Genomic DNA, 144179 nt, shown 5'->3' with positions numbered 1-144179 from the left:
CTGAGAACACACTATTGGACTCGATTCAGCAGATATTTTGCACAAGTTGTCCCTTTGAAGTCATATTTTTTAAATTAGATTAGTGATTACATTTTCCTAGGTTGGGATTAGCATGCCCAGTGCCTTAAGAGATCAAGCCCCAAATGAGAATTACTTCCTTACCCATACTGACCATACCTACTCAAATGCTTAAAGTTAAGCACATTTTAAAGCCATTTATTGGATCAGGAGGAGAATGCTCAGTGACTTCCAGGAGTGAGCCCTTGCTTCCCCCTCTTTTTAAAAGATAAATAGAAAGCTTAAAGATATTTATTCTTTTGGGGTTTTTTTAAAGAGTGGAATGAATGCTATTAATGTAATGCTTTGGTATCCTTGAAAGAAACCTTGAAATCTATGATCCAAACCTTAGCAACTGCAAAATGTACCAGAGATCTATCTGTAGAGAGAGATCAATCTATACAGTTGTGCATTGATTCATCCCTTCGTGGTTTGGGGTATTGACTATTTTGATTCAATCTTAATTGGTTTACCTCTACATTATGCCAATTTTAGTTTATGCAGAAAATACCTCTTTTCATCTGAAGAAGTGGCCATGAACTAGTTTTGTTATGTTTGCTTTGACTTTGACTAATGCTTGAGCAGTATTATTTCAATTTAACCTTTTAAGAGCTAATAGCCTTTCCTTCTAGATAAGTAGATATGAATGGACTGCAAGGCTGCAAACAAGAGTGGCAATATTAATTTTACTGGTTATTTTAGTAACCCTCATCCCTGTAATACCCCTGCTCAAGGTCACACATGGGACCATTATTTCTCTAAATACAGACTTTCCCCTCCCCTGCCCTCAAAACAAGTTCCTCAGCCTCCAAGATTCTCGTCACAGGAGTGGAATTGACCGGAATATATATGAAATGTCAGGTCCTATGGCCTGACCTGTAATTTGTTTCACTTGGGCACCACTTAGGTACAAAGGTTCACATTTCTTTCGCTTCAAAGGGACAGTGACAGGTATAGAGGCCTGCCTGTATGGATCTGACTGCAGGTGTCAAATAATGACCTTCCATAAATGATCTGAAGGGGCTCAAAAAAGTGGGTGGGAAGAAACAGATTTGCAGTTCCAAAAAGGGCCAGGTTTTTTTCAGTACAATTGCTTACATCTGTATGGGAGTGAGCTTATTTGAATCTGACTGAGGATTCCAATGACAAAGGAAATGCCCCTTTTCCTCTGTTCAGGCAGATGCAAATTTGCGAAATGTAATAGCTTCTCGGCTCTATGAGCTAAGATCAAGTGTCAGTAGACTCTTGGCCTATCCAAGGCCGTGATCAAGTGTCTTGATGTTTTTGGTCTTTTGGCCTTAAGATGAAAACCTTGTCTGTCTCTCTTGGACCTTGAAGTGAAAAAATTATTTAAGTTGTAAATGTATAGACAATGGATACACAAAGTCAATAGTGGGAAGGCGATAAACGGTCTTCTGGATGACACCCCGAGGAACCTGTTTTGTCAACTGTTTATCCTGGATAATTGAATTCAGATGCATAATTAATTTTAGGGGTTTTTTTTGTTTTTGATTTTGTTTTTCTTAAGCAAGGTCTTGTTTTCATCTGGATTGACTGAAGTAAGAACAAGTCAAGTTAGTGAAGAGTTAACAGCCCCCAGATGTGGATCCTGGTTTTCCATGGCTCCCAGCTTCTTTCTTTTCTATCACCAGTAAATTGTACTGTCTCTGTGCAAGAAAAGCAAATGGCTTAGAACAAGAGTCTGTTCAGTAACAGTCATATCACTGTGTGAACTTGTGTGTATTCAGTCTTGTGTTTGTCATTGAAGAAAATTCTGGCAATCCTACAGTCCATCAGTCATTTCCCTGGAAGGTAGGACCAGTTGCAGATGGTTTACCCATACATGGCTGGAGCATCCAAGTGCTGGCTTCTGTCACTTTTACTGCTCATTCCTCAAATCTTCCACTTTCTTCCATCTTCTGCCCTACCTTTTACCTACAGCAGAGAGTAGGAGATAGGACACAGAGGTAGGGTAGTGTAGTGGGGTGAGCACCCACTCCAGCTGGAAGGGGTTGGAAAAGCCCAGCTGGGGCTCGGGAAGGAAGCAAAACCCAGGCTGATTGGGGAAAGTAGGCTCAGCTGGGGCCATGCCCCAATCAGTTGACCCCTATAAGAGGCTGGGAGCCAGTAAGTCTCCCTCTGCTTGTAGAGGGAGAAGGGCCTGGCTGCAGGGACCTAAGCAAGACACCTAGATTGGGAGCAGGGCTGGGGAAGGGCCAGGGGAGCTGGGATCTCCGTCCTGGAAAGCCCCAGGCTGCAGGCCTGACTATAGACCGAATAGGTGCAGGGTTGCAATGGTGCAGCCCATGGGTAGACAGAGGCAGCAGGTCTGAAGCCCTTTGCCTGTGATGAGTGGCTTATACGGCAGTCTGCCTCAGTGAATGAAGGCTAGATGGAGACAGGGCAGTAGCCAAAACTGAGGCAAAGTCGGGATAGTGGGTGGGGGTTCCCCTGGGAGGGGGAAACCCAGAACTGTCGGGGTACTGCCAGGAGGGACCCGGGGGCCAGCAGTGGCAGCGAGACACCAGCCTGAAGAGGGCATTCTGAAGGTTGGATGCTAATTCCTGAGGACAACCAGCAGGCGGCGGTGCCGGGTGAGTTGGCACACGCTTACAGGTAGCCACATATTTAAAAAAATCATAGAATTAGGTATCCTTCATTGATCCATCCCAGGTCCCTTTTCCAGACCACAAAGGAGCAGGGAGTGTCTTTGTAAAATAATCTTGTGACCATCTTGGCAGTGGGGTCCAAGTTTTTAAAAGAGGCCGTAAGTTTCAGCTTCTCAGTTCTTGGGAGCCAAATGTAAGCTAACATGGGCCCACAGTTTTAGAAGTGAACAGCCTCCACTCCAGTCAAATCAATGAATCTGCAGAGGCTCTGTATCTCTGAAAAATTAGGCTCAAGGAGGTGTCTCACTTTAGGCACCATTATCCCTATCATGTGCGGATTTAAAACTTTGATTTATATCACAACCAATGCGTAAAGTGCTGTTGTGCAAACAGTTTGATGGAATATTCACTTAAGTTGATGGAAACCATTTAGAGAGATTGTGGCAGAGAGAGCTTTCATTATTTCCTGTACGGTACATCAGGATAGTAGACACCACTACCAGATGTGAAGTTAATCAGTGAAAGCTCTCCCATCTAATGATCAATTACTTTGTAAGTGATGCTTGGGAATGCATTTTATTGTCATTTGAGAAACAGACAGAGATTGAGCTGATGCTAAGGGCTAGAATGTAAGTTATGCACCTGCAACACTGCTTTGACATGGTGTTATGCTTTTGACTGAGGATAGTATTATGAACTCATTTAGACCTTAGTCATCTTTGGTGCCCCTGTTCCTCTTCTGGCAGGCTTCCATCAGCCACATCACCGTAATGCAACCCAATATATATAAAAGACCATCTGGACAAAAAAAAATACTGCTGAACCAAGTGCAAAACTCAAAGCAGCTTCCTACTTTACAGTGGGGGTGAGGGGCAAAGCAAATCCCTTAGTTCAGAGTCTTCAATTCACAGTTGTTTTTGTTTTAAAATGGAGTGAGTCTTTTGTTCCCCCCATTGCCTTAAATAGATGAAGTGAAAGTGGAATTTTATGTGGCTCCACTGCATGATCAGTATGGACATCCATCTTTACAGAGTGTTTTAAGGTAGGTTGGACGTGGAAGCTGTTACAGAAACATTCCAACTTATTTCCAGGTTTTAGCAAGTGCAATATACTGTAAAATATAAATGTGTGAGATACTGGCCTTTCATCAGCCCCTCAAATTTGGCCAGGTTAAGCCTTCATCTTGAATGCTGTTCTGCAGCAGCTCTCAACCTTCCCAGACTTCTATACCCCTTTCAGGAGTCTGAATTTTCTTGCGTACCCCCAAGTTTCACCTCATATAAACTGCTTGCTTACAAAATCAGACATAAAAATATAGAAGTTTCACAGCACACTAGTGCTGAAAAATGGCTTCCTTTCTCATTTTTACCATATAATTAGAAATAAATCAATTGGAATATTTACTCACATTTCAGTGTATAGTATATAGAGCAGTATACATGGGTCATTGTCTGTATGAAATTTTAGTTTGTACAGACTTCACTAGTTCTTTTTGTGTAGCCTATTGTAAAACCAGGCAAGTATATAGATGAGTTGATGTACCACTTAGAAGACCTTTGCGTACCCCCAGGGGTACTTATACCTCCGGTTGAGAACCATTGCACTAGAGAACTCCTGCATCCATAAAGAGCTGTTGCCCCTTTTACATACATATGCACAGAGCCAGATGCACTACAATTATTGTACATTTTGTCTATTAGTAAAACTAGCTGAAATTTTCATAGCTCATCTTTGAAGCAGTATTCCAATGCATTACAATATACTATACAAATATTTAATGTTTGCATAGGTATCCAATGCTGGATAATTCTGTTCTGTAGGGGAAGACCTTTCAGTGCATTTACAATATTATTTTTTTAAAAAATCCTAAAGACAGCTAGCTGAACTAACCCTAATAATTTACTAATGGTACAGGATGCCTGTTGGTATGTTAGCATTATTCCCAATTATATATGTAAAGTTACTGCTTTCTAAGAATCCAGATTGTTAAATAAGTATCTGGTTAAAGAAGCCAAAAATCCTACTGTGATAACACATTGCAATTTTATTTATGTATTTATTTTTCGTAGCAAAGAAAAACTGTGCAATGCCAAATGCACCTTTCCCCCCAGTGCATTCGATTCATTTTCTGGCTGTTTGTCAGTGTCATTAGTTTCCATCAGAAATGTCATGCTTATAAAATCCACATTGAAAATTCAGAGTGTCACACTTTGTTTGCTAATTTAAACAGGATCATTGTTTCCTTTTGACAGGAGCAACATCTTGGGGAGAAGTTGTCAGCTTCCCAGCCACGAACTAAAAAAGCAAACATGCCCTAATGCAGATAGTTGAAACCTGAGCCTCAGCTGTACCAACTCATAGACTCATAGACTTTAAGGTCAGAAGGGACCATTATGATCATCTAGTCTGACCTCCTGCACAACGCAGGCCACACAATCTCACCCATCCACTCCTGTAGCAAACCCTTAGCCTATGTCTGAGTTATTGAAGTCCTCACTACTGTGCTGAAGTTTTGTCAGGTAGCTTTCAGTTCTATTCTTTATATCAGCTGAAATCCAGTTACAGAGATGACTGTGTTGTTCTGTTGCTAAGGTTCTGTGATATCACTGATACTACTGCTCAGAGGCACTTGACCCTGCTGCTCCAAAGTGCTTTGATTCTAATGCTGCATCAAGGACTTGGCCATCCAGGATACATTGTATGTTATCGTCTGTCTGCAATGTATGCTAACCTTCCTTCTGTGCAACTGTGGTCTCAGTTGCCCAGCATGTGCCTAGCACCAAATGTTAGACACTGTGCGCGCTGTGGGGCTTTTTAAAATAAAAAAATTTCTGAAGTCCCTATTCTAGAATTCTCTTTGGACATACATACACACACACACACACACACACACACACACACACACACACTTTTTAAACAGACTATACCCTCAAAATCCATAATAGATACTCTCCACTCCTCTCTCAGCAGGCCCTTCCATGCCCCTTACTCCCAGTGTAGCCTCACTATGCTACTCAGGACTTCCAGGATGGGGAGGCAATAAAAGCCAGGTTCTTCCCACTCCAGCAGTTTTCCCTTCCCAATGGGGCCTTCCAACTCCACTGAAGCAGCAGCAGCACCACAATCAAGACTTCTGGTCCATTGGTGACCTGTTCCCAACAGATACTACTTCCTCCTCACTTGGAGGAGCAACAGGCTGTTCTCACTATGTTACAGATTCACTGCTCTGCTGTTCAGACATCTAGGCTGAGAAAACTTATTCATAGGTAAGACTGATGTCACCTGAATATCATTTAGCTCCCTCTTCCAATTTGGAGTGATATCGCCTCTATATGGCCTGTGTCTATGAGGAAAGGATAGACGGTAGTGGCTACTAGAGAGACAGCCATACTTTCAGTATCCAACCCAGGATCCAGCTGAGGTCTGGTCCCAGGAACAGACTATTTCAAATGTCACTAGAGTACATACATCCTGGTACAAAGTCAGTGTAGGAATCTTGGTGGTGTTCAGCCCACTTTAATCCCACTACTTTCCTGTTGACTCAATACGAGGCTTGACATCAGGACTCATCTCAGGAGATTTCCCTGATCAGACAGGCATCTTCAGTTCACTGACTCGATTTCACATCCATAATTATGGATTATCACTGGGTTCTCCTAGGTGATTTTTTTGGCCTATTCTCACAGCTGGACATGGCAGTGCAATAAAACATGCGTCATGGTCTTTATCACCTACTCCAAACAGGGGGCAAGACTTTCCATCTCTACTATTGGGGTGTGTTGTCTTCCCTCAGAGACCTATGGATCTCATAGCTTTTCATATATATCTGGTGTAAATGCGGCTCATCTACTATACCAGTGCAATGATGGGCATTTAGAACGTTACAGACATTTGCTGTCTTTGGCCCACATCATCCTCACAGGTCATCATGGTTAAATGCTGTATGAGGTGAAGCCTGGGGTACCACAGACGGGAGGAAAACTGAAAGTGAAACCAGTTGAATATGGCCTAAGGAGTTGATCAGCTCCTATACTATAGAAGTGAGGAAGACTAAGATAGCATTTGTTTCCTCCACAATATGGTTTGTGAAATCCTAACAAACAGTATAGTTACAATAAGCAACCACGTTGCCATTTCCAGGTGTCAGTCTGCAAAATTGTGGCAAACTTCACAACCATAGAATTGCAGAATGCACTGGATCCTCAGTATAGTCTATATTAAAAATAAACTCAAAGCTGGCACAAAGTTGTTCATCTCAGCACTTATTTACAATTGTGAGGAACTCTGAGCTAGTCTAATATATTTTCTCTTGTCGTCTATTTTATCTTTACTTACTTATGCTGTGCTACCATGTGTGTTGAATGCACCATCACCAGGCAGATAATCTCTCTTCAAGTGTCCCTTTTTGTTTGGTTTGCAAAGCTAATGCTGTGTAAACCTCTGTCAAGAGCATCTAGCCAGCTGCTGAGTGCAGAGTTATCCACTTCTAGATAATGCCTCCCTTCTTGGTTATTAGTCTCTTATATAAAGGGAATTGTTTTGTCTTCCAAGGCAAAGAGGTCATGTAAATGGTCTTTACTCCATGAAGCAACTACCCAGGTTCTTTTAAGTAAATAAAATGTAGATTTTGATATCCTTACTCACAATGAGTAACCCCTTAGTCCACAAGTAGTTCCCAATTACTTCAGTGTATTCAGGATACAATGGTATTAGAATCTGTTCAGTGGTATTGGCAGTAGTGATGGGCTTAGGAGGTTCAGAGCGTAGATTCAAATAAGGACTCAAAGTAGAGATGGATTAAAAGTAGAATTCCCATCCCACAGGAAATCCTGAAGTTTTGAAGTTTCATGTAGTCCTACACTGAGATGAGAAGTAGGAATCTAAGAATATTTCATTGCATGAAAAGTTACCTGACGTGTTTTATTTCAGCAAGGTTGAAATACAGAATAGTGTAGTGTCAGGGAAAGTAGTGTCATAGAGGACAGACAACTAAACATAAGCTTCCAGTGCAATGCTGTGGCAGAAAGAATAGCAGCATCCTTGGAGGTATAATCAAGGAAGTAGTGAGGAGGAGTAGGGAGGTGATTTCACCTCTGCATACAACATTAGTGAGACCAATACTGGAATACAACACACAGTTCTAAGAACAATGTGGAGAAAAATGGGAGAGGATGCAAGAAAAGAACCTCAACTGATTCAAGGGCTGGAGAAAATGCTTTACAGTGAGAGACTTAATGAGGTCAATCTGATTAGCTTATCAAAAAGAAAATAGAAGACTTCACCCCAGTGTACCTTCATGGGGAGAAAATATCAGATACTAAGGGGTTCTTTAATTTAGAAGAGAAAGGTACAATGAAAATGAATTGCTGGAAGCTGGAGCCATACAAATTCAAGTGAGAAAGAAGGTACACTTTTAATACTGAGGGCAAAGGGAATACCAAGGGAAGTGATAGATTCCCAATCTCTTCGGGTCTGTGAATCAAGAATGGGTGCCTTTCTGGAACATATGCTGTAATCAAACAAGTTATTGGACTCAATATACGGGGAACTCGGGGAACTTTAATGGCCTATCGTATACATGTCAGACTAGCCAATCTAGTGGTCTCTTCTGGCTTCAATCTATGTATGCAAATTTACTGCCAGATTGTACAACTGTTATGTTGACTAATATCTTGCTCTTCAAGTGTTGACATTAGTTTAAAAAAGACTCCTCTCGGAGTAGTCAGCACAAGTGTGTGGGGCACAGTCTGGCCATTAACCTCGTTAGCCTGCAAAATTGGTCTAAGTTACATGGCATGAGCCTCTGATAGTCCTTACTTCCAGTCAGCTTAGGAGCAGCAGCGCATTGAACACTTGCCTTCTTGCTTCTAGTTCTAGTCAGGGTTTAGACTAACCATGGTGCACAAAATGGAGCCGACCGGCATCAGAATTAATATTTTTGTCTCAGTGTGGGGCATTGACCTACATGAAACAAGACAGAAATTTAGTACCACCCATTTATGTTGAATCAGTTGAAGGTCTGAAACCCAAATTTTTGGAGCAAAACCACCCCAAGAGTAGAAAGTCAGCCTACATTTTCAGGAGTGGCTAGTGTTTTGGATGCCTGGTTTGACACACCTTAGATGAGCCTGATTTTCAGGAAGTACTACGCAACCCTCCTAATATCCATGCTTTGGAAATCACATTGCATTTTTAACTCCCTGTTTTTGATCCATTATTCACTTTAAAATGTGGATAGTTTGGGATTATGCTGTTATTTATTGTATAATGAGACCACACATTACAAATTATTAAAGCACACTGAACATACTGGGATTGAGCAGCCTTTCAGTATCAGCCTCATTGCCAAGCAGATTACCATAAAACTGGCTATAAAATGATCAACCTAGAATATTTTTGAAAAAAGGGTGGGGGGCTTATATAACAGAGGTGCTTTTTTGGGCTCATTGATTTATGATGCTCAACTACATTAAAAACCGTAGCTGTGTTAGAAACACTGTCTTATCCAGTACTCCTCTTGATCAGCAAAACCCTGCTATGCAGCACAATGAAACACGGGCTCTCCCTAAGCATGTTCCTGTTGCCTTTGTGAGAAATCATAGCTACTACAGCAGCATTGCTTATAATTAGTCTTGATTTGTTAAGGGCCTGGGTTAAAGCAAACTGAAAGACCTGGGTTACGACAAGAGACTGAGTGCTGCATGCTGGTTGCAGTTATCAGACTTTGCTCTGTAAAAACATGTGTACATTTCCCAACCCCACTTCTCCCTGTCTCAGGCAACCTTGGAAAAGATAGAAGGAGATATACAGCAAAAGCCTGAGGTGGGGAGAAAAAGTATAAAATATCATCTTTAATGAGGATCTAACCAATTCCTTGCTGATTCCATGAGGAAAACTTTAAAGAAGGTAGCTAGCATTTTTGGATAGCAAGTTAAACTCTATTTGATGTATAATTGAGGCACATATGAAAGCAGGGGGAAAAGCAAGGGTGTGGGAGAGAGGGAGAACAGCTCAGAGGACACCTGATTGGGAACAGATAGCCCTCTCCCTGCTTTCCTTGGCTGAAGGGAGCAGTGTTCCCTCAGGCCGCTTCCTCCTTGGCTAGGGAACTAAGGACTCCCCACGAGAGGGAACATGAAGTGGGGTCATTAAAAGGAGCTGGTGAATAGCTCTGGGGCTCACAGTCTTTCCAGCAGTAGGTAACTAAGGGGAGAAGAAAACATCTTCCTTATCAGGAGTCTACTCTGTCCCAGCTACCCCCCTTCCCACTTTCTTCCAAAGGGAGTGAGAAGGAAGAAGACCTGCAGCTGCCAACTCCCTCTCACCTCTGGGGTGAGGGACTTCTAACCAGCACACATTTATGACGACTCTTAAGAAAAATCTTACCAGGCAGGGGAATCATATTAGGTCTTTAATAAATTGCTAGGGAAGAATATCTCCTCTCCCTCCAAACACAGTTTTCATTTGTTTTGAAGTCTAGAGAGACTTTTCCCTCCTGATCAAATCTAAGTGGTGGCTTTTATAGGGATGGGAGGGGACTGCACTGGAGATCTGTGTGTAACCCACACAGCTTCTGGGTGTGGTTTTCTGTCCCATCTAGTGGCACTGAGAACACTTAGAGAGAGTTAAATGAATCTGCACTCCAGCCTTAGCTAACAGGCAGTTGGCTTTTAGTTCATGTGGTAGAGGCTCATGCACTAAGCTCCATAGGTCCCAGGTTCGATCCCGTCCACCGAGGACCGGGGTCTGTCGGTGTTAGATATGCACTCTATGTGAGCACACAGGTATGTTTTTCTGGCTATGGCCCACCTGTGGAACTCCTACATACTATTTTTTCCTTCAGTTCTCTTCCCTTTGCTGCATCCCTTCATCACCAACTTATATGTCATCATCCCCTTAATATTGAGACCTGTGACAGTGGCTCCACAAATGGCTCGATCTACATTCTGAGCTTGAGCTACATTCACCACTGGTTACAATACCTGTCTTGTCGGACACATCTCACTGGTACATGGCTAATGCACAAGATCAATTGCAATACTATTTACAAAACTGTCCATAGGTTAAAAATAATCTCAGCAAAAAAACATACTAAGGAAAAGTTTTGGCTCAGAGACCAAATCATGCAGCTAAATGCCAGCTCAAAGTAAAAGCTGTGGGATTACTTAGCATTTTAAGGCTGGAGCTCTCAGTATGTTGACACTGACTGTATCGTGACCTATGTTTGATCATGCAGCGGTCTGATGAATCAATCAAAAACAACCTTTCAGTTCAACAGTTTGAGAGCATAATAATCAAAATTGCGAAAGAGAACCGTTCTATTGATCTTTTGTTAATCTAATCTACCCCTTAGCACCAACCAACCTATCATTAGACTCTTACCCCTGCAGAATTCCTGCCCTACAGCAGTGACAGCTGGGGCTGCTGTCATATTGACAATGTTCTCATTAAACATTACCATTCATTATCAAAATACAGTCTTCAAAAATGTGACAGCAAGCACTTTTCATGACTTTTAACAATTAGATAACCCTGGCGTGACTGTCCTTCCAATTCTGCTGGAACGACAGTAAATACAAAACTCTGCATCTAGGAGGAGATGCAGCTTAACTCAAATTTTTTTTTTTACTACCTACTATATGCTACTTTAAATATTGGAGGCTGTTACATTTTAGCTGTGCAGTGTGTTGGCAGGGAGTGTTTTATAAACATTTGATTGCAGCTAAAGAAAGAAAATTTTATTTTCTCAAGGCTTCATCTCAGGAACAGCACATCCAGCAGAAAAATCATGTAATGCTCATGAAGTCCTGCTCTACCCAATTCACGATAGTAAAGTTGCAAAAGAGGCAGATTTGGAACATCTAATATTTGAAACAAAAATGGAGCATCAAATTTTTGGCTCTGCAGTGGTTTCTTTGTGCTGCTTTGGAAGGTCAAAGGAAGTTCTGCTTAGACGCTAGCTAGGGATTCCTCTTTTATAGGGGAATTGACCCCCAACTGGAATAAAGTTGTCATGACTATCTATACAGGAGCTCCTGGTGTAGAAGGTGCTCTGAGGCCAGAAGGGGATTGCTGCAGCTGGTAAAGGTTAGTGCTGCGCTAACTTACTCTGGGGCAGGGGCGTCTCTAGGTATTTTGCCGCCCCAAGCATGTCAAGCAGGCTGCCTTCGGCGGCTTGCCTGCAGGAGGTCCCCGGTCTCGTGGATTCGGCGGCAGGCCTGCGGGAGGTCCGCCAGAGCTGTGGGACCAGCGGACCCTCCGCAGGCATGCCGCCGAAGGCAACCTGCCTGCCGCCCTCGCGGCAACCGGCAGAGCGCCCCCCGTGGCTTGCCGCCCCAGGTACGTGCTTGGCGTGCTGGTGCCTGGATCCGCCCCTGCTCTGGGGACTGAACTGGTCTTTTGCATTCCTTCAATCCTAGTGTTAGCCAAGGTGATGCAATGCCACTTCCTCAGATCCTGTACCAAGCACAGCTCAGACAAACTAAAGAATCTGTTTCCATGATGGAAAAATTCTACTTGCCAGTTTTCTTCTCCAGGTACGTGAATGGTATTATGCATAGAATCAGAGGTTAGAAAAACTATATTCAGTATAATTCAGTGGTCTAACTTATGATCTACTGGACTTCTCTTACATAGCTGCCTTACTCCTCTTCTTTGACCAGATAATTGGAGATGCTAAACCAAGGACCCTCCAGGAACATAGCTAAACAAAAGGACTGTCCCTACCGGGAGGAAAAAAGGACAGATTCCACCATTGACTCATTTAGAAAAAAAGGGTAATAATCAAATTGGTCACCTTGTTTTAATTGAATAGAAAGTCCACTGAAAGCATTTGGTCTTTTGTGTGAGCATGCTACATATTATGGATGATTGGGATGAGCTTAGTTCTGGAGAACAGACAGGCCTGAATTTTGAAAAATCAAGTCATCCATTGGTGACATCTTCACCAAAATGTGTTTTTTTGTGACAAAATATCCTGTTTTGTCCAACTCAAAATGTTTTGCGTCTATGAATCTGTTACCACAGAACAATAGTTAGGAAGGTTTTTCAGTCTGGGATGGCTAGGGCACTCACCTATTATGTGGGAAACCCAGATTCAAGTCCACTCTTTGCCTTAGTTGTAGTTATCTGAGACAAAGAACTCTGTTCTGAATCAGGCAGAGCAAGGACTTAAACTTGGGGGTCTTACCTTTCAGGTCAGTATCTTCCCAAGCAAGTCGTGGACACACACACTGTTCTCCTGAAAGTGTTCAAAAGGTTTCATTTCATTCCAATGCAGAATGAAAAATTTAAAGTCTAAAAAATGCTGTGAAACAGAATTGTCACCCTCTGGTCAGCTCTAGTAAATGCCCTGTATTATGAATCCTAGTTGTCCTATGGAAGCCTGCTTTTCAAACTGTTACCTGTCGTTTTCAGTTCAAAAGAGAGCTAACATATACCTGAGAGACTGGCTCCTTTTGCAGGCTTTGCTTGACAAGCAGAATATTTTGAATAGTAGAGAATATTTAAGGACTTTCTTCCCCCTTTGTGGTCAGAAATAAAGAGCGTAATAAGTATGTTAAAAAGGGCTAATGAGTCCCAAGCAGCAAAATCCTCATCTTTGGAAGACTTTTATGGAATGTAATTAGATAATTATGGCTAATTGGTACATTGGGATGAGGGAATATGTTGGGTGCATAAGAGCAAAGTAAAAGCTAGCACTGTGCTGAATGTTTGGTACTTTTTCAGACACCACCGGGGGCAATATATTACTTGCCTTGTAATGTTTATTGCTTGCTTGTAAAGTTCCTGTGCTTTAGGTTGCAGTTTTCACGACTTCATTCCTTTCCATTGCTCATTGGTTATTCTTCAACTGTTAGATTAAAGGACTGAGCCCCTTTAGTATTATTCACATCTAATGCACTATGCTGCATTGGGAATTTTGACTGTTTTCCACACAGTAAGTTACTTCTATGTAACCCTAAAGAACTGAGTACATTGAAGAAAGTAAATATACATGTTGTTGAAAAACAAAACAGAGTTTGCCTCAGCTCCGTACTTGAGATAGGTTACTTCCTGGCTATGGTGGTTAGTGCATTGGGAGACAGTCAAGGTTTGGCACATAGTAGGGAATTCTATTTTGTAGCAGCTCGTGTTACTCAATGAAGAGGCAGTTGGAACTGAGACACTGAATGAAGCAGATATCTGAGTGATAATGAAACACCACACACTCCATGCTTTCTGCCCACCCACATGTGCATGAGGGGGAGTAGCCAGCCATGGAGGCAACCCCTGCTGTGGATGACCACACAAGAAAGTAAGAGGTCAGCTCTTGGGCAGACACATGAGGCTCACAACTGAGTCCTTTGACACCATGTATATGTATGCAAGGCCTGCATCCTCTACAACAAAAATGGGCCTATGTTTTGCATCAGGATTCTTGGCATCTGTACTACTATGACACTGCAGACTGCAAATTCAACAGAAGAGTCATTTACATTTTAAAGTTTTTACTCAATTAAATGTGATATTGAACACCACAGCCACAATAACGGGTCCTGCGTTACTTAGTAATGGACAATAGTCCAGTGTTTAGTGCACAAGGCTGGAACTTGAGACATCTGGATTCAATTCCCTACTCCGCCACACACTTTGCATATGATCTGGGCAATTCACTTAGGCTTTGTGCCTCTGTTACCTATCTGGGAACTAGGGATAATAGTACTTCCCTCCGACAGAGGTGTTGCGAAGACAAATATATTAATCATTTGATGTGCAAGTAATGTTGGGAAAATTAAGTCATTTTGTCCTGTGCACAGTGCATATTCAAAAGTGTACCCTTCTGATCTAGATGAACTGTCCACTCACTCATGTAATTAACTACACAAGGGGCAGAGGTGCGGAAAATCAGGCTCTTTGTTAAGAACATAAGAATGGCCATACTGGGTCATACTGATGGTCCATCTAGCACAGTATCCGGTCTTCTGACAGTGGCTGGTGCCAGAGTCTTCAGTGGGAATGAACAGAACAGGGCAATTATTGAGTCATCCATCCCCCATCATCCAGTCCCAGCTTCTAGCAGTCAGGGGCTTAGGGACACCTAGACAATGGGGTTGCACTCCTGACCATCTTGGCTATCTAATTCTTTTTTTAATCCAGTTATACTTTTAGCCTTCACAACCTCTCCTGACAGTGAGTTTCACAGGTTGACTATGCGTTGTGTGAAGTACTTCCTTACTTTTTTTAAACTGCTGTCTCTTAATTTCATTGGGTGATCTCTGGTTCTTGTGTTCGCTGAAAGGGTAAATAAAGCTTCTGTATTCACTTTCTCCACACCACTCATGACTGGTTAGACCTCTGTCTTATCCCCCCCTTAGTCATCTCTTTTCTAAAATGAACAGTCCCAGTCTTTTTAATCTCTCCTCATATGGAAGTTGTAACATACTCCTAATATTTTTTGCCCTTCTCTATACTTTTTCTAATATATATTTTTTGAAATGGGATGACCAGAACTGCATGCAGTATTCAAGGTGTGAGTACACCATGGATTTAGATAGTGTCATAAGAAGACAGAAAATATCATAATCTCTCCCTTTCCTAATAGAATATTAGTGTTGGAAGGGACCTCAGGAGGTCATCTAGTCCAACCCCCTGCTCAAAGCAAGACCAATCCCCAGTTTTTTACCCCAGTTCCCTAAGAATTGAACTCACAACCCTGGATTTAGCAGGCTGATGCTCAAACCACTGAGCTATCCCTCCCCCCAAGGGCAGTAAGATGTCGCAGTCCACCCTCTAATCAATTGTGCACTCCACCACCACACAGCTGACCAGCTGCATCGCCGCCCTGCAGTCACACTGCAAAGACTGGACTAAGCCAAACTTCTGCACTGGCATGGCAGAGACTCAGAGACTCCATGGAGCAGCATTGAAGGCAAAAGTCACCTTGCAGTCTCAGGTGCTTCTTGGCTTTGGAGAGAGGAAACAGTGAAGGGCCTTGGGGTGTGGAGCGGTATCTAAAAAGCGACCGGGTTTGCTGGCATGCTTCCCAGCTTTGCCATTTTCCTAAAAAACCAACAGCTGCACAAATAAATAGAAACTGGCAACATTCTGTCCTGACAACAGTTACATGTAATCTCCACCAGAGATTGCCCATTTAGTCCAGGGTGGAAGTTCACTGGTGTTCCCAATGGAAACCTGCCTTTTGGCACTTCACAAGCTTGTCCTAAATGGGTGAATTTTCTTGAAAATTTCCACTTTTGCTTTCAATCTTTCTTGATTGGAAAAAAATATATATTTTTTCACCCAAGTGTCTATTTCATCTCATGCTTGAGAAGAAAAGGCGATGGGGCTGCCATCAGATTCTCTGTCTTTCCTGACAGTCATTCCTAGATGGGTTTGGCTAAGGAGCCGGGATATGCTTTCAGACAGACAGCGTAAAATTAAAATTATTTCATGAGCCATGCTGAATAACTTACTGCATCCCCATTCATTGCTAGTTTGTCAATGCACTCTTGTTGCAGAGGGTAAAATGCATTAACGGTTTTGCATTGGTAACTACTGGTTTCTAAGATTCTGTGAGCTTTGATGGCTGATGCATATTGAGCAGATATTTTCAGAGAACTCTCCGCAATGACTCCAACTAGACATATTAGCGCCCAGGGTGAGCAAGCATATTTGCGCCCTCTAGAGGGGCATTTGAAAACATCTCCTGCCAGGAGCCAGTGGATCAGAAACTGCTAGGAGCCGCCCTGCCTGCTCGGTCCTCTGGCTCTCTGCACTGTGGGAGCTGGGGCGCTGACTGGCCAGAAGCCCTAGCCGCCCTGCTTCCTGAGCCGGGCCACCTCTGCATGGCCAGGTGCTCCCAGTACAGCGGGTGGCACCACTCCAAGCTGTGTCCCTGATGTGCTCTTTCTTCTCCCGCAAAAGGAAGCTAGCGCCAGCCAGCGATACCCCATGGAGCCGGCCCTTTCTTGCAGAGCCCAACTGCTATGAGATCACAGGGCATGTCCTATAACTTGAAAACCTCTGTGCTAAATGGAAAGCAGAAATCTTGGGGTGCATGTGACCCTGCATCCCCCACCCCCACCCAATTTTTCCACGCCTATGGCTTTGCGTCCGGGGCAGCTACCTGCTCACCTGTCCTTGGTTACAGCCCTGGACTCCTAGATCTCTTTCTTGATTGACAACAGCTAATTTTGACCCCATCATTTTGTATGTATAGTTGGGATTATGTTTTCTAATGTGCATTACTTTGCATTTATCAAAATTAAATTTAATTTGCCATTTTGTTGCCCATTCACTTAGTTTTGTAAGATTTCTTTGTATCTCTTCATACTTAACTATCCTAGAGAATTTTGTATCATCTGCATACTTTGCCACTGCACTAATTATCCCTTTTCCCAGATCATTTACGAATATATTGAACAGCACTGGTCCCAGTACAGAGCCTTGGAGACCCTGCTATTTACCTCTTTCTGTTGTGAAAACTGATCATTTATTCCTACCCTTAGCTTTCTGTTTTTAACCAGTTACTGATCCATGTAAGAAGTTTCCCTCTTACCCCATGTTTTGCTTAAGAGCCTTTAATGAGGGATCATGTCAAAGGCTTTCTGAAAGTCTAAGTATACTATATCCACTGGATCCCCCTTGTCCACATTTTTGACCCCTTTAAAGAATTCTAATAGATTGGTGAGACATGATTTCTCTTTACAAAAGATATGTTGACTCTTTCCCAACAAATTATGTTGATCTACCTGTCTGATAATTCTGTTCTTTGCTATAGTGTCAAACAGTTTGCCTGATACTATAGTTAGGCTTATTGGCCTGTAATTTCCAGGATGATCTCTAGAACCTTTAAAAAAAATGGTATCACATTAGCTATCCTCTAGTCATCTGCTACAGAGGTTAACCTATCGCTTAAACCTATCGATTTAAGCGATAGGTTACATAATACAGCTAGTTCTGTAATTTCATATTTGAGTTCCTTCAGAACTCTTGTCTGAATACCATCTGGTCCTGGTGACTTATTACTGTTTAATTTATTAATTTGTTCCAAAACCTCCTCTAGGGACATCTCAGTCTGGGACAGTTCCTCAGACTTGTCCCCTAAAAAGAATGGCTCCAGTATGGGAACCTCCCTCATATCCTCTGCAGTGAAAAACGATGCAAATAATTAATTATGTTTCTTCATGTTATATATAAGAGAAATAAAAGATTGAGTGGCTGTGTCATTTGAAAGAAAAAACCCTTCACTGTATGTGAGAGAAATTTCAAATTTCAGGTGCATTAGGAAAACAAATGGAAGTGCCAATGTCCGGCATGCATCATTACCTGCTTACCAGGCCAGGCAAGGCACAGACTGATCCTAATAACCCTTCTTTGTCTTGTAAAACACAGTCCAGACCTCTAAGCATTATTTACATGGTGTCAGTCAGTGTTTAATAGAACTGCTGTTGCACTTGTTAACACCTACTGTACTGACAATTACACTGTGACAATACATTTAAACTACATAGTAAGGTGACTGACATGAGGAGACTAAACAGATGTTTCAGAGTGGGAGGAAAAACCCATATCAGTGGAGTCAGGAAAGGAATAGAGAGAGTCAATTCATCATTTTGTACATTTTTTTTCCTGTTCTCCCTGTCTTAAGTAAAGAAGGTGGAATAGTGTTACTTCTGAAGAGCTATCATTTGCTTTGTGTCAGCAATGATACCTCCACCCAATTAGTAGAACAGATTGGCAAATCCAGTCCTCCTTTGTTGAAAGAAGAGTGATGACACTATGGGTTCTTTAGGGGTGGGGAAAGGTAAACAGCATGGGAGAAATGGGAGATGTGAAGGACATCCTGAAGGGGAAGAAGGAAGAAAGCTCACTTGATTAATATGGTTACATTCCTGGAGATTCCCCTGGGTCGCAGCCTCATTTCTAGAGACCTGCTATCCAGTTTTAACACATCTGTCCATGCCGAGTACTTTGGCTTGGAAAGAGTTCTACTTTGCTGCCTCCTTTGGAATCTGTGTGGAATTAACCTGATGAGACATAAGGCAATGTCACAGAGGAAGAAGTGGTACTGTAGTTGGGGTCTTGGGTGAGGGTAAGTTTACTGAGGAAGAAGAGCATATCAGTGAGTGGAACTGATGACAGATCCTTGAAAGACACCATGGAGGGTGGTGGGGAGGGGAGGGAGTACAGAGGGCAAGGCACTACTCTGTTTGAATACTCTCTGCTTGCAAGTTTCCTTAACTGTCAGAGCTGCATTTAATAAGAGAAAAAGTATCATACTGAATTGCTATCTTAAGCAAGTTAAAAGGTTTACTTTTCTCTCAATCTACTTGAGCCCTTCCCTAAAACTGAATCCAGCTCTAGTGGCTGACCCAGCTTTGGGGTGGCACTGTGTATATTTTCTGCAGTTTTGTACCATGAGAGTGGAGATTACAAGATTAATCCAAAAATCAATTGCTGTGTTTTTAAAGCTCTTACAACAGAAGCGTCTAGATATATCTGGAAACTCAGAGACAGAGGTTGATAGAAATATGAATTCACTTCATTTTTCATATATACAGAAGATAGGTAATTTTAAATACATTCTAAAATGTCATGTTATTTACTGCTGTAGCATTGTATATATTGAGATATTCCTCAATCAAACGGCAAATCCTCTTCAAACGTAGAAACATTCTCTGGAAAAAATGTCTATTTTGAACACTTAAACAGCTTATGTCTCATTAATAGCCTTTTAGTATAATAAGACATGACAAAATATGTATTGTTCCTTTCCCCGGGAAAGGAAATAAATAGCTGTAAAGCAGCTTGTGGCATTTTGTTGATATGAAGTCTAAGTAGGCCTGTCAAATGGAATAGGAGTGAGGAGGACTCCTGAACTCAGATTCAGAGCTTCATCTAAGTACACCTCTACCTCGATATAACGCTGTCCTCGGGAGCCAAAAAATCTTACTGCGTTATAGGTGAAACCCTGTTATATCGAACTTGCTTTTATCCACCAGAGTGCGCAGCCCCTCCCCCCCCGGAGCACTGCTTTACCGCGTTATATCCAAATTCGTGTTATATTGGGTTGCATTATATTGAGGTAGAGGTGTAGCATTTGTCGCAGCTTGAAAGGTTGGAGGAAGATACAAAACAGAATCTGGTGTTGGCTGCAGACCTATCCAGTCCTGGATGCAAAGTAAAGCAGTCCAAAGGCCACTCTAACTTCCCTACACCTGCCCACAGCCCCTCAAGGAGATTCCAGCAGCTGGAAATAGCCAGAGCACAGAGACAGCGGCAACATTCATTCATGCAGCCAAGTGCCCTATGCTGGGGGCTATGACAATGGTTTAGAATCAAAACACCACCAAATGCAAAGGAAACTCCTGAACTAGAGCCTGTGTTTTAAATGAAAGTGAGGCTTTGATGAATAATTGAGATGTGTCTCCTTGCCCCCCTGCCCCACTTCTGACAAGTCCTTTGCATTCCTCTCAGAGGGCACACACCACACTTTGGAAAACACTGGCAAAGGGTGTAAAGCAGTGCATAATTTAGCCATTCGGCTATTTCTGGTTCAATTTTGTGAGAGAGAGGAGTTTGACTTCTTAGGGAAATCTGAAATTATGTCTCATTATGTGCTCCACATTTAGCTAAGCTGACAGCAAAGTTTCATCAACTGATGGGCTTCTTTCATTCTTCTTTCTCATCTGTCATCTCTCCAGATAGTCATACCATGCTCATAATCATGGTATGAGCACCTATGATTAATTTAGTCACCAGCACCATAAGATCATCCACAAGATGCTCTATTAATTCTGTAACAATCATCCATTATCCTCAGTTCCCTTCAGAAGAGTTAGAAAGGAAGAAATTTAACGGTGTGAATTAACATGATCTTGAATTATTTTGTCTCAGCAACCAGATGGCCTAATTACTGGGCACTGTAACAGCATCAGTATAAGTGTAAGTGTCCTTGTATCAGGTTCCAAAGACCAGCATATATCAGAGTCTCTTAAACTTGGCTTGTCTATTCTCCATGGAGTCCAGAGTGTTCTTGGAAGTATTAGAAAAGATGTCTGCCAACAAAGCTAACAAACATTTGATTTATTCCTGCTTATGCTTTCCTCCAACTTGTTGTATCTATATTAATACAAAAATCCATTTTCTACATTAGCTGATTATTTCCCACTGAGTGGATATAATAGAACAGGGCAACAATTTTTCAAATGAAAATTGCAAGTAGACAACTAAAGAGAGAAAAATTTGCAAGTATCACTCATATGGCACCTTCCATCTCCGATTCTCACTGTTTCACAATGAATTTAGCCTCACAACACCCTGTTAAGTGGGTAGGTATTCTCCCCATTTTACAGAAGAGAATAAAGAGGTTGTAACTTTAAACTTGCCCAAAGACATCCAGGAAGTTTACACAGAGCTATGAATTAGAATAGACAACATGGCATAGAGACAGTTAGGGCAGAAGCAAGCAGACAGGATATCAAATTTGGGATCATTGACAAAAGTAGAGGTGTTGGGTGGTGCCACGATAAGAAATTAGGTCAGAGTTGTAGGCTGGAACCTTGAAGACAAGATCTAAAAAATTAAATTTGAATTCATTGGAAGAAAGGAACCAGATCAGAGATACAAGGAGAGGATCTAGCGGTCATATTGGCCAAGGAAGAAAGTTTTGGTGGCTGAATTTTTGCTAGATTGCATTGGGAAACAGGGGTGAGGGGAAGAAATTGTGACTATCGGTGTGGAAAGTGATCAAAACATAGTTGAGATGAGAGTTTTAGCTGTTGGGATAGAGAATAGTCAGATCTTCAAAATGCTGAAGTGGTGGCAAGATTTGGATGCTCTCTTGTTGACTAGGAGCTAGACTGGGATCACCAAGCAACCATTAGATAGTAACAGCTAATCACTAAGCTAGGCTAGACTTTATGTGGCAAAAAGATGAAAAGCTCTAGCTCATTACCAAACCATTCATTCCCCTGGGCAACCACATACAAGAAAAAACAACCCAACTCAACACATTCAGCCAGCAAATTGGACTGAAAATCAAATGCAGTAAGACAGATATGACTCTTAATATTGCCTCACCATCACCAGTATGGATAGAGGATTATGTTCTCAATAATGTAGAAACATTCACATACTTGGGCAGCACCATCAGTGAGGATGGTGGAACAAGTCAGGACATCCAGAACAGAACCAAGGCCAGAAAAACAGTCTGGAAATCATCAAAATACAACACCAAAACCAAACTCAGTATTTATCAAAGCAGAATAGTGCAAAATGTCAAAGTATGATATATTCAAACTGTTTTCATTCCATACAACCTACCTGAAAAATTCTCCATATCTTTTGGCTCAGAACAATTTCAGATCAATACCTTTTTACACACAGTGCAGCCAAGAAGATGAGAGCACCATCATTACCAGGTGGTGTTGGAGATGAATTGGTTCATGTGCTTTAGATTCCATCACCAGAATAGCAATAAAATGGACACCTGAAGACAAGTGTAAACGAGGTCACTCAAAAACAACATGGCAAAAAGCTGAGCTGAAAAACCTGATGCACCTGGGGAACCATTGAAAGACTTGCCAGAAACAGACAGGAGTGGATGAGCTTCATTGCTGCCCTAAACTAACTTCTCTAGGAGTGGTCCCCCAAATTAGGGCAAAGGCACTTGGGGAAGGTTTCACTATGCTATCTATGCTGTATCTGTTTTGTAGATAACAGTTCTTCATAGCTGTCAATCTGATATGAATTCACAAACATCAAGTATCTTAGGCAGAAATACTCCTTAGCATTTTTAGTGTCAGTTTTACATTCTAAAGAGTCTGAAATAATTAATTCCCCTTGAATCATAGAATCATAGGGTTGGAAGAGACTTCAGGAGGTCATCTAGTCCTACCCCTGCTCAAAATATGACCAACCCCAATTTAATCATCCCAGCCAGGGATTTGTCAAGCCAGACGTTAAAAACCTCTAAGGATGGAGATTCCACCACCTCCCTAGATAACCCATTCCAGTGCTTCATCACCCTCCTAGTGAAATAGTTTTTCCTCAGTATCCAACCTGGACCTCCCCCACTGCAACTTGAGACCATTACTCCTTGTTCTGTCATCTGCCACCACTGAGAACAGCCTAGCTCCATCCTCTGTGGAACCTCCCTTCAGGTAGTTGAAGGCTGCTATCAAATCCCCCCTCACTCCTCTCTTCTGCAGACTAAGTAAGCTCAGTTCCTTCAGCCTCTACTCACAAGTCTTGTGCCCCAGCCCTCTAATAATTTTCATTGCCCTCCGCTGGACACTCTCCAATTTGTCCACATCCTTTCTGTAGTTTGGCGGGGGGGGGGGGACTGGAAGCAGTACTCCAGATGTGGCCTCACCAGTGCCAAATAGAGGGGAATAATCACTTCTCTCAATCTGCTGGCAATGCTCCTACTAATGCAGCCCAATATGCCGTTAGCGTTTTTGGCAACAAGGGCACACTGTTGACTCATATCCAGCTTCTTGTCCACTGTAATCCCTAGGTTCTTTTCTGTAGAACTGCTGCTTAGCCAGTTGGTCCCCAGCCTGTAGCAGTGCATAGGATTCTTCCATCCTAAGCGCAGGACTCTGCACTTGTCCTTGTTGAACCTCAAATTTCTTTTGGCCCAATTCTCCAATTTGTCTAGGTCACTCTAGACCCTATCCCCTACCCTCCAGCCTATCTACCTCTCCCCCACAGCTTAGTGTCATCCGCGAACTTGCTGAGGTTGCAGTTCATCCCATCATCCAGGTCATTAATTAAGATGTTGAACAAAACTGTCCTCAGGACTGACCCATGGGGCACTCCGCTTGATACCGCCTAACAATTCGACATCAAGCCATTGATCACTACCTGTTGAGCCTGACGATCTAGCCAACTTTCTATCCACCTTATAGTCCATTCATCCAATCCATACCTTTTTAACTTGTTGACAAGAATACTGTGGGAGACTGTATCAAAAGCTTTGGTCAAGTCAAGGTATATCACATCCACCGCTTTCCCCATATCTACAGAGCCAGTTATCTCATCATAGAAGGCAATCAGGTAGTTCAGGCATGATTTGCCCTTGGTGAATCCATGTTGACTGTTCCTGATCACCTTCCTCTCCTCCAAGTGCTTCAAAATGGATTCCATGAGGACTTGCTCCATGATTTTTTCTAGGGACTGAGGTGAGGCTGACCAGTCTGTAATTCCCCAGATTCTCCTCCTTCCCTTTTTTAAAGATGGGCACTATATTTGCCTTTTTCCAATTATCCAGGACCTCCCCCGATTACCATCAAAGATAATGGCCAATGGCTCTGCAGTCACATCAGCCAACTCCCTCGGCACACTCGGATGCATTAGAGATGGACCCATGGACAACACTATGGGGTAGATAAGAGTTTTCTTCAGGTGTAGCAGGCCAAGACTTTGAGTCACTTTCCTCCACTCTGAAGATCTGGGACTGAGGAAGAAGAGTTTCAGTGCTATGAGCTGGGGGAAAGGGTCATTTTTAGAGGTAATTTTCCAACTGACTGACTGTTATTTCAAAATAGTTCCAAAGCAAATATTTTGCAGTCCTGGGGGAATTTTCTTTCACTTTATACACCTTTGAATTCCATGGGAACATTAACAGACCTTCAGCCATATTGATGCTGGTACTACCACCAATTATCCCTTTTCACAGCATGAAAATATTGTTGGTGGCATATTTAGATGAGAAGGTACAGAATACATGCTGTCATGGTCCACTGGATTTGTCTCAGTAAATGCTACAGCGCTTCAATTACAGACTGTGGTAGAGAATCCAAGTTTATTCATATAGGGCCTGATCCAAAGCTCATTGAATCAACAGGGATATTTCAGTTGAGTTTGATGGATCAAGCCTATAGGGGCCTGATCAAGTGGTCACTGAAGTAATTGGAAAGACTCACATTACCTTTGTATTAGACCCATAATACACTGCAGAACAACTGTAATGAAGGTTTCTCAGGAATTAAGCATGGTCATGAATGGAAACAGTTATAATGATGGGTCTTCAAACCTGTGAGATGAAAGATGAGCAGAATCTTCAGTTCAGGAGTAAGGTGCAAGTCAAAGGAAAAGTTCAAGTTGGAAGTCTATGCAGGCATCCCTCCCACCCCTCCACCTCCCTACGATTGCATGTGATGTAAACACAGAATTGTCTAAGACTAGCACCAAAAAATCTTCTGAGAGCAGCAACGCAAGAACACAGCTTCAATTGAGTAAATAAATGTATGACATTAAAGGCAGCACATAATTAACTGCCACTGATTTTGATTGCTTTACACTTGATCATTTGAATTTTCTGCTTTATGCATTTGAGGTGAATTACGCACAGCAATGTAACACAGCAAAGATAATAATTACCTATTTTTTCCACTCAAAGAACAGTCTGAACTTAAAAGAACAGCAGAAACTAAAGTACCTACCTTCTCCCACCTCATCTCTGTGGTCATCTTTATTTTTTATAGCTCTGGATCACCTATGATATTACCAGAGATACTCAGTGTTGGGTGTTACACTTGATAATGTGCACACTTGCTTACTACCAGGCACATTGTAAGCACTTAACAAGGGAGGATTGTCTAGTTATTCAAGAAGGGAGTTGGGAGCCAAACTAGTCACTATGATCTGAGGCAAAATACTCTCTGCCCGAGTTTCACCATCTGTTAAGGGGGACAATGCAGCTTCACCTCACAAGGTACTCAAGGTAATCAATGTGCAATGACTTTTGAGCCCCTCTAATGAAAGAAGCTAAACTTTGTAGGGTGATGTTAGCGGGTTTGACTGAAAGTAGACTGAAATCAAATGGAAGACTCATTGGCCTCACTGGGCTTTATACAAAGCCCGGAGTGAGCAAAATTAAATGTATGAGTGTCTGACGTCCATATCATTATTCATCTCCCCACCACCTCCTACTCATATTAATGCAACAACTTTTATTGATACTTCTTTCCTGACACTCCATATTGTAGGAGCATCCACTCACAATGATATCATTTGTGCTGTCACTGTCCCAGAAGACAGCATCCAAAAAGATTACCATTTATGAACATAATGTTTGAGCAAATCTAGTCTTCTGAGGTAGTTTGCAGTAGGATTCAGCCCTAAAGCTCAGATGAATCAGTGCTTACAAAGCCAAATGCAATTTTCACATTATGAAATGTGCTCTATAGTGGTGTACTTTGCAGTGTGGGGATTTATCCTATTCAGAAATATCATAAAGTGCCTACATATTTCAAAATGATAAAAATCATCTGAGAAGTATTCTAGAAGTTATATAATCATCCACAGCACAGCTCAAATGTTTTCCCTAGATCCCAAGGGTGCAGGGTTGAAAGTGCATTGATATTCAGAATTGTGCTGAATGTTTCTCACTAGCAACTTTTGCTTTGTTTGGTTTTATCACTGTGCTAATGGCATGGGAGAAAGAGGATCACTTGCTTGGTTTTGCTTTCCATTACAGTATGATTAATATTCCAGCAAGGAGAATACTTAGAGGCTTTAGATCAACACCATCAACAATGTATTTTAATCACTAGAACATATTAAACAGTTTCTTCATACCATGGAAGAAATTGCAAGGTTAAAGAGATTCTCCATATCATCTATACCCTTCACTGTTTTTGCTACTGGATCATGCTACTTCATGCAATTAGCATGTAAAAAAAATAGGCCACCATCTTTTTATTGCATATAAATGCAGAAAGATAGAAAAGAAAAACACACTCCCTTTTCCTATCCCGGTCACAACAGTAATATTTCTCCACTCACTGTCTCCAGGGTCCACAATTCCAATAATCTATTGCTACACAGACTCCCAATCTTTTACCACTCCCTTCTTCCTTGCTGCAAGATATTTTTCTAAAAGTTGATCTGGTTGTGGGCCCAGATTCACTTGTGCACCCAGATCTGGAGAAAAGGAGAGTCAGGGAACTGGTTGTCATCCTATTTCCCTTCACTTCTTAAGTCTAGAGCTCACCTAAAAAGGATAATAGAAAGAGAAAAACAAGTAAAAAAAAGATTAAAAGAAGTGGGAAACAACTTCATAAAATGTTTCCAAAAATAATCTAAAAAATTTGATCCATATCAAGCACTGTAACCAACTTAAAAATGAAGATTTTTTTAAATCTCAACATTTTAAACTAACTCTGCACATAAAATCTGACCATTATAAATGGATTCCACCAAATTATGCTTTTGTTTTGTTCTCAGTAATTTTCACATTTTCAGAAATCACAGAAGGACAGGATGGAAAGGAAAGAAAAAAGGAAAGAACAAAAAGTGAATGATTTGCAAAATATTTCAAACATTTTCAGTGTGGGGAAAAAGATCACGTTTCAACAAAAGTCTGTTTGTGCAAAAAATTTAGCCACTGTTACACTGCAAGATCTGTCAACTGTATGTAATGCCTGTTTTTTTTGTTTTTTGTTTTAAGATCTTTCTAGGAGGAAACTTGTCTAATGGGTTTTGAAGTCAAGAAGTTTTGGTTCATGGTAGGGTACAAGAAACAGGAGACACCAATTTTGTGACTAAAGAAACATTTGAGGCAAATCAAGATGCAACAATAGGTTTCTAGTTATCTGTGACAAATCATCTCTATGTAGTATTTAGATTTCCTGTGGTGAGGTGTACATTATTAATCTTTGCCATAGTTGTATTTGTGATACAAGTGGGTGTTCCAGGCATAGAGTCCTTGAAGGATCAGACCATGTATGATCTAACTTTTTTCCTTACACAAATGAGTCATAAATCATAGATACTCTATGGGAAAATCTCTTAAGAAGGTGTCAAAAGTGAGGTTTATCCAGATAACAGGAAGAGAAGATGGGTCTTTAGGTAAACAACTTTTTAAATCTCAAATACTGCTAATAGAAAAAATATTCCTGGCAGTTTATTTCAAACAGCAAAATGGATTCATTCTTTGGACCAGAAAATGCATTTAGTATATTTTTAAAAGGTTTCACTAGTGAAAATTAAAAGAGGAAAAGACAGTGGTTATGTCAAATTATGTATTCCGGGTGAAAGATAGAACACTAAAACTTCATTTTACCAGCAATGCAAGAGAGGCTGGTAAACAGGAAAAAAAAGGACATCTTTTATACATTTGGAAAAAATAATATTGTCTTTTGATCAAAGACAGACAGTATGTTGACAGAAGATAGATACTACAAAACACTAATGTACCATGCTAAGTGTAAGAAATTGGCCCTGGAGATGGAAATATTAATTGGTCCTGAGAGCTGAGTTGTTGGAATTAACTTATATCCTCTCGCTTCAGGTACACCCCATACTAGAAACCTATCACGCTATTATTTCTCTGACAGATCAGAGGCAGAGTAGGCAGGTTTCTTCTATATTATTAGATCATCTGGATATACTTTAACTTCAAATTAGACCTCTATTTAATAATGGCCTTCATAGTCCTCATCTACTTGTTTCACTATTTGTAGTTTCAATAAAATGTTCAAGTAAAACACCCATTTAAACCAAATTGAATTTAAACCAAACTATCATCTGAGGCAGTTACTGACGGGGGAACTTGGAGTCTTGGAAAGTATTTACAGGAATGCAGAGACACAGAAGTTGCCATATTGTATCAAATCTGAGGTCCATCTAGTCCAGTAACCTGTCTCCAACAGTGACCAGCACCAGATGCTTAGGAGGAAGGCACAAGAACGGAAGTGTCTTTTCTTTAAATCAAAGTAAGACATTCTCCCTTCTGGCAGAAAACTCATGGGGTAGATAGGGGGAGAGAAGTGTTCTGAAAATTTAGAATTAAAACACAGGATGCTTCTCTCTGGAAGCAGGAAGGTTTGTCCTCACATGCAGGGCAGTGGATGTGACCTTCAAGCTACCCAGAAATTCACCAGGAAATTCAGAGCCATCCCTGTAGTAGACCTTCAGCCCCCTGTGCTCGCTTTGTTGGACCATCCCCTGTCTCCAAATATCCTGGCTCCAGCTAGGTCCATGCTTCCACTGGTTCCCCTTCTCAAAGGCTCTGCATCACTCTCCATTCTGACAGGCATACAAACAATAGAGCGGGAAGCTACAGCTGCAAGGAGGAACATTAACTCCTGTACAGCTTCTGAAGTTTGCTGAGTTTAAAGGGGATATGCTATATCAAATGGCTATCCCTGCTCCCCCACCCAGATGGTGAGAGAACACCTCACCCCCTCAAACCTATGGATCCTGAACCTTGCACTGGTTCTATGGAAGAGAGTAGGGTAGCAGCATAAGGTGCCATTCCCACTGCTGTGTGCATAGGGCTTTTCAAACTCTCTTTACCCTACTTTTCTGCCAACTCTTGAGATTTCTTCAAGAGTCTTATGATATGTGATGTCAGCTCCCATATGGTCTAGTGGTTAGGATTCCTGGTTTTCACCCAGGCGGCCTGGGTTCGACTCCCGGTATGGGAACATCAATTCTTTGGGGAGGGATAGCTCAGTGGTTTGAGCATTGGCCTGCTAAACCCAGGGTTGTGAGTTCAATCCTTGAGGGGGCCATTTGGGGATTTGGTCCTGCTTTGAGCAGGGGGTTGGACTAGATGATCTCTTGAGGTCCCTTCCAACCCTAATGATCTCCTGGAGTTATGCAATTTCATGAGAACCTCAGTGTGTTTTTAAAAATGAAGCATACGTTTGGAAATGTCTTGCTAAGGCTAACACTAAAAGCTAGAAGACAAAAATAACCCTTCAAAAATGTTGAGACTGGCTTAAAAACCACGAGATTTTTTCTAAATGCTTGGGTTTCACAATACTGCTTTACTGTACAGCACCAAGGAGCATATGGGATTATGTAGCCAAAACTAGTACAACTCACATTTAGATACAATAAAGTAGTAATTCACTAACAGGGTTTCGGAATTTAAATAGTCTAAATTATTTATTTTAGACTTAAAGTTATAAAAAGGCTGTAGAGCCCCAACATCAGTAACACACGATAAAGTCTCAGCAGCATTGATTAATCATTTCAACAGGAAATCATCCAATCACCCTGTGACAAAATGGGACTGTTCTTAATGTTTCCTGTGAATACTGTGTGGGTGCCTCAGTTTCCCCTATGCATTTCTTAAGTCTCCAGTGTGCATAAATGGCTGACACTCTGTATCCTGGCAACAAATGGCTGGGGCATTTGCAAAGCAAGGGAATAGCTAAAGGTGAACAAAGAGATCAGGTGACCTCCTGGCCCGGGAAAGAGACAAAGGCCAGAAAGGAGCGGATGGAGGGGGTTTCAGTTTGGAGCTGGCTGGGGATGGGAAGTGAGGGCAGATGGGGTTGTCTGGCTTGCTGGGGCCCAGAATGGACCCGGATGAGGGGTCCCGTTCTCTGTACCTACAAGATCTGTTTTAGACCATGTTCCTGTCATCTAATAAACCTCTGTTTTACTGGCTGGCCAAGAGTCACGTCTGACTGTGAAGTGGGGGTGCAGGACCCTGTGGCTTCCCCAGGACCCTGCCTGGGCGGACTCACTCTGGGAAGCGCACGGAGGGGCATATGCTGAATGCTCCAAGGTCAGACCCAGGAAGATGAAGCCGTGTGAGCTTCTTGCCCTGAAGACAGTCTGCTCCAAGGGAGAGGAGGCTCCCCAAAGTCCTGACTGGCTTTGTGGGGAGCAGTTCCAAAGCATCGCCCGGGGACTCCGTGACACACCCACCTACCAGTGCTTTCCACTGCTTCATCATTCTGGGAATCATGCTCTCAAGCCCTCTCCCCAAACTTCTCCAGGGGATACTTTTGCAGTGTGCCTGGAAGATCATCAAATTCTGGCTGTTTCAGACTCAAAAGGAAGAGAAAGTTCCAGAGTCTCAGAGCCTTCACAGAGAACATCCTGTCAGCTGTCCCCTCTCAATGTGAGGAGGAACTAGCTCAAGTGCCACCACTAGCCACAGCTGTGGCAGTATAGCACAGGGAGAAAAGTGGGCTCTCAGGTAGGCCAATCCCAGGCCTTTTAAGGTTTTTTATGGTGCATAACCAACACCTTAAACTTCACCTAGAGATCTATGAGCAGCCAGGACAGATCCAAGAGTGCTGGTACTGTATTGTATGCTAACAGTGAGATGCCACACTGCACCAGCAGCAATCTCTGATGTCAATCATCTTGCAAAAGTTTCCAACAGATGAGCTCTCCATAGATTTACATGTTAATTCCAAAAGCCTCTGACAAAGCTGTAGGAGAGTCTGGGCAAAGGGAAATCAATACTTAATTTATTTTCCCCTTAATTAGAAAAAATATTCATTTAACTTGTTTTACAATATAACACAAAATGGAAAGTATTTTTCTACTGATCTTTAGAGAGCAGAAAACGACTACTATTTAGCATGTACAGAGCTCTGTAGTCACAAACCACCATAAAACAGATTAGTACATTTCTGAGGAGGCAAATATTGTGTTATCCCAGTATACCAATAGGTAAACAGCGAAGAGGTTACGTGACTTGCCACAAACCCTTGGAGTACATCTACACAGCTCAAAACCCTGCAGGGCAGCTAGTCTCAGAGCCTGGGTCAACTGACTTGAGCTTTCAGGGCTTGTGCTGCAGGGCTAAAAACAGTAATGTAGATGTTTAGACTTGGGCTGGAGCCCAGGCTCTGAAACCTGGAAATGGGAGAATCTTGGAGCGTCAGTGCCAGCCTGAGCCTGAACATCTACACAGCTATTTTTAGCCCTGTAGTGTGAACCAAAGTCAGTTGACCCAGCCTCGGAGACTTGCTGCCCCATGGGTCTTTTTTTGACGCAGTCCCAGAATCAGGTTTACAACAAAGGTGTTTCTTCCTCCAAGTCCAATGCTTAGTCCATAGGAGACATTTTATTTCTAAAAACAATTTGTGAAGTGATGAGTCATCCTTGAACTGATTAAGCCACATGAGAGGAAGTGTCATTCCTGTGTTAGCCAACCCATGACCCAGGCTGCAGACTCTCAGAGCAGGCATACAAGCCTCACACGAGAAACAGCAGCTCAGTTTGCTCAATGTCACTTCATACCTTGCAGCTCTCACCTGCTTGATAGGGGTAACAGACTCCACAGGCCTCAGCCTATCCCAGTCTTACCCCTAGTCCTGCACCAGCCTAGCTCTGGGCTCCAGTCCTACTCTTGACATCTGATTCCAGCTCTGACCCTTGGCTCTGAATGTCGCTGCTCCAACCTCTAGGATAGACCACCCTCACCTCAGCTTCTGACAGTTCTCTATTGCTGCATTTTCCTGGGAGCGTTATAACTGAGACCATTCTGGGTGTGTTTGATGGGATTTTTATCCTTTGTTTCTTGACGTCAAAAGATACATACCATTAAATGGAAAGCTACAAGGAATTTAATACCAGCAACTTGTGCTTCCAGTGTAGTTATCTCCAGTTCACCCTCATTCTCATTCCAGAGAAGTGCATTCTACTTCAGGGCTGAGCTTAGAGCAGTAGTGACCCTTGTGAATACTGAATGGAAATGGAATTATTTTAAGAATCCTCTCTCATCCCCCACACCTCAAAGAAGCTGATGCTGTTTTATGGCCAAATCATGACTTATTTTAAAAAGCAGAGCTATCCATAGAAGTCAGTGGGAAGTACTGCTAAAAAAAATTGATGCTATGATAAGGTCCTTAGTACAAGGAACAACTTTTCCATCTAATAGTAAACAAAATGCTAGAAGTCTAAATTTAGTATTACTTGTCAGTAACATTACTTCCTCAGACAGCAAATAAAATATTTAACTAATCTAGTTCTAAAAGCGTTTGATAGGCCAATAATTACAGGTAATTTGAAGGATGCTAAAGAACCTCTCTCTATGCTTCTTTATTTTAAGAGAGGTATTTGTAACAACTTGCTATAGCCAAGAAAATATAAGAGAAACTTTTCTTTAAACATTTGACTTAAAATAGCTCAGTGTATCAGCAGTTCAAACACTTACGTTTATTTTCTTGTTTAGTAATTAGTAATTCTATATCAATAGTTTTCAAATAGATCCAATAAAGATTTTACTGGGGAAAAAACAAGTGATTTTTTCAATCAAACTGTTTCTAAAATGGAAATTGGGGGTTGCACTGTCTTGGAACCATGCAACACTATGTTTCATTATATGGAAACACATAGATAAGAGATGCATATACAAATTCTTAGAGATTCAGGTAGGATAAACTTTATTGGCAATATACAGTGTTTCCAGAACACTGTTCTACAACAATTATTTATTATTTGTGTTACCAGAGCATGTAGGAGTCCTAATCATGCTCCAGGACCCCATTATGTTAGGCTGCCCCCAAACTGCTTATATAACAAACAAAATTATCAAGACCATCTGCAATGGCACCTCTGGTAACTTCCAATAATGTTGGAAAGGAAAGCATGGACTAATATTCATAGGGAAAATGGTCAGGAGCAAGGGATATGTTTCATTGTATATTTTCATATTTAAGGATGGCATTATAGCATCGTTCTTGACACAACGGACAGTATTTAAGTCTCAGTTCTGCAATCCTTACTCAGGTAGAACTCAATCAAAGTGAGATCTGTGTGACTTCATGATCAGGCTAACTTCTGAACCAGGACTAGACTAAGGGGTAGATCCTCAGCTGGTATAAATTGGCCTAACTCCATTGAAGTCAAGTGATTTAGTGTCTTTATCCTCCCCTCTCACCCCCCCCCAAAAAAACAACGAAAAACAAAAAACAACAAAAATAATCTGAGTTATACCTGAGGTACAATATGAGCTGTAGCACTGCAGGAGCTCAAGGCTCTTACTAGCTCTGCCAGTGTCATATAGCCTACAGAGTAATGAGTTGTATTTAGAGGTGCCATTCCCACTACATCAAAAGCATCAATATAAATGTACCTAAGGAGAAGAGGAAATTACTTTTTCTAGCCAATAACCATGAAAAGAGAAGTCACACATTTACAGATAAATGTCGCACTTCAGTTTTGCAACTCCAATAACTTAGAAATATAAATCAACACGTTATGCAACCCCTGGGGTGAAACCTTGCGGATCATGAAAAAGCAGTGCCTCATCTGAGGTCCCCAACCATTTCTCTATACATTGCCATCCCAGCATTCATGGGTTTTCTAGCCTAATATCACTTATTAGGATCCCTCACACAGCATTTCCTTTACAAGAATTCTGAAAGAGGCAGGCACAGCATGGAGCAGCTCCCCTGCTAAGCAAAGTAGACTGAGGAGAACAAATCCTGCCCACGTTTCATGATCTACACTAGCTGGCTTTCCCAGACAAAGTCCAAATCAAGATCCTTTCCCTCCTGTACTATATCTAAAATAGACTGGGGCTCATACATCTCAGATCTCCAGGCATTTTCCTTATTAGCTAACCAAACGGTCAGGCCCAGAAGAAGAGCAATGTTCATGGAGGACCTGTAGCTCTGAAACTTGTTGTCAGAGATCAGGTAAAGTCCTAGGCCTGGTCTACACTGGGGGGTGGGGGGGCAAGGGGAAATCAATCTAAGATACACAACTTCAGCTATGAGAATAGCATAGCTGAAGTCGACGTATCTTAGATCAACTTAGATTGACTTATTTCACGTCCTCGTGGTGCGGGATTGATGGCCGCCGCTCCCCCATCGACTCCGCTTCCATCTCTCACCCTGGTGGAGTTCCGGAGTTGACGGGGAGCGCGTTTGGGGATCGATCACTCCCCGCTGATCCGGAGGGTAGTGTAGACATACCCTTAGTGTCAAAAGACTCAGTGCCTCCATGAGAACTACACCAAATCAATGAAGAAAAACAAAGATATTCCTTTCTCTGGGCCTTCCTGGTCATCCCATCTCCCCTATTTTTGTGTATTAGATTGAAAGCTCTTAGGGACATGGTCTGTCTTCATTCAGTGTCACATACAGAGCGTTTCATCAGCACACAGATAATTAACAAACGTGAATAGTCTTCTAAATTTCAGGGGATAGTGCAAGACCAATCTTTGCGCAAATGTTGGTTGGGACTGCCCTGCTGTTAGTTGAAGTCTTGTCGTTCACATAAATGATTAAGGGAGGACAGCTATGTTCCTTGTAGATGGAAGTGGACGTGAAGAGCATTAGATACAACAGTTATGTGATCTCTATATATGCATAAAGTGTTGTAGGTGAAATGACAGATTTTGCACTAACAAGCAGCTGGAGTGTTCAATAAGGGCTTCATCAAATGCTTATTGAAGTCAATGGAAGGCTATTAAAAAAATTCAAGAGATTTTGTATCAGTCCCTAAGATATTTTTCTGTGATGACTATATGTAGTAACGCCATAAGTATTGCCATACATAAGTTACGTGCATAATACTCACTGTGTGAAAGGAAAGTTTATGAATATTTTTTTCCTTGGAGAAAATGGAGTCGGTTACAGCCATGCAATATTCCTTGGACCTCATCGAAAAATTGACCATAGGCCCAATTTTCCAATCCACAGCAGTTAATGGAATTACACCATTGCAAAATCAGTATAACCAAGTGGAGCATCATACCCCTCATGTTCAACTACTAATATTGTAGAAGCCACAGTTTGTTGTTCCATGAGTGTTCTGCAATATCTCCCACTCTCTATCCCTTTTCTGCATCTACAGGTCCAGGCTTGTCAGTTATCCCTAATATTATTCCTCACCTTTCCTTTTTTCAATGTGATTGGATCAGCTACACAACCCCCTAGAAGAGAATAAGAGTTCAATGGGGACTGTAGACCTCTTTAGGATCAGGGCCGGTGCAAGGAAGTTTCGCGCCCTAGGCAAAACTTCCACCTTGCGCCCCCACGCGCCCCCACCCTGAGGCGCCCTCCCCCCGTGGCAGCTCCCCCCCCTCTGCCCTGAGGCAACCCCCCCCGCGCCAGCTCACCCCTGCTCTGCGCACGAGCACTCCGAGCACGCCATGGCTGCTTCACTTCTCCCACCTACCAGGCTTGTGGCGCCTAAGCTGATTGGTGCCGCAAGCCTGGGAGGCGGGAGAAGTGAAGCAGCTCATCCCTGCGCCGCCTCCTCCCCGAGCACGCCGTGGCTGCGTCACTTCTCCCACTTACCAGGCTTGTGGCACCTAAGCTGATTGGTGCCGCAAGCCTGGGAGGCGGGAGAAGTGAAGCAGCCATGGCGTGTTCGGGGAGGAGGCGGGGCAGGGGTGAGCGGGTGAGCTGGGGTGGGGAGTTCCCCTGTGTGCTTCTCCCCCCCCTTACTTGCTGCAAGCGGCCCTCCCCGCACTCCCCTGCCCCAGTTCCCTCTGCCTAAATGCCAGTGGCAACCGGGGTGGCCAAAGACCCGGCCGCTGTGATCGCTGCTGAAGAAAATGGCGCCCCCCAAATCCCAGCGCCCTAGGCGACCACGTAGGTCGCCTAAATGGTTGCACCGGCCCTGTTTAGGATAAGTAAATTTTGTGCCCAATCCATTTACAATGTAAATCAGTGGGAATTTGGTAGATTATATCAATGGCTGCAGAAGTAGTTCCTATATGGGGTGGAAGAGAATAGCAGAAAATTCAACCCAGATTCACTGAAGTGATTGGTAAAACCACAGCAAACTTTTTCCACAAACCCAAGCCAAGTCTTGGTTAATAGTAAACATGAAACCACTCAGGTTTCACTTAAGATTGTCTGTTTCATGTAGCCAAAATGTGATAATAACGATACTTAATTATTGTATATCAATACAGTTGCCCCCAAATGCAATGTCATTCCTAAAGTTTTTGTAGTCCTCAAATATCTAAATAATCATAAGGAATTGCATTCTTTACATTTTGGATTTCAACTTCATTTTTACCATTTGCTGTAAAAATTAAGAGTAATATTTCAGTTAAGCCTGTCACACTGATTCTGAATCATGTAAAGTAACCAGAAAACAGTAAGTCTACATTTGGAGGTGCCAAGACATATTGAATTTATATTTCCCTGAACAGAAGGATGCACAAATACAGTATAATCAATTGTCAAATCTTTTGAGAGACTGAGAAGATGGAAAAAGCTAAACACTGTTTATATACATTTGTTTTCTACAAAAGTTTCAGATACATAAAGCTGGTACAGTTTTATATAGCTACCATATGCACTTAGCATAGTACTATAACTATGTTTTCCCCACTCATGTTAGATTTAATCAATGTAACCATCTGACTATTTGTAAGCCAATTTATGATATCCAGCCCTTTATTAACATCGACATTTGAAGGGATTTTAAATAATTATTAATATTTTCTTATGGTTAAGATACACATTACACTACTGCTGATGCCATCAAAATACTTTTTAACATAATATATTTTTATAAATAAGCTTTTATAAATGGCACCGGGGTGGGAGGTAGAAGAAAAATAAACTGATGTGTCTTTAAAAATCAGTTAATCTAATTTGAGAGCACAAATACTATGTTTATTGCATGGTGTAACCACAGGGCAGAGTTGAAGTTGTCCAGGTGCCTTTCCATAACTTAATGCATTTGAATTTCTTTAAAAGTATAACCATTACTGAATTTCCTTGCAGTAATGCTTGATTTGGGGATAATTACAATATGCCTGTAAATCCCCTATATATGTATGGAACTAATATATACTCATTCCAATTACAGGGCCTCGAAAGAGTCCTGTATTGTTATTTTTACGAGGTTCCATTGGAGGGCAAGTCTGGTGTCAGCAGCCGCGGCATTCAAATGTCTGCCCTATCAACTTTCAATAATATATACTGTAAACCTTAATAGAATTGTAAAATATAGTATTTGTCTGTTAAATCTTTTATTTATGACTGAAAAGTTATTCTAAGAATTTGATATTAAAAGGAAGTCCTTCAAAGTTGTCAGATTGTCCATTTTATATAGACCTTAATGCCATAGAATATTTTAAATCATGTCCTTTGGATCAAACACAGTTTTTTGTTGAGCATTTTTTCTGCTTTACCGCTCTGTTCCTAACAGGTACGTTTTACCCTGTTAACTTAATTTTGGCTTGGCTAGGTAGGTAGTTTTGGTCTCTCCCTCTGTAGAAGTGTTGAGCATCCAACAGCTTCCATTGACTTCAGTGGAGTACATTGAGCAAGGTCCATGTGTAGTATTAAGCATTACAGTAGCCCTGATGAAGTTAAAGTAACTGCCTACATGCTTAGAGTTGGGCTTTAGTACCTTGCTGGATCAGGGCCTTAACCACATTCCTGCGGATCTTTCATGCAGTAACAGGAGGGAGGATAGACAATTAGTAAAGTAGAAAATACAAGAGTAAAGTGGAGGAACTCGTGTAGATGCACCGTGCCTCCAACAATGTTTAATTCACTTTGCCACTGACTAGATTTCAGATTGACAGTCAAATTGACGGCATCCCTTTAATTGCAAGCCAACCTTTCCTGTTCCTTTGAATATGATGACTTAACGATTCAGCTACAGAATGACTGGTTTTAAACTTCAGAGGTATTTTGCTGTTTGACTCTTCCCCCTATACTAGTGTATTAATAAAAACAGTACATAATATAAATCACTCTACTGCATTTCAATAGCTTATTTTTTTCCAGCGCACTTTGAGAAAGCTAGAAATGGTTTAAAAGTGAGAAAGGATTTAAGAGACAGGCCAGGAAATATATTAGGATTTCTTTTCACTGCTCCACAAAATAATGAAAAATATTCACTTTTGGAAGATAATTGGTTTCATAGTTTACACTGGTGAATATTTATTTGGGATTATTTAAGGTTAGAAGTATGATAAGAAAATTATTTTTTTAGAGTGAGTGAGTGGACAGAGTATAATAAATATCATAATTCCTTTTCAATAGTAGTATTCAGAGTTATGCCATATATAATATATGTGAAATAGTCATACTTGTATGACTATGTGAGATAATGGAAATTTGGGTAATGAGATGCAGTATTTCAATATGGAAACCTTATAGTTTGGTATGTAAAAAGTAACCTTTGAAACAAATTTTCACCATATTTTAAATTATGCATCCACACCTAGATCTAATGCGATAAGTATCTGGTTTTTTTAGAAACGAAATAATTTTATCTAAATGAAATAGAAGACTAGACAGTAACTGCAGCACAGGGGAAATATTTGATGTTATAAATATTAAGAACGTAATTTATTTTAAAGAGGATAAATCCAAGCTTTATTCAAATACAGAGGACAAAACAATTTAATATCCCACTAAATAAAAAGAAAGCAGATAAGGTGTTAGAAAAAAAAGAAGCCTTATCCAGATTTTAGGGTTTTCACAGTGGGTTGTGCAATGAGTTGTTTTGTTTTGGCTTGTGCTCTGAAATGGAAGTCTACTTATTCATTTAAAAACACATCTGACTGGAGGAGATTTATGAGAAATAGTTTCAGCTATTTGTGTCTTTTTACACAAGATATGACATTTGCATTTCTTATTACAGTGTATTGTACTTGAAATGTTAGGTTAATCTTAGAAAGTACGTTCATTTTACTTAACTCTTAAAATAAAACTAAACAGAAAAAACTTTTAGACAAATGTATCATTCTAAGAGTTATCTTAAACACTCCTGCAAAGATGTGAGGCAGTGTTATCTAGGAGCCTAAGCAGGGAGCAAGGGGATTTGGCATTTAAAATACCAGCTCTGCATCTGATTTAGTGTGACATTAAACTTCCTTTTGTTCCTGAATTTTCATGCTATTCTGGGGCATGCCTAGTTCTGGGTATAAATTAGAAGAATCCCAAGGATGCTGTAACTTAGAGTAGCCGGCACAGTCCTTAGGGAATATCTGCCAGGTAAAAATACCCTGAATGTGCTGATCTTTGATCATGCCCTTTTCCCTTTCTCTGGTTGGCAGGGGGACTGGTGGACAGCTATTTTGATAGCTGTCTGGTAGCTGGGGAACCCCCTTACAGAGGTACTATTTCCCTAGGGCAATTTCTGCCTTCTGTATGAAGACCTGTCAAGTCATTCGGGAGAGCTGTTTACTATTCCAGGGGAAATATAAACACAAGACACCTCTCTCTCCTCCCTCCCCCAAATCTGTAGCTGAGGGAAGTGTTCACTCAGTTGCAGGCAGAAAAAAAGAGTTCTAATCCTAGTTCTTCTGCCACCAACTGCTATTTGCAATGAGGGTTGTAATAAGCACAAATATTAAACAATGATTTATAACCCTGCTATAGAGTAGAACCATCACTCAGCCATTTTACAGATAACACAGAGGTTGCACAATTTCACTTCAGACAAAGCAGGAACAGTACCCAAATGTCTCAAAAGACAAACCCATCTGCCTTTTGGAAGAAAGGTGTATGGCAGTACTGTAACTAGACCATACTTTGCTACCAAAGGCAGGAATAGAACCCAGAAATCCCAATAGCCAACATTCCAGTGTTTCACATATGGTCTTATAACCAACTGACAAAGTGAGTGTTGTCTCTCCATATGTGGGCTGGTCTACATGGGGTATATCAGCCGGCTTGCACCAGCTACTCCTATAGTTAAGGGAATATCTAGAGTTTTTGGTCATCAAAAAATCAAATTAATTGAATGGCAATTCATTCCTGATAACCTTTGTAAATACTAATCTAGATGGGGCAAACATTTGCTCCAGGACACAATCATGTGTTTTGTTCAAGGCTGAGCTTTAGGGTAGTAGATAGCTGAAGGTATCTGTAGAAGCCAGGTACAGTTATAGTCCTTAGGCTCCCAAAGTTAATACTGCTTTACGTCACACTGCATTGCCATTCAAGTCACTAATGTTCTCTTTGCTATCAGTGGTGTGGGGTTGCTCCTGGAAAGGGTAATGTCTACTTCCTTTCATGACTCACTGGTGAAGGAGCACATCCCTTCAAAGTTCACTGTTCACACTAATGGTTGCATTGGCTTCTCTAGACAAGGCAGAATTTCCTCTTACCTCTGCCAACATACCTCACACTTGTCCTCTAGGGTTTGCTGCCAGGGATGAGCCTGCTGACTGAACTGTTTTCTCATGTGCTCTTTGATTTTCTGTTAAAATGGCCAGCAATAGTGGGAAATGTGGTGATTGTTTTATTCTGTAAACATCCATCCATTACAAACTAATATGAAACCATTAACACAGTGGCTTCACAGAACAGCCTTTAGATAGAATTTAGTTGCTACCAGTCTGGGCTGTTTTTAAATGGGGGGGAATTTCCTGTGAGATCCAGCTCTCTATAGCTGGTTTAGAATTGTGAATGGGCCAAGCCTCCATAGCATAGTCAGCCATGAGTGCACAGACTATGAGTCGGTGTCCAAACTCACCCCCTTCTGGGGTTTGGCTTTATTAGACAACCCAAACCTCAATCCAGGCTTCCTGTGAGTTTGGCAGTCCCTAAGGTTTATGTCCTAGTTGCTTCTCCTTAGAGAGCCATTCCCATCTCCCTTGTAGCCAGGAAATAAGTCACACATGCTACAATGAGTGAGCAGAATGTCTGTAGCTTTTTGTAGGGTTCTAACATCTACTAATACAAGGCAAATGGAAAAACCATCAAACCTTGTTATAGTAATGCTTACTGCTTGCTTGGTAGTAATTTACCTACCCTCTTTGGGGAAAATCCAGCTCAGTTTACTTATGCAAGTAGTCCCACTGACTTCTGTGGGATGACACAAATGAGTAAGATGAGTTGCATATTGATCATTGGAATTCTCCAGATAATCACCCTCAATTTATTTAAGGCACTATTTATACAGAATCTAACCTTTTTTTTTTTAAATCATCTTCCTCTCTCCCATATTTTCAACTTAAATACTTCGATTTTTTAAGAAAAAAATCTATTCACAAGATTCAGATAGGCAGATGTTTCATGCTCCTGCACCTCTCTTTGAAAGTGCTCCAAAATGAAAGTGAGGTCTATCAGATAAAACTGACTAATACCAAATGATACATGGATAAGCTCAGAGGATATCACCGTTTGTATTTAATAGTGACTCTTTATAGAGCATGAAGCATTCACTAATGATAACAGTTTAGACTGGTGACAACTGAAAAAGGATGATTTTTGTGATATCTGCAAGATCTATGCCTACCACCATCCAAATCCATCATCTCATTTTACTCATGCAAGTGATTGCATTGAAAGCAATGGAATACTCATGTAAGTAAGGTGAGCAGAATTGTTCCACTGCATATACTCTGAAGTCCTTTGTTTTCCACGTAGAATGTTTTTCAATCATTTCTGTGCATAAAGTTTGTTATGGAGTCTTTCAACAAACTTTCTGTAGCCTTGTCATCATAGACTAATAGAGTGGGATGCAGGGGTGGGCCAATTAAGGGGCCACGGGTATAACCAGTGGATACATGATTATCCTGAAACAGTAGCCACATACCCACCATGAAAGTGTTGTACAGGGTTCTAGTCCCTATCCCAGCCATAGAATGGTGTCATATTCTCTTCACCACCACGCCATTATAGTCACCATACCATCCAGATTACTTAATTATGAATCATACTCTCTAAACCCTGACAATAGTCTCCTTTCAATTGATTGGTGGTTCTTGAATAGAGCTGGGAGAATTTTTTTCAGCTAAGAGTAAATTAACTGAAAAGTGCATTTTTCAGGGCACTGAAACTTTTTGTGAATTTAGGTCAAATTCAGTGAATAGTTTTGTCTGAATTTTTTTTCAGTATGTTGAAGTGAACTGTTTAAAAAAAAATCCCTTCAAATCTTTGTTTCAAAACCAACACTTTGTTTAGTTTCAAAATATTTTTGAAGCATTTCATATGACCTGCAAGAAATGTTTTTGCTTTGTTAAGAAAAACTGAAAAGATTCAGTTTTGGTTTAAAAGGAACCAATCTCCTCCATCCCCAAGTTCAGCCACCGAATCAAAAAAACAAAACAAATCAATTATCTCAGGTTTACTCTTGAGTAATTCATACTTGTTAAAATTTAAGCAACGTTATTGTTTTGTTGTATCAATGTCATCTAGTCAATCAAATCACTGTGTAATAAATTGGTTTATCAGTTTTTTAGTTATGTGTTAAAATGAGGGTTTGGTGGTAGGCAGGGGAATTAATAGGTAGTGACATTGCAGTTTAAATCTCATCATACCAATTCATCTCTAATGATTACACAATGAGAACTTTTCAATTTGGATTATAATTCAATAGATTATAAAGATAACATGGATTACACTAAAGCATGGTATATAAAGTTCATCATTTATTCTTCATGCTCCAGGCACCTAAACTTTATTCTTCCAAAGCCTCATTCAGACTCACTCACTCACTGTGACATAGGAGGAGGAAATTCCTTCCAACGGGGAGCATGGATGAAGCCCTAGCCACATTGAAGGCCAGGATCTAATTCTCAAACCTCACCAAACACACTCAAGTACTGAAATATACTCTCTCTCTCTCTCTCTCTCTCTATACACACACACAGACCTGTATTATATCTGTTAGCGAATGGGCATAAACATTTGACACAAATGTTTTTGTATTTGCATCCTACTTAGGATGGAGCAGAGTGGGAAAATATGAGGTGAAGACGGAGAAGCCAGCAGCAGAATTGAAGACTAATACAGAGGGACTGTAAGAGAAAGCAGCAGTGAGAAGAAGGTATAGTATATGTGTAGGGCACCTCGTTGTGCCAGTCTCATCCCTGGGATGTGTAAATCACCACACGCTCAGGTATTTTGCTACAAAAATGTGTTTATTTTCAGAGAAGGTAAACAACAAAATTATTGGCACTGCTATATCTTTCATACTTCTCTGCCAATAAAGTCAAGCTGTCTTAGCACCGTGAATCCAGATGTACATGTACCAGTGAAGCAGAAATATTAGTGGGAATAAATTAGAAGTAGGATGTAAAATTATTTCACTTTGATATACAAGAGTGTCTGAATTTTAAGATCTGCAAGTGCAGATACCTTATTTTGCAGACAGTTGTGAAGTGGTCCTGTGTAGGGCATGCAATTTTATATGTGGCCCTAGGATCCTGCCCTTTTGAAAAGTCAGGTCCCAGACACATAGGACTTGCTACTTTGTATGTTGTGGTACTAAGTTCAATATTGTAAATTCTTGCAACAGCAGGGCTAGTATGGTTTATATATTGTGAGATATCTAGCAAACTCCCCATTCTATCTGCACTAATAGTGCCAGAAACCTTGCATGCTCTCCATTTTGGAAAACAAATTGCATTTCAACTACCAGATTAATAACACTTATAAATAAATAAAAATCTTCAATTTACTGTTAATAGAAGACCAGCTGGCAGTCTACTGTGAAGCTGGAGGTGCTGTATGTGCTGACAGAGATTGGTGATAGGTTGCTGACTCATTTTTCATTTACTTTATGGATTTTTTTTTTGTATAAAAAACTCAAGCAATGGTGCAGATGCCTCCTTCTGAATGTTATCTCACTCTTATAACAGAAATCTGTAATTAAAGTTTAATATGCAACACATACTATCTACATCTCTCAGGAGACCACTAGAAGGAAACTGGCAAATAATGATGCAAGTTTTCTAGAAGTATTTGAAGCCAATTCAATTTCCCATGTAAAGTTAATAGAAGAGGTACCTCTAGGGGTACCAGCCATGTGTTTCCTGTAGGTTTTTCATTTAATAAAATAGGACACATGGAAAATTGTGAACTTGTCCAGTGGAAACTCTATGCTTCCATTGATTTGCCTTGAAGCTATAGCTGTTTACACAGATATCAGGAATTTCTCAGCATCACCATGTCATGTAAACCGTATGCAGCACAGTTTACAACTAGTGAGCAACTGGCAGCTTTGTCTGGGATTACTTGCTGACTAGGCATTTAGAAAGTGTGCAAAGTTAAAAGAGATATAGCCAACTAGGGGGGCCTATCAGTTAATGAAAGGGAGGAAGTTGAGACGTGGATCATCTTGCAGTATACTGTCTTTCGCATAAGAGCTAGTGATGTTACTTTCCATGGTAGGCCCCCTGAGGATAGAAAAGCAGCACAGGAGTTCTCCTTTAGTTCTATTGGTAGAGCCCCGCGGATGCATGTAGAATTTATGCATTAGCTCCAGTTGCTGTTTGTAGCTTTTAGGTCACTTACAATTTGTCAAGGGGTAATGGGCTCTTCACTGGAGCTGGTCATTTCCTTTCTTTCCTTTCCATGTCTCTTCCCTCCCTCAGTCTTTTCCTGTGCTCTTAATTTCTTTATTTTCAGTTTATTACACGGGACTTTTTCCTACACTGTGAAGTGAGAACATTTCTTCACATAACACAAAGTCAACCTGTGGAATTTTTTGCCAGAGGATGTTGTGAAGGCCAAGACTATAACAGGGTTCAAAAAAGAACTGAATAAATTCATGGAGGATAGGTCCATCAATGGCTATTGGCCAGGATGGGCAAGGATGGTGTCCTTAGACTCTGTTTGCCAGAAACTGGGAATGAGCAGCAGGGAATGGATCACTTGATGTTCTGTTCATTCCCTCTGCAGCACCTGGCATTGGCCACTGTCGGAAGACAGGATACTGGGCTAGATGGACCTTTGGTCTGATCCAGTATGGCCGTTCTTATTTTAGCCAAAGGGGGGATTTTCTATCCAAGACACTTTGAAGGAAAATTTTTAGTCAGATCTACAAAAAAAGTCATGAAATGCACATATTTAACATGAGTATGACAATAAGTTGTCCCCATTGAATAGTGTGTGTGTGTGTTAAGGCGGAAGTCCTCAGACTTTCATAGCGTTGCTGCATACTACTAGAATGTGTGTCATGGACCACTTATCTCCCCTTGTGCAACTGCATGGGCCACTTCCCCTCCAATTGAGAAATGAATAAAATCCTTGTGGTAACAGTAGTATTTATTGTGGAAATAGAAAAATATATGTATTTGGAGTAATTTAAATGATTAACTTCTTTGACAGAGGAGTTATCCCATAGTCTGTTCTAACTGTACCCCCCCTTCAGGGGTTCAGTTCCTCTTTTCCCACTAGAGATGTTTCACCTTATGATGGATAGCAGACCTGGTCCCATTAGTAACTCCTATTACCTTTCTTCCTTCAAGATGTGCAATGGAACTAGTTTAAAACTGTTGCAGAAACCTTGGGCAAAAATCACCACTTGTGGAAGTGGGCACAAATCCATGACAAGTAACTTGAATTTCTTACTTCCACGATTTGGCCCAAAATTTTGGGTTGTCATGAATGTTCAGTGCTTGATTTTTCAATCTTCACATTGAATTAATGCTCTCTGACCATTGCACCCCTCCTCCCATATGTAAAGAAACACTGGTCTTAATTTCCAGAACCCGGCCTTCATTTTCTTGTGTGAATCTTGTGATGCTTTCTCTTGGATGTGCTACTGTGGTGCACTAACAGCTGTTCATGCAGGTGATGGGATTTCAAGAACAAATTTCATTTGTATTTTAATATCAGAGAGGTAGCCATATTAGTCTGTATTCACAAAAACAACAAGGAGTCTGGTGACACCTTAAAGACTAACAGATTTATTTGGGCATACGTTTTCGTGGGTAAACCCCCCCCACTTCTTCACATGCATCTGTTAAATCTGTTAGTCTTTAAGGTGCCACTGGACTCCTCGTTATTTGTATCTGTTTTTTAAATGTTCAAGTATCACTCGACTGCACAAACATCTTTTTGCACAACAATAGTATGCATACAAAAGGAAGCTGAGTAGAGGCTTCAGTGACCCCTACAATATACAATATGTCTGTATGTATTATCCACCCCCAGACTGTCAGTTGAAGAATTCATCATGGAAAAAAGGCTTAACTAATTTTTCAGGTTTGCTTTCAACTTCACAACACCCTTGGGCGAACACTTTTCACAAAATGATCACTCCATATCTAACCTCTCAGTCCTCATTCTCAAAGGAGACCAGAACAACACCTTCAAAAGATAAGCCTAGGAACTTAAATGCATAACTCTGCTGGACACTAAAAGCCATGGACTTAAGAGAGACACTGGGGCTCTTCACAACAATTTTAACACACCCTACTGCTGCTAAATGTTGAGTCTTCATTTCCCCATAAGTGGCTTCCAACAGCATGCAAACCGCTTATGATTAATCTGTCCCACCTTGTTTTTAGCTTGGACACTCTGGTTACCATCTCCAGACCTGAGGAAGAACTCTGAGTAATTCAAAAACGTGTACCTTCCATCAACAGAAGTTGGTCCAATAAAAGATATTACTTCACCAACCTGGGCCATCCAAATCCTAGAACCAACTTGGCTGCTATAACAACATGGTTTAGGAAAAAGTGACAGTTTAGCAGTTAGAATATTGTATACAGCAGAACAGAGCCAGAACACTCCCATACAAGATTCCCCAAGCTGCCATGCTAATGTTCCTAAAATAAAGCATGTGAGGGTAGCTCATTCCCATGTCCAGTTAATCATTTCTCTTTTTACCGAGACTGGCAATAAAGATGCCAGTTGTAAGGGTGGTTTCTTGTGATGATCAGGAATGGCACTGAGGCAGTCAATTCATTATACACAAACCATTGAAGGTCATGATTATGGATGGTGAGGCTGGAAAGTATCTTCTGGATTATGTAGTTTAACTCAACAATTGAGAGAAAGGACCTTCTACTTCTGTACATAAATTCACGGATATCCAGTCTTTCCTACAACATTATTAGGCTAATGTAAGTCTATAATAGAGTATTCTGAGAATAAAGTCACTGCAGCTGTACAGTTTAACGGGGTGGTCATTTAGTAGGAAGTGAACATAAATAGGAAAAAGAGGGCAGTATATTGGGGATTTTGTTGATTAAGGAAGACCACAAATGCTGAGCTTTTAAATCTGAATTAAAGACATATCCAAGTTATTTCTTTGCACTGCATTGTACATTATTTCCAGGTAAACTGTATTACTATGCAAGTCATTCTTTGCTCACCAATGACTTGGTTCAGATTCAGACCTGTAAACTGCTGTAAAAAGTGTTGCAGAAACGTCCAGACCCACCCATGATCTTCCAGCATACACCTATGTACTGAGGCATTATGGGTGGTTAATCCAAGATGGATTACTTCCATGGTCTTTATATGAAAATCTATACTCTCCCCACCCCACAAAAAAATCCAGCAAAATGCTAATTCAAATGTAAACAAGTGTATGAAGTGTGCATAGTTGTATTATGCACCATTATTGACCCACCTGCAGACTGACTAATTTGGGGCGGATTAGCAAAGGGAAATACTAGAAATGGCATGAAGCTTTTGCCTAGCGTTTCCCCTTCATTTCATTGTCTTATGTTCCTATTTATTTTTCTACTTCAATAATGATAGTTCTGAATACTGATGAAACAATACGTGGTGCAACCTCAGGCTGTCAGCGATGCCGGGAGAATAGCAAGTTTAGGCACCCTTTATCTTAGTTTGGGTTGATTATCTGATTATCTGCATGTATGTGTGGCAACCACAGAGCCACAGGTGATTAGGAAGTTCTATGCCAGGGATGGGCAACCTTTGGCATGCGGCCTGTCAGGGAAAGCCGCTGGCAGACTGGGAAGGTTTGTTTACCTGCAGCGTCCGCAGGTTCAGCTGATCGCAGCTCCCACTGGCCATGGTTCACCACTCCAGGCCAATGGGGGCTGCGGGAAGAGGTGGCCAGCACATCCCTTGGCCCGCACCGCTTCCCACAACCCCAGTTGGCCTGGAACAGCAAACCGCGGCCAGTGGCAGCTGCTATCAGCCCAACCTGCGGATGCTGCAGGTAAACAAACCTTCCCGGCAGCTTTCCCTGATGGGCTGCGTGCCAAAGGTTGCCGATCCCTGTCTGTACAATACTCTGCATCTTAAATTTTGATGCAAAAAGAAAAAAAAGCTACTAGAATGGGAAAACATAATATTTTGAAATAGTTAATGTGCCAGAATTGATCTTTGCTTTGTGCTGGCATTACAAAAATGAGTGATTTTAAGAATATTAGCCTATAAAATATCTCCTCATTTCATTGTTCTTTCTAACACAAGGAGTCTGGCTAATCACTACCCAGATTAATTTAAACTGTGAGCCTTCAAGCTGGTGTAATTATCTCATTCTTCAAATTTGTATAAGGGCACAGCTGAAAGCATTAAAAGGTCACAGGAACCTGCAATATGTGGTGTTTTTCCATGAAACATTTTCTGGTGATTCTTACATTGTCACCTAGCAATACTATTGCTGAGAAAAAACAGCTTTGCAGCTATTGTCTGCTTCTCAAGGACAGGATTATGAAGAGATGTATTTCCAGAAGGATGTACCGAGGGTACAGAAAAAAGCCATTTAAACAGAAACACCAAGTATCATCTAAAGCTTGTCTCTCATACTGTTCTATTTTTATTGCCAAACATTCAGTAAAGATAGGTCTAGGACATTAACACTGTTTTTTTACCATACTGATCAAAATTGATTAACAGAACTACTCAGATTGTAAATGCTTTGGGGCCTGGACTGTATTTTTGCTCTTCACAGCATCTAGCACAAAGTGGTTAAGGGCCATGTCTGGGAGTTCTAGATGCTACTGCAGTACAAAATAATAAACTCAATGCCTGTTGCATATATAATCCATCAAAGCTTTCCTTGAAAATTAGTAGGTAGTGGTTCAATGGCTAGATTTCCCCTCATTTACATAGCAGTTAGAACTGGTCAAATATTTTACAAAAGGAATGCTTTTCTGTCAGAAAAATTCACACTTGTTGAAACCAGAATTTCCTGCAGAAATGTGTCAATTTCAACAAAATTTTGGTTAAAGCAACTGAAAAAGGCATTTCAACATTTTTGGATATTGATTTTTTTTTGTTCCAAAATTTGTTTCTTTTTTTTATTGTATATTATAAAAAACAAGTCAAAGCTGAAACAAAACATTGATCCAGAACAGCTCTCTCTCTTTTTTTAAAAAAGTGTTTTGTGGGAAATTTCATTGGTTTCATTTTAGAAAGAAGCCAAATTTCAGAATCACAGAATTCTCCCTGAAGCAGAAATCAGTTTCTTCACAGCTCTAAGTCCCAGTCCTGCAAAGAGTTATACACATACTTAATTTTACTCATTTGAGTAGTTTTAGAAGTCAAGTCTTTGCTAAGGTTACACCAATGGTAAAGTCTCCTCTGGAAGTTGAATTCCCATATGACTATTTACATTCTGAATCTGTCGCCTTTACAACATGTCCACACCACAAAGGGGCAGATCATACTAGAGCATCTGGTCCATTATCTTTAACATTCTGTTGATGTTCAGAATTTTGTTTCTTGTCTTTTATATACAGCACAGTCATTATGCTACATTGTCTAAGCACCCCACTCAATATGACATACAAACATTTTGGAACAGCAGCTAGTGCCGTTCGAAAAGGAGGCTGGTTGATTTGAGCACACAAATGAAAGTCAATAATATTGTTTACGAGGAAAAAAAAACCAGGTTCCCATGCTGAGAGAAAGCATTTCCTGTATAAACTGAAATAACAATTGTGAGCCTCCTGCTGGCAGGCACCATTTTGTGGAGATTGCAACATCTAAAGGACTGTAATTGTGGGAAGCTGGCAAACAGTCTGCGTATGAGTTACCATACTGTGGGTGTCAGGAATGATGTCACACTCCAGCAAAACAACATTCTCCAGCTGGAGGCTCCTAAATGCCAATTTGAATTATGAATTTTATTTTCAAATAGAACTCACAGTTTACACAGGAGAAGATGCATTTTTGTGCCATGATAGATATTCAGAGTGTTGCGCAGAACAAATTGGTTGTACACCTTTGTTTTTTTTAGAAAAATTATTATATCAAATTAAAGCTTTTTTCTTCATGTTGTACACAGGTATTTGCATTAGCCTTTTATATGCAATTTATTTCAAGCTCTCCCAAGACCAATTCCCTCCACTGAGGACACTGGATGAAATTCTGTGGCCTCTGTGCTGTACAGGAGGTCACACAAAGACTATCTGTCCTTTCTGACCTAACAGCTATGAAACTATTGTCCATTGGGACTGTTTAGATTCTTTAACTTTATAAAAGAGTTACTATATTGGATATGAATGATTTTGTCATTTAAACATTAGTTTAATCATGTAGTTTATACTTTGCCAGATCATGAGGTCCTTGCTGATCTTTTACTGGTTTTACACAGCCCTTACTCTGGCATTAAGCATTTTTTGATTCGTTAGGTAGAGAGGGTACAGATAGAATAAGAACTGACCAAGCACTTCAGGATTTGGTCTATTTTCTGTTTGTACCTGACAGAAGAATATCTTATTATCTTTCACTGTTCTCACCCTAATCCTTCTCTTACTCCTCTGCTCCTTTCCCCTCCTCCCTCTGCCCCCGACCCCTTGTTGTAGTACATTTAATTGAGAACCTGATCCTGCAAGATGTCAATACCCTCAATTTCCACTGCTCTCAGTACCGGAGTTGAATCGGCACCTCACAGGATTGAGCCCTTAGATTATAAAATTCTCTTGGCAGAGAACCAGCTTTTAAAAACATGTCTGAAGTGCCATGTACACCTATCGATGGCACTGTAGAAATAATAAATAAGAGCTTACAAGGTATTATTCTTTCCTGATGCATTTCAGTTACTCATAATTCATCAGAAAGTGTCTGTCTTCAAGTTGCTATTTTAAATGAAATCAATTTCTTCTTGTTAATGTAGGTTCGCGTGACATTGCATATAAAACAGGCTATAGGTATGGAACTTTTTAGACATGTTAGTTAACAGCGCTTTCTAGTTCTTGTATAATTTGAGTGTGAAAGATATTTTTATGATTATTTCCATGGTGTACCCTGGCACTTTTTCCCTTTAAATTACTGAATGAGTGTTTTACACCCACAGGTAATTTGAATCCATTAACTACTATTTTTTTTAAAGCGTCCCTTTAAGTGAATACAGAGAAATTCAGTCAAAGATGAGAACCAACCCATTACAAAGTAAACCAAATAGTTAAACAAAATGGAGACTTAACATTTCAAATCTGCATTACAAAGTGGAGAAATACTTGAATGAAAGAACAGAGATGTATGCAATAATATGCTGTCAAAAATCTCGCCTAGAACTTGCTTCATTTAATTCTTTTATAACACACTGACAGGCATGATGTATCATTTAGTACTTTAAAAGATTCTTCAATAAGGCAGAAAAGTGATAAACAGTTCTTTTGACCCTGGCACCCAGAAAAATTATGGTTATCTGCACTATTTAGCCTGAAAAGAATCGGACACTGTTCATGGTCTGTTACTTCAGCTCCGATGTTTGATAATCTATATGTACAAGTCATTGAAGGTCACTCAGCCTTAGAGTACTTCAAATGCACTTAGTTAGCCTTTACTGAATATTAAAGTGCAAGTGCCTCAGTTTTATTGCCACCACTCTTTTGAAAGAGGACTCTCTCAACTGCTGAAGGATGAAAAATCATTTTACTTTATATCTACTGTGGATAAAGATTTGAATAAATCCAGTTGTTCAGCCTGGACTGTAAATATGAAATACCTGCTAGGCTGAAGATTATGTTGGGGGAGCTAGAAGTTGAATTAAATACTTTGATTGATCAAACCAATTTCCCTAGCCCTACTAGACATACTTAAGACTTATTGTGAAACAATTTTATCTTGAAAATAACCAAACTACCACATCTATGATTCTACTCAATATTTAAGGTGACTACTTGGCGTATTTAAATGAGACTAAAAAAAAATCAATTTTTATACATCAATGTTAGTAGTGGATTTCATTATTCATCCTTAATTTTTCTTTATGCAATTGTTATAACATTACTAGTTTTCATATCTCAAACCCTTTAAAAGGTAAAGAGCATCAAGAATTATATATTCTAAAAAAAATCAGTATCAAGTTAACAGATCAAAGTGACATATTTCATTTTTACAACTGAACAACAAGATTGCATATGCTTCAGTTTAGCACAAATAAATCTTCCTGCAGTAAAGAGTGGTATAAAGAACTGTCCGATGGGGATGTGGGCTTTCCCTCAATTTGGTCTAATTTATTTTAATAGATTCTCTTTATCAAATATCTATATTTATTGGGAGATATGAGACTCACCAAAATACAAAAGCGTGATTCATTTAAACCTCAAGATTTCTTCCAGGGTGGGATTTTCAAGAATGCTCAATCTTGGCTGAAGTCTCCTCCCACTGAAGCTCACAATGGGAGTTTTATCATTGAATTCAGTTGGAGCAGAGTTAACACACACCAAGTGCTTTTGAAAATTCCATTCTGGATGCTTATTAGTGATAGATGATCTTCCAGATAAACAGTAGACTAGAATATCTGTGTGTCTTGGGGAAGGGGTCATGCGTGGAGTTTGGGGATCCATTATTACAACTCCCTCTTCCCCAGCCCTTCATTCCTCAACACCCAGTCTGACGACTCCACTACTAAAGTCCTTTGTGCCATAACATTTTTGGTCATAACAACCAAGTGCATCTCAGGAGATGGACTGAATTCAGATCTCACTTGCAGCAGCCTAAATTTTAATTTTAATAACTTCAGTGCAATTCCCCTCTCCCCCCTTCTATAGTGGTGTTTAGAGAGAATAGGATTTGGCAGCATACACATTTTTCCACAGTATCCAAATCAGTTTTCTATTCCTGCCTGTTCATAACCATCTTCTGACAAATTGTAGATATTCTGTCTATAATAGCATAAACCAGAGAACCATTATGATATAGACCTTCACTGATGTACTCCTCACCCACCTACCCACCGCACCCTCGCTGAGTTGGCTGGAATAGTAGAGTGTGTAAGTCCAGGTACAATTTTACCCTGTGTGGTAGTTAACCTCAGATGGGAATATAAGAGAATTCTACTTCAGTAATCAGCCATTTTAAGGGAAGAAAAGAACTGCAAGTAATTCACGGAAAACAGTCTATATTTTTATAAGTGTGACACCATGAATCTTCACATGCAGTTATAACTCATCCAATTACTGTACAGTATTTTACAAGCAAAATATTGTTTTAATACTAAACATCTTTAGCCATGGTTTTAGTTAAATAGCATGAACTAATGGACTAAGGGTCTAAGACCATTTTGCAGGGACCCTGTGGAAAACTTTGGGAAAGAATAAATGAAGACCAAGGGCTTGTCTGCACTCTAACTCCCCCATGTGTATGCTGCAGGTGTGAACTAAAAAAATCCTAATTCACCTTAACATAGTCCTCTTCTAACAGGACTACATTAATTGGAATTAGGAAGCTTTTAATTCGTGCCTACAGCATCCACATGGGGGAGTTACAGTGCAGCACTTTGGTGCACACTGTTATTGACACCCCAATAGTTCATACTGCAGGTCAATATAGACAAAGCTTAAGAGGAACATTGGGAATGGAGTCAATATAAGTTAATGAAAACTTGGAGCCCAATCAGTAGAGATAAATAGGAACAGAGCCCAATAAAATGTATGGCACAAGGAAACTCCATTCATAAAAAATAAATAAGCACTAGTGATATAATCAATAGAAGCTACTGTACAAGAATAACCAAGGGACCTGGTACTATAGAGAACTTTATTATTTTCATATTAGAATTAACTGTGTTCTATAACTTAAATGAAAAACAAATAACCAATATGACTGGGTAAATGGAACAAACCATTGTTAATAAAAAATCTAGGTCACATGGCCATCTATCCTACCTGCATAGAGTAGGACTTCTCTGCCTTATCATTAACAAGAAAAAGCTCTCTCTTCTTCGAAAACTGTCCCAAACTAGGCCACCTAAGAACACACTCCTTTGTGTACTGACTATTTCACTCACTGATGACACAAATCCTAATGTCTCCAGCATGTTCCACACCTCTTCGTGTGGTCTTACCTACTGTTAACTCTTTAGAGCAAGCTGGTCAACATTTCCTGGAAGATTTTCCCAGTAAAAAATGGGATTTTGTGAAAAAGTATTTCATGGGAAACTGATGAGTTTTTTCAATAAGAAATTTCAGAATGAAACAAAGATTGTGTTGAATTGAAATGTTTTGGTTTTCAAAATGATAAAACATTTCCAGAATTTCAGATTTATTTTCACTTTCCTCCACCTTTTATTCTAGTTTTGCCATGGAATGCAGCAGAATGATTGGTGTCTAGCTCCAAGCCCCTCCTCCTTCCCTGCCACCCACTTTCCACTTTTTCTTCCCTTTTACCACTGTAAACTTTTCAAAGTATGCTCAAGTTGGGAAACATTTGAATGGAAAAAAGAGGAAAAGGAAAAAAGTAGGGGATAGCCTAAATTACATTTGTTCTGTTATATTTAGTGGGGGCAGGGAGAAACTATAAATAAAGAAAACATATTTTTGAAAATTTCAAAACAATTTTTTGAATGTCATATGAGAAGTTTCAAGTGAAAATTTTTGCTCAAAATTCCATCCACCGCCACTTTTTGATCAACTCCAGCAACCAGTTTAGGGGAGAAATCCTGGATGCATTGAAATCGATGACTAAGTCTCCCATTGACCAGGGGCCAGGATTGTGCCCTGATTTTTTTCCCCAGGTTGAAATTTTGCTTTATACTGCAGCTAATTTTCTGTAACCAACAATGTGTATATGATATCATTTCTAGAAACAGTGTTGTAATTCTAGTGGTTCAGTTCTGCCCCAATTTGAATAAGATAAGCACAAATTACAATAAAAAAAACAGGAGTACTTGTGGCACCTTAAAGACTAACAAATTTATTTAAGCATGAGCTTTCGTGAGCTACAGCTCACTTCTTCGGATGCATAGAATGGTACACACAGACAGGGGATATTTATACATACAGAGAACATGAAAAGGTGGAAGTATGCATACCAACAGGCAGAGTCTAATCAATTGAGATGAGCTATCCTTAGCAGGAGGAAAAAAAACTTTTTGAAGTGATAATTAAGATGGCCCATAGAAGGTGTGAGGAGAACTTAACATAGGGAAATAGATTCAATTGGTGTAATGACCCAACCAAATTACAAATGGTCCTTCTGAATACAACACTGGGTGAAAACCTAGTATTTATGATATCTGGATCTAGATATTGGTCAGCATTTTACTCATGACAGCAACGACAGCTGGCTAGACAGTAGTCAGAGAATACTATATAAAGAATTTCACCATTTTAAGAATTCTTTTTCAGAAAATACCTTTGATTCAACCTTTTTTTTTCCTATTCAACCATTACAAACATTGTGCAATGAATTGTAACTTCAGGGACTCCCTTCAGACTAATTGCAGTTTTACCACTAAATTCATAGGGAGCCTCTATTTGTAGAATGTTGTATATCCACGTTTCATTTATTGTCTGTCACAAACTTCATTCTGACAATCTAGTCCACAACAATCTTTTTAACCCATTTCTGTATCAGCCATAAGAAACTAGAACTGCAGCTACTATGACAGAAGACTCCCTTGTCTTACTACCTCAACCTGACAGTTTTTTTACCCTGGCTGCTGCAAGGCATTAAGGTGTACTCAAAATCATGATCCACTCTTATATATTTTGACAATCCTTAAGAGGTTTCTTGCTCTCTGATGGCAGAGGGTAAAATATTCACATTGTACCATTTTGCAGTTAAAGCTGCATTATTTTTGGTGTGTTGTATACCACTTCGTTAAACTAAAGACACACTTAACCTATGATTTAGGATTAAGGGACTTTTTGTTAGGAGCTAGGGCTACCATGTGCTGTATCACTCATAAGGTTTGTTTGCTTGGAGTTCCTGAAATATTAGCTACAAACTCTGTCAACAACAATCATGGTTATTGCTAGCATCATAGACATACAAGCCTTTCATTTTACTGAGAGACTGGTCATATACCAGGCAGTGCTGCAATCTTTGCTGCAGGAGATTTCTATTCTGTTGTGTCACACCACCCTGTGTTTTGAAACTGTTAATGAACACGCACAATATCAGATTGCACTATTAGCTTGCAAATTATAATTAGGTTATTTTTATATGAAGAATATGTGCCATCCCTTTTATCTGTTGCAGATTAGGAGACATCATTCTAATTATGACAAGCTAGTCATTGATTTATGGGTTCAGAGTCTCCTGGAATGTGTCACAATGGCATGTGTTGTCCCTGAGCTCTAGAGACAGCCTTTGGCTTATCACGAGTAAAACATATCTGCTTATTGACTATGTAGGAGGATGCTTGTGGGGGTTGTCTATTCTGGTAAGGACATGGAACATGCTGCAATCATGAAATGTGCTCCTGATGATGTCCTAGCTCCCAAAGGGAAATATGGGACTGATTCAAAGCACACTGACATTAATGGGAGTCTTTCCATTGACTGGAGTGTGCTTTGAACAGACCCTTTGTGAAAAACTGCTGCATAGTTATCCCATTAGCCACATATTCATTGCCTTGAGAACGAGCATGCTAGACATAGCTATAATCTCTAAAATCTTTTGGAAAATAGCTCTATGGATAAGCACCTTACCTCTTCCTGTAGAGTGCAGTTACTACCTCAATTTCTCTCTAGCATGTAGCCAATCTACAAAAAAAAAATCACAGAGGAAAATTAAGTTCCACAAAAATAGGAGCACCTTGGGGCTTTCTGCAGCCCAGTCAAAAAAAAAAAAGGGGGAGGGGGGCAGGGGAGAAATAAAAGAAGGTAACTTACTTCTCTCCTCTCCCGCCATATAAACAAAACCAATTGTCCGTAAATGTAGACTAATCCATCAAGCACCTGGCCTTTCAACTTGCTGGATCCTGCAGCTTGACAGCCTTCAACTCTTTCACCAGGCCACTCAGAAAGAAATGCTTCCTCTCTTCCTTCAAACAGTGCTAGTGGAAAAACAAGCCTTCTTATAATAGATCACAATTGCCTCCAGCTGGTCCACTTCCTTTCTCTTCCTGATGAAATTAAGCCCTATTAATCTCCAGCTGCATGGGGTTTCTACACTGTACCCCAGGCACTTCATAGTGCAACAGCAATGGCACTTGTTTAGCTTTTCAAATGAAGAAACAATTCCACTTTCTGGTTTACACATAGTCTGACAACCCCTCCTATCCAAAGTGAACCCATGTCATCTACATGATACCCCTCCACTTCAAAATCCACGCAACCCCATAGAATGTAGTTTAAGTGATTGGTAATAAGCCAGTAATTGTACCAGACAGTAACCTGAAACTGGGTGACCTCAATATGGCAATGTTTTTTCAATAGTGGCAGACTGAATCTGGTCTGATATTACTAAAGCCCTTCTCAAACCCCCCAAACTAACTTTTATTATGTTCAAAAAACAGTTTGGCTAGTTTATTTATGGGCTTTTCCTATGATACTCATCATGGTAGATTCTAACCATCTTACATACATAAATCTATTCTCACAACACCCACATGATGTAGGGAACAGAGCTGAGTGAATGGCTGTAGATTGCAGTTCCTCCTGTTGCAAATTTAAAATATAAGGATCATATTCAACCAGCAAAAAAGCAGTTGAATAATGTTGCAGTCAGCCTCTGCACTTAAGGGCATATTTTCAGCCTGGTCATTGAATATCCTTAGTACAAGTATTTGTCTGGCAAGATAAAACATATTGCTAAATATTTTCATTACTGTCTTCCCGCTCTCTTCTGAGAGTACTGAAAACTTAGGATGACATCAATATTTTTATTGTCTTTTGAACACAATCAAATGGTTTGTGATACTGCGAAGAAGCTTAGTGCCTCTTGAATTTGTCTCAAGCCTTTTTCCAGTTTAAGAAACCAGACTTCATTTGCATAATTAGTCAAAAGTAGTTTGTGCCTGAAAGCTGTAAAACAATAGAAACAAAGTACATTGTTATTAGTTTCACATTAATGGAGCTATGGAAAATCATCAAACTAACATGAGCAGAAAGAGTGGCCTTGTTTTCCAAAGGTAAGCACACATAGAGACTTCCATCACAGTTGCTAAGATGTCTCAGAAATGTTAACAGTATCAGGCAATTGGTATTTGGCATCTGCTGCAGGTGATGTTGGAGACAACCCCATACTCCAACCAGCAGAAGCTGCTCCACTTGTTGTTGGAAGTCTAGTTTCCTCCTTTTTATTCAGCCATGTTTTAAAGTCATTTCACCTAGTGAAAATGGGATAGGACTGCAGAATTTAAAAAATGCACAATACTCTCTGGCATACTGAAATATTTAATTGGTGACTTGGTTTTATATATTCACTATGATTTTTGTAGAACATTCTAGAATGTGTCAGAACGAAGAAAGGGAACAGCTTACCTCTGATCTGTTGATAACACATGAAAACACTTGTTTTGATATTTTGCTTTCATAATCCTCTGTATTCCTCTCACCCAAGACTCTGATAATGAAAATACTACAATTAAGATGGCAGCTGAAGGCCCTTTGACCGCACCCCCCCTTCCCCAGTCATGATGGAATTAAAGTCAGAGGCTTTCAAAAGGACATCCAAAGAATAATGGACTCCATAATATCTGGCCTCATCCTATTCCTTTGTGAAAAGAGCACATGGTACTTGTGTGGGCACTGGGAGGGGGAGGAAAGAAGAGATGGGCTCATTAGAATGGAAGATTCTAGGCACACCCCATGTCTCTCCACAGACAGAGAATCAGAAGTCCTCTTGCACAGAGAGAGAGAAGATGGATCAGTGCCTATCAAAAGAGAAGGAAGGAAACAGCCAGGCAGGCTGCAGAGCAGAAAGAGTGGGAGAAACACAGACAGCTGAGCCTCACCCAGGCTCACCCCTTCATAAGAGTAGGAGACCCTGCTTGCTGGATCATTTCCCAGCCAGGGAACAAAGAAGCCAGAGGCTGATATAGGGGAGATCTTCCCAGCCCAGGCTACCAAGAGCCAGCTGATAGCTGGAGGAAAGAGAGGGACTTAAAGCAGCTGAGATCACTGGAGGATTATATCCCCCCTGGACTGATAAGAACAAACTGTGAGTCGCTCCTATAATAATTAGATTAGTTTGAAATGAACAAACCCTCTCAACATTTTGAGTTTCACCCATCACTAACTGCTTTGTTACTTATGACACTTGGGCAGTTGAAACCCGTTCTTGCTGACAGGCAGCTGACAGTGGGGACAACAAGCACAGCAAGGCAGAAAGGCACATGCATTTGCTCAATGGCAGTCGCTCATCTGTGCTGTTATCTCTGGAGACCACAGTGCAGACCTGTAATTTTTTAAACTCAAACAAGTTACGGACGGTCTGCACTTTCCCTGCTTGTTGTGGCAGAAATAATAAGACCTTTACGAATGGGCAATATCTTGAAAAATGTTCTATATATTTCTGGGTTGATTAATCAATACTTAATTATTTAGAAGCTCTAAATGGCTATCTTTGGCTGGCACTCACACAAAATGTGTTATCATCTGTCAATAAAGGCCAGCAAATCAGATCTCCAGTATGAAGCAGGGTATTACAGCTTGGTAAAAGCGCTTACCTCATTTGCTGCACCTCACCATTTCATTTAATCAAAGGTGTTTATGTCACAGTTAATGTGATAAGGGACAGCAGAGGCCTCAACAGCAGGCTATAGACAGCATGGTCTGATAACTATAGCAAACAGACAATAAATGCTGCTTTGCAGAAACCATTTTTGAAATCACTAATAAAATAATTTTAGGCCTTTGCAGAAATTAGTTAATTGGCCCAAACCTATTTTATTTCAGGAGTAAAATATGGATTCCCATCGTTAATGCATTACAATTTGGTTTATTACAGTTAATTTGCAATAATTTTGAGCTGAAGCACTTCTACAGTTAGATGGCCACTGAGCTTTCTCTAAAAGCAGTTGTATAAAAAAATCAAGGCTTTAGCTCTATTTTGCAAAAGTCCCATGAAAATGTGATTATTTTTGGATATGACAAAAAGGCCTGTTCATCCAAGCTGTGGCAAATGGGGACATCAGTTGGTGGCTTCTCCATGGAGCTGTGAGCATGCGCATGTTGTTAGTAAAGTTCATGATGTCCCTTGACACTTGTCTGTTCTGTGTCTCTAGTACAAGTCTACCTTCAGTATGTCAGATTGAAGCCCTTTTTTCAGTTCCTCAGAATGTGCTGCTGAGGTTCTGGTTGCACTTTGCCTTATAGCTAGTCCTATATGTACATCCTATCTATGACAGTACAAAGTTGTGAGACCTCCTCTTCAGCCTCCCCCACGCACCGGCCAAAATGGTCATCTTACAGTCCAGGAGGAAGAGGAGGCTTGATGGGCAGGTCCTATGTAAATGTGAGGCCTAGTTCCATGCTCTGGTCATTTCACATCTTTGGGCAGAGTTCCTCTCAGCAGTGTCCACTGACTCCTTCCCAGAGCACGGGGTGTTGTCCGGATTCTCTGCTCAATGCCCATTCAGTTTCCTTGTTTTACGACTTTGACCTCATTCCCATTCCTGTTTTCTCATTGGTTGTCCCGTGTGTTTAGTTGATACCTGGCTCTGTTGCCTACCCCCAATTTAGGGGATGGACCTTTTGTTCTGGTGGGCTCAGTCTACCCTTCCAGGATGTGAAATAGATCAATCTGAGGAGAAGCTGGACATGTAGCATCAGATTTTCAACATCCGGGGCACACAGCTGCATGCATACATTTGTACCTGTTTAATTTATGGATACAAAGAAAAGATGCATATATGCTGGTCAGATATATGTATATGAGCAATCAGTTGCTTGACTAGTTTCATCCATGCTGAAATACCTGACTTGAATGCACACATTTGGTATTTGAGGCATGCTAGGCACACACACCATTGTATGCATGTAATTCTGATTTAGGGATGGAAATCAGAGAATATGTACAGTCAGACTTCTTAAAATATGGCTCATGATACCTCTTTCAGAAAATACTTTGGGGATAATAATACCTTCTTTTGTGCTTTGAGATCTATAGATGAAAAGCACTGGTAAGAACTAAGTGTTGTTATTAGTTTTATTACAATGTTGCCTACAGGCCTCATATGAGACTGGATTCCCATTGTACAAGGCACTGTATAAACACTTAGGAAGAAATAGCCCTTGTCCTAAGAACATCATCTCCAGGAATGTATCCTACGGAAAGAGATGCCCTTAAATAAAGGATGTGTGAATAAAGTAGACACTGGCATTTTTGGTTGTGGCTATTTCAGTTCTGATTCTCTCGTGTTGTCAGAAATGGCAGAAATTGTGACACCTATAGTAGAGTGGGGAATTGGGAACAACTATTGAGTAAATATTTCAATAACCTTTTTGGTATGATTATAACTGCAGCAGCCTTATTGGATTTGTACATAATACAGAATATATAAAAGGTAACAATGAAAATTTGAGAATACTCTGAACGAAGAAAAATGAAGTTTTCCTTCGGCAGACTTGTACTCTGACAGAAAAACTTTACACTTCTGTCTGCTCATTAAGATAGACTGTAATAATTAAAAGGATTCACAGGCTTGAATGATAAATTTTAGTAATAAGTGCACTGGGACTTCCTATGACCTTATCAAGTGGGGTTAGCCAGTCATTAATTCAGATAACACAATTTATTATCATAATCTTTTGCTTATGCTATTGTTGGGCAGACCATTTATCCTCATTTGCATATGCAGATTGAGATGCCATCATTTCATTAATTTTAATACTTCATCCCAGCAAGATTAACACTTTGCCTTAAATTTCCAAACAATGTATATTTGTAACTATCCATTAGTGAATTATCCTAATATTAGCAAGGGTGAATTATAATTAAGAGAAATTATTAATTTAATTGTGCCAGTTATAAACTAGTAACCAATTAACGCATACTACTACTACATACATTTCCTCTAACACATTTTTTTTATTCCTCTGACTGCTGAGGTGGATGAAATCATTCCAGTAAGCATATTGTTCTAGAATTCACAGCACTGCATTGTATGGTGGAGAGGAGCAGGAACTATAAAAGGCATTTTAGAGTCCTTGTCTTGCATCTTTAATTAGAGTACTGCATTGGAACATAATTTGTACTGGCCAAGGGATAGTATGAAGGAGCTTCAAAGGTCATCCTTTCCCTTCATTTGGAAGAGTCTTTAAAGGAAGAGAAATAAATGGAGACAAACTGAGAGCATAAAATTAATTGTAAAAGCTTGCTAACCTCTAATAATAGTTTAGAATCTTATAAATTGCAAGCAAAGTATTTAAGATTCATATACTTGCAATGATATATGTAGCGGAAACCATTCATTAATACTGCAAAAATAATGGAATCACAGAACTGGAAGAGCATTTAAACCTGCCTTGTTGTATTACTAGATGGGGTTTGAGACCATATTGATCACATTCATTCACGCTCTGCATTGAACCACTTCATCATCTTGAGTTCTAGTATTGTTATTAACTCAGTTAAGTGCACTTTTCATCTTATGTATGTTGGATATAGGTGGTTGCAGAAGAACAAATCGTATTTTACTGGTAGAACTTAGATGCCAAAGTAGGAATTAAGCACTCAGCAAGAAAATGTAGAGAAGGACCTCCGTACATCAGGACTAGTGTATGTTAACTTACTAAAATGGTTGAATGGAGTCTAAATAGTAGAGTTAAAATTGTAAAGTTATTAGTTACAGGATTATTGCCTAGATTAATATGAAAAGCTAAATTCATCCCTGATGTAGCTCTAATGAAGTTTGCAGAGTCATGCTTGGAAACTTTGCCTTCTGACTGTTTGTAAGAGGACAGCAAGTAATTGAACAGTTTAGAGTTAGCCTAACAGGAGTTTGCTATTGATTTGTATATCAGTTATAATTAAGAAAACATGAAGATCCTATTTTAAATTGAATTATCCCACCAAGAAGGTGTCTGTGGGCTCAATGCTGTCCTCTCATACACCAGTATAGGTCACTTGTAAGTCAATAAAATTAGTAGTTTTATTCTGGATTTACAGTGGTGTAACAGAGCAGAATTTGACCCACTGACTTAACTGGAAATATAGCAGGCACCAATTTGGTCCATGGTGCCAGTCATCTCAATGAATCAATTTAGCAGGACATATAATTGAGGAGTAGGTTTTATGCATAGTATATACACCATGTCTGTAGTCTTTGGAAACCAGAACAAAATTGAGGAAATTTAAGGTGGTAGATTTAGACCAACTTTGTTCTTTGTGACTTATTTAAAACCTATGTTGTTTTCCTGCGGGAAATGGTGTTCTAAGTTTGAGTAATTACTACGATGTTCTGACCTACCTTTTTCTGTTATTAGCCATCTGTGAAGTAGTGCAGACTTTTTTTAATTTTAACTACACTGAATTTTGCTCAAGTTCTCCTAGCTTTAAAATTATTTCTTCTGATCTCTGTGTTTCTTTCCAGACCATTTCTCAATCCTGTCAACTCCTCTATCACAGGTTTATCAGAATATGACTCAACTAGTGGAAACGAGGGTTTGTAGAACATTTCTGACTTGGAGACAGGCACTAGCTTCTGTGACCCTAATCTAAGTATGCTCTTGTTATATTTCATTTTCACTTTGACTTCTTTTTATCACACATGTTCATTCTTCATTCTATGTTAGCATTATACCAGCAAATTTGAAATCAGCTGTCATTGTTCTTTCATTTGGAAAAAAATATATCTTTATCACCTAGCAATGATTTGGTCAGTGATCAGCCAATTCATATAGTCTATTCATCTGTAAGGCCCTGGAGGAATATGGGGTGACTAAGTAGGTCTCTGAATATGTCTAAGTAGTTATCTGTATTTTTCTGTTCTTGTATAAAATATGTAGACATGAGAAGAGAAATGTGAGTATATGAAATATGTATATTGTGGAAGCACAGATCTGTGTGAGCGATTGTGAATCTGGTATCAGAGGGGTAGCCGTTTTAGTCTGGATCTGTAAAAGCAGCAAAGAGTTCTGTGGCATCTTATAGACTAACAGACATATTGGAGCATGAGTTTTCGTGGATGAATACCCACTTTGTTGGATGCATGTAGTGGAAATTTCCAGGGGCAGGTATATATATGCAAGCAAAAAGCAGGCTAGAGATAACGAGGTTAGTTCAGTCAGGGAGGATTAGGCCCTCTTCTAGCAGTTGAGGTGTGAAAACCAAGAGAGGAGAAACTGGTTCTGTAGTTGGCAAGCCATTCACAGTCTTTGTTTAATCCTGAGCTGATGGTGTCAAATTTGCAGATGAACTGAAGCTCAGCAAAAAAACCAGGAGTACTTGTGGCACCTTAAAGACTAACAAATTTATTTAAGCATGAGCTTTCGTGAGCTACAGCTCACTTCTTCGTATGCTCAGCAGTTTCTCTTTCAAGTCTGGTCCTGAAGTTTTTTTGCTGCAGGATGGCTACCTTTAGATTTACTATTGTGTGTCCAAAGAGAAACTGCTGAGCTTCAGTTCATCTGTGAATCTGGGTGCATGGAATACAGGCTCACAATGTAGCAATAACAAGAATATTAGAATTATCTTGTGATGCGTATTAGTAGAGCAGCTGTCTGTAAAAAAACATTTAAGGCACTACTCTAACAAAGTTTACTTGATCACATGCTATGCTTTGTTATCTATTAGCAGTAGCATTTGAGTAATAATACAACAGACCATACAGCATAGGTACACCTCTACCTCGATATAACGCTGTCATCGGGAGCCAAAAAATCTTACCGCTTTATAGGCGAAACCACGTTATATCGAACTTGATTTGATCCGCTGGAGTGCACAGCCCCGCCCCCCTGGAGCACTGCTTTACCGTTTTATATCTGAATTCATGTTATAATGGGTGGCGTTATAAAGGGGTAGAGGTGTACTTTAATCATGAGTTTAAATGCTAGGTTTTGGTGAGAGAGAAAGAAGCCTAATGACATTAAACTTCCAAAATAATAGGCTCAAATCACAAGGCAGAGCTGCTGTCCTCCCTGTGCCCGAGTCACTACTCTTTTCGTTTGCTGGGTAGGAGATTATTTTAAATGGATAAAATAAAGAGTTACTACTAAGATTCTCAATGCCTAGCAAAGTCTTAAATTCTTGTTATCCGAATAATAGCTTTTGCTAATTCAATCATTAGTTCAGTTGTGGAAGACATGAAAAATTAGAAGAGGATAATGCGCTCCTGGCATTGTTTAAATAACACCTTTCAGCTTTGCATCCAACACTGATGCTGGAGCACACTGTTCTTAACAGGTGTTTCTATGATGGACAATGAGAAGAGTCAGTGTCCAGAAGTCTCACCGTTAAAGAGTGAAACAGCAGTGTAACGAAAGTTTTGCCAGGACTGTCTCCATGCCTTTTCTCCTGGTCCGGACTCATTTGCTTAAAGGGAACAAAGAGTGGGGAGAAAGAATGTATTGAAAAAGCTGTACATGACCAAGAATCACAGACAGTGAGTCAGTTAAATTATGAACAGTTTATGTTGTTGTTCTGGAGTTATGATGTTCTGCATTGCTGTTGTTTATACTTTATTTTTTTAAATCAGGCAACATGCCTGCAATGAAGGAATATTTCAGTAAAGGCAAAAAGATCCTTCACAACAGTCGGACAACATAGCCCCAGGTTCTGAGAACTCCATGGGACATTACCTTCAACAGAATTGGAGCACTTCAGAGTTTTGAGGCATTCTGAATACAGACCAATGGGTAAGGTTATAAGTTGTAGGCAATAGGACACAACAGGAACAATGGGATATCATCATCTTGGGTGCATTTTAGCAAAGATCAGCTTTGTCCTCCTTTGTCCAGGAGGAAAGATACGAACCAGTTTGAGCCTTACTCCTTTTCTTAAGCCAAACTTCCCTCTCCTAATTTCTTCCTCCTCCCACAATTCCTTCTGCCTTTAACAGGCCTCCCCTCTACATTTGCTGTTATTCTCATCCTGCTGTCTGAGGCTTTCAGTGTGTTTACTGTGCTCTGGTTATGTATATTATTTAACTCTCACAAGATACAGCATTGTATTTTCTTGGGTCGGAAGCATTAGAGGGTACTTGCAGTGGTAGTAAGATAAAGCATATACTCCAGTGGAACACTTTATATATAATGCTGTTACAAGTTACACCTATTTCAGGTTAGCTAGTGCCACACTCTCTCTCTCTCTGAAATCTTGGCCCCATTAAAGTCAATGTTTTTTTTTGCCATTAACTTCAAGGGGGCAAAACTTTCACCCAGAATGTCAGGCATTTTGAAATACATTAGGCTTATATCATGATAACACGTTCTGTGATAGTGTCTGGTAATGTAATGCCATGCCATGATTATTATTTAATACTATATACCAATATAGTATAAACCAAAGCTAAACAGGAACTTGCAGTACACGTATGGAGAGGTAAAGTAATATAGTGACTGAGGTGTCATAGACAATTCTAGTTAAAAATAGGGGTGAGTTGTACATTGGGGTTAGTTGTATATTTAAGCACATATCCTGCCCAGCTTGTTCAGACTGTTCTAAACTGACTGCCATCTGTGTGACATTAGAGAATTCTGTCACTTGAACACGGGGCTTGGAGGTTCAGCCATAATTATGTAAGTCATTTTAATGTACCAGTGTTTTAAACTTTTCAAGAATGGCTTGTTTGTTTGTTTGGGTTTTTTTAAATTGCTTATGCATCTGGTTTGGGGTTTTAATTAAAGAACCTGCAAAGAATTTGGGTGCTGATAAACTTCAGGTGTTAATTGCTTGTGTGAATATTTCCCATTTACACTCCTTGAATTTGGTGAAACGAATATAGGAGGAAGTACACAATATCCAGTTGCCTTTGCAAACTGCACACACACACAAAATTGTGTTAGTTACCTTTCACCAAGGTCTCATTGCCTTTCTTGTCATTTTCTCTGCCCGTGTTGGGAGCCCGTCTCTGAAACGTATTCTATGTCATGGTGTATTTATTATGCAAAAATGAGAAGCTTCACTTTATTTTTGTGAGTGTCTTTTTGGATGAATGTAAACATCAAACCACACACACACGCAAACAGAAAACACTTGAATGCCAGCCACTGAAGTAAAAAAGTGCAAATTGGCAATCAGAGCAGAGGAACAAGGAGTATGGAGGCGTTTCAGTCCACTTTTGGCTTGTGTTGTTTGCCAGAATTTGGGACATTGCATCCAATTGGATGAGAAATCCATCAGAGGAGACAGGTATATTCTTGGTGTAATCTCATTCATTGTTCATGAAAAATGCACACAAAGTCCTGTTTCCCTGAACACAGTAGAAACAAACAACAGCATTTTCCTTGTTCAGGCATCCTCAAGCATGCTACTCTGTGCTCGAGGAGCTCTCTCTCTTCGCTTCCTTTCAGGGCATGCTCACAACTCCTTTTGCTGGCTTGCCCCTCCTTTTACAATGCCTGCAAAAATATCCTAGGCCCCATGCATTTGCAACCAGGGAAGACAGTTAAACCACCTGGCTTAGCTTTGGCCTGTCATGCAACTTATTCCCTGTCATGGTCACCCCCGTTGTCTATAGTTGTTTTCACTATATAGAGGGGATCGATAGGTCCTTCTATTGAACCTAGAAGACAGTGCTTGGTGCACCAATTAGCTTTAATGAATTATATAATTGTCTTTGGATACAACACATATACCCGGATGTCAGCCATACACCTTTCAGGATAACAGCCTATTTAAAACAAAAGGTACATCTACATGTAAATTAATTCAGAATCTTCTATGGGACATGATAGCATGTGTGAAGGGACACACCCTCACTCAGTAGAGAGGAAATTAATGAGCTCTTCTGGGCTCATTCTGCACTGACCAGATGTATCTGTAAGTCTTGCTCTGCCTGGAGGGTGGAAGCTTAAAAAGGGGAAATACTGGCACAGGAAGAGGTGGGGAACAGGAAGAGGACTGCTGACCATAAATCAGCCAAGAGAGAGAGACAGTCTCCGGTCTCATTGCCCTAAAACAGCATGGACCAGTTCTAAAACAAAGTGCTCCAAGAGGAGGGGCTGGATATAGACCCTAATTAAAGACACTACCCGCTGATAAGCCAAGCCCCAAAAGACTGCCTAAGAGACAGATCACCCTTGCTTTACTTTACTCTGATTCCCCCTTCTCTCTCAAGGGAAAGAGAAAAAGGACCTCTTTTTAGCTGATCTATCTCTATGGTCAGCAGTCTCTGAGGTACAGCAGCCTTCTTCCTGTTCACCACCCGTTCCTGAAGACGGTCACAGGCCTCACTCCCCTAAAAGTGGATGGGCCAGCTATAAAGCATGGTGCTTCAAGAAGATGGGCTGGAGGTAGGCCCTAATTAGAGACACTATAATAGCTGGCAAGCCAAGCCCCAAAGGGGGTGATCCTAAAGGACTGCCTAGAAACAGACAATTTTTGCTGTTCTTTTATTCTGATTCCCCTCTCTCTCCACGGAAAGAGAGAGAAAAGGTTCCCCCATCCCCCATGCTACAACCAGGGGAATGACATTATACATAACTTGTAATGGAGTCTGTTGGGGACTCAGCAGAGTCCCAACCCCCACATTATGTAGAAAAATTACAAGAAGGGACATTGACTTTCTGCAGCGGCGTGTGTGTCATTTTGAAAATAGTGCAACTGAGTGGAATTGAGAGCAGAATTTTTAACTAAATAAAATAATTACAATTACAGATGCTTTTATTAAATTAAAAAGAATTCCAGTGGGCAACCAGCATGAAAGATTCTACTCATTTGTGAAATGGAAATTCATTTGAATTAATAGCAACATTTCAAACTGGTCAAACTTAAGGGTGCTCATTACATTATTAATTAATGAAAACTATTATTTTGTTCTCAATACCCAACGTCTATTCAAATGTAAAATTGAGAAATTGATGAGAAGGATCCAGCCTTCTCTTTAGTTCTCTTAATCTTTTGAAAGAGTTGCAAATTCCATTACCTTGTTCTCAAAAGCATACACAGTCATTTTACTGTATTGTTCTACTTTATGGTCTTGAGGGATTTTTCCCCTTTCCAGTGATGAACCTTCTTTACTGTGTATGAGAACAAAAATACTTTGGTTCACCCTCCTGACATTTTTTTGCTTTGTAAGATGGTGTATTGCTACATTCCCTCGTCCTTGTACCATGGCCCAATACACAAGAGTCTGATCCTTACAGCGAGGCCTGGTCTACACAATACAGAATTCTGCCAGCACAGCTATGTTGGTCAGGGCTGTGAAGAAGCAGGATTCCTGATCAATCCATCTGTGCTGGCAGAGCCTCTGGTGTAGATGTGATTATACTAGGAAAATTGTCTTTTTACCAGTATAACTTGTTTCCCCCACAGGGGGCTGTTTTACTATGCAGCGTTCCCACTATAGCTGTGTCCACACTAAGAGCATTTAGCAAATATACTACACTGGTATTCCTATGTCTCTAAAGTGGCCCTAGAACTGTTACATAGTAAATGATTAAATTCCTTTCCATTTTTTATTCTTTGCAATTATTGTTCTTAGAATGGTTTCCAAAGGTTACATGCTAGACATACAGATTTAAAGGTTAAAACCAAAGTTTTGTTGGTTCATATCTGGGAGTACCCAGTAATAAGTTGTACGGGAGAGGTCATCATTTCCTTAATAAATTCCACATAATCCCTAACCTGGACCCAGCCATCACATCACTGGGACCGTGGCACCTTCCCTTTATATAAGGTGAACAGTGGCTATAAAAAGGGGGGTTGGATGCCCACTGTATCTGATGTAGGAGCCCTGAACACTCATTACTCATCGGGTAACTTTTTGTCAAATAATTTTCCAATCTATTTCATCCACTAACTGTATCCCTTCCATACCAAGTACCTGCACTGGACATCTATCACGAGTTTTCCTTACTAAGCTGCAACATTACAACCTAGCCCCACCCCCACTCCCATCCCAGGACCGTGAGGAAGGCAACCCCCACCCCCACCTCAGCTAACATGGCAGTGAGGGTAAAATTCCTTCCCAGCACCCCAAGGAAAAGAACAACTAGCATAAGGCCCACAGTAGGAGAGACCCCAGTCCTTTTGCCAAATTCAAGGCTGATACCAGTAAAAGAGCCTTCCTGGGACTACGTACCCCACTCTTCTGGGTAGCAGGAAAGTGACCTTCTCTTGATCAGGCTCCAAATGGTTCCTGCCCATCCCTTTAAACTCTCCCCCCTTCCCACCCTTTGTAAGGGAGCCCTTAAAGGGGCAGCACTACTCTTTTTTTTCCAGCAAGATAGACAAAGGCCTGCCACCCCCCACACGTACGTTGCAGTGGGCATATTCTATGAGCAAAATATACACGTGGGATTCACCACTTCTTCAACTCCGCCGACAGACAAATCTCCCCATACTCTACTAGAAGACGTTCACTGCTATCTGCTTTATGGCCTGAAGAACAATTCAGGTTTAGAGAAATGTTTTCAAAAGCTGTTATTTTTTCCATACGATGTTAGTGTTGCCAGGAGGCAAAGTAAAGAAGAACAAAGTTTGCTGTAGGAATGTAGGAGTGTGAAAGTAAAGTCACGTAGCATTTTGGTAACTGTGATCTTAGCTCAAGAACAAAATGTTTTCACATTTTCTCCTAAACATGAGAAGGAGAGCAAATGCATTTGTCATTGGGGTTAATTTGAGTGTCTTGGAAAGTATTATTATTTGTATTGTCGTGGTACCTAAGAGCCCAATCGTGGACCAGGACACCATTGTGTTGGGCGCTATAGAAATACAGGACAATATGATGGTGTCTGTCCCCAAGAGCTTACAATCTAAGTAATGCAGCAATAGCTATTCATAGAGTATATTTTAAAATGTAGTGATTTTTCTATAAGCTCTGATTTGCCACCACTACATGTGTTGAGTAATGCCTTGCTCCATGAACAAGGGAACTGCACATGCTGTCAAGTACTGTTCCACATGACTAGGGGTGGCAGAATTGGGTCTACGGTTACCAAGGAAATTCCTAGAGAATTTTCTGTAACGTAGCGAACAAGAGTGGCCAAACATGACAACAACAAACTTGATGCAGAACCAGGATATCTGAAATTCAATTTACTTTTTTCAGAAGAAGCTTGAAGTTATATAGCCAGCAAGCAGAATGAGGCTCAGATGGAGGATAAGATTGCTCTTTTTAAGAGCAGATACATGTTTCTATGAAAAATTGTTGTTAATCAAATGTACCATTTTTGCTATAAGCACTGTGTGATATATTCATGCATATAACAACTTTATAGTGTCTTACTTGCTATTGTACAAGCTGGTGCAGTATATTCTCTGGTCTTACAGTATCTGACTATTTCCTCCACCACTTAGCTTTAAAATGTTTGTCAGATTCATTGTTTAATAAGAGTGACTATTAATAAAGCAGGTATTGCATCAGAAGTGTATGTTACTGGCGCATCAGTTCCTCAGTGGAGGACAGATTTACTTGGGATGCACTCTAGTGTACTACCCAGCAATGTACACTTCTTACCTGAAGGAATTCAACTCAGGAAAGTTTACAAACAATTGCAGTCTCTTTGTTAACACCTCAAGCTTATGTGCTTGATTTGGTGAATTGCCAGATAAAAATGACATGGAGTGAAATACTATATATATATATATTACAGAAAACAAGTACAGCTTTTAGGATGAAAAAATGGCCTTATTCTGAACTCACTATATACAGTATAATACCGTTGATTTAAATAGAGCTAGTCTTCGTTTACTTTTGTGTAAGAGAGATAAACATCCAAGTTTCAGTGATCTATGCTGTGGCATTTAGGGGAGCTTGCAGAAGCCCACATCACAGGGATGGGCAAATCGGTACACCGCTCAGGCAGGTACAATGTCCTTGGGCTGCCCATCTCGTTTTGGGGTGTGCAATCAGCTCCATCCTTAAAATGGAACAGATTGCTTCCTTTGTATGCTAGTCCCATTGCAGAGAACAATCATAGGACTTGTCTACACTACAAAGTTGTGTCAGCAAAACTCTGCTGTTTTGCCGACAAAATAAAACCACCTCAATGAGAGGCATAAAGCTTTTTGCGGCAAAGTTGAAGCGACAAAGTGTCAGTGTAGACACTGCTGTTTGTTTTGTCCACATAACTGGCTTCCACAAGTATCCCACAATGCCTGCCGTGACCCTTTTTCTCACTGTTTTGATCTCTGCTGCCCTGGAGGCATGAGCTCCCCACCCCTTTCAAAGCTCCAGGAAGTATCTGACAGCTGAGCTTGCTGCTCCATTTAGCAGGCAGACTGCTGCTGCAGGGAGCAGGGGTGGGGTGGGACTGCTGCGCTGCTCAGCAGAGAGAGCTCACAAAGCTGCTGAGGATGCTGCTCTTGGCAGCTGTGGAGGCTGTGGGAGAACTCCAGAGGAAATCACAGACCCATAGGCAGGCAGGCCGGCAAAGCGGGCTGCTTCCAGAGAGACTGTTGTGTGGAGCAGAGCTGGGGGCTGATATGGGGCAGGGTGTCCCCCTCTCCCTGCCTCAGGATAGGTCAGTCACCCTGCTGTCTCCCCTGCCCTAGACACACCACTCTCCTCTGCCTCCTCCCCACACATTTCAGTTGAAAAAGCAGCTGCCAATCTACTAGGATGCCCCTGGAAGGATGGGATTGAGAAACCTGTATCATGTGAGGCTGTACTTGCCCCATGAGGAATTGCAAACCTTGCCCAAAGCACCCTGTGGCTAGTTGTACAGCGGAATAGCTACCACAGTGCACTGCTCTCTGTGTCAGTACAAGAGCTGTTAGTGTGGATGCGCTCTGCGGACATCAGGAGCATAGTGTGGACATGCAACCACAGTTTTAATTAAAGTGCTTTAATTAAAGTGGCATAACTTTTGCCAACAAAACTTGGCCCCTGTGGGACCCCACTAGATACGTCCTCCCAGTCTGATAGCAAACTATAGAGAACTACTCTCGGAGTACAGTCTTTCCACCCACCTTTGTAGTAACTTCATCTAGACCACATTTCCCTAGTTTACTTATGACAATGTCATACAGGACTTATTAAAATCAAGATACCATGTCTATTGCTTCCCTGCTATCCACTATGTCAGTACCCTGTCTAAGAAGGAAATTAGGTTGGGTTAATGTGTTTTTTTGTTTTTGTTTTTTAAACAAATCCATGCTGACTATCCTTTATAATCCTATTATTCTCTAGTTGCCTACAAATTGGTTGTTTACTAATTTGTTCCAGTATCTTTTCAGGTATCGGAGTTAGGGTGACTGGTCTATAATTCCCTGTGTTTTCTTTGCTCCCCCTTTTAAACTTAGGTATTATGTTTGTCCTTTTCCAGTCCTCTGGAAACTCACCTGTCCTCCATAAATTCTTGATAACTGCTAATTGTTCAAAGATTGCTTCAGCTAATTCCTTATTTCCCTATTTTGGCTTGCATTCCGTCCCCCTTATTAATAATAATTGTGTTGAGTATCTGGTCACTGTTAACCTTCTTAGTGAAGATTGAAGCAAAATAGGCATTAAATACCCCAAGCTTCTTGATGTCATCTGTTATTAGCTCTCTTTCCTCACTAAGAGGAGAACTTACACTTTCCTTCATCTTTGTCTAGCTTCTGGTGTATTTAAAAAACAAAAAACAAAACAAACTCTTATTACCTTTTATGCATTAGCCTTTCAGATTTTGTCCCTACATGCTTAGGCTATCCTTCTGTGCTCCTTCTCAGCAATTAGTCCATGTTTCCAACTTTTGTAGGATTTCTTTTTGATTTTCAGGTCATTAAAGAGCTCCTGATGGAGCCCAATTGTCCTCTTCCTATTTCTTTGCATCAAAATAGTTGGCAGTTGTGCATTTAATATTGCCTCCTTGAGAAACTGACAGCTCTCCTGAACTACTTTCTCTCTTAGCTTTTTGTCCCAGTTCCAGTTCTCTGAATTTGTTAAAGCCTGCTTTTTTGAAGTCTGTTGTCATTATTTTGTTGATCTCACTTCTTCCTTTCCATAAGGTCCTGAAATTTATCATTTCCTGATCACTTTCACCCAAATTGCCATTCAGTCCTTCAGAGTCACTACCAATTCCTCTCTATTGTCAAAATGAAGTCTAAAATTGCTGTCACCCTGGTTATTTCCTCAATTTTCTGAATCAAAAAGTTGTTTCCAATACATTCTAAAACTTATTGGACATTTTGTGTTTTGCTGTATTACCTTTCCAAAGGATGTCTGGGAGGCTAATACCATTAAATCCAGGTCTTGTGTTTGGATATTTCTGTTATTTTTTTTCTAGAAATGCCTCATCCACCTCCTCTTCCTGATGTGGTGGTCTACAGTAGATCTCTACCATGATGTCACCCCTATTTTTCTCTCCTTTTCTCTTTACCAGCGAGAGTTTTAACTTGTCTGCCTCTCATCTTCTTCTGGATCTCAGAACAAGTACATATATTCTTGATATACAATGCAGCACCTCCACCCTTTCCCCTTGCCTATGCTTTGTGAAGCTATACCTCTCTCTACCAATCTTCCAGTCATGAGATTTATACCACCTAGTCTCTGTGATGCTGACTGTCACAATTTAGCTCTTGTACTAACATGTCCAGGTCTTCCTGCTTATTCCTCATACCGCTTGCATTTGTGTATAGATGTCTATAATGTTGACTAGATGCCCCTCACTGATTTTATTTTTGTTGCTCCTATGACCCCTATTATAAATTTTCATGATCCGTCCAACATCTAGCTCTCTGTTAAGATCACTTTTTTATGCCTACCTGTGGGATTTTGTCATCTGACCCCTTTGAACCTAGTTCAAAGGCCTTCTCATTAGGTTGGTGAATCAGTGCATGAAGATGTTCTTCCCCTTCTTGGTCAGGTGGTCATCTTTTCCCCACAGAGCTTCTTCCTGGAACATCACCCCATGGTTGAGAAAGCCAGAGCCTTCCCATTGACACCGTCTGCAAAGCCATACATTCATGTCCAAGATGCACATTTCCCTGCCTTGGCCCTTAATCTCAACTTGGAGGATGGTCAAGAACACAACCTACATCCCTGACACTGCAGAGGGGCGGGCAAGAACATAGCTCTGCCTCTTCCCCACCCCCTTTCCAATGTCCTACTCAACAATGGAAGCAAAAAGTACCTTCATCCTTTAGAGCAAAAAGAACAGACAGTTCTCATGCAGCCTCCCAAGGGAGATAGGTACTTCATCACCCATCTGGCCAGAGGTGAGAGTAGGCAAGCAGAGGCTGCTCAGTCTAGTTCTGTGTTTTCATGCAAAAATGGAACCAGTTTAATTTCCCCTCTTTATTTCTACTTATTTTTTCAGCACATCCTCCTTTTAAACCTTGTATAAAAGTTTTTCTTCTGAGCTATGGGAATTGTTTTTTGAAACTGGGCTCTGCTAAAGTCCACCTGATCTAGTCCTGTGACAGCACGGGTTATTTATCATGAGCCAGTTGTTTTAATAAGTCTGCGGATTATTGTTGCTTGGATTATTGATCACTGGATTCTGTCTTGTTTGCAGAAATGAGTAATTATACTAAAGCACAATACAAGGAAAATTTTGAAATCAAAAAAGCAAATGGCAGAGAGAAAGCTGGCCAAAGTGGGCCATCAGTTAAATGTGGTTGTTCTGGCAAAACAAAGCTGTGTACTCTTAATTTAGTTGGTGTCCTTGAAATTTCTTTCCTAGGGTCTTTGACTTGAGCAATAAGTACAGGTTTCTCCTGTGGCAGGTTTTATTTTGTTGTTTCTTTTTGTTTCCCATCAAGCACAGATGGATTTGCTGTGATACGATTCACATGATCACACAATACAATTATTAGAGGTATGGCTGATAAATTAATTATTATAATCACAGCCATAAAACATAGTGATTACAGTAGTTTGGGGAATATATTAATCACCCATTGCCACTTACAGATTTAAAGTGTTTCATGATCCACTTGGATGTCTTAGAGGGGAAAACAGATTGACACCACATTAACAGTTGATTAACTACAGTATCCTCCAACAGCTGGAATGATAGTTTATGGGGAAGAAGTGATGCCCATGTCCAATTCTTAGAGTTGGGATTTACAAATAAACTGACATTAAGTTAGGAAATACTCAGAAGGTTTAGTATTTCTTTTAAAATTCTTCCATAAGCCAAACAGACAGATTTTTTCCCCCATTCTTCTTTTGTTCAAATGGGCTCCTTTCAGCTTTGAAGGGCAAGTTTCCCAGTGTAACTTGGTACATTTTCCCACCTTGAAATCACTACGTGACACTGATGGGGCTCCGTGTGATGATGCCACAAATGTGTGCGTGCTAAATTACTGAACAGAGAAAGGAATTGCAAGAATGATTCTCTGACTTCAAGAACCATGCAGGAGAGTTTGCAAGAGTATGTATGTATGTATACAGAACACACATATATTAGCTTGGCTGTAAGATTCAAAAAGAGCTTTAATGTGTCTGTATTTCAGGCGGCTTTGCTGGGACCGAACCAAAAAGTGCCTTTGATGGCTCTAAATAGTAGCACTTGCTGTGCTGTGATAACAGTTCTCTTGCACAGAAAGCAGTAGAAGAACAGGAAATGGCATAAGACATGTGGGTGGAACTAAGGCTCTGTTTCCAAAATTACTGTGGCCAGTGCCTGGGAAGGAAGTAATCTGTTCCAGGTAAAGGTTGGTAGAAAACCAGAGAGTCACAGTCTCATTCAAGATCTACTAATCAGGGATTAAAATGGAGTCTGAATGGCCTCTGAAGGTTTTGTATCCTGAAGGTCAGATGTTCAACAGTAGTAGCTATGACTCACTTTGAGACAGAATTGTTATTTTAATATTACCAACTTTTTGTTTTCTGCAGCACATAAGCTATTTACTCAACTATTGCACTAGGTGTTAATGATATCGGTTCTTTGTTTGATAAGATATAATATATCTAATGTATACTGGACACACTAAGTAAATCAATATCTGGTATACAGTAACCATCATCATTGCGAGCCAGAACAATAAGCTTCAATAAAGCTTTCCCTCTTGATTCCCCCCCAGCAAAGCTCTTTAGTTTACAGAGCTCCTGTATGCTGAGTCTGTGCTGAATTTCAAGTAGATGTCTGCTCTCGAAATAAATGATAAATCACAGGGCTAGAATTGTGACAGGGGATAGTTCTATGGTTAAGGCACAGGAGAGGGCTCAGGAGCTCTTGGTTCAATTCCCCAGCTTTGTCACAGACTTCCTGTAGGAATCGGGCCAAGTCAATAAATCTCTGTACCTCAGTCTTCTGGCTATACGGCAAGTACAACAATGCTTCCTTTGTTTGTCTCGTCTGTCTAGGGCTAGACTGTAGCTTTGCCTCACGCTCTGAGCAAGGGTCAGAAGTAATTGTGCTAGTCAAGCACCAGATTTTGACTCAACATGTTGTCCTTTTGCGCCAAGGGAAAAGAAATCTTTGGCAGTACTGTACCTGGACCAGTTTACTTCTCCTCTGCACTGGCTCAGCTGCTCTGATCAGCACACTGGTGGAGGAACAGAGCCTTGGCTTTACCCAGGCCCCATCCACCTACATAGGATAGGGAGTAGCCTTCCAGTGCAGGCTTCCGTCTGCTTGCACTGTGGCCGTCAGTAGGGGCAGTCCAGGCAGTGGCATACAGGGGTGTTCTATGCATCCTCCTTTGATAGCTCAACATTTGCTCCCCCATTGGCTGTATGAAAAGTTTTATAATACTGAAACCAAATCCATTGTTTAAAGCTCTTCTTTGTTTCCTGCAGCAAACCCCAGAGATTGAGGCAGCTGAAGGTCACTTTGAAGAAACTTAAGTCTGAAAACGGTGTGCATCAGTTATTTGTGGTGTTTTTAAAGTACTCAGTGAGATTTTGTTCTATCCTTAAAAATAGTTTTTACTTGCTTGTAGCCTGAAACTGATCACACTCAGACTGCTCATTTCCATACTTGACAATTTCAGTCTCTACAGAGTCAATAGACGCTGGGCATATCTGTTTCCTTATGCCTCCTAATTGATTTTCTTATCAGGGAGGCTGAGATTTATTTTGCTGAAGATCTAGAAATGAATCGCTAGGCTTTTGAAAGTTCTGATAAGCTAGCTGTACTCTGATCATGAGCCAAGTAAAGGCCCCTAAAGTCTTTGACCACGGATAATATTCTAACTCAGATGGGTCTGTGCATGAGGACTCAAGATTCAATGAGAACATGAGATCACAAACAGATTAATTGGTGAGCGCTCCTGAAATCAAATGCCAGAAATACCGTAGTCATTTATTAGTCTTACATTAAAACAGTTTGAGAGAATTATATCATTGCTATTCACTATATTGTGGTCAAGTGTTTTACATTATTTCTAGTAAGATTTTTCAGTGGCTGACAATTCTCTCTGTGTAAAACTGAGGGTCAGATTTGCAGGCTACTAGGTGAACCTCTCTTAAGTTTCAGTAAAATAGGCTCGCACCTCCTCAGTTTCATGTTCAAGCAAACCCTAAATCTCAAAGCAACACTCAACACTGAAACATCACCTACTATCATGTCACAACATTAAATCAGTGCCAGCTGGATCAAAACAGCCTCCCGGGGAACATTTTGAGGGCCATGGGTCAAGTTTCAAGTATGCAGTGAAACACACTTGAGGGGATTTAGATTTCATAACTAAGCCAGTACAAAACGTATGATCAGGTAACATTTAAAAACAAAACAAACAAACAAACCCAACACCACCCTCTGGAGGATGCAACTTGATATTCAAAACTCCACCCAGACACAAATTTTCTCCCAAATTAAAGCAAATTGCTGGTTTAAGAGGTCAATCGATTGTGATTTTTCAAATAGGATTCTGTTTGTTACAACAAAATATTTTAATTAATTGACTAGAGCGTGAGGGACCACTACTGTCTAACAAACAGATTACCCTGGGGTTCTAAGTGGCCCCAGAATTGTTACAATGCAAAGAAGCTAGGGTTTGAATGGTTTGACTAATGAACCTAATGTGTAATTGAATTTACACACCAATGCAACTTTGTCCCACATTATGTTCTCATCTCACTGGAATTCCAATCCCCAGACCAGTAGAAGATTTGCTAGTCATTTTGGCCACTCCAGAAGGTGAATTTCCCTGAGTTCTCCCCTTCTTAGAACAAAACCTACAAAGCCACACAACTGGGTGACTAGGCAACAAAATGGCAGATGAAATTCAATGCTGATAAAATGCAAAGTAATGCACATTGGAAAACATAATCCAAACTATACTTACAAAATGATGGGGTCTAAGTTAGTTTTTACCACTCAAGAAAGATCTTGGAGGCATTGTGGATAGTTCTCTGAGAACATCTGTTCAACGTGCAGTGGCAGTCAAAAAAGCTAACGGAATGTTTGGAACCATTAGGGAGAGATAAGACAGAAAATATCATAATGCCACTATATAAATCCATGCTACACCCACACCTTGAATACTGCATGAAGTTCTGATCACCCCATCTCAAAAAAAAGATATATTAAAATTGGAAAAGCGTACAGAGAAAATGTTTAAGGGTATGGAACAACTTCTGTATGAGGAGAGATTAAAAAGACTGGGACTTTTCAGCTTGGAAAAGAGATGACAAAGAGGGGATATGTCAAAGGTCTATAAAATCATGACAGGTGTGTAGAAAATGTTATTTACTCTTTCACATAACACAAGAACCAGTGGTCACCCAATGAAGTTAATAGTCAGCAGGTTTAAAACATACAAGAGGAAATACTTTTTCACACAATGCACCGTCAACCTATGGAACTCATTGTGGAGGCTAAAACTATACCGGGGTTCTAAAAAAAAAGAACTAAATAAGTTCATGGAAGATAGGTCCATCAGTGTCTATTATCCAAGATGGGCAGGGATGCAACCTCATGCTTTCGGTGTCCCTAACCTCTGTGTGCCAGAAGCTGGAGGTGGTTGACAGTGGATGGATCACTCGATGATTGCTTGTTCTATTCGTTTTCCCATGAAGCATCTGGCATTGGCCATTGTCAGAAGACAGGATACTGAGTTAGACTGACCTTTAGTCTGGCTCAGCATGGCTGTTCTTACAATCAAAGACTTTAAACAAAATGACCAAAATATTTAATTTGGAAAACACCACTTGCGCATGCACAATCAATATTTAATTATGAGGTGTTGTAATGGGAAAGCAGGTGGGGCACTGAAGGAAGAGTTTTTTTGTTGATTTAATATCCAGCTTTGCTCCTAAAGGGCTTTGGAGAGGAATACACTATATAGATCACTCTTATTTTTATTATGGTTGTGCTTAGAGGCCTGATAAGGGACTGTGCTGGGCACTATACACAGCTGTTCTAATATTCTGAGATGCCTTTGCATGACTTTTTTTTAAAATCAGATGTCACCCCTACCTATGTTGACCAAACATTACAGCTAATAGCTAATTTCTTTCACACATCTAGGGCCAAATTCTGGTCTCAGTTAAAATATGCAGTCCCATTGATGTCAATGGATTTAGATGGCATAACTGAAGATACACCTGGTCCTTTGCTTTGTGCAGTCGGCACCTCAGCCCTGTTTAAGGATTAGGGATTTCTCCCAAGATCCCCAGTGGGTTAAATGACAAATCCTCCTACCACTTTGAATTTTTTGGTGCAGGGAGTTGGATGAGAGATGTGGATAATTCCATCTTTAACACTTATTTGGACAGGAGAGCAGAGAAACTCTTGGTTTTCTTCAGTTTCCAGTGCTTCCATCAGAGGCAGTGACTCAAGTCATCACTGCCAGGATGGTCACATCAATGTTTTACATATATGGAAAGAATATCCTTCTCAGAGGGCTGTACTCCCAGGAGAATCTAGTGCCTTATTCAGGTATGCTTAATATGAATGGAGATCCTGCTCTTCTAGTATTATTCACTGAATAAATCAATTCAGCCAGGGTACGCACATACAGAAGTTCTTAAAGTGACATTTGGCTGGGCATTTAGACAGGGATGCTAGAACCTGCTTCTGTAATAAAAAGTAGATAACTTTGTCTGATTAGTATTATAGAAATGGAAACTGCCTGTTACAGTATAGTACGTTATATAGTATTGCTCCCTTATTTCTGCCTATGATGGCATATACACAGCAGGTGTGAACTGGCATAGCTTCACTGAAGTCAATCGTATCATGTGATTATGCTACTGACCACAAGCTGAGAATTGAGATTCATCATCTTAAAACAGCCCCATCTTTCTTTACGCATATTGCTTTAACATATCTGTTTGACTGCTGGAGGTGATGTGGACACAGTATCATTTTTGCACATGATAATTCTTCTCTTTGCTCCAAAGTTGAGGAAGATTTTGGCTAAAGTTGAGAAACAAGTCAAGGCTATTATATTCCTTGTTGTTTTGGGGATTTTGTAGAAATCTCCCATCCCTCACAATGATAGACATGCTTATAACTCTTTTGGGGAGGATGAAAAACTAGCCCCAGTTTGGTTAAGCAAATGCATGAAGGTACAGTGCTAGCAAGTTTCATGGTTTCCCTGAATCACACCAGGGATAAATAAGGTGTGAATAGTTTCTGGGATTACTTTGGCTTGACAGGCTATCCATAACTTCTCCTCTGAGTAAACTTCAGGTTTTGCCAGGATGTTATGTTCTCTGATGCAGATCATTTGTTATGATGGATTATATGATGTAAAAGTTGTATTTTTTCCTGTCTGTCTTTATAAACAGAAAGCCATCAATTATTCAGGAGTTTTAATGTAGAGATTTAAATGACTGGTGCTTCATAACATGAAATCAACATGATTTCTCTTATTACAAAACTTAGAGTGTGACAAAAACTTCTGATTGTATAACACTTATAGAACATTTCACTCCTTCATAAATAAAATGATTTAAAAGTAACATTTTGTTGGAGGAAAAATGTAGTTACATTTTACCTGTTATTAAGGGATGAATGTAACAGTTATATAGCTCTTTAACCTTTGTGGTCTTTTACAAATTTGTAGGGCTAGACTGTCACTTTTATTCATGCTGAGTATTAACTTACAACGTGAGTTGTCCCACAATGATACAGGACTATAGTGTGCATTTTCTTATAGTCTACTACATGGGGCAGAGCATCTGTACACCACCCCAGGAGCACCATGTGCAAGGAACCATGCCTTGTAGTGGAGAAGGTAGCTATCTCCCAATGGCTGATACCAGTAGCAGATTAATAACTTGCCTGTGCTTGCAACACTATCTATTTCCCATCCTTGCCTACTTACATATAGAAGGATAAGTATTCAGTACCCTATCTATCCTTAACTTCTCCCATCCATTTCACTAGTGGAGTTGTGGGGGGTGGCTGTGAAGGGGCATAAGGGATGGTCTTATTCTCCCTTTATGAGCATTCCTGTCCATATAGGCCAAACTAAGATCTAGCCCTTATATGGGACCACTTGTTGAGTAAGGAACTATTCAAATGTAAGTAAGAGTCACAGAAACTAATCCAGACTGTAGTCATATGCAGTAGGTAGAATACTTATCAGCTCTACAATTTCTTGTTCACTAATCAAATTCATCAGAAGAATATGCTACCACCTCTAGTGCTCCTTCATCCAGTGACAGAGGCACTGTTCATTAAAATGACAAACACTGTATACAATGCAACTGCCATCTGCCAACTTGATAAGGCCAGATATACAGTTAAAAACAGGACAACTCCTCTGACGAAGGCATGATCACACACACACACACACACACACACACACAATAGAACTAACAAGAAATAATGAGACACATTCATATGAGTTTGGCTCAGGTTGTAGAAAGTGCTTTGAGATCCATGAAACTTGTACTGCAAAGTAGTGATAAATAACTGTCAGATTCATGGATTCAAAGACCAGAAAGGACCATTGCAATCATCTAGTCTGACCTCTTGTATAACACACTCCATAAAACATACTCCAAATAATTCTGTAATGGAGTTCTTTATTCACTACAGGGGCATCTATTTGTGGAAAAATCTGGGGAAATATACTGCTTGGTCTGACACCCCTCTCATGTGCTAAAACTTACAGTGCTCCCTCTTTGTGGTTTGATCTTCTGGCCAGGTGACTATAGTTTTCTCCTTCTAGGGTATCAATGTCTCACTGGACAATTTGTCTCAGGCGGTCTTCCAGTCTGTATCACTTCCCTAGTGGCTGGTAGGGCAACCCAAGCCCACCCACTACTCTGTGTTCCAGCCCAAGAACCCTACAACTAGCAGTAAAAGTCTGTTTCTACTCTGTCACTATCAGGCTTCTGCTCCACCACTCTTCTGGGTAAACTCTTTCTTCAGGGCTAGGATCCCAGAGCTTCTACTCACCCCCTGGGTCTTCTCTCCCTCTCAAAGCCCAAAGAAACGACTGCAAGTTTTCCACACTACAGCCTCTCACTTCCTGGCTTTATACAAGATCCCTACCTACTCCTGTTCAGCTGGGCTCCATCCTTAATCAGTGCTTGTTTATCAAACTTAACTCTCCCTCAGGTGTGGCTATCAGGTTATTGAACCCCTCCCAGACCCCAATAACCTTTTTCAGGTTCATGGGGTGTGAATACCCCATCACAAATGCCTAGAGCATATATTTTAGCAAAAACATCCAATCTTGATTTTTAAAATTGCCAGTGATGGAGAATCCACCACAACCAGAGCTGTAAGCAAGGGAGTTTGAGTGGGACTTCTGTTGGAGGAGAAGGTATTTGTAGCTAGTTGTAGTTGTATGTGTGGAGGCTGGTAGGGGCAGTGTGCTGGGAGAGAAGCTAAGCCCTGATTAGGGGGCGGGGCTTCTCTGACTAGCGGTCCTATAAAGGTAGCCAGTCAGTCAGGCAGCAGCATAGACAGCTGCAGCAGCATAAGAGCCAGCAAACAGAGCTGTAAACAGGGGAGACATAAAGGCAAAGGTGGTGGAGTAGCATTGTATATCAGTGATGAGGTAGAAATAAGAAGGGATGGAATAGATAAGACAGAGTCTGTCTGGGCAAAAAAATCACATTAGGGAAGAAAGCTACTAGAGCCTCCCCTGAGATAGTGCTTGGGGTGTGCTATCGACCACTGGGATCTGATCTGGATATAGATAGAAACCCTTTTAATGATGTAAATACTAATGGGAATTGTGTGATTATAGGAGACTTTAACTTCCCAGGTATAGACTGGAGGACAAGTGCTGCTAATAATAATAATAAGGCTCAGATTTTCCTAGATGCAATAGCTGATGGATTCCTTCACCAAGTAGTTGCGGAACCAACAAGAGGGGATGCCATTTTAGATTTCGTTTTAGTGAACAGCAAGGACCTCATAGAAGAAATGGTTGTAGGGGACAACCTTGGTTTGAATGATCATGAGCTAATTCAGTTTAAACTAAATGGAAGGATAAACAAAAATAGATCTGTGACTAGGGTTTTTTATTTCAAAAGGGCTAACTTTAAAGAATTAAGGATATCAGTCCAATCCACTTCCCTAACTAAAGAACTTGGGAAACTAAAGGTGGAGGAAGCCTGGAATTACTTCAAGTCAAAGTTTCAGAAACTATCAGAAGCCTGCATCCCAAGAAAGGGGAAAAAATTTATAGGCAGGAGTTGCAGACCAAGCTGGATGAGTAAGCATCTCAGAGAGGTGATTAAAAAAAGCAGGAAGTCTACAAGGAATGGAAAATGGGAGTGATCAGCAAAGAAAGCTACCTTATTGAGGTCAGAACATGTAGGGATAAAGTTAGAAAGGCCAAACTCCATGTAGAGTTGGACCTTGCAAAGAGAATTAAAACCACTAGTAAAAGGTTCTATAGCCATATAAATAAGAAGAAAACCAAGAAAGTAGGACTGTCATAAAGAGACAGTCCAGGGTTAATTTCTCTTTTATCTGTAAAGGGTTAAGAAGTTCACATAGCCTAGCTGACACCTGACCAGAAGAACCAATGAGGGGACAAGATGTTTTCAAAGAGGGAGGAAGGAAATCAGTCTTTGTTCAGAAAAGTTTTGGCTGGAGTGAAGGATCCAGGAATCAGCCATCCAACATTTCTTAAAAGTGTTTAGAGAAGGAATGTATTAGATTATGTTTATTTTCTTTTGTGACTTCATTTTGCATAAGAGGGAGAATCAAATTGGGTTTCTTTTGTGTAACCTTAAGTTTTTGCCCAGAGGGACATCTATCTGTGTGTTGAATCTGTTGTCTGTGAGAGTAGCATGCATGCTAATCTCACAGAGGTATTCCTTTCACCCTTTTTCTTTAATTAAAAGTCTTTTAAGAACCAGATTGATTTTTCCTTGTTTTAAGATCCAAGGGTTTTCTGGATTTGGGCTCACCAGGAATTGGTAGGAGATGAATCAGTCTCAATCCTGCCAGGAAAAGGGGGATAAAAACTAGGGAAATATTTAAGGGGAAGACAGAGTTTCCAAATGACTCTCCCACAAATGTTTGTTTAAACTATTTGGTGGCGGCAGCTACTAGATCTAAGCTGGTAAATAAGCTTAGGGGTTATCTCATGCAGGTCGCCACATCTGTACCCTAAAGTTCAGAGTGGGGGTGACACCTTGACAGGGACTGCTAAACACTGAGGATGGAGTGGAGGTTAAAGATAATCTAGGCATGGCCCAATATCTAAACAAATACTTTAATGAGGAGCTTAGGGATAATGGTAGGATGACAAATAGGAATGAGGATATGGAGGTAGATATTACCACATCCGAGGTAGAAGCCAAACTCGAACAGCTTAATAAGACAAAATCAGGGGGCCCATATAATCTTCATCTAAGAATAATAAAGGAACTGGCACATGAAATTGCAAGCCCATTAGCAAGAATTTTTAATGGATCTGTAAACTCAGGGGATGTACCGTATGACTGGAGAATTGCTAACAGAGTTCCTCTCTTTAAGAAAGGGGAAAAAAGGTGATCTGGGCAACTACAAGCCTGTCAGTTTGACATCTGCAGTATGCAAGGTCTTGGAAAAAAAATTGAAGAAAAAAAGTAGTCCAGGACATTGAGGTCAATGGTAATTGGGACAAAATACAAAATGGTTTTACAAAAAGTAGATCATGCCAAACCAACCTGATCTTCTTCTTTGAGAAGGTAACAGATTTTTTGGACAAAGGAAATGCAGCGGATCTAATTTACCTTGATTTCAGTAAGGCATTTGATACGGTTCTACATGGGAAATTATTAGCTAAATTGGAAAAGATAGGGATCAATATGAAAATTGAAAGGAACTGGTTAAAGGGGAGACTACAACGGGTCATACTGAAAGGTGAATTGTCAGGCTGGAGGGAGTGTTACTAGTGGAGTTCCTCAGGGATCGGTTTTGGGACCAATCTTTTTATTACTGACCTTGGCACAAAAAATGGGAAAGTGCTAATAAAATTTGTGGATGACACAAAGCTGGGAGGTATTGCTAATGCAGAGAAGGACCGGCATATCATACAGGAAGATCTGGATGACCTTGTAAACTGGAGTAATAGTGATAGGATGAAATTTAATAGTGAAAAGTGCAAGGTCATGCATTCGGGGATTAATTACAAGATTTTTTATTATAAGCTGGGTGCTCATCAGTTGGAACTAACAGAGGAGGAGAAGGACCTCGGAGTATTGGTTGATCACAGGATGACTATGAGCCGCCAATGTGATATGGCCGTTAAAAAAGCTAATGCAGTTTTAGGATGCATCAGTCTTATGAAAGGAAACTCAAAGAGCTTGGCTTGTTTAGCCTAACCAAAAGAAGGCTGAGGGGAGATATGATTGCTCTCTATAAATATATCAGAGGAATAAATACCAGGGAGAGAGAGGAATTATTTAAGCTCAGTACCAATGTGGACACAAGAACAAATGCATATAAACGGGCTATCAGGAAGTTTAGACTTGAAATTAGATGAAGGTTTCTAACCATCAGAGAAGAGAAGTTCTGGAACAGCCTTCCAAGGGGAGCGGTGGGGGCAAAAGACATATCTGGCTTCAAGACTAAGCTTGATAAGTTTATGGAGGGGATGGAATAGCCTAATTTTAGCAATTAATTGATTTTTGACTACTAGTGGTAAATATGCCCAATGGCTTGTGATGGGATGTTAGACGGGGTGGGATCTGAGTTACTACAGAGAATTCTTTCCTGGGTTCTTGCTGGTGAGTCTTGCCCACATGCTCAGGATTTAGCTGATTGCCATATTTGGGTCGGGAAGGAATTTCCTCCAGGGCAGATTGGCAGAAGCCCTGTGGGGTTTTCGCCTTCCTCTGCCGCGTGGAGCATGGGTCACTTGCTGGAATAGTCTCTGCGCCTTGAAGTCTTTAAACCATGATCTGAGGACTTCAATGGCTCAGACACAGGTTTGATATAGAGGTGGGTGGGTGAGAGTCTGTGGCCTGCACTGTGCAGGAGGTCAGACTAGATGATCATAATGGTCCCTTCTGACCTTAAAGTCTATGAGTACCCTTGGTAAATTGTTCCAATGGTTAATTACTGTTAAAAATGTATGCCTTATTTCCAGTCTGACAGAGCAGAAGCCAGAGACCAGGATACAGAAATTCTCCTAAACTTACTACTTTGAGTAGCAATTTACAGGTAGCTCCTTTGAAATAAATGGCACTATCTGCAGAATAAGAGGTAGATATTCAGAGAGAACTAAAGGATTTAAGAATACAAATCCTATTGAGTTACATGCATAAGGAATGTTGACTCTATCCCACTAGAATATGATGCATTCATTTTTGGAAGACAGAAGTGATAGAAGCAAGCTAACTTCTCTAACTGCTGCTGTTGCTTCTTTGGCCAGTGTCCATCTACAGTCTCAGTAACAGTCCAAGTCCTGTATCCTCCAAATGTTTACCTGGGTCTCTAACCCTTGACTGAGGATTCTGAGAAAAATCTGGGAGCAGAATTTTAAACATTCCACTCTATAAAGTAAAGAGTGTTTTTAAAATAATGAAAAGAGAAAAAATAAGTGTTTTGCTGGTCTACCACAATGGCCACTAGTGGTGGAAACAACTAATAAACAAAGAAGAATATAGGTCAATGGTTGAGCTTTTCAGTGCAACCTAGGTAATATACATTCATTAATTTGAATGGAAATTATGTAATATGAACCTAACTGCCCTTGATGGCTTTGAAAAATTTCAACCAGTATTACTGTCTGATATATAGATTATCAGTTCAATGATATTTGATGACTTTGCAGAATCACAAATGAAATTTTGAATAATGTAATAATTTAGACAAGAGTACTCTTGTTTCAAATGGTTTTTAATTGAGAGGTAACCACAAGAATACAATCAATTAATGAATACTATAAGTAGGTTAGTGAAAACTTTCACCCCTTTTTTCTACCCAAACTTCCTCCATCCCTACTCCCAAGTAACTACTTCAGTAATAATAAAAGATCACCAGTCAAATACTGATACCATTCAGCGCTCTCTGCTAGAATAATTGCATCTGAAAATGCAAGTGTATACATCCAGAGAAGTGGACCATTAAAATTTCTCTAAAAATGCATTACTTTGAAAATATAGACAAGGACAACATTTTCAAAAGTGCCTGTTAATCTTGGGTGAATGGGTGACACCTTAAACTCCTGATTTTTCAGAAAGGGTTTAGCATTCACCTTATGAAAAGCAGGCCCCTTTAAAATGTCTCAAATTGCACACCCCAAAGTTGAGGCACTCCAAATCACTACTCATTTTCTGAAAATGTTGGCCATTCCAGCTGCAGTAAAATTCAGATATAGTAGGTAGAATATTTTACCATATTTTTGGTAGCATCCGAATTACTACTGTATCATTTACCACCTAGAAATAACACAACCTTTTTGCACAATAGTATACTACATGTACATAAAAATAGAATGTGAGCAAACATGTGTCCGGGATTGTTGGAGATAGTTTGACTACTGAACATATCTGACAGATATATTTGGAACTAGGAGAATATCCTTTTTCCACCTTACATTTGTGGCTGAACACTATTGCATAAACAAAATATGTACTCCACTTGTCAACATCCTAAGAGTGAGAGAAACGGTAACATGGGATATATATACCAGTGCTAATTGAGATCATGATGTAACAGAATCAACTTTTGATTTTATATGGAGTGGTGCCGGTCAGGTCAATAACAAGTGATTGGATGTTGCATCAAAGTGAATGATATTCCAATGCTTTTCCATCATAAAAGATGAATGACAGTCAACCTCCTTTTACTGATGTGATTGTGATTATACAGTGTCATCTGAAATACAGACAACAGAAGTGTGACTGGGAATACTTAACCAATGACCCACAGCTGTATTTCCATTTGACAGGCAGTTGAATGTGTCAAGGAGGCATTTGTAGGCATCCTGAGGGTTGAGATTGAAAATGGAAATGACACAGAATTGGTGTTGAGGGTACACTGCCACCCAAAGGTAGGCAGGGTGAGGAGTTGACTTTTCTAGCATATCCAATAATACTGTAGCCATGGAAATGGCCTAAAAAGATTTACCCTTGAAGGCTCTCTGACGTTCTGTATGCATCATAGTTGCTTCATTTCTAGCCTGCACACTAAATTATGCTGTCCAATTGTTCAATGTTTGTTCTTTTAATTAGTTCTGTGGTGCTGTGTCCTTGATTACACAATTCAATACACTCTGATATTGAAAGGAGTCATGCCATATAGAGCCATTCACATTGGAAAGTTCAATAAGACTAACATGGAAAAACAATACTTGGCATCGTTCTTCAGGGTGGAAGAGCAGAGCTAGAATGGACTGATTTTTCAACACGTTCCTATTAAAGCTAGGTTAAAAAAAAAGACAGTTATAGGACTGGCTGTCTCTGAAGTATTTCACTTAGCAAACATTTTCATAAACTGAAGAGTTATAATAGTCACAAAAGGGTTGTGATAACAAATAATTCACCAATTTAACACTTAACTTCCCACATAATGAGAGTTGAAGGAGAATTAGAATTTGTCTACACAGGGACATCCAGGAAAATAAATCCAAATTAATAAAATAAGAGAATTTGAAGTGGATTAGTAAAGCCTCATTAAATCTCTGTATGGACAATGTTATTCAAAATTACAGCAAGTAAATTAAGTTAAACCTAACTCAAGCCTCTAATTCTGAATGAGGATATTCACACAGAAGTTAAACGTGGTTTAATTAATCCATTTCACAGTCACACCTTTTGTTATTTTGGATTAAGTTCCCTGGATGTCCTCACATAGACAAGCCCTTAGGAACTGATTTTTCAACTAGAGAGACACTAGAATGAATTATGCAACCCTGAAGGAATGAGGAAGCTGTCAGGGGAGAGCCTAAATTCAGGGACTGAAGCCTTATCTACGCTACAAACTGAGGTTGATGGAGGCCGCCTTACGTCAACTTAATAATGTATGTGACTATACTACCAGGTCCCTTCCACCTTAAGTCAATTTAATTACTCCACCTCCAAGAGAGGCAAAGGGCTTAATTCGATGTTGATAGGTCCATAGAGAGGCAGTATAGACACATCGTTGCTATAACTGTGCTGCTGATAGCTTTCAACTCCACTGCACAGTAGCCAGGTACACAGGAAACAGCCCTTCCCCTGTTAAAACCTTGGGAACTTTTGAATACTCATTTCCTGTTTATCAACATGGAGAGCTTGCCAGCCCAGCTGATCATGGTGGTTGAATGCTCCAAATGCACTCAAACTTGGAGTACACAGGAGGTGGTGGATCTTGTGTGGGGAGAAGAGTTTGTGCAGTCACAACTCCAAACCAGCTGGAAAAATTTAGACATCTACGAGATGATCATACAGAGCATGGGGAAAAAGGGCTACACTTGAGACATGCTGCTGTGCCACGTGAAAGTCAAAGAACTTCGGCAGGTGTACCAGAAGGCAAGGGAGGCAAACAGTTGTTCTAGTTCTGCACAGCAGATATACCACTTCTACAATGAGCTGCATGCGTTTCTCAGTGACAATCCCACCAGTACCCTCAAAAGTAACCACTGCAGAATGGCCTGGAAACATCATTGTATCCCTTCCCCCTCCCCCAAATGTTCCAGGAGGCAGGGGGGTTGGGGAGTACAGTATCCCTTCTACTCAACAGCGGAGGACGATACTAAGAACAAAAAGGAGCTATTCAAAGACCTTTGATGGGCAAGACTGTGCTTTTACAGACAAGCTAACTTGGTTTCTCCCCTCCCAATTTTATCACACCACATGTCCAAGGCTACATTATTTTCCTGGTCTTTGTTTCTGTGTGTTTGGAATAAAGAAAGAACATTTCATTCTCAAAACCCTGACTTTTATTGCACAAACATGGGCTTTTTTTGAAGCGGGGCGGGGAGGGGAGGTACAGGGAAACTGATGCAACAGAGGGGATGGTATGGGAAAGCACACTGCAGCTAAGCAGTGCATATTACTGTGTCTCATTACTGAGATGGATTTTCAAAGTCTCCCAGAGACACAAAGCTCCTTGCTGGGCTCTTCTTACTGCCCTGGTATCTGGCTGCTCAAAATCAGCACACAACCTATCTGTCTCCAAGCCCCACCCCTGCAGAAACTTCTCTCCTGTTGCTTCACAGGTGTTCTGGAGTATGCAGCAGGCAGTGAAAACAATTGGGATATTGCTTTCACTGAGGTCTAATCTAGTAAGCAAACTGTGCCAGTGACCCTTTAAATGTCCCAAGGCACATTTCACCACCATTCTGCACTTGATCAGCCTAGTGTTGAACTTACTACTGTCCGGCTTCATAAGCCATGGGAGAAAGGGGGAGGCTGGGTCTCCCAGGATCACTATTGGCATTTCAATGTCGTCAATTGTTGTTCTGCAATCTGGAAGAGTCCCTGCTTGCAGTTTTCTGAACAGAACTGTATTCTTATAGCCATGTTCCCATTCCCCCCTGCAACAATATTTTGGGCCCATGAGGCATTCCATGCCCTTCTCAAAACTCCCTGCATCTAGTTGCACTGTGGGATAGTTGCTCACAGTGCACTGCTCTCTGCATTGATGCAAACGCTGTGAATGAGGATGCACTCCATCGACACAATGAGCATGAATGGAACTTAAAACCTAGGTCCAGAAAAAGCACTTTAGCATGGTCATAATTTTAAGCATGTGTGAGTCCCACTGAAGTAATACTTACATTTTAAGCACATGCTTAAAATGTATTGAACAAATGAGGGTTTGATTGGGCAACAAGGGGAGTGTACTTTATTCCAAGACAACCTATATTATTTTGAGAGTTATGATATTACTTCTGCAACCATAATACAACTACATAATATACAATCCAAGATGTACTGATCTGAATCTGTTAGATGTATAGATTTTTTTAAGAGACAGTGTGTGTACATGTTTGAGGCACAAATCACATGGAAATAAATAGCTATAAGCATATCACTAAAAAGTATTATAAACAACTCATTGAGCTGTTGGGATCATAGAATATCAGAACTGGAAGGGACCTCAGGAGATCATCTAGTCCAACCTCCTACTCAAAGCAAGACTAATCCCCAAAGAGATTTTTGCCCTAGATCCCTAAATGGCCCCCTTAAGGATTGAACGCCCAACCCTGGGTTTAGCAGGCCAGTGCTCAAACCACTGAGCTATCTTTCCCCTCTATAATTGATAACTCTAAAATAATTAACCCTCCATTAAAATATCAATTGATTAAAATGAAGTCAAATTCTACTGAGGGAAATATAAAGGTGCATAAACTCTGTCAAGTTGCATGTAAAAGTATAGGTAGGCAGACCAAAAGAGAATTTGAAGATCAACTAGCAAAAGACCCAAAAACTATAGCAAAATTTTTCAAGTACATCAGAAATAGGAAGCCTGCTATATGATCAGTGGGGCCAGTGGACAATTGAAATGTTAAAGCAACACTCAAGACAGACAGATGGAGTCGTTTCAGAGAAACTAAATGGATTATTTGCATTGGTCTTCATGGCAAAGAACGTGAGGGAGATTCACACACTTGACACATTCTTTTTAGAGGACAAGTCTGAGGAACTGTCCCAGGTTGAGGTATTGATAAAGGAGGTTTTGGAACAAATTGATGAATTAAACAGTAATAAGTCACCAGGACCGGATGGTATTCACCCAATAGTGCACATGTGGACAAGGATGAGACAGTTGATATGGTGTACTTGGACTTTCAGAAAACCTTTGACAAGGTCCCTCACCAAAGGCTCTTAAGCAAAGTAAGCTGTCATGGGATCAGGGGCGGCTCTAGCTTTTTGGCCGCCCCAAGCAGTCATGCGCGGGAGGCGCCCCGGAGCCACGTGAGCAGCGGACCTCCCGCGGGCATGGCTGCAGAGGGACCGCTGGTCCCGCGTGGCTCGGCTGGACCTCCCGCGGCTGCGGCGGGCGGCGGTCCGGGCGGGCGGCTCGCTTGAGAGCTGCGCCGCCGGCTGGCGGAGGCCCAGCCGCAGCGCGCGCCCAAGCCGCCCGCCATGCATGCCTGGCAGAGGTCCCAGGTCCCCGGATCCGGGACCTCCAGGCGCAGGCGCGGCGCCCAGGTCCCCCGCCCCGCCCCCCGCCCCGCCCCGCCCCGCCGCCTTTATTTTTTTTTTGCCACACCAGCTTGTTGCTGGTGCCCTGAGCCTGCCTGCATGGGATAAGAGGAGAATTCACCTCATGTATCAGTACCTGGTTAAAAGATCAGAAACAAAGAAGGAATAAATGGTCAGTTTTCACAGTGGAGAGAGAGGGGTAAATAGCAGGATCCCCAGGGATCTATTCTGGGAGAAGTATACACTGATGAGGCAAAGTTGCCAGATGATACCAAATTGCTCAAGGTAAGTCCAAAGCAGACTGAAGAGTTACAAAGGGATTTCACAAAACTGAATGACTGGGTAACAAAATGGCAGATGAAATTCAATGTTGATAAATGCAAAGTAATGCACATTGGAAAACAATCCCAACTATACATACAAAATGATGTTACCACTCAAGAAAGAACTTGGAGGCATTGTGACTAGTTCTCAGAAAACATCTGCTCAATGTGCAGCAGCAAGCAAAAAAAGCTAAAAACATTAGGAACCATTAGGAAAGGGAAAGATGATAAAGTAAATATCATAATACCACTATATACATCTATAGTATGCATGCAGTTCTGGTCACCCCATCTCAAAAAAGATATATTAGGATTGAAAAGGGTTCAGAGAGGGATAACAAAAAGTATTAGGCGTATGGACCAGCTTCCATTTGGAGGAGAGATTAAAAAGACTGGGACTGTTCAGCTTAGAAAAGAGATGACTGATGGGGGGATATGATAGAAATGTATAAAATCATGAATTGTGTGGAGAAAGTAACTTATTTACTCCCTCACATAACATAAGAACCAGGATTCACCCAATGAAATTAATAGGCAGCAGGTTTATAACAAACATAAGGAAGTACTTCAAACAACGGACAGTGAACCCGTGGAACTCATTGCTAGGGGATATTCTGAAGGCCAAAAGTATAACTAGGGAAAAAAGAATTAGACAATTTCATGGAGGATAGGTCCATCAATGGCTATTAGCCAAGAGGGTCAGGTATGCAATCCCAGGCTCTGGGTGTCTTAGCCTCTGATTGCCAGAAGCAGGGAGTGGATGTATCACTCGATATTTTCCCTTTTCTGTTCATTCCCTCTGAAGCATCTGGCACTGACCACTATTGGAAGACAGGATACTGGGCTGGGTGGAACCATGGTCTTATCCAGTATCCATTCTTATATATTAGCCTATTACAAACTATTTATAAATGTACCTTTGATATAAAGTGTCTGGGTGATATGTAATACAAACAGAAAAGAGATTAACCAAAAAAAATCCCAACCTACATGTTGTAAGAAGCAGCAAAAAAATTGAAGTCTTTTATACAACTTGAGCTGGCTCTCCCACTTGGTTTGTATGGGAACCCAGCATACTAATGGTAAACTACTTTGCCACTCAGGTGGAAGTATTAGTTTGAAGGCCATCTGAACACTGGGTAGGCTCCTAATGTATCATTATTTTGCAAGAAACACTTGTGCTAAAAATCTTTGTGCGGATCCACTGTGAAAACTCAGTGTTCAGCAGTCTGCAACATCTTCCCTTCCTTACCTGGGATGGACTGTCAAAGGGTTGCACAGAAAGTCTGTTATAGACACTTATTTAGGGCCAAAACCTAACTATTATTATATACAAAGAATGATATACATGGTGCACCTAAGGTTTTTATTTAGCTGCATTTCACTGAGCACACAACAGTTTTTATTGTGTGCCTGTGAAATAATTATGCAAACAAATCTGGTTTTTAATCTCAGAATCATCCCTACTGCAGCCAAGAGCAGTGCCATCATGAGACAGGTGTACATTAAATGAGCAGGTGAAAAATAAATTGGACTGCGAAGAGCTGGAGGATGTTTGTCTTATTGTGAGGTATGTGCGGGTGTGCGAGTGCATCTGTCTCATACTGGTTTAGTTTTTACAAGCATTTCTGTGTGGATTAGATATGCAAGGGGAAAATTCCCAAGGAGAATGGGAGATGACACATGGAAGATTTGAGTTCTTGGAAATTCACAAATTAACAACCAGTCACCTGGTAGGGCTGTCTCTTCCTTCTGAATCTAAAGTAGCTCATTAGGATAGTGACAAGAAGTGAGTCTAAAAATAAAGTTAAAAAATTGTGCCCTCAAGCTGGTGGGAACAAATGAAGTTAGTGAAATAATGGAGAGACAAGGTGAGTGAGGTAATATCTTGTATTGAACTAACTTCTGTTGGTGAGAGACAAGCTTTTGAGCTTACACAGAGCTCTTCATGTGAAATAATGTCAGGTAATTCTGAAAAGAGGCTGCTTGTCCAGACTTCATTCTCAGAAATGATCTGATGGGGTTTTGCTAAGGATTTAATTTGTTTTACAGTGCAGCAATACTTCTAAGATGAATAAGGAAGACATTTAGTGTAGGGAGAACGGGTAGAAGCATTTCTCAAATGCATCTCCAAACATGTAACTTTATATCTGTAATAAAGGATCTGCTCCCTTCAAAATAAAATGTAATCCCAGCTGCAATGGGGAATATCTGAGATACATCCACTAAACACTACATCAGAGCAAGTTTTTGTTTTCAGTCTTTTAAGTTTTCTAAGTATAAAACTGAGAAACAAATCTCCACGGATGATAAAGGCAGCTATATTTCTGGTATCCTCAAAAATAGTGCTGCTTTTTTTTGGGTGGGGGGGAGAGGGAGCACAGCTTCAGGATAGACATCACAGAAACCTGTCACAAACAGAAAACAGACAAGAAGTCCTTTTATAATGGAGGGAGAATCTTATATGAAGTGAGGAAGAATCCCTATTTTCAGCAAGAAGCTTAGCCTAAACTTCTCCAAGTGCCAGATATTGGCCCCAGTGAAGTCAATGGTTATATGACCAGGCCCTGATGACACAGGCTGCTTCCCTTAAGTCTAGCTGCTTAAGACTCCCATGATCCCAAGTGTCTAAAAGTGAGGCAGCTATGTTAACTTCCCACAAACATCTAAACCCTAAATATAACATAGCTCTACCCTCACCATGAAGTTCCAGATTACATCAGTAGTGCTTATTAATAAATCCATCCATGAAAGATTCATTATAGAAACAACAGTTAATTTACTGACTGTATCTCAGGGGTTCTCAAACTTTTATACTGGTGACCCCTTTCACACAGCCTCTGAGTGAGACCACCCTTTATAAATTAAAAACATGTTTTTATAGATTTAGCAGCATTATAAATGCTGGAGGCGAAGCAGGGTTTGGGGTGGAGGCTGACAGCTCTCCCCCCCACTATGTAGTAACCTTGTGACCCCAAGGGGTCACAACCCCCAGTTTGAGAACCCTTGATGTAGCTCTATATCCAGCAGAGAGGGACCATGAATGGGAAGGTTCTAATCAGCCTAAAAAGAACCGTTATATAACAATTTTCATATTCATAGAACTTTTGAAACATTAGCTATTCAATTAGTAACTCAGCTTTCTGCTTTTCAAAATGTAGCACCCCAAGCAGACAAATTCTGGCTGCCCTGAGCAGATAAACAATGGGGAGCAAAAGTGTGTAGAGAGATTTTCCCCTTCCTACTCCATTTTGTGCACTTTTAGCCTAGCACTTCCACTTTGACTCTTCACTGCCTTGAACCTTGTGTTGTTAATTGCAACTATGCAAAGTGCGTATAAAACAGCCACAGTTCTTGGCCAATCATCCCTTCAGATAAAGGTGAAGTGATACCCCTAGGTGTGAGAGGATCATTTAGTCTCCATGTTCATTCTTTGGCTTCTCTGCAGAATCTGCCAAATGGATTCCAATATTCAAAAACAAATTCACTATAGAAACTTGAAGCACCAGGAGCTAGGCCTTGAACTCAGCATAGGCCCGAGAAACAAGAAATATTGGATTCCAAGGATCCACCATGTCTTTCTATCAAAGATAAGACTAGTAAGTCTGTCTTGACAGTGAACCCTGGCCCAAATCACAGAAGATCTCAAATTAATCCTCAATTACTGGGAATCAGGATTTTCCAAAAAACTGCACTAATACTAGTGTTGCAAGTGTTCACTAGCTTAGGTTTTCGGTATTATTAGCTTCTTTATAAATGTCACCAATTTATTTTCCTCAAGACAATTGCTTTTTGCTTATGTTTAGATAAAAATAATTAGAAAGATGTTGTGTTTTCCCCCATTTTACAACAAAAATTGCTGTCTGGGCTAAGAACCTTTTTGCTGGCTTCCAGCCTTATCACTAAGGGCTTGATCCAAAGTCCCCTGATGTTAAAGGGAAGTCTCCTATTGATTGCAGTGTTCAGAAGTTATTAAATCCCACTTTCAAGAACCTATGTTTATTAGAATTATTTAACACCCTTAATTATAGCATCTAGACACCAATGCTATAATATTGATTTGGAGTTAATGGGTGAAAATTCTGACATTTAAACTTGTTATACATGTTAAATAATTTAATCTTAATGAATCATGAACCTTATTTAAATTTTTTTTGTTACTTCATTAATAGTTGAGTATTTCTTTTAAAGCTGAACAATTATGTAAACTTACTAATGTCTTTTTTTTGTTTGTTTTGTTGAAGGGCACAGGTTTTTAGAAGGCACATGAAAGGGGAGATCAAGACAGAGATGCAGACAAGTGCTACATGATGCCAGAAAGCGGTCAGACATTTAGGAGAACTGTAATGGTCTTCACTCAGGGTCTGGTTCAGAAGTGGGCAGGGGACTGCCAAGGGGATTGTGGGCAGGGGAACCCGAGCCCTCCCATTCCACCAGCCTCCGTTCCAGGGCCCTTTGGGATACCAGTAACCTGGCAACCAAGGCCACTTAAGGCTGTCCTCCCTGGGCCTCTTCCTCTCGTCTCCCCGCCTGGGGTCACCTCAGTCTAAGACCTTGGCCTGGTGGGAAAATCCAAATAAAAAGAAACAAGAGGGAGTTGCCACTGTCCAGGGCTACAGGATAATTCTCTCTCTGCTTGTATCTGTGGAGGGTCCTCTTTTCCCTCACGAAGGGCCCCTTTCGGCAGCTGTGTCAGAGCGTTTAGGTTTCACGCTGCTCTAGCTATGGGCTGCAGGTCTGGTCACCTACTGAACTAATTGAATGCCTTTAAATTCCTTCAGCAGATGGAGCATTTGCTGCAGGTGTGGCGGGGCGGGGCTGGCTGAGACTAAAATGAGCCCTTAAGCCTTTGTTGCTCAGTGTGGGGTTTGTACATCACAAGGGCAAACAAATAAAAAAGAAGCCAAGGGATAACTGCAAGGAAGATGGGAGTGATCCATTGTATCAAAGGTAACAGGAAGACCAAGGAGGATCAAAATTAGGCCTTCAGAGTTTGCCAGGAATTGGTTCTTCAAGCCTTTAGTGGGAGTGGTTTCAGTGAAATGGAGACTGTGAAATACAGATTGGATTGACTCCCTGAGTGAGCAGATGGGAGGGAGCTAATGCAACAGTTGTAAATGTTAAATGTGAAGGTGAAGGATAGGACAACAGAGGGAGAGAGAGATTGGCTCAAGAGGTTTTTTTTTTTTTTAGGATGGGGATTCAAGGGCAGTTGGGAATAAGCCAGAGGAAAAAGGAACTGTTCATGGTGAGAGTGAGGAATGGTGGGGTTGGGGAGAGATCAAGGTAAATTAGTATGGTGGCTGGCAGGAATTAGAATTGAGGTGATTAATGGAGAGATTGGCAAGGGCTGGAGTCAAAAGTGATAAACAGGCAATGGTGGGTTGTGGGGATCCGACTCAATGTGGGTGTTGAACTTCCATTGTGTTCTGGGATTTCCTCCAGAGACAGGTAGGAGCAGAGGAAGCGGATGTGAGATGTGACTATTTACACCAGTGCACATGCATAATCCTAGTGAAAAGAATGGAATTAAATGTTTGCAGGATTGGATCCTTATGTCATTCTGGACTGATGATCTATTGATATCTATTGGCTGTAATAATATACATTAATCTTTCTAGAAAGTTCCACCAATTTCTTTACTGGTTTGACTTTGTCCTTCTACCTCTTACAAGCAAACTTTCATTTAGATTCTTACTAAATTGCCCTTGCTTATCCCTGATTTTTTCTTTCTATATGGCTCAAATACTACACAGTATGTTTTTGTAAGGAACCAACAGTTACCCTACTTGGGATGGTTTAAAACATTTAGTGGGATTTAAGATCAGTAGAAGCAGCTCTAACTTGTTCTGTACAGAAAGCCAAACAGGTGAAATCCAAGTTTTAATACATGAAATTCTGCAAGCAAATGGGATGGAATGGCTCAGAGTTGAAACTCTGGTAAGAGAAGTCATGACCATTTTAACTTGAAGTTCAATGTACATTCTTTCTTGACTTTTTATTTTTGTAACTAGCAGTTACAAAATTTTATATCCAAATATAATAACCAAGAATTTGTGTTGCCTAATAGTAACTGGGTTTTTTTTTGTTTTGTTTTTAATGTAGCTGAGTGGATGATTGGGAAGCGTGGGGTCTCACTTGGAGTTCTGCTCATGTCTAGGTTCTGTTACTGAAAGTGCCATTTCTCAAATATGTCACCGAGGTTCCTCAAACAATTTTACATACATGACATTTCTTTATCCTTACAAATCTATTAAATAAAGTTATTACACACCTGCCAGGTTCCTAATGGCATTTGATCATTGACTTCCATGGCATCTTAAAATGGCACTAAAACCCACACAAACAAGACATTACAAATATTGCTGAAATCTCAGTGAGTTAACATAATTCCAAGGCAATGTGTTTTAAGCAGGTTTCATTCATTTTGTTTCTTATAAACCCTAAGCTTTGCAAATCTTGCAACTAAAACAATAAAAATCCATGACTGTAAGCCAATCAGCAGCCAAATGTGTTAGATGTGTCACATTTATTATTAACGTGACAACATTCTATGTAACAGCAACAGTGCAGGCAAGTAAGGGGTTGCCATGGAGATAAGTTACTCAAGATGCAGCTAAAAATACTCCCCTCCTCTCTTACTGTAATAAATATTGCATTATATGAAAGCTAACAATGATGATATCAAATGCCATCTCTCAACGCATTTCCAGCTGTGAGCATTATGGCGATCTAATGGATTGCCTGATGGTCACATTGAATTTGTCATTTGTGTATGTTCAACTCTTTTTTTTCTCTCCAAATGGGTTCATTATTACATGGTGAAATGTTGGAAGACAGCTGTTGATATTATTAGGACACAATATTACTCCCGGGTACATTTCATACACCAGCGTGATTTTGTGGATTTAAGCTGGTGTCATAAGAGGAAACGATAGCTAAATTGAAAAACAAACATATGGAAATGTTATAATGACTTCTGAACAAGGTGACTGGGACTTCTTAAGCCCTGGCTCGGATAGCTCTGGTTGTGCATTGTGTCCTGTGTTCATTGCACACCAGGTACCTTAAGATTAGGGGGAGGGGGAATTAACTTTGGCAGTTAATCAGTGTCAGAAATATTCTCAAATATTCTTTTGGAAGATTCTTTTAGTTATCTCTTGGGTTTCAAGTAACTAAGACTTTAGAAGATTTATCTGAAGAGGAATAGACTTTACAACATTCAGAATAGACAAAAACAATCATCATGTTCATTGACTTCAATAGAAAATTTTTAAATCCTGATACTTCATATAAAGTAGAACTTCTTCATGAGACTCAAACAAGCTAAAAAAGAGAAAACCTTTTTTATAAAGATGAGTCACTCAACTTTAAGATGCCCTAGAAATAAAACACTTAATGCAGTAAGGAACATAAACAATCCATCCCCACTTTTGTCTTGCAATCTTGTAACTTTTAGTTACTTCTCTTCTTTTATGATCTCTTGGGGATACTATTGATGCTCACACCTTAATTTTATCTTCTTTGTAAATAAGAATACTTCATAGGATCATTAATGTTAGCGATGGAAAAGGTCTAGTAAGTTATCCTATTTATTGCCTTGTATCAAGGACAGTTCTCTAACACAGGCAATGCTTTTAACTATAGTGTACAAATCTTTCCCATTTAAACCAACTCTATTCAAGTCTCTCTCACATATTATATGGCTTTGGGGTGCTTTTATTGTTAGTATTTTTTCAGCTGAATAATAAACCTCTTAGATCAGTGGTCCCCAACCTTTTTGTGGCCAGTAGCACATTCATGTTTTCAGAAGAGTGTGGAGGGTGCCAACAATTTTTCCAGGCTTATTTTGTATTTGTACATTAAATAATATGAAAAACATCATAGAATATCAGGGTTGGAAGGGACCTCAGGAGATCATCTAGTCCAACCCCCTGCTCAAAGCAGGACCAATCCCCAGACAGATTTTTGCCCCAGATCCCTAAATGGCCCCCTCAAGGATTGAACTCCCAACCCTGGGTTTAACAGGCCAATGCTCAAGCCACTGAGCTATCCCTCCGCTCCCAAAATGACTCCCCATCAGGCATGGGGCAGCGGCTTGTCTCCCCTGCTGGGCACTAGGTGGACCCTGCGCCTGCTGGGAACAGAGAACACCGCGCTCGCAGCCTGAGTTCTATGTCCCCGTCAGGTGCGGGGCCGCAGCTTTTCTCCCCTGCTGGGCACTAGGCGGGCACACATAAATGCCCCGGCGGGCGCCATGGTGCCTGCGGGCACCACGTTGGGGACCACTGTCTTAGATGAATAATATTTATACATGCAAAACCAAAGAAACACTCCTCAAAAATCAAAGAGATCTCTTGACATTTCTTGAACTGCAGGAATATCTTAATTTGTTTAATACTGCAGTGCAAAATGCGAACAGAAGACCAGCCCATGTAAAGAAACTGATAAGTAATATTCTGCAGTATGTGACAGATGTATTGACTTCTGGAGGTCATTGCTACTTCAATCTATACAAATGTTCTTCAGATCTACGCATATTTTCTCTGTTGTTTGAGCTACTAGAGAGACTCATTTTAGCCTTGTCAGCAGTCCCCACATCCCGCCCATTCTGTTCAAGTAGCATGATTATTCTGGCTTTTACACTTTTGTCTCTCATTTTGGCTTCTTCTTCCTTCTGTTCTGACACACTCTACTAATGATTTTACCCACTCCTCATCCATAATTTCACCCATGAGCATATAAAACAATACAGCATCAAAATTTACATGCTAAGGTCCATTGCTCAGTCAGGCCCTAATTCAGGGAAGCACCTAAGCACGTGATTAAGTTTATCCTTATTTAGAACATCTTAAAAGCATATTTAAAGTTAGAATTGTGCTTAAGTGCTTTCCTGAATAGGGATTCTTTTCCTCAATCTGACCTCCTTTGAATGTTGCATCCAAACCTCCTTCTTTGTCTGACTGCATTTACGTGAGTGCAAAGGTCTATTTGCCTGGACTCAATTGCTGGACTCAAGCTCAGCATACGAGCTCCACATTCTTATGCGTCTCCAATGAACTAAACCACACTCTTGGTGCCATATAAATACTACTAGTAGAAATAATTAACACATAATTTAGCTCATGGTTCAGGAAATCCTGAATTTGACGCTCTCCACCATATGTATGCAGTTTGTATGCACAACAAACCTGTGGCCTATGCATGAATGAAGCTGTAGTCTGGCCCATCTAATACATTGAATAAACTGTTTCTTAGCAGTTTCATGCTTTGTCTTGTATAATTCTATCTATTTCAGCTTATCAAGATATAATTGTTTTCTTATTTTTTAATTACTCCAATGACTTTAGGTATGTTTACTGCAGGCTATTCAGTACTTATTTATTTTTAAATGAAAAATTGTGCTTCCTGTATGGATTTTTACAAACATTCCAGCACCAGTAAAAGTCTATAGCTTTTTCAGAACATTTAGCTTTATGTGGTTCTAAGTCTGTATAACACAGACTCATTGCCTAGAAAAATCACTCTCATTGTTCACACCCATTAAAAAAATCATAATCACATCCTAATTTGGTCTAAACACACTAACGTAAAGGATACTTTTGCTGTATTAGCCATTTTTCTAGTTTGCATGTAAGCTTTTATTTATTCTATAGTTATTTACCATATAATGAACTAGGGAAAAAAAACACAAATGCAAAATAAATGTGTTTAGTTTTAGTCCTAAGACTTCATTAAGATACTCCTTCAAAAAACAAAACAAAAACATTAAGATAGAATGACGGTTGTAAATAGCTATGCAGTCATTTAAAGTAATATTATGAGAACACTGTAGTCACAAAAATAAATTTTAAAAAAAAGAGCCAAATGTCTAAAAGAAAGGAAATTAGACAATGGTGTTTGAAATGGTGTTTGAAATCCAGGACCATCATTACACCTGATATAGGACAGTTAAACACCACGCACACACACAAGAAAAAACCTAAATGAAAAAGCCTAGAACTAGTCAAATTTTAATTCTGACCTATTACCCTTGCTTTTCCTCCCTTTATTGGAGCTATTTCCACACACGGTGACCTGAAAGGAAAATACAGCATTGGTGAGCAGATACTGGAATGCTATGTGCAGTTTCAGTATTCACAATTTAAAAGAACCTTGATATTTTGGAGAGTCTGCAGAAAACAGCTACTAAAATGATCTGAAGGCTGAAAAAAAAAATAAAAAGGGCTGGCAATGAGAGACTTAAAGAACTCAGTCTATTTAGCTTATCAAAAAGATGAGTTGATCACTTTATAGAAAGACCTTCATGAGGAGAAAATACAAGATACTAAAGGGCTCTTCAGTTTAACAGAGAAAGGCATAACAAGGACCTAGCTGAAGCCAGACAAATTCAAATTAGAAATTAGGCACTGCGTTGTCAACCATGAATGATTAACCACTGGAACTAACTACCAAAGGAAATGGTGGATTCTGCCTTTCTTAATGTCTTTAGATCAAGACCGGAGGCCATTCTGGAATGGAAAGATTTGCATTTAAACCAAACACAAGTTATACTTTAAACACAAGTTACTGGGTTCAATACAGGAGTAAAATTTAGGCACTAAAATAGTAACAACCTTTATTTCAATGAATAGGCACTCTCAGTATTTACTTTTATTATTGAACTCAACTATTAGCTGATACTCTGGTCTGAGAGTTAATCTCTCTCTAATTGCTAGGTGACAGTGCCCTTCCCTGAAGATATTTTGAGCCCATAAACATGTTCTTATAATCAATGTTTCTATCTTATACCTCATTGATTGAGTGTATTCTCAGCATAACATATTGGTGGGAAAGGCAGCCAATGGTTTATGAGGACTGCAGGAGCATCCATTTTGCAATTCTGGTTGAATTAATTTTAGCACTTAAGAGCTCTTTTCAGACTCTCCTCCAAACAAACATTTTCCTCAAACAAACAATTTGAATAATACAATTAATATTAATGTATTTTTCCATTAGAACATATGTAATCATTGCAAAAATTAAGGCTATATACCAAAAACGGTTTAATTCCTTATACTACAGGGTATTAATTGAAATTGTAGACTATTTCTTTAAAAAAACAATAGTACGTATTAATTACGGGCTGCTCAGGAAAGCGAATGACTAACTGAGCTGGTATGAGCCAGACATGCAAGTTTCATCATTTTAAGAGACAACATTTATGCTGTAACACTAATTTAAAATGTTGACTTTTTAATGACAAAAGTCCTCAAGGAATCTGGCTCAGTCATTTTTCTCAGCAGCCCCAACTAGTACAAAATTTTCGTAAGGAAATATTCTACTCTTCAATTAAAGCACTGAAATATGGGGGGAGAAGGGTTGGTAACTCATCTCAATTTGACTCAAAACTTGTTGCTCTAAATTGCCATCTCATTGTCACTTTTGTAATATTTTGGATGTAAATGTATTTGTCTATATTTTGTATGCAACTTACGCATAACATTAATAGTGCAAAAAGCCAACTTAACATACTGTTATTCTTATTTAACATTTATATTGCAAAAGCACCTGTGTCTAGCCAACCTCGGACTCCATTGTGCTAGTTGTTGTACAAACATAGATTAAATAACGCAAAAAGAAACGGATGATGCGGAAAAAGCTGAAGTACTCAATGCTTTTTTTGCCTCAGTCTTCACAGACCAAGTCAGCTCCCAGACTGCCGCACTGGGCAACACAGTATAGGAAGGAGGCGAGCAGCCCTCAATGGTGAAAGAACAGGTTAAGGACTATTTAGAAAAGCTGAATGTGCACAAGTCCATGGGTCTGATTCCAGATCTAATGCATCCAAGGGTGCTGAGGGAGTTGGCTGATGTGATTGCAGAGCCACTGGCCATTACCTTTGAAAATTTGTGGTGATTGGAGGGAAGTCATGGATGATTGGAAAAAGGCAAATATAGTGCCCATATTTAAAAAAGGGAAGAAAGATGACCCAGGGAATTACAGACCGGTCAGCGTCACTTCAGTCCCTGGCAAAATCATGGAGCAGGTCCTCAAGGAATCCATTTTGAAGCACTTGGAGGAGAGGAAGGTGATCAGGAACAGTCAACATGGATTCACCAAGGGCAAGTCATGCCTGACCAACCTGATAGCCTTCTATGATGAGATAACTGGCTCTGTGGATATGGGGAAAGTGGTGGATGTGACATATCTTAACTTTAGCAAAGCTTTTGATAGAGTCTCCCACAGTATTCTTGCCAGCAAGTTAAAGAAGTATGGATTTGATGAATGGACTATAAGGTGGATAGAAAGCTGGCTATTTTGTCAGGCTCAACAGGTAGTGATCAACGGCTCGATGTTTAGTTGGCAGCCGGTATCAAGCGGAGTGCCCCGGGGTCCGTTTTCTTCAACATATTTAATAATGATCTGGATGATGGGATGAATTGCACCCTCAGCAAGTTTGCAGATGACACTAAGCTGGGGGGAGAGGTAGATAGGCTGGAGGGTAGGGATAGGGTCCAGAGTGACCCAGACAAATTGGAGGATTGGGCCAAAAGAAATCTGAGGTTCAACAAGGACAAGTGCAGAGTCCTGCACTTGGAAAGTAAGAATCCCAGGCTGGGGACTGACTGTCTAAGCAGCAGTGAGCTGGGAAAGGACCTGGGGATTACAGTTGATGAGACGCTGGACATGAGTCAACAGTGTGCCCTTGTTGCTAAAAAGGCCAATGGCATATTGGGCTGTATTAGTAGGAGCATTGCCAACAGATCGAGGGAAGTGATTATTCCCCTCTATTTGGCACTGGTGAGGCCACACTTGGAGTACTGTGTCCAGTTTTGGGCCCCCTACTACAGAAGGTCTGTGGACAAATTGGAGACAGTCCAGCGGAGGGCAATAGAAATGATTAGGGGGTTGGGGCACATGACTTGCGAGGAGAGGGTGAGGGAACTGGGGTTATTTAATCTGCAGAAGAGAAGAGTGAGGGGGGATTTGATAGCAGCCTTCAACTACCTGAAGGGGGGGTTCCACAGATGATGGAGCTAGGCTGTTCTCAGTGGTGGCAGATGACAAAACAAGAAGCAATGATCCCAAGTTGCAGTGAGGAGATCTAGGTTGGATATTAGGAAACATTATTTTACTAGGAGGGTGGTGAAGCACTGGAATGGGCTACCTAGGGAGGTGGAGGAATCTCCACCCTTAGTAGTTTTTAAGGTCCGTCTTGACAAAGCCCTGGCTGGGATGATTTAGCTGGTGTTGGTCCTGCTTTGAGCAGAGGGTTGGACTAGATGACCTCCTGAGGTCTCTTCCAACCCTAATGTTCTATGATACAAAGCTAAGGATTAATGCAAGTCTTTTCATTGAATTCCGTGAGCTTTGGGGCAGGCCTTTACTTCCTGTTGTTAGAACAAGTAGTAATTTCACTCTCTCAGCCATTGTTATAGGGTAACTGTTGATAAGCATTCACTTTTAATGGTGGCCACTGTCATACTGGATGGACAAAGTTATTCTGTAGAAGGAAGAACATTGCCGCACCATAGTGTTATGTCAATATATAATTACTTTTGATGGTTCAGTGTCATCACCTACTGAAAGAATGTTATAATGATAGCAAAGGCTCACACTGAAATATCACGATGGGTTTATTTTCTGGCTCTTTACAACTCCTTTTAATGACCAAGTTGATTGCTATGTGCTAGCACTTGGATACCAATAATGTAAATCAATACAGTCAAACACACAGGCTTTGTGAACATCTTTTTTTGTATTTCTGACAGTGCCTGTACAGTAAATGTAATTACTTTTAGGTGTGATTTTAATCTTAACTACTAGTAGGTTAAAAGAATCCTCTTGCTTGAACCTTTCAAATCAGTACCCTGCTTTTTTGCATGACACTATGCAACAGCCAATTTTGAATTCACAAGTACACACCGAGTGAAGGCAGATGTGCCATCACTAAGAGGAATGATGTATAATTATAGTGCCCCTGCAGTCCACTACCAGTAAGCCTGGCTGCAGCATGAGTCTCATTTCATGGTTGGACTAAACTTCTGTTATTACTACTTGTCAAAAGTAGTTATCACTATGATTCCCTGAGGAGACATTCTTACTGATCTAAAATGTCTTTACGGAGTGCAACATAATCATCCAGTCTGAAAAAGAACATACAAATCTATTTGCCTTAGGATATTACATGCTTGCTAACTTGTCACTGCTGCATTTAATGGCATTACCTAAAATGGTGTACAGGTGTACTTGTCACTAACACTTTCTATTAAAGTAGCAGCGACTCAAAACTCTAAAGAAAATATAAATACATTTTGGAAAAGTGTTTTCAGGACTAAATTGCTGTAAGAACAAAACAATTACCTGTGGTCAGAACCAAACAAGTAGGGAATTGGGGGGGAGTGGGAGGGGGAATAACCATATTGTCATACTGTATCTGAAGGTGCAGCTATACTAGTCTTGGGACTGTTAGCCTAACAACATGAAATGTTTACTACAAATATTAAACATAGTTACAGTGGGTGAGAACCTGGCCCCATTGAAACCAAAGGCAATGCCCTCACTTGACTTCAATGAAGCAAGGATTACACCCTTCATGTGATCAAACCAATTCACAATCACTACAACCCTGATTCAGCAAAGCACTTTAGCATGTGCATAATTAACTAGGCGAGTCATCCCAGTGACTTCAGTGGAACTATTCACCTGCCTAAGTGAGTGCACACTATAGTGCTTTGCTAGATCAGGATCAATGATTGTTGGTCGTGTGTTCCTTATCTCGATAAACTCCTTGAGCTGCAGGTATATTCACCAGCACGGAAAGAGTTATATTCATAAGAAGAGTTATGAAAAGGACAGTGGGCTAAATTCTTCACTGGCTTACACTTCTTGCAATTATTATTATTGGACCAGAGTATCCCCTCCTCCAGGAGAGGGCCATGGGAAACAGTTTCCTCAATATTTTTCTACCAGTAGGATTTACCCTTGTGGAAGGAGGCATTTTAGGTTCCAGACCTTGCAGAGTCCCCAACATCTGCAGGTGGGACAGGGCCAACTGTTCAGAAGTCACAAAAGTCCATTCTGGGGATGAGACTGCTTGGCTACCCCTCTGGTTCCCTAGCACTGGGGCTGTAGTGGAGGAGCCCTGCTGGAGCTTCTCCCACTGGTGGGGCAACCCCTGAAAGGTGCGGTTTTCACAGCAAGGCGTGGGCTCACAGACAGGTGAGGGATGGGGATGCAGTTGATGAATCAATAGATAAGTGACTGAGCATAGAAATTAGGAATTGTCTGTTTAATTCCATGATTGTTGGATAGAGATGGTTTCCCTGCCCCGGCCTACTGTGTTGGTATTTCTTTAAATGAGATGACTAGTTGTTCTAGTCTTTTTGAAAGAAGGGACCTAAACCAGGAGAGGCATGATGTATGTAGTCCCTCTGAGGTCAACGGAGGTGGGGGTCAGTGCAGAATTTGGCTCATTTTGTCTAATCTACTCTTCAAGTACTCACAACTGGTCTGAAACATACTCAAGGAAACAAAGAGAAAAGAAAAAAAAAGAGACACTAAGAAGAGGATGAGACACCGAAACTTGAGTTTTAGTGGGAGTTCTGCACTGAAAATGAATCTCAGGATCTGGCCCTTTGTTTACAAGCCAGACAAAATACCCATATACTGCTCTAGCTGTCATATTGCTCCTTTTCTGCTGTTTTGTTTTTCCTCTGTGCACATGATCCAACACAAAGGGCTGTTACACAGTTCCTTGTATAAACATGAATAAAGGAACTTGCAGCTGTTAGGCTAGAATTGAGGTCTTTTAGTTTTGGATAGCAGAAAGCATCTTATAGTTTGTTCATAATGCCTGCCCTATATTCTCTGTTAGGCTCCAGTTCATCAAAGCAGTTACAAATGTGCCTAACTTTAAGCACATTAGTAGTACCATTGAACTTCATGTGAGTAGTCTGCAAAGGGTGTCTGAGTGCTGAGTGAACAGGGATGGGCTTAATCGTGTGATTTACAAAGTGTGTAATTCTCAAACTTTCTCCCTAATCTCAACCATAAAGAAACAGGAGTCAAGGCTACATGATACCTGGTATGGTGAAGTCCCCGCCTTCCCCCCCGCCCCACTCCTATTCATTTACTGGTGCCTGGCCATTTCTGCTGACTTTGCACATAATCCAACACCTGCTGAAATTACCTGGAGACTTTATTTTGACTTCAGTAAGCTTTGGATCATATCCCTGAAGCATGATTTTAAAATCATGGTTTTTATTCCAATTAAAACAATTAAACTTTATTTTGGAATTATAATGTGATAGAAGCTCAGCACCATGTAGAATAAGGCCCTATATTAACATAATGTCACAGAAATCAGGAGTAGCATGTACTGTTAAAGCATTTCCTTTTTATAAAAACATTACTTCGAGTTGGTGGGGAATTTTTCATCAGAATGATTTTCTGATAGAAAATGAAATTTTGTACAAAATTTCAATTTTGCTGCATATTTGATTTTCTTCCAGAAAAAAACAAAAGATGATATTTTGCTTTGGCTTGGTTCAACCTGAATTGGAACATTTTGTTTTGTTGAACTGACCCAAAACATGTGTTTCATGTCAGATCAATATTAAACTGCACTGCCTATTGTGGTACATTGCCTCATGGAAGTTGTAATTCTGGTCCCAATTCTCTTCTATAGGCCAGGGTTCTTGGAAGACTACATTTCTCATAATTCAATGCAACCTCCCCTCTGACCAAGCTAGGTGGTGCATCATGGGATATATAGTCCTGCTAGGACTCAGTCCATAGAATGGTGGGGGGGGGAGGGAATTAAGTTCCTGAACTACAACGGTAATGGGGGTGTGTGTCAGTTAAAAGGGAAATGTAGATTAATTCTGAACTGACTCAAATGAAGCATTTACTGAAGTGAATAATTTCTATTTGGAATGTTGAAATGCTTTATCTTATCGAAAGTGTCATAACTAAATGTTTTCACTTTTCGGAATCAAAATTGTTCAGAATATTTCTTCTATGAAAAATTCAAATATTCCAATGTTTCACGCATATTTGAATGAAAAGAAATGTTGAATCATCAGAATTTCCCATGGGACAGAAATGTTATTTCTCAGCACTAGTACTTACAGTCACAGCATAGAACAAGTTCAGTGCACTAGGGGTGAAATGCTGAACTCACTGAAGTCAATATGAGTTTTGCCATTGATTTAAATGGGGCCAGGATTTCACTCTGTCTTAAATCTAGTGACACTATCACAATGAACTTAGCAAATAGAATATCATGGAGAAAATTGTTTGTGAACCTTTATTGAAGGTTTTGGTGCCTATTTTGGGTAGAAAAAGGTTAAAATGCTTTGTGCCAGACATTTAGGTTCTGAAAGATACAAGATATAAAGAGACTGCCCTAATCAAATGAGAAACAGGTTCTTTACAGCAAGCTGTATTAATAAACCAAAGTGCTAGAAATGCCTACATAATTTTTTTCATGACTCAGTTGAAAGAGATAGAAATAGACATAGCTGGACAGCCATCCAGAACAAGTCACTGTTTCCGAGGAAGTCGGAAAGGAAGACTGCTGTTTATTCTGATGTTTTGTTGTCTCTCAGGCTTCTAGCTGGAGGCTAGAAAGATCCCTAGGGCCCCACCCCCACAAAAAACACTCATGAAACTATCACAGTTGGTATTTTAAATAATGCAAGTCTCACTCTGTTTTTGTCTCTTACAGTAATTAGTGCACAACTTCCACTGAAGCCAGTAAAGTGGAATATTGTAAAAGTGAGTTTCTGGAACTCTAGAGGACAAATTCAACCCCCCGATAAGCAGGTAAATCACCCACTGAAGTCAGTGAGAGTTCTATTTCCTTATGCCAATTATGAACTTGGTAATGGTATGGTAATAAAATATTCACTAGGTGCAAAACCTCTGTTACCCACTGCTCTGAAACACAATTTGAAGTACTGCATAATGAAGGACAATTGTGAATCTGCACATATGTTTTCCACAGGATTTCAGATCACTTCCAGGGTATGTTCAGAATACTTATATATAAATACAAGCACACCTAGGGAAGTCAGGAGATCTGGTTTCTATTGTTGGTCTTGCCACAGAGCTCCTGTCTGATCCTTCATCTTCACATAACCTAATCTCTGCCTGTGTGTCTCTGTCTGGTTTTTCTAGGGCCTTAATTCAGGAAAGTACTCAAACTCATGCTTAAAAGCTCTCCTGAACTGGGGCCTATGTGCTTATATAGCCTCCATCACTGTAGAAACTGAGAACCTCAAAAGCATTAATGCATCCTCACAACCTCCCTTTGAAGCAGGGAAGTATTATTTTCATTTTATACAGTGGTATAGAGTTATGGGGAAGTGAACAGCTATTCACAGTGAGTAGTACTTGATCCCTTGACTAACCCATTGCCTTCAGTGAGACTGTTTTTGGAGTAAGGCAGTAGGAAGCTTGAGTAAATGTAACAGACCCATTGTCCCTAAATGACTTGCTCAGGGTCACATAGGAAATTCATAGAGTTTATGAGCAGAAGGGACAATTAGATCTAGTCTGATCTCCTGTATATCACAAGGCATTAAATTTCACCCAGATTAATGAAAGCATAACTTGTGTTTTCCTAAAGCATATCTTCCAGAAATGCATCTAGTCTGGATTTGAAGACATCAAGAGATGGAGAATCACTTCACCCCAGTAGTTAGTGCCAATGGTTAATCACCTTACCGTTAAAAAGTGGTGTCTTCTTTCTAATTTGTGTTTGTGTGGCTTCAGCTTCTTGCCATTGGCTTCGTGTTATGCTTTTCTTTGCTAGTTTAAAGAGCCCTTTAGTACCCAGTATTTTCTCCCCATTGATATACTAGGAGATTGGCAGAGCCAGGAATACAATTTCCTGGGCACCCTTGGGCAAGTCGCTTCAACTATCTGAGCCTCAGTTTCCTCATCTGTAAACTGAGGATAACAACCACCACCACCTTTCTTTGTAAAGTGCTTTGAGGTCTTCAGATTAAAGTGCTAAACAAGAGCTAAGTAATTTTATTATACAGACTGTAGATTATATGTTATTAAATACATTAGATTGTAATAGTGTATATTATCTCTTGTGAGATATATGTTAAATAGTCAGTGTTCCCTTTTCATATACTTTCTAAATTCACTTTAAATACTGTAGGACTGTATCCTCCATTTTTAAAAAATATATTATTGTGTTTGATATTGTAATCTTATATCTTTTAACAATCTAATCATATATAAAATAAGTTATTAGTCTGACAGCACTACATTGGAACTTAGCATGCTATGCAGCACTCTAGTTTAGGGCTAGGAGAGTTTGGCAGCAGCCAATGCAGGACCTTTGACTAGTTGGCTGTGCACCACATGCATGCAGGTATGATCAATCCCATAAACAACTGTACTTTTTCCTAGTGTTCCCCACCCCCCACCAGTTTAAGCAACCAAGTAATAGCTCTTTTACAAGCTGTAGAATATGGAGTAGGCTAAATCTATATTTCACAATATTGTACTTCTCCTAGAAAGTGCAAACAGATCTATTCACAGGAGATTAATAAGAGAACACCAAACAAAGAAAGAGGTGAAGTGGCTATTGTGAGATGTCATAGAGGATAGACAAGTCAATGAGTATCACTTTCCCTACTCCTAATCAACTGCAGCAACTCATAGAAGCACCCTCAGTAGATCATTCAGGAAAACAGGAGTCAATGTGCTTCACGCCCCAATCTACCCTCGCCTTTGTCAAAAAGGAGCAGGGCAAATCGTGACCCATTCAACCAATGAACGTGAGGGCAGGGTCTCCTGGACTGTCACAGTGTGAAATGACAAGAAGCTTGGTCATGAGGGCTAGAGCTCTTTCTTTGCTCTCAGTGTGCCAAACAGTACTCCACCATGCAGAGGACTGTGGGCAGCTTTCCAACAGGATTATCTCTTAAATATATTTTTATTATAAAACTTGGGAGATATTAGTCCTTAGCTTGCCACTGCATGTAATATTTTCATTGCTATGCACATAAATGTAACCATTCAATTCCACAGAGCATCAGGAAAGTGGGGCAGCTAAATCTAGTATATTGCATGGAACATTTGTCACTAAGTACTGTATGCAATTCCCTTTGCATTTAGGCTTACACATTTTTAAGTATTTACAACAATGCAATTATGCCAGAATTCCCAGTTCAAAAGACTTCATGAATAAATTGCGTGACTGCTGCCAAACATATTGTATCTGGTACGTCCAGCCATTCTGCAGAATGCACCTCTGGGACGCTGAATGTACCAGTACCAAGTCCATAATAGTGTTGTGATGCCTAGATTTCAATGAAAAGTTAGTGGAATAAATCCCTGTTGAAGTAGGAGCTGAGAAACAGCAAAGAAGTTGGCCACATTTAAATTAACACATGACAATATCTGAGACACCACAGTTGTTTCCTTTTCCAAATTTATGGAAAATTGTGGTAATACAAAAAACATTGTGAGGTAGCCGTTGATAGATTTTGAGTTCTTAATGGCAACCACTGCAATGACAGCTTTGTTCAGTTAACAAAATAGGTTAAAAAATGCCACTCATTACAAATCTAACCTAACCTATCATCTTCCACAAAAGCCCTTTCATGGAACAAACCATAGCTGAATGATGGAAAGCAAGGCATCAGCAGCTTCCTCTGGGAGTCAGTTATCATTAAGCATACTGAAAATCATCTTTCCATTCTCTTTCCTGGTCGGGGAGAAAAGTTCAATCTCCAACCCAGGTCTCTCACTGCACTAGAAAACTTCTATCAAAAGCATGTTGGAGGCTGGATGAGTTAGTGGAGGTGATCAGGAAATGCCCCTACTGACCTGCATCTTCTCATAAAACTGTCCATTTTCACCCTCCTCCAAAATAGTCAACTTCTCACCTACCAAGAACCCTCTCAGGATCACCTGACATCAGGGTCTCCTACCACGGGTCACAAAATCCCTCCCATATGAGTTTTCCACTTTAGCCGGTACCATCCTTAGAAAGATATCCTGACTTTGGGGTTGTGGCAGCCTTAAAAATAACCATTCTGAAATGAAGGACATGTTTTAAATAGTAAATCTATGGCAAAGTAAGGTATAACAACCCATTTATGTAATTTAGTGCATAATTATTAAAAAAAGTACATTAAAATTTGTAGTTAAGTTATACAGCAAAAACAATTTAAATGAAGTCTGCATAAATCAAGAGGATTTGCATTTTGCAGTTGGTTGTAGTTTTAACAGTAGGAAAAAACTAGATATGTTAGAAGAAAAAAATAGCTGCATATATATTAAAATGTGAGTTTGCAAAAAGGTCTCAATTTTAAGAAAAGCCAGAATCTTAAAAATAACATACAAAAAGGTAACCTAAATGAGAATCAGTTCTTGGCAATGGCAATGCTGGTGTCGGGGGATCGTCTTTTAGCAGTGGACAAAGTTCAAAGATGAAGCTCTGCTACATCAACTTCAATGGGACCAGGATTTCATCCTGCATGTCTATGCCGATAGAGCTATCAGATGCTTTCAATACAGCTGATCATTAGGTGATGTTCAGATGCATGTAAGCCTAAATGTAAGTAAGTATCATTCTTTTCTCTTAGAGAGATCCCAGAGGAAAATTATGGGTCTTTGTCACCTTAAGGACTCTTTCATATGTGCTCAACAACATTCCACCTTGGAAGGGTTAACAAGGAGGCACGGGTTGAAGAGTTTCCAGTGTGTTCATGATGCTCAGTTTTCTCCACTTGGTCTCAGAGTCAAGTAGTGACTTGATGGAGGAGCACAAACAGTGTCTAAACCCAGAGAAGACTGACAGTATGCTGGTAGATTGCTTCCCCCAATCAGGATAATAGCCCTTCTAACTTGTCCATCGTTTGTTAATTGAATTTGTAATTTGGGTGCCTTGTAAAACACCAGCTGCTGCTAGATGATCCTAGGGTAGTAGTGGCCAGACTGATCCTTTCACTAACATACAGCCTTTATTACAATCATCCATGCCTTTGTCCAGGGACGGCTCCAGGCACCAGCTCAGCAAGCAGGTGCGTGGGGCGGTCAAGGGGAAGGGGCAGCACATCAGGCTCTTCGGCGGCGGGTCCCTCGGTCCCTCTCGGAGGGAAGGACCTGCCGTCAAATTGCCACCGACGAAGAAAGCGGCATGGTGGAGTGGCTGCCGATAGCTACTTTTTCCCCCCGCTTCCGCTGCTTGTGGCGGCAAAAACCCTGGAGCTGGCCCTGCCTTTGTCACTACTACTCTACTGAACACTGCACCTAAATTAGCCTAGAAACAAGGGGATACAGACAGCAGTGACCCTCACATTAAGAGATACTTCTTGTTGTGAGCATATGATGTTAGAATTCCTGCTGGCATAGCACTATGTGAGTCTTCTGAACTACAAAGCTCTAAATTGCTTGGAAGCTGCCTAACTGAGAGACCATCTTTATCCCTGTGTGATAATGCATTCCATCTTGTCATCTACAATATCCATAGTGTGTTGATCTTTGGGTCATGCTGAAAACCCCAAGCGTTTGGCAAGAGATCTATTTGGGGATGGCTGAGGTTTGGATTGGGGATGGTTATGACATTTTGTAGAGGGATGGACTAGCAATTTAAAGGAACATGGGTGGGGAATTTAATTTGAGGATGTGCTGACTTGCGTGGAACAAGGCTGTTGACTTTCTAACACTTCACTCCCCAGTCCTGCCATAAGTTTTGTTGTATTTTAAATTTAGTAGGTTACCTGTAGTCTTGCATAAAAGTCTTCTTTTTCTATGTCTGTATTGAAATTGACATAAATTAAAATGCTGCTCCATTACAATAGCTGTTCCTTTGCTGCACAAAACAGTGCAAGTTTTCTAATATCTTCTCTCTGCTACAGCTAAACAAGGTAATGCAATTTTCCTTTGGGGATAACATTATTCTGAGAGGAAATTAATATGGCCATCACATGATATGTGATTTTAATTTAACAATTTTGCATATTTAACACATTGTACTAAAAAGGATTGTATGGTAGCTTTTATCTAGTATATTGGCCTTAAGTACTGCCTTAATCAGAAAAGAAGAGAGAAGAGGTTTGTACATGTACCAGGTGTTAATGATAACAATATTATAGCTCTTAATATACTTGTTAAAATTTCTGGATTTTAAAAGGCACAGGAACAAAATTATGTCAAGACTTCAGAGTGATATTGCTAGAAAAAAATTCTTAATGTGTTTGTAGTTCACCACCACTTAATATTGCATTAACATTTATAATATTAGGCCAATGCTTTATATTTTTCAGAATATTGCTGATATATGGAAAACATAATATACACTTCAAAAAACAATTCATGCTAATAGCCCATGCAATTTGAAAAATTATCAGCTACATCACAGATTCTAGATTGCAGACACAAATTTTGAGTGTATTTATGCTATTTTAAAAAATAATGAATGAAATAAAGTAACCAAAGTAGTCACTGGTAGTGGGAATTTGGCTGTTATGCACAGTCTTTTTTGTGTTCAGTCAGCTATCTGCAGTCTCAGGTCTATGACTCCCTTGTAGTTTGTACACGTTGCCCTCAATAACATGCTGTGCAATCCCATTCATGTCAGTGGGGCTGCATGGTGAAATGGAAGGCAGAACATATTTTTGAACTATTAAGGACAAGTCTGTGACTAGCATGTACACAACTGCATGGGTGGGAGGCAAGTCTGGAGCAAGGATGTTTCACACCCTAGGCAAAACTTCCACCTTGCGCCCTCCCCTGTCTCCGAGCCCCCATGCGGCTCCCCCTCTGCCCTGAGGCACCCCGCAACAGCTCCCCATCCCCACCCTCCACCCTGAGGCACCCCCCCGCCCCAGCTCACCCCTGCTCTGCGCACGAGCACAAGCACACTGAGTACACCGTGGCTGCTTCACTTCTCCCAGCTCCCAGGCTTGTGGCGCCTAAGCTGATTGGCGCCGCAAGCCTGGGAAGAGGGAGAAGTGAAGCAGCTCACCCCTGCTCTGCCTCCTCCCCAAGCACGCCATCGCTGCTTCACTTCTCCTGCCTCCCAGGCTTGCGGCGCCAATCAGCTTAGGCGTTGCAAGCCTGGGAGGCAGGAGAAGTGAAGCAGCCATGGTGTGCTTGGGGAGGAGGCGGGGCAGGAGTGAGCTGGGGCGGGGAGTTCCCCTGCGTTCCGCCCCCCTTTACTTGCTACAGGCAGCCCTCCCCCCGCTCCCCAGCCCCAGCTCCCTCCCGAAAATGCGGTGGCGGGCGCCGGAGATCCAGATCAGCCACACCACCTGGCTGCCAAAGAAAATGCCACCCCCCCAAATCCTAGAGCCCTAGGCAACTGCCTAGGTCACCTAAATGGTTGCACCGACCCTGGTGGGAGGAGTTTTTAAGGAGCTTTCCCTTCATGTTCAATGTTCAGCTCAAGGTTCACTTGGATTTGTAGTCCCCACACTTCGTAGAGCGCAGGGACTGCTCATTCTGTGTACCGTTGAGATCCCCATCATGAGTTTGTTCTGAGTGAACCCAACTGCTGGATCCAATGTGCTTCTAAGTCCCCTCGATCTGGGTAGTGACTGGTCTCCCAGGAACACTCCGAGGTACAGAACCCATCTCTGACATTCTTCAGCAGTGGGATCCCACAGCCTGGCTGTCAGATTCTGAACCCAGTGACTCCCTCCAAAGTTCCACCTCAGCATTGGCACACTGAGCATCTCAATTAATGCCTTCAGGGACATCATGTCAGAAAAGCAAAACTTAGCAAAGGAATTTAACTACTCAGTGTTGCCAACTCTGATGATTTTGTCGTGAGTCTTATGATAATTGTTTTCTTTAAAGACCCAGCTCTTGGAGTCAAGTGAATGTGTGATGATTTTAGCCTTCAATCTTTAAGAATAAGCAAGTTTCTAGCCTTCATGGCTGTGAAGAAATGTGATCCCAGTGCACCCTAAATACGCAAAAAGCAGAAGGCAAATCTATTTTGACATAATTTCATGATTTTAAAGCCAATCTCATGATTTTTGATAAGCCTACCTAGTGATTTTTGAATATATGAGTTTGGCAGTACTGACTAGAGCAGTGGTTCTCAAACTTTTGTACTGGTGACCCCTTTCACACAGCAAGCCTCTGTGTGCAACCCCCTTATAAATTAAAACACTTTTTTACATATTTAACACCATTATAAATGCTGGAGGCAAAGCAGGGTATGGGGTGGAGGCTGACAGCTCGTGACCCCCCCATGTAATAATCTCATGACTCCTGAGTGGTCCTGATCCCCAGTTTGAGAACCCATGGACTACAGGCTCTTTGCATTTAACAAAGCATACTAGAAAGTTATAAATCTTTGCAAAATACAAAATTATGAATGCAGCATGTCCTGGTCTGTTCTGCACCATACTGTGAGTCCTGGGTTTGAGAAGCATCCTTATGCTGTGCAGACTTTCTTGCTTCTGTGTAGAGAGCCATTCAAAGTAAATGGGCCTATGGGTAAAAGAACCAATTGTTCCAGTAGGGAAGAGCCATTCAACACTGATAGCTCCTGATTGTTCTATCAGAGCTTCTCAGAGACAGGATTTCCACTAGGTGTTAAATCACCACCACAAATGATACAATCCACAAGATGCATAACGCAACATGAAAGTCGCACTTTAAAGTTTACAATACAAAAATCAACTCTGTGAGGAGTGGAGTTCACAATTTGAGACAGACATCCCCAGTCTGTCACATGGCTGGTATGAGACATGAGCTGTGTCCACCAGGGTGAAGCAACTTAAAGGACAGCATAGTTTGCACAGTTCCTACCAAGACACTTAGAGAGGTACCTCTGAGGCGGAAGCTCTCCCCAAGCTCTATCCCTGGGCAGTGCATCTCCCTAATGCACTTACTGCAAGGCAGTAGTTACATGCCACCATTTTAGCCCTAAACAGGCATTGCTCTGCTATTTTTCTACTACTAATTATATAATAATTCAAGCATTCAATACTGTCAGGCCAATCGTGCCCTTCACTCATGAAGCAACTTTGAAGTCAAATGGAAGGGGTGTGGTGTGTCTCCCAGATGTAATAGGAGGCAGAATTTGGCTGTTTGTGTTTTACACTACATGTCTTGTTTGGAGTGTGATGTGCCTCTCTAGGTTCTGATGACATCACTACTATTTCAGGTTCACAATCATAGGTAATAGATCATTGGATCCCTTTGATGTGTGCATAGGCTTACTGCACAGTTACTTTTATAGGGTCCTTCATATGCACCATCTTTCACATCTTCAATATTACTTTCAAAAGGACTGGTAATGTGTTTTATCTTCCTTGCTACTATGATGTGGTATGTAATTTTTGTAGGCCTGTCCTAACAGCCCTAAGGGGCTGATATTCAGAAGTGTGGAACATCTACAACTCCATCTGAAAGAAATGGGACCTGTGGGGGCTTGGCACTTCAGATATTCAGGCCCTAATTGTAACCATTATAATCATAGGAAACAATGACAATGGCAGTTGGTAAACTACACAAGTCACTGACATTATTATAAGTAATGCCAGATATGTCTATGCCAACTCTTGTACCGTAAGAGAGATGATCCTGTAAATTCGGAAATCAGAAGAGACTATTTATAGCGTTCATCTCTTGAAATCAGTATTTTAATCTTTCAGGCCAGTCTGTTAGTTCTTTGTGGAATATGCACATATTCTGCCTATTTATACCTAGCATTGTCTACTGCTTTTGTCACCAGTTTACCTCTGGGAGAATCTGGAAGAGGATTTTGGCCAGAAGTTTAACAAATACTAGGAAACAGCGCAACTGGGCTGAAGGTATTAAAGGTTTTGAAGGAAATATGAATTTCATGAGGATAAGATTTTAAATAGCAAAACAGAATAAAAGTGGTGGTATGTGAGACCAAACAAACAAAATAAAACCTTTGAGCCTCTCCATTTTGGTTATATGTTTTAGGGAAGTGCACTTGCTGCCCTACAATGTCACAAGTCAAGTCTTTGCATTTTTTTTCTGCCAAATTACCAATTATGCTACATTTCCCTTTGCCAAGTTATTTTCTGCAATCGTCTTTAACCCATCAGAAAAGTCTTATAGTTAGAGCTGCATGGAGAAGATTGAATTGCTTTTAGAAGGTGAGAAATAGCAACATTCTCTTGCAAGCTAGAATGATTTTTAAGATCATGCTCCCATGAGTTTGCAACAGAGAGCTTGGTTTAAGAGCTCTAAAAGAGATATAGAAACTTCCAATCAGGTGCCACAAAGATTGCTTTTAGGTCCTGTCTTATTTTACATCATTTGATCACTTGGTACTTTTCAAGCAAGACTAGACCCAATGTTAAGAAGTCAATAGAAGGAGGATTGGGTCCTAAGAATATATGGCTAAATTGTGGCCATGCCAGGAGCCCTGAAGAAGGAACAGTGAATTGAGCTGCTCCTGAAGCGGACCAGAAAGCAGATCTTAACTCTCCAACTCTGACTTCTGGGTTCCTCTTACATAGTGTGCTTGGTCTATATCAGGCAAAGTGTATGTCCCCTGGAGTTCTGGCTAGTACATGGGGAAGGTGCGAGCAAGGTTCTGTCCAATCCCACCTCTATGTGTTGGGATTTGTGGGGGGGTGGGGAGGGGCTGGCTGTGAAGGCTACATCGCCCCGTGCTCTTACCCAGAGTATGACAAGCTCATGAATAATGCAAATGGGTGCCTTAGGTCTACACTGCAGTGTAAGCCTAGGGTTAGTGCAACTCAAGTCAGCAGACCCTGGATTAGAGAACCCGGGACTTGAACATCTTTACATAGTCAACCCTCGGATAAAGAATTTTCTAACCTGAGTGTGAACCCAAGCCTTCAGTGCCCACACAGCTATTAAGTTCAACCAATCATATTCCAGACTTTTTAGCACCCTTATGAAATGTGGCTGCTCTAGCCCTTTGTTTGTGGTGTAGTTTGGCAAAATGACTGTCCACGGGCCAAAGAAAGTCAGCCTCTAGGATTGTGGGACACCTTTTGCGGATTCTCAGAGCATGTATCCATGGGGGATGAGGCTACATTTCAAAGTAGCAGGGCATGAAACCTGGATGGCAGCTAGACTCAGGCTTAGACCTGCTACCCCCTGTGGGGTCCTGGGACCCTGGATTAGTGAAATTTAGATCTAGATTGGGAGGGTAGACTTGAGCCTGAGTTTGAACTTTGGGCTTACACCGCAGCATAGACAACCCCTGAACATGTTTATTATCACACTGGCTAAAGGCTAGCTAAGAGTGAGGCCCTATTGTACCAGGTACTGTACAAGCAGAGTGCAGACGCAAAGAGCTTATAGTCTAAATAATGCCCCCTTTTGCCCAAGCATGGAAGCAAACTTTGGACCATGATAGCATAGAAGACAATTAAGTAGGAGTGGAGCTAATATGCTGTTCCACCTCCAACTTTTATGGTTCCCTCCTTGAGCCCAGGAGTTTTCAGCTAGTCAGATATACATTAGGCTATGTCTATTTGTTTCTTCATATGTACATATTTACATAAAGGACCAAATGTTTCTTGCCTTACTAATATCAATGGAGCTATTTGTGTGAGTAACGCAATAGAATTTGGCCTAATAAGTGTAAGATATGCAAGAATAGGAATTTTGTGCAGGCATTGAGGTGTTTTAGAAAATTTAGCCCCACGAGTCTGTATTTTTCTCCTGACATTGAGACTTACTTTTGTTGTTGTACTGGAAAACAAACCATAACTATTTCTGTATTCCTTACAACAAACTTTGAACAAGCTCAGAGAACTATTTCTGTGCCAAACCATGATAAAAAGATGATATGATTCCATTAAACAAATCAATAGTATGCTCTCGCCTGGAATACCAAGTTCAGTTCTGGTCACCCTAACTCTGATGAATTTTTATGTTGAGATTTTAATTATATATATATTTATATATACACATACACACACATATATATACACATACATACATATTCACACACACACACACACACACAAACAAACAAACTTGGAAAGAAGACATCTCACTCATGTATTTAACAACAATGGGTCCAATGCTGAGGTGTTTACTATTCATCCTCCTGGGCCATCTTGACTAAAGAAGTTAACATTGCCAAGGGTCTTGATTCTGGAACAGGAAGGGTGGCCCAGTCAGACCATGGACAAGAACACCCACCAGCCATAAGTTGTTCCAACTATGTGCGATGCTGATTCAGGGCCACCTGTTCCTGTTGGGCTGCCAGCTGCCACTGGAACCAGTGCTGCTGCTGCAACTTAATTATTAGGTCTGGAAGAATTATATCCATTGTCCATCCCACCCTGACCTAGCGGGTAGGACACATGAACATACAAGTTCTGGAAATAAACCATAAAACTGAATAGCATTCTTTTGGGCAGAGATTATTTTAAGCAACTAACAAAATCAAGAGAGTCCTGACTCTATAAGGTTTTCATATACAAAGGGAAAGAGCTCAGTTTATCTCAGCTTTTCCCTTAGGTAGGGCTTGCTCCATCTCAGGGCACTAACTCCAGGAGCATCCTTCAATTCCTTCTGAGCCTGTCTCTCTGCTCCATTTTTAGGAGCACTGAAAGGAGTCAGTGGTCACAACAATTACTGCAGGGATCTTTAAGGGAATGCCACAGAGTAAGGGCAGGTAGGCATAGTCAGTCAGTTTATAGAAAAACAGGGATAACTTCCCCCACACTTCTCTAGGTCTGGGTAGTGCTTACTCCAATTCCTATTACCAAGGTTATCCATGTAGTTTAAGTCACCTTTGACTTTTCCATTTTCTGGTGCCTGCCTGGATCCTAGTATAGGCTAGAACAGTCTCCGAATTTGTATATCCACCCCCTTTATGCTGCCAGGATGGCATAAATTGGCCACAGTCAGTGGGGATCCATGAGACACTTCAATGACTCAGCCACAGGGGGAGTGCAATATGGGAGATGTTCCACAGCTGAGTGCCATGTCCTGATTCTCTCCTGTGGAGAATGAGGGACCCAGAATGAGAGCTCCCATAAGGCACTCTGGTAGCTCAAGAGCAGAGGTTAACATTTCTTCAAAAGGGACCCCCCCCAAACCACAACAAAACATTTCTATTCAGGTCAAACTAAACCTTTTGTTTTGCTTTCCTGACAGAAAATCGCACTGAAATTGATCTTTTCAAATGGAAAAAATTGATTGACTAGAGCCCATTTTCCAATGGGAAAAAGTTTCAGATGTTTTTGATAAATCCTAATTAGTTGATGGTTATTAATCATAACTTGAAATAAACAGGCACACATATTTAAATATTCATTAGTTCACAGTTTTGTAAATTAAAAGGGCACATGCAGAGAACATCTGAAGTTTCACAATACTAGGTTATGCTGTTCAAGATTTTGTCTGTGCTGAAGTCTATTAAGCTCTGAAACATTCTTTTCTAATTGTCATCAAAGCTATACTAAAAAGTTCCATATGAAATATTATAAATCAAATTGCTTCTACCTTGGCATTTATTCTACTAAATGCTGCAAATTGATCCATTTCTAAGGTGTAAGTATTACTCCTTTGGAATTTCATTTATTATTTGCTGGGACACAAAAGTAAAAACTGAGCCAAGAATTAATCCTGTGCTAGGTGGAAGATGAGGGAAAAGGTGAATATTTTTTCACTATATGTTATGTTTATTTCTGTACTGAAGAAATATTTAGAAAAAATGATCTTTATAATCAGAGGAGGAAGAAAGTATAGCAGGAGTCTTCAGATAACTGGCCTGATTCAGAAACCTCTAGAGCTTTACAAACAGAATTATCCATATCACCTCATCATTCTCCTATTTAACTCATATCCACAGCTGGTTTTGTTCTATATTTACCTGGGAAAATGTATTCCAGTTCCAGAAGAGGAAAACTTCATATTTATTTATATATATATATAGGAGAGTTGGTCAGGAATTTTCCAGTGAAACTTTTAAATCAATAAATATCAATTTGTTGCAAGTGAAACACTTCACAAGAAATGGATGGTTACATGAATCTCCAGATTTTTGGGGAGGAAAAGTTTCAAAATTGTCAACACAAAAAGTTCTCCCCTCCCCCCAGTCCAATCCAACTTTTGTCAAGTTTTGTTCATTTTTGCTAAAAAAAAGGTTAGTTTTCTGAAAGGTTGAAATCAACACATTTTGAAATTATTGTAATGAAAATTTTCTATTGACCTAATTGTGAAAATGTTTTCAAATTCTCAGTTCAAACATTTTTTGAAAGTTTGAGTTCCCAGCCTAATTCAAGGCAGGAAAAAATGTCAATCTTCAAAACTCTCAGAGGACAGTTTTGTTTTGTTTTTTTAAACCCAGCTTTAAGATCTAGTAATATAGCAGTTCATAGCATTGTACAGGCAAGAGGAATTACGAACTCCGCCTTAAGGAGCCTGCAATCTAGATTCATCTTCTTTTGCACATATTGTTATTAAAATGTAGCCTCAGAATCAGCCCCAATGCATTTAGGGTACTCTAAGAAACTCAGGTCAATGTCTAGTATAGTAATTTTAATTATTTCCTTTCTTTCTCTGTTATAGGATATAGTACATCTAGGGGTCTGGTGTACCATAATATTTCAGAACAGTGTCTCAGTAATAATTGGCAATTCCAAATTGTCCTCTTCATTATCAATCGGATGTTCCCTCCATATCTTGATCAATAGTTTCTAAGAAAGCCTCCCATTAAATTACAGTACATGCCTCATCTCATCCCCTTTTACTGATTACCTGCAATGGGACAGTTATCACCCTTCGTCTTACTTTTCCCCTCAATCACTGCAGATGCAGTTTGAGTGGGGAGGATACATTTATCTGTGTAGCACCAAGGGAAGGCTTTAGTAGGGCTAGTTGAAATTTTTCCACCAAAGAGAGTAATAAAGGAAAAAAATACCAAAGGGGCAAAAATAATCTTTATTCCATTTGATCTGAAGCAGAACAATTTTTCACTTTCAGTTGATTTTGAAACAGATTGTTGCAAGTTGTGTGCACACACACAAAAACCCCAGAAAAATTGTGGGAAAAAAAAACTTTCATTTGCACACAAGAGTTGTTTGACATTTATGATACAAAAGATTTATTAGGTTTTTGATCAGCCCTAGATTTTAGCAAGCCAATGTAGCCTGCTGGGGTGGGTAAGTGAATCAAGGATTTTTCCTTAACAACACTTCCTCTTCTACTCTGGTAGCGATTCCTCAAAATACAAAGGAGATACCTTCTGAAATACGATAAGCTATGGGTGAAAACCTGGCTCCACAGAAGTCAATGTGAGTTTTTCCAGTGATTTCAAGGGAGCTACATTTCACCTATATACCATTAGGGAAAAGCAGATGCATTTTTGCCTTTCCTTCCTGACCAGAGTGGTAAACCAAACATCCATTCAAACCAATATCTTGTTCCTCATCAGCTTTTTTGGGGTCTGTAACAGTGTTTACTACTCACCACTGGTATGCCCCCTTGTGGCTCATCTGAGGATTAGCTATCGCTGATCAGACACCCCTGCCTGCAGTCCCTTAGCCCGTTGTCTCAATCTCCCCGTCCAGGACTCAGGGTAGTCATAGTCTTTGTGACTTGGCCCTCAAGCCAGGTCATTTTAGTTCTCCCCTTCTGCAGGTCTGTCAATGTCTCTCTGGACAAATTGTCCCTCTGCCTTTCCAGGAAACCTTCCATTCCACTTCCCCAGGGGTTGTAAGGAGAACCCAGGCCCACCCTCTACTCTGGGTTCCAGCCCAGGGACCCTGTGCGCCACAACTATTGAGTACTTACTCCAAGTTGCTACTTCCCTGGGCTTTGTCCTACTTCTTCCTCCTCCTCCGGCACCTCCTCCACTGCCTGTAGCTACTTCCCCCTTTGGCTTTTTGTCATTTCTAACAAATCTCCCTCCTGTGAGGCAGTGACTAAAGACTATTTACTCCTTCAGCCTGCTTCTGTTCTCAGCTTCTTAGCTTTATAGAAGCCCTGCCTGTTTCTGCCAAGGTGAGCTTCATCCTTAATTAAGGATTATTGATCCCTGGCTCTCCTCCAGGTGCAACCTATGCAGTTAATTGGCCCATTTAGCCTATCTTAACCCCTTCAGGAATTGTGTGGGGCTGAACACCCCATCACAATGCGTGTTCCTTGTTTGTTCTTTGTCTGAAAGCTTTCCTAGAGTTTATCACTTTTAAGACATACAGTCTAACAGCTGTGTGGTGAAATTATGGCATTGGAACTGCTGTGGTCCTGATTTTCTGAATATATCGTGTATTGAGTAAACAGTTTTCAGGGCTGTTCAGAGTAAATAACAGTGTCAGAGAGAATGAGGAGGAATCAACAGCAGTGGACATAAACTCTAGAAATTGCGTCATCTTATTCATTATACTTTCAAGTCACATTTCCAGCCAGCTACCCTTCTATTTAGCGTTGGTTGGAGTTGCATTTTTTCACAGTCCTGATGGAATCTGGTTTATTATAGTACTTGACCTCCCTTCCCTTCTCAGGAGATGCTCGCTTCTTGATGTAAGGCTGGAAATGCTTAGCCACTTGGGACACATGAAACTGACTACGATTACAAGCTGAGATTCATAATATGAGATTTCCTGTTAAGTGGTTTTTCTGATGCAGTGAAACTCTTAAAACACTGTCAATGACAAAATGCCATATGAACAGCCCTGAGTGAGGAACAAACAGATTCTGTGATCATTTGTTCAATAATTGCAATTGTTCATGAATGCCTTGGCATATGTACTTCTGCAGTGAAATCACTATGAAACACATTCGAGCAGCATGTTTTATGTGCCCTAACAAATGGTTTTCTAAATTAGTTTTTTAATTTTTTTTTCAATTTCCTAAGATGGCATCTAATTATACTAAATGTCTCCGTTTATTTACAAAATGCTCATAACAGTGGTGGGATTTCATACTGCTCCCAATCCAGCAGTCCATTTAAATCATCTAGGGCCAGATTCTGTTTGGCACTTATGTAGTAATGGGGGAAAAGGAAAAAGGATTAAGAAGCCTTCCTCTCTGTATTCTTGTGGGAGAACAGAGCACCTGAAAGACTGTGAGGAAGAGACGGGTCGTTGGCTCTGCTCCCCTGATACTCCCAGGACTCTGGCCAGGGCCGGTGCAACCCATTAGGTGACCTAGGTGGTCGCCTAGGGCGCTAGCATTTGGGGGGTGGCATTTAGGGTCCTTCAGTGGGGACCAGATCTTTGGCTGCCCCAGTTGTCATCGGCATTTAGGTGAGGGAGCTGGGGCAGGGGGGTGCAGGAAGGGCCACCTGCAGCAAGTAAGGGGGGGGCACGGCATACAGGGGAACCGCTACCCGCCCCAGCTCACCTCTGCTCCACCTCCTCCCCTGAGCACGCTCTGCTTCTCTCCCTCCCAGGCTTGTGGTGCCAAACAGATGATTGGTGCTGCAAGCCTGGGAGGCGGGAGAAGTGGAGTGGCGATGGCGTGCTCGGGGAGGAGGTGGAGCAGAGGTGAGCTGGGGCGAGGAGCTGCCGCGGGATGGGGGAGGGATGCCTCAGGGCGGAGCTGCCATGGGGGGGGGTGCCTCAGGGCGGGGGGCGGAGAGCTGCCACAGGGCTTGGACGGGGGGCAAGGTGGAAGTTTCGCCTAGGGCACGAAACATCCTTGCACCTGCCATGATTCTGGCGTCCTCTTCAGTGACACTGCCCTCCAGCTGTGCCACACTCAGTATTCCCCCGCTTCCAGGGACAGCAACTTCCCTCAGTGGCAACTGAAGTCCATTGTCCTGGGGCTGCTTCACATGCGGCTCCATCACCTTCTTCTGCCTTTACCTCAGGGCCTCAGCCTGCAGGCCCTAGCAGCCAGCCAGGAGCTCTCTCTAGCTCCCCCAGTCCCTGCTTGCAGCACTGCTCTGTCCCAGGTACTGGTGCTCCTTCCTCCTGCTAGGAGACTGCTCTTCTCCTGGTCAAGATCCAGTCAGCTACTGAACGCTGTTGTGCTCTGCCCTACCCTGCAGGCCCTCTTATATGAGCCTGCCAGGCCATGATTGGCTACTCCTCTCTAATTAGCTGCAATCCAGCGCAGCCTCCCTAGACCTTCTTTTAACCCCTTTTCTGCCAGTGAGAGGCAGCCACCTCATCGCACATAGGAATTTGTGATGCTCTGTACTTCCAGGGAACACTCTACACCCCATGTTTATCCTCATAATATGATTGTGTGGTATCCAATGCAAAGTGTGTCATGTCAGTTGTTTTTGGAAAGCTCATGATTCACTGAGCATTTTTGTTATAATAATGTTATAGTAATTGCTGTTAAAGGAATGTTATAGGTTGTAATTTCATGTATATAGTTATGAGGCTGAAAATGTGTCCTCATGGCTTAAAACAGGCCCAGGCAAAACTCTCCAAGAGAAGAGGGGCAGTTCACACCTCATCAGGGCATGTATGGGACAAACCCAGCCCAGCCTCACGGGAACAAAGGACACTGGCCTAGGCAGCAACAAAGGATATGTTGGATTCTGGAGTGAGTCACCCCCGTTCCTTTGGTCAGTTTGGGACTACGATGAGGTAATGCTCACCTGATCCTGAAGGGGCAGGGGACAAAGCCAAGAGGGAAGAAAGAACATGATACTACGGAGAGACATTTTCTATGCTCTTCTTCTCTCTTCCACCTGAATCTACAGACACCACCACCAAGCGACTGAAGTGCTGATCAAAGGGGACAGCCTGGCTGAAGGGCAACCAGCCAGCCTGTGGTGAGAAGCATCTAAGTTTGTAAGGGCACTGAAGGTGTTGAGATCAGCTTAGAATGTGTTTTGCTTTTATTTCATTTGACCAAATCCGACTTGTTATGCTTTGATTTATAATCACTTAAAATCTTTGTCATTAATACATTTGTTTATTCTACCTGAAGCAGTGTGTTTGGTTTGAAGCATGTCAGAGACTCCCCTTGGGGTAACAAGCCTGGTACATATCAATTTCTTTGTTAAATTGACAAACGCATGTAAGCTTGCAGTGTCCAGCGGCATAACTGGACCCTGCAAGACGGAGGTTCCTAGGGTTGTGTCTGGTACCAGAGATATTGGCTAATGTAATTTGGCTGCACAATCCAAGGAGCAGCTTACATGCCAGAGGCTGTGCGTGAACAGCCCAAGAGTGGGGGTTCTCACAGCAGGGCTGGCTCCCAAAGTCAAAGATTGGAATGACCTAGCAGATCACTGGTCCAGATAACACCAAAGGGGAACGTCACAGTTAATTATTGTGATTATGTATGTGATTATATATATATAGGCATTTCCTAGTGTGTAATTCAAAATATGGCGGGTTTGAGATTTGAGCAGTGTTGTGTGTGCTTACCCAGCTCAGTTGGATCAGTGGTTGACATTACTTCCTTTTGATTAAGAGACAGACAAGAGATGCTATTTGCCATAAACAAATATTTAAGAGGAACTTGCTTACTGTCAACCTTCATTAGGCTTCCAATGACTTTATTAAGCCATCCAATTCTGCACAAAAATATTTACTTGCAGGAATTCACACAGCACCACCTCCTCTACATTAAATTCTTACAGTTTAATTTTCTTATATTCTCTCTCCTGGAATATATTAAATTGACACTTGGTGCCTCATAAATGAAACAGATATTTTCAAGTTCTGTATACACTGGTCCGACCTGATGTATACTGGTGTAAATCCAGAGCCACTTCATGGAAGTCTAATTGCAATGGACATACTTGTGTCCTTACCTTGCAAGCTACACTAGATATGGCTACAACTTTGTTCAGTTTCTGTAGGTTATAAAGGAATTTAAAGGCCCAATGGGGCAGAATTAATGCATTGAAATCAAGAGCTGCAAACCTTCTCTGCAGGAAAAGACTACATTTCAGATGCCCTCATTGTGCCAATGGAACAATGACTCTGCTCTTCTCCTGCCTGTTGTATGTTCACTTGCAATAATAAAATAAAATAATAAATAGTTCTTATTAGAACTGGGAAAACTAGTCATGATGAGAATAACTCTGTTTTGGTTAATGAACTGTCTGAACATTAATGGGCCATCATGTTTGGTAAAGAAGACGGGAGCAAAGCATCACGCTCTTCTGGTTCTGACCCTGTCTGCTCTGAGCTATGCTAGCTGGCAATCCTCTCCAGGGCAAAGTCCACCAGCTGAGAACTGGCAGAGCACAGCAGCACTCTGGCCATTCTCTTTCCCACCCCATGGCATGCTGCCGTGCCAGAGCTGGAGAAGTGGTGGGCTACAGCACATGGGAAGAATTCTCAGCTAGCCAGATGCAGCCAGTATTCAACCCCTTTGCACGTCCTGAATAGCACAGTGGTGTTAGATTGAGGAAGAGAATTTCTTCCAAGGTATGAAGAGAGCAGAGGTGCAATTAAAACAATCAGCTGAGTGCAGGTCAATGTAGCCAAAACACCCATGAAGAGGGGAAGGGAACAATAAAACAACATGAAAAACCAAACAAACAAACCCTCCCAAACAAAAAACCTATGATGCAGATGAGCTGAAAAGGTCCTAAGGGGAGAGAGACAGCAATCATGAGAGTTGTTCTTTTGTTAGAAACTTGCAATAGAAAGCCATGCCTAATATTTAGAATGCAGGGCATTATTCTCCGCTCTGAGGATCAGAGAGTGAACTCATATAGTTAACTGACTGAGCCTTCAAATGACAAACCTGCCAGAACAGAAACATCATTTCTTTCCTCATAAGTGAAATGAAGATGTGATTGGAAATGGCATGCTTACCCTGGATGAGAAACATTCCCAGAACCGCACATGCAAAATATATTGTGTATTATTATTAAGGACTGATTTGAAAAAAAGACAAGTGGAAGCATATGTTTAAATATGCCAGATGTATATAATACTCCCTGAGTAGCCTATTTTTCATGCATATTGTATACGCTGTTCGTTTCCTTTTTAAAAAGATAATTAAACTTACTAAATCTCTCAATATAACTAGTCACACAGGGTGAAATAGTACAGAAAGGGAGCCTGGAGGTAGTGAGCCAAACTCAGCACTAGTGTAACCCAACTGACTTCAAAGAAAGGTGAATTTGGCCCTTTATATACTAAAAAAAAAACATTCAGGAAAGGAGTGGCCAGATGAGAACTGAAAGAGAAACTGCCCAGTACAAATATTTGAAGATTCTATTTGCTCCCTGTCACATCTCCCACAACCCTTCTGGCCACCTACCAGACTGCTGTGAGGGGAATCCAAGCTTGTGTGTCCCTGGCTACCTGGGTGTTTTAAGCTTAGAGTATGAATGGAGTCCAGCCACTTCCCCAACCTTGGGTTCCTTCACACATGCTCGGGGTCCAGACCTTCTATATGGCACCCCCTTCTGAGAGCTGGAACCCACTGTCCAGCCACCCTCACCCTGGCTGCAGTGCTGACCCTTCAGATCCTCCTGTACTAAAAACACACTCCTCTCCCAGAACTCCACCCCAAAGGTGTGAAGCTTTTGGTTTACAGTTTAACTTTCTCCAGTAGCTAACAAGTCATTTTACATGCAGAGAGCCACTTTGCCCAGAGAGTTGAACACATTTGCTCTTCTACTTAATCACATACAGAACATACAAAACAGTAAGCATCAAACTGCAGTGTCCTCCACTAGCTCACCCTTCCCTTGTTAGTCCTTGGAAGACCAGTTGTGGGTTCAGTCAGGAAGGCGGGCTCCCTTGGAGATGCTACATCCCTCAGGAGATGCTACATACTGGGTTGCTTCCTCCTCATGGGCTGGAGAAAATGGCCAAAGATCCAGATAAATCAGCTCCTCCCTATTTATAACTTTTAGCTCTTTCTATTAGGTGGTACCCTTGCAAGTGTCCTGTGAGAGGCCATACCCCTGCCAAGTGACTTCATTGCCAAGATAACCTCCCCCCGACAAACCAGTTCCCTTGGGTAGGAGCTAGTCTATTGTCTAGAGCAATTCCATTTAAATAGAGGGCTATTTCTCAGTTAAATCCCTGTATTACTTTGTCTTGGAACTTCTTTCCAATATGGAGTCAGCATCAGTGGTGTAGTAATACAAGCAGAAGTGGGTAAACTAACCTCAATATTGCCCAGATAAGAAGTGGATTTACCTGCCTTTACCCTCAGCTACACTATGGGGCAACATCACAACAGGGAAGTCAACTAGCCCCACGTTCAAAATGGAGTTTTTAGCCTGTATAGATACAATCAGAGTCCCCAATATCAAACAGAATTCATACGTTTCTACAGATTCTCAAATCACACCCTGCTACTTGTATAATTGGTTGTGCAAATTAGTGCAGCAGAAGTCCTAACAAAAGTCAATGAAAATGATACTCCTGAGTGTCACAGTTACTTCTGAAAATCCAACTCTTTGTAAGACATCTTGGGTTTTTTGCCATTCTCTTGATCGTGGCCAGAAATAAAGCCCTGGTGTCTATGGTGAGAGTTACAACCTTTCTATTCCCATGAAAAATATCAAGGTCTCCATTTCTGACTGCTTCTGAGTGGCCTTCTCCAGATATGCATAGTTGCCATATCACTGAATGGAAAAAAAAATGTCAAGACCAAATTTTATCAAATTGGAAAAAATATATTTAAATTGAGTTTAGTGGGGAAAAAAGCTGATGTTGGATGGGGAAAAAAGCTGTGTCTTTAAATCAATACAGCAAGATAATGTGAATTTCAGATAAAAGATATAGATTGATCTGACAGATGTGAGCAGCGACTGAAGAGAGCTTTGGTCATAATGATCTGGTTCCATTGTTTCACTAGAAATATGCAAAACAAGACAAAGAGGTGGTGGAAGGAAATGGTACATTCTCAAGATTATATGATTTTTCAAAAAGATAAGTGCTTATATTTAGGAGAGCCAATATATGTTAATTATTAATATTAGGGATAAGCCTGAAACAACCTCCCTCCCCTCCCCTCCCCCACTGACTATTTTATAGAGGTTCAAATCTCTTTTGAGCACATCTCTGCTTGTGACACAGGTATGTGATTGTTTTGTTCTTTAATTTTATTTTTTTGTTACCCATCTCAGAGAATAACCTCCTTGTGTGATGCTACCTCTATACATCTACTAGGTACATTATTCTGACAGACAGTGCTGATGTGTTGTGTCATCAATGGCAAGAAAGCAGTCTCTAGGAAAGGGAAGTGTCTTTAATCCTGAGCAACCCAGTAACTTTCCTTCCTAGAATGTTCTTGGGGCTAAAGATTGAACCTTCAGGGTAGGCTTCCTTTTATCTTTTCCTCCTATTTCAGCTGTGGTTCCTTTTGCATGGCAAAAAGGGTTAATTCCTTGCCTCTGCTTTGGTTCTGTGTTCACAGCAGTTCAGGGAAGTATATCATTTTGGAAAGAACTGATAGTAGGAATTAGGGAGACTGGTCATGATGCTGAATTACTTATTTGGATGAATCAAAAGGCAGGCTGGATTATTTTGGTATCTCAAAAATAACTTGGTAGTGACAGGTGATGCTCTAACAGGTCCCTAGGAGATTATCTTTTTAGGAGAAGCAGGAGCATATCAATATTATCAGAGATACCGTTCAAGGGTCTTTTGTTAAGGCTGAGCTGAATTTTGCAATAAAATTTATGATTAGAATAGTCAGGTTTGTTGGGCAGACAGAGTGTTCTTTAGCAAACAAGTATGATCTGTGAGCATCAACTGGCTGTCAGCCATTTTGTTTTAATTTCCAGGAAAGCAGCTGAGAAGAAAACTCAGCCTTTCCAGGGCAATGTGTTGAAGGATGGCTGGAGGTAAGCCTGAGTCAACCCCCCTGATCTGAACATCCCCAAGCAGGATGGACCAGCTAAAAGCCTACATTTCATATATATGGTGACAGAGAATACACCTCGAGTGCCTCCTCTAGACTGGGCATGGTCCTGCAATTTCCTCCCCCATTTCCACTACCCACATTGTTGCCAACCTCACTAGGCAGGTCTTCAGTGGCTCAGCACTCCACCCAAGTCATACAGTCAATATGAATGAACCCATTCCAGTATATACAAGTCCAAAATAAACAAAACAAATGTCTTCCAATCCCAGCCTCAAGCTGGACTCAGTCCCTCCTTCTTGAGTGTGCCTTCTCTCTTCAGCTCCTCCTGGGCTCCTTTAAATCCAGCCCTTTGCTCAGGCTTCTAAAGGAAACTTCTAAAGCCCCTTCTTGGGGCTTAGGCCACTGTGCTGCTGACCAGTGGGGGAACCCCGGTCCATCCACTACTCCAGGTCACAACCCATGGATCCTCTAAACCAGTGGCTCTCAACCTTTCCAGATTACTCTACCCCTTTCTGATTAGTTTTACATACCCCCCAAGTTTCACCTCACTTAAAAATACTTGACTACAAAAATCAGACAAATACAAAGATGTTACAGCACATTCTTACTGAAAAATTGCTTACTTTCTCATTTTTACCATATAATTATAAAATAAATCAAGTGGAATATAAATATTGTACTTACATTTCAATGTATAGAGCAGTATAAACAAATCATTCTCTGTATGAAAATTTAGTTTGTACTGACTTTGAGAGTGCTTTTTATGTAGCCTGTTGTAAAACTAAGCAAATATCTAGATGAGTTGATGTACCCCCTGAAGACCTCTGCATATCCCCAGGGTTCATGTCCCCCTGGTTGAGAAGCAATGCTCTAACCAACAACCACATACTGATACCTCCATTTTGCTGCTGCAATTCCCTGGGCCTTTTCCCACATAACCCCTTTCCTTTCACCCATTACCTTAATGTTACACTTCTCTGGTCCAGCAAATGCAGCCTATCAAGCTCCTTTAATCAGAACACCCTTCCTTACTCCTTGATCCTAGACAACAACTGAACTGTTTAGGCCCATCAGCTTCTTTTATCTGACCCAGCTGAGTTCTAATTCGCTGCTTCTATGCAGCCTCTCTGGGCAGGCCTGAAGGACCCACCTTCACTGCTTCTTTCCTGGGGTGTGGTGTGGTGGGACCATAGGGCCTCCAGCAGGAGTCATCAAAGGGCCAGCTACACCCTATTGTAGTATTTATGTGTAAAGAAGGGAAGGGTACAGTTTTATAAGCCCCTCCACTCTAGTTCAGGGAAAAGTAGTCCCAGGCTTGTTTTATATATTAATATTGGGGGGGAATATTAAGTTCAAGTCATCCTCTAAACCTTTGTCCTTCAATGGCTGTGGAAAAGGACAGAACTTGGGGTCCTCTACATACTGCTTCTCATTATTATCTCTGGTAAAGAGTTAAGGGTTTGGATTATCCACATGGTTGTCAGGGTGTTGGGATGTCCTCCGAGATGCCTTTCCACTCAGCTTTCCAAGAACTCAGTTCAAATCCAGACTTTGTCATTCAGGTATTTTTATTTGGCAGACAGCAACAATACACTGAGTTGATCAGACTCAAATTCAGGGGGTAGATGCAGGATATATCACATATCCAACATTACACAGAAATCCTCTCCCTTTATATACATTTACACATCTCATTGCATTTGCCACTCATCGCATTACTCATTTTGGGATTGGCTTGGTTACTTTGTAGAACTCAATCCCTGTACAGCATGCTCTGTCCACGCACTTTCCATGTTTGACCTACTCTTTACCTCAGCTGTATGTACTCAACTTATTTTGTCGATTGTTATCTTGTTCTTGGGTGTTCCCTCCTCTTATCTTAGGTAGTTCAGACATTCAGTCTCTTATGTCACGGACCCATTTGCCTATCTTAGACAGCACCAACATTCTGTTTCCAGTCTGTTGAACTATTTACCTCCCCATGCCAGTCTTCTAAGAAATGAGGTCTCCCCCATGTTTAATTGCATATGTCAAGCCAGGCCTACATTCCAGTGCCTTTCCTTTCCTTTTTTATAATATTCATATTTGTTTTATTTGCATTCTATTTTTGGGATTTTGTGCTTGTGGATTGATTTTAAATTACCATCAGCTAAACTGAGCTACCTTTATAAAGAAATACTCATGTCATGATGCATATGTGCTTTGGCAATCCATTTATAAGACTATAGTAGTTGTAACTATTTGAACTACTATTAATATTAGGTTTACAGCATGACCTTTTTCATTACAGCCTACAAGGGTTTTTCCACGGCCTGTACAATATTGTTCACAATTTCCTGTTGCTCAGCTACTAATTGGGCAATGGACAGCAACAGTTCTATCTTCCTTTGTACTAAATTAATGGTGTTAATGAATAAGGGAGGTATGGGTGCAAAGAAATTAGTCACCAGTGACTCCCTTTCAGTGTTGTCTGTCATGTCCTTTGTTATATTCTTGCCATAGGACATAGTCTGAATCAGAGACATGAGCTTCAGGCAAAGTCCATCCAGCCTCCCCTGGCATGGTGGTGTCCCCAGTGAAAAGGTGTGGTATGCCAGAGCACATACTCTGTCCCCAAGCCATACCACCTCCTTTACTCTCTCTGTAATGACTAGTCAGGCCCAATCTCCCTCGCTTGTGGTCAGGTTTATTTGTGCCGAGCACTCTCAGAACCATCTCATAGACTCATAGACTTTAAGGTCGGAAGGGACCATTATGATCATCTAGTCTGACCTCCTGCACAATGCAGGCCACAGAATCTCACCCACCCACCCCTGTATCAAACCTGTGTCTGAGCCATTGAAGTCCTCAAATCATGATTTAAAGACCTCAAGGTGCAGAGAATCCTCCAGCAAGTGACCCGTGCCCCATGCTGCAGAGGAAGGCAAAAAACCTCCAGGGCCTCTGCCAATCTGCCCTGGAGGAAAATTCCTTCCTGACCCCAAATACGGCAATCAGTCAACCCGAGCATGTGGGCAAGACTGACCAGCCAGCACCCAGGAAAGAATTCTCTGTAGTAACTCAGATCCCACCCAATCAAACATCCCATCACAGACAACTGGGCTGATAATCAAAGATCAGTTGCCAAATTAATTGCCAAAATTAGGCTATCCCATCATACCATCCCCTCCATAAACTTATCAAGCTTAGTCTTGAAGCCAGATATGTCTTTTGCCCCCACTACTCCCCTTGGAAGGCTGTTCCAGAGCTTCACTCCTCTAATGGTTAGAAACCTTCATCTAATTTAAAGTCTAAACTTCCTAGTGTCCAGTTTATATCCATTTGTTCTTGTGTCCACATTGGTACTAAGCTTAAATAATTCCTCTCCCTCCCTAATATTTATCCCTCTGATATATTTATAAAGAGCAATCATATCCCCCCTCAACTTTATTTTGGTTAGGCTAAACAAGCCAAGCACTTTGAGTCTCCTTTCATAAGACAGGTTTTCCATTCCTTGGATCATCCTTGTAGCCCTTCTCTGTACCTGTTCCAATTTGAATTCATCCTTCTTAAACATAGGAGACCAGAACTGCAGACAGTATTCCAGATGAGGTCTCACCAGTGCCTTGTATAACGGTGCTAACACCTCCTTATCTTTGCTGGAAATACCTTGCCTGATGCATCCTAAAACTGCATTGGCTTTTTTAACGGCCATATCACATTGGCGGCTCATAGTCATCCTGTGATCAACCAATACTCCGAGGTCCTTCTCCTCCTCTGTTACTTCCAGCTGATGTGTCCCCAATTTATAACCAAAATTCTTGTTATTAATCCCTAAATGCATGACCTTGCACTTTTCACTATTAAATTTCATCCTATTACTATTATTCCAGTTAACAAGGTCATCCAGATCTTCCTGTATGACATCCAGGTCCTTCTCTGTGTTAGAAATGCCTCTCAGCTTTGTGTCATCCGCAAACTTTATTAGCACATTCCCACTTTTTGTGCCAAGGTCAGTAATAGAAAGATTAAATAAGATTGGTCCCATCTGTGCTTGATTTGTTTACAGCAGGCAGTGTTTATTTCATTTCTTTGTTGTGTTTCTATTTTTGCACTGGGATAATGCTGTTTATAAATCCCATTCTTTATTGTGCTCATGCTGTTAATATATACTATTTTTTTAAAATTAAGGACAAGCAATCATAATTGGCACAGGCCTATGCAAGGCTGCCTAAGCATTTGCTACTTTGGGGCAACTTTGTGGTATATTGAAAACTCTTAAAATTGTGACCTATCATTTCAAATTCCCAGGGAATTTCCTGCTCCTGCGTGCAGTCGGGAGGCTCTGTAGGGAAGTGTGCACTCAGAGTTAGTCTGTAGCCAGCCAGCCAGTCTAGAGTAGGCTGGAGTGATAGTGCTCTCTGGTTATAGGAGTAGCCTGCCTTCTCTCTCTTTCGGGGTTCTTCTGTGTTGTTACTATTTATTCTCATAGTGTAAAGCACCATAAAGTCACATCACAATGAACGATAAACACAACACACGGGAGTCCTTGGCCAGGAATCTTCCTCCCCCTTTTGGGGTTTTCAGACAGCCTTGAGAAGCATGTCATCCCACATTCCATCTAGTCAGCCGCGTCACTGAACCACACTCATGGTGAGTGCCCCTAACCATAGCACCTGGCACTAGTATCTGCCAAACTCATTTCAACAATCTTCCTCTGCTCATCTGACACACATGTCCACAAACTCAAGTTTTCTTCCTCTGATCATTTTGATGATATCGAGTATTGCTCTGATTATGCTGTAAATTGGGGGTGAATACCTCTTTGTTAGTCATGTGTAAGGTACAGCTAAAGCACTGCAATCGCCTGTACTGTTGTAATTAAAAGGCAGAAAGCCAGAATAAGTGATTATTCAGAATTTGAAGAAATAAAGTAATGTTACATTGCAACCTCCCAGGAAAAGTATTTTATTTTTTTATCTAAATTCTCTGTTGTATGCTGTGAAGTATCAGACTGGACTCTATTTCTTTTTTGTTATTTCTAAAACAAACTCTATAAAAGACTTGGTTACTTTTGCATGTACTCCACTGTTTGTTGGAGGATAAAAATACATCTGATTTCATGGAAGTTCTCTGTCCCTGGGGACTGTAATTCTTGTCAGAATTACTTTGAAACCCTGGTTACTTGGCAAACATGGTTGGTGCAGTGTCACAACCTATAGAAAAAATGTTAAACTTCAAGTCCAAAGCCAAATCCCCTTTCCTGGTGCAGTTTGAATTGAAATCCAAATAAGCAACCTCTGATAGAGATGCTAACAATAAACATAGCTGCAGTAAGCTCTTCATCAGAGATTCAGACTCAAGCAAACAGGCTCCCATAGGGCTGCAGGAAATCACTGGCTTACCCCGCTCACTCATTACACTCTCATTCAATTTGCTTATACCTTGCTGTTACTTTGCCCTGCACTTGCTCTCTTCCAGACGCTGTGTCTAGCCTTAGATCCCTCTTCAATCCTGTGCTGAATGCTTTTGTTCTTCTTGAAAAGAAGATTTGGGGACTTGGAAGAACATGCTCAGACTAAATCCAGTGTTTCTTAATATATTCTCCAAGTTCCCACATCTAGTTTCAGGCAACCTCAGCTACACCCCATGTCAAGCTAGTACAGTCATTGTTGAATGCAAGAATAGTGACTTTAATTTACCTCTCCTCTCCTGATTCCCTTTACAGCACCTGTACACCAGCAGAAGGGGAAAATGGTTAAAAGACAGTGTAACTGGGACATGGGACAAAAGGGGGAGTGAGGTATTTCTCCCTCTTTATTAACTATTGTATGAAGCAACCTAGAGTACCTACATATTCCTTTGATTCATGCAGCAGGAATGCTGTAAAATTTGGAACTAAGTTCAGATGTGATTCATACTCAGCTCCACCCCTAGCAATGGGCATATTAAGATCCAGGAGTTTTGTTTGATCCTACTTCTCTGAGCTTGATCCAAAGCTTGCTGAAGTCAATGGAAAGACTCTCATTGTATTTACTGGGCTTTGGGGCAAATCATTATAATCAACACTCTCAAAATTAACACTCATATTTAAGAGAATTGACATCAGTGGGCTCTGGATCAGGACTTTAATTATGGAGAACAATTTCAGAGAACATACTAGTTATTACCTTTGCCTGTATCATCCTCCTAATATCAGCATCACACAAATGACTTTGTAAAGTGCTTTGCAAGCTCACAAGGATGAAAGCTGATCTACAAAACAAAATTATGTTCCAAATGTCCTGCCAGAACATCGTTCAGATAAAATATATGCATGAGGACATAAGTATTTCATGTATTTCTTTATAAAGGTAGCTCAGTTTAGCTGATGGTAATTTAAAATCAGTCCACAAGATTCTACACACTTACTTGCCATTTTTACTACACCAACTGGGGCTGCAAACATACATAGACATAAATATTGTAGTAGATAAAACCTGCAGATCCAGGGAAGGAATATTTCAAAAAATATATTTATCTGTCTATAACTTAGTATCGTTTGATTTCTCCCCTCCCCTTCATGCTCAAAAGGGACAAAAATGATGCTAAAACTCTAGCTGGTGCTTAACTTATCTGACTAGGGTAAAAACAGTTTACTGTTTCAAGGCTGAAGGAATAAGAAATCAATTTAATAATTTTTCATATTACAAATCTTTGCAACTAAATGTTTTTATTTTCAGAGTGTGATCAGCTATCCTAATTAATGGACATCTGAGGTGAACATTAATCTTGTCTTTTACGTAACTTGCTCTTGCAGATCGTAATGACAAGGAAATACTCCTGTCAGAGAGCCAAGTAACTAGTGAGCCTGCAATTCCATTGTAATGCATTTGATTTGATTCACTTGTTTGAGGAGGGTACATCTGGCATATGGAGGCAATACGTTTTATTGAAGTATGGATAGATATGAAACAGATTTAAAGCTTTTCTTGCATCATTGTTCTCATGTGTGCTTTGGAATCTTTTTTTTTTACCCTGCACATTATTTTTGGTATTTATATAGAATTAAATTAGCAGCTATAAACCCACTTCATCCTAACGGTTATAATGACTAAATACAAATAATGAAATAAAATGAGATTCAGATTTAATCTTTCTCTCTCTGTTGAATTTTAATCAGCACTGGCATGTATCACTGGCATATTAGAGAATTCACTGGTATATTAGAAAAATTCATGGCTGTGTTTATGCATATAAGCACATTATCTGATATTCCTTGCATACTGACATGGGAATCCTCAGACCTAAAATTAAACCTTCCTAGAAGGCAACCCCAATTCCTACCTCTGTTCAGAGTTATCCACAGTCTGTATGTACAGCTGACATTTCAAAGCAAAATACTGATTACTACTACTCAATCAGTAGGACAATGTTCTAACAATTCATTTTTCATTAGATTAACTGGATTTGTGATAAAATTTGGTCAGAATTACACTGATTTAAAATACATTTGCACTAGTTTTTTTTTTTCCATCTGTAATCCTTAATATTTCATTCCAACCCATTTTTCCACTCTCAGAATTTGGGCCTGCATTAAGTCTTGTGATGCATTTGATGCAAAAAGCATTTGAGCTTTTTGAAATGTGATTGTAGCAGGTAAATGTGATACATCTAGAGAACAATATGTTTCACATTTCAGAAAAAATACCACTGTTTCCTTTTTCATATGGTACTTTAATAGATCTTCTGAGAAGGACAATGCACTGTATCGCAAAGGCTATAATGCTATTTCAGTTTGACATCTGTTCTTAGGTAATGTTATCCATCATTAGCAATGCCATTAGTGACCACTTTCAGTCCATTGTTCTCAGTTTTGAAGCTGGCCATATAGATCTTATTTTAAACAGTTAGCTCCACACGTATACCCTTTTAGGCCAGTGTACTTAGAGAGAGAGAGAAAGAGAAAAGCTTTACTACCAATCATATTTCAATCATCCATTTTCATGTAGAAAGTACAGCATGTGGGATCCCAAATGTGAGAAAATGACAAGCTCCTTTGACTACTCACTGTTATAATATTCAGCATCCTCTAATTAAGTTGTGGAAGCAAAGGCATTAGACCTGCAAAGCATGAAATCAAAGGGAACTGTTGCAAAATGCATGCTGTTTTAAGTAAACTCAGGGCACTTTCAGCAAAAGCGTAATGTGGTTTAACTGATGCTGAAGTGTGTACTGCACTATTTAAAATAGTCACAAAAGTGTGTGGGCTTAAAACAACATGAGTTACGCACAAAAAAGGGAAGGAAATGAAAAAGTAAGACAAACTTTACCATTGTTTTTACATATAATTATTCTGATGTTTCTTAATAATCTAAGAATGATGCGACGTAGTTCTATTGCGCTTCGCATAAACAAAAATGGTCTTCTTTTCAAAGGCACTAAAGTACCCTCATTGTCATTGGCTTCACTGGGAATTATGGATGCTCAGCAACTCTGTACATCAGGCCACTTTCATTTTTTTGCCTACATATAGATTTAGATGCCTGTCTTAAAACACCTGGGAAGGGATTTTGAAAGCCACTTGGTGTTGCCTTAATTTTGCTCCTACTGAGCTCAATGAGATTTTTACTATTTATGTCAATAGGAGCAGTTAGGCCAACACATAGTTCTATTGAAGATTAAACTCTTAATTTGAACATTTTGGACTAAGTTAATTGACTAAAGTCCAGATCCTCAAAGGTATGTAAGTGCCTAACTCCCATGGATTTTGATGAGCGTTAGTTATCTAAATACCTTTGCTTATCTGGGGCTAATATCTCATCTGTGGAAGATCCAGGAATAAAACTTAACACTCCTGACTAAGTCCTGTGTTTTAGCTACATCATCATCTTTTGTGTCCTTGACATGACTATATGTTGCCAAATTCTGCCCTCATTTAAACTGATGCAATGCCATTGAAGTCAACTGGCCAAATTCATCATTGGTATAATTCTACCAACTTTGGTGAACTTGCATAAGAAGTGAATTTAGGCTAATGATCTCAGTGGGCTAATTCCAGTGGAAGGGAAGGCAAAATCTGGCTCATCAGCTGTGATCATTTGAGAAACAAAGAGTTTCTGCTATTGCTCTGGATTTCATTGCTTTTATGAACAAAGTTGGTCCCTTTGTTTATTTTGGTATAAATGTTTCATGTTAGTGAAAAAAGGAGTTTTTAAAATCTCTTTCTGGAAGTGTACAAGTTGTTCAGCCAAATTTTAGAGAGGATGAATCAGACAGATGATGTGAAATCTATAAGAATAAATGAGATATCAGCTGGAAAACATTCAGCTAACAGAATTTTTGATACTGAGGAGCCAAATCAAACACTTTGTATATTTTTATTTTGACAGAGAGAATTTGCCAGAGTTACAAAGGCTAATGAAAATAACAGAGATGATAGCAGATAAGCCTACTTATTTCCCATAGACATCTGGAAAATTTCTGAGTTGTTACTACGTAAAAACAGCTGCATTAGGGCTGGAATTAAGGTTTGTATCTAACCTAA

General features: G+C 40.6%; 1 long non-coding RNA gene and 1 other non-coding gene across 4 annotated transcripts; one reads left to right on the top strand and one right to left on the bottom strand.

Moving 5' to 3' along the window:
• Positions 1-26273: 26273 nt before the first annotated feature.
• On the bottom strand, positions 26274-135712 carry LOC120374833. Of its 3 annotated transcripts, XR_005586267.1 has the most exons (5): positions 83527-83578; positions 57079-57242; positions 56896-56949; positions 30331-30449; positions 26274-26652 (listed from the first exon to the last, which is right to left on the bottom strand). It is a non-coding gene; the product is annotated as an uncharacterized LOC120374833 (long non-coding RNA). The 3 variants fall into 3 exon arrangements; XR_005586266.1 differs by lacking the exons at positions 26274-26652; positions 30331-30449; positions 83527-83578 and adding exons at positions 49365-49498; positions 135635-135712; XR_005586265.1 differs by lacking the exons at positions 26274-26652; positions 30331-30449 and adding an exon at positions 49365-49498.
• TRNAE-UUC lies at positions 29018-29089 on the top strand. Its single transcript has one exon. It is a non-coding gene; the product is annotated as a tRNA-Glu (tRNA).
• Positions 135713-144179: the final 8467 nt, after the last annotated feature.

The sequence above is a fragment of the Mauremys reevesii genome, linkage group 11 (genome assembly GCF_016161935.1).
Source record: "Mauremys reevesii isolate NIE-2019 linkage group 11, ASM1616193v1, whole genome shotgun sequence".
Taxonomy (NCBI): domain Eukaryota; kingdom Metazoa; phylum Chordata; order Testudines; family Geoemydidae; genus Mauremys; species Mauremys reevesii.
This window is presented reverse-complemented; position numbering and strand designations above follow the sequence as displayed.